The 144,179-nt window shown below is 41.7% G+C and overlaps 1 protein-coding gene across 1 annotated transcript; it reads left to right on the top strand.

Annotated features, from left to right (window-relative positions):
- The first annotated feature begins 32,680 nt into the window (after positions 1-32,680).
- Positions 32,681-129,939, top strand: TRIM2 (tripartite motif containing 2). The gene is made up of 12 exons (XM_082837999.1): positions 32,681-32,755; positions 77,526-77,710; positions 82,411-82,648; positions 94,024-94,175; positions 95,590-95,770; positions 96,575-97,298; positions 110,387-110,490; positions 110,733-110,900; positions 117,860-118,040; positions 119,092-119,162; positions 123,885-124,025; positions 129,526-129,939. The coding sequence occupies exons 2-12, from the start codon at positions 77,577-77,579 to the stop codon at positions 129,676-129,678; spliced, it is 2,247 nt and encodes a 748-aa protein (XP_082694125.1). The 5' UTR covers positions 32,681-32,755; positions 77,526-77,576; the 3' UTR covers positions 129,679-129,939.
- The last annotated feature ends 14,240 nt before the right edge of the window (positions 129,940-144,179 follow it).

Here is a 144,179-nt window from a genome sequence, read left to right as displayed (position 1 = left end):
TCTTGTCTGGCTTCATTCACTCAGTGTAACATATTTGAGATTTATCCATGTCATGTGTATCAACGGTTTGTTCCTCTTTATTGCTGAGTAGTGCTCTATTGAATGGATAGACCATATTTATTTTCCATTCACTTATGGATGGACATTTGGGTTTTTTCCAGATATGGGCTAATATTAATAAAACTATGAACATTCTTTACAAGTCTTCATTGTACATGATTTCATTTTTTCTGGGTAATTACCTAGGAGTGGAAATTGTTGGGTTGTTTGATAGATGTGTGTTTACCTGTAGAATGAATTGTCAAAATGTTTTCCCTTACTGGTTGTTCCATTTTCTACTCCTCCAAACAACGTATGAGAATCCCAGTTGCTCCACATCTTTGACAACTTTTGGTCATGTCAGACTTTTTTTAAAAATTTATTTATTTTTGGCTGCATTGGGTCTTCGTTGCTGCATGTAGGCTTCCTTTAGTTGCGTCGAGCGGGGGCTATTCTTCGTTGCGGTGCGTGGGCTTCTCATTGTGGTGGCTTCTCTTGCTGCGGAGCACGGGCTCTAGGCACGTGGGTTTCAGTAGTTGTGGCACGTGGGCTCAGTAGTTGTGGCTCACGGGCTCTACAGCGCTGGCTCAGTAGTTGTGGTGCATGGGCTTAGTTGTTCCATGGCATGTGGGATCTTCCCAGACCAGGGCTCTAACCCGTGTCCCCTGCATTGGCAGATGGATTCTTAACCACCACACCACCAGGGAAGCCCAGACTTTTAAATTTTAGCTATTCTAGTGGTTTTGTAGTGCTATCTCATTGTAGTTTTAATTTTCATCTTCTGGATGACTAATGATGTTGAGCATCTTATTATGCTCTTATTGGCCATTCATAGACTTTCAGTTGTCAATGCCTGTTCAAATGTTTTGTCCTATTTTTTGTTATTTGTTTCCTTTCTTTTTTTTTAATCTTTATTGGAGTATAATTGCTTTACAATGGTGTGTTAGTTTCCGCTTTACAACAAAGTGAATCAGTTATACATATACATATGTTCCCATATCTCTTCCCTCTTGCATCTCCCTCCCTCCCACCCTCCCTATCCCACCCCTCTAGGTGGTCACAAAGCACCGAGCTGATCTCCCTGTGCTATGCGCCTGCTTCCCACCAGCTATCTATTCTATGTTTGGTAGTGTATATGTGTCCATGCCACTCTCTCACTTTGTCACAGCTTACCCTTCCCCCTCCCCATATCCTCAAGTCCATTCTCTAGTAGGTCTGTGTCTTTATTCCCGTCTTACCCCTAGGTTCTTCATGACATTTTTTTTTTCTTAGATTCCATATATATGTGTTAGCATACGGTATTTGTCTTTCTCTTTCTGACGTACTTCACTCTGTATGACAGACTCTAGGTCCATCCACCTCATTACAAATAGCTCAATTTCGTTTCTTTTTATGGCTGAGTAACATTCCATTGTATATATTTGCCACATCTTCTTTATCCATTCATCTGATGATGGACACTTAGGTTGCTTCCATCTCCTGGCTATTGTGAATAGAGCTGCAATGAACATTTTGGTACATGACTCTTTTTGAATTATGGTTTTCTTGGGGTATATGCCCAGTAGTGGGATTGCTGGATCATATGGTAGTTCTATTTGTAGTTTTTTAAGGAACCTCCATACTGTTCTCCATAGTGGCTACCAATTCACATTCCCACCAGCAGTGCAAGAGTGTTCCCTTTTCTCCACACCCTCTCCAGCATTTATTGTTTCTAGATTTTTTGATGATGGCCATTCTGACCAGTGTGAGATGATATCTCATTGTAGTTTTGATTTGCATTTCTCTAATGATTAATGATGTTGAGCATTCTTTCATGTGTTTGTTGGCAGTCTGTATATCCTCTTTGGAGAAATGTCTATTTAGGTCTTCTGCCCATTTTTGGATTAGGTTGTTTGTTTTTTTGTGATTGAGCTGCATGAGCTGTTTGTAAATTTTGGAGATTAATCCTTTGTCGGTTGCTTCATTTGCAAATATTTTCTCCCATTCTGAGAGTTGTCTTTTGGTCTTGATTATGGTTTCCTTTGCTGTGCAAAAGCTTTGAAGTTTCATTAGGTCCCATGTTATTTGTTTTCTGATTATTGGGTTGTATGAGTCTTCATATGGTCTGGACACAAGTTCTTTGTCAGATATAGTTGCTAATATTTTCTTTCAGTCTGTGATTTGCCTTTTCATTTTCTTAATGGTATCTTTTGGAGACCAGATTTTTTTGTTGTTGTTTTTTGGCCCTGCTGTGTGGCTTAGTTCCCCAACCAGGGATTGCACCTGTACCACTACAGTGAAAGCGCTTAGTCCTAACCACTGGGCCACCAGGGAATTCCCCAGGAGACCAGATGCTTTTTTGGGGGGGGCGGTAAGCAGGCCTCTCACTGCTGTGGCCTCTTCCATTGTGGAGCACAGGCCCCGGACGCGCAGGCTCGGCAGCCACGGCTCACGGGCCCAGCCTCTCCGCGGCATGTGGGATCCTCCCGCACCGGGGCACGAACCCGCATCCCCTGCATCGGCAAGCAGACTCTCAACCACTGCACCACCAGGGAAGCCCGAGACCAGATGTTTTTAAATTTTGATAAAGTCCTGTTTATCAAATTTTCCTTGTTATTGGTTTGTGCTTTTTGCTTTATAAGGCATTTGAATTACTGAAATGAGGTTTTCCTGGTATTGAAAGTGCTCAGCAGACCTTTACTTATTTATTTTTTATATTTGTATTTTAAATTTTTTGGTAAAATCCATATCTATGTGTATTTTAAAGTTTCACGTATACAACATTACATTCCTAACAACACTTCATGAAGTTGTGAGACTGAAGGAAACCATGCTTAGTGCTCTTAGGACTGTGTGCCACATGATAGGGTCTCTATAAATACAGACTCTTGTCAGAGCTTTTAATTACCTGCATGTGACTGAAAAAGCTATCGGGGACCTGCCAGCAATTCCATCCTAAGGCCGAGAAAGACCAGCTCCCTTGGGGGCCACCTCTGTGTCATGGGCCATCCCAGAGAAGGAGAAATCACTATAATTTGGACAGCTACCATCAAGTGGATGTGTAGAACACAATAATGAGGGACATGGGTACCTTTAAGCTTAAAAATGTTTAAATCAGAATGCATAGTTGTAGTTGTACAACTGATTCAGTGTACCACAGGGTTCAGTGGAACTCAAGTAAGCTGTGCTTGGGGAAATGTACTCAGGCAGAATTCTAGGGAGATGTTAGCTAAGCTTCCTGTTTTTTGTAGGAATATATATATATATATATATATTCCCCTTCTTTTCAATAACTTCAGAGACTGGGAGTGAAACAATTTGCAGTGTTTTTTGTTTGTTCATTTGTTTGTTTACAAATGTCCTTAAAGTCATCATGCTGCAAGTCAGGTCAGTTTTCTTCCAGTTTGTTCTCAGAGGAAATGGGTAAGAACACATAAGCATCTCTTCTTCATACTAAGTAATTGCATACTCAGATCCTAAAATGTCCCTTCTGGATTTATTTTCCAATTCTTTTATTATGTTAGTTACTCTCTGCTACAAGCCCATCAACTATCTCCGAAATCCCTGTTGGATGCTAAGCCCAGATTTAAGTGGTCAGTCATCTAGTGAAGCCCTGAGGACAATGGGGTTGTTCCTAGCGCCCACTGCTCTGAGCATCGTGGTGATTGTGTAACCACAGTGCCACGCGGCCAACTCATTTCATTTCTATTCCACCATAACCAGCACTGTATCCATATGCTAAAAAGCATTAAGGCTCTAAATTCACAATCAAAGTCTCAATCTCTAAACATTTTGGAGGAAAAAAAAGTCAAGATATTTTTAAAATTTAAACATCAAGGTCTGCAAGTAAAACTCATGAACTTAATGAAAGTTCAACAAATTGTGCCCATCCACAGTCAGCCAATCCGCAATAGCCCCTGAACAAGTAGATGCCAGGGCCTCTGGGCCTTTGTACCTGTTATTTATACTGCCAAGGATGGTCTTTCCCCAGGCAGCCCCATGGCAGTCTCCCTGGGCCCATTCAGGTCTTCCCTCAGAGAGCATCTTCCCAGCAAGGCCTTTCCTGGTCATCCTCACCACAGCTCTCTCGTTCAGCCCAGCCCACTCTAACCCACCCTTGGAAATTCCCAGTCGTCCTTTTAGGCTATTTTATATTTCTTCACGGCATTTAACAGACATGGTCTATATTTTTAGTTATCAATTCGTGTGTTGTCTGTCTCTCCTAGTAGAAAATAATTTGTGTATGTTATGTTCACTGCTTTATTCCCCAGCTCTTAGAAGAGTTCCTGGCACAAAGAGCTCCTCAATAAATAACTTCTGGATGAATAAATCTATGAATGCAAGTAGAATTCTTTGTGATGAGAAAGAGCATTTGAACATTTATTTTTATCTCTTTATTTTATGGAAAATGTATATAATGTTTACTACGTGCTAAACACTGTTCTAAATTATTCACAAATATATCTCATCTAATCCTCATGACAATCGTACGAAGTAGGACTATTACTGTCCCCAGTTTGTGGATGAGGAAACAGAGGCACCTGCAGCCTGTTCCAGAGTCTGTGCTCTCAAACACTACCATGCTACCTCCCCTAATTAACTGAAATATATTTGGCAGAAACCCAAAACTGCACAGATTTGGGCTGGGGCCAACCATAGGATGCTTTCTGGGTAAAGTGATTGAGCACGGATGTTGGAGATGAGGCAGTGAATCACATCCAAGTGTAGAAGAGTTGAAGTTGGCAACTCGGAAGAGGCAAAAGAAATAAGGAGGCCTATGCAAGTGAGAGCAGGGGTGGGGGGACCCAGGTAGACATGGGGAGAGGGGTGGGCCTTGGGAGAGGCTGACGAGAAGCAGCTAAATTAGGCTTCAGCGGCTGCCTTACTAGGACCCTACTCTCCAGCGTGAAATTCAGGAGCCAATGGCAATATTGGGCCAATGAGGGCCAAGGAAAGAAGTGTGGACATGGGCCTGAGCATGTGAGAATAATTTGGAGGTGAGGCAAGGAGAGAGAAGGAGGAAAGAAAGAGGAAAACCCAGATTCTGAGAAATTACCCTTCATGTCCTCTCATCTCTCCCCCTATCTTGGAATATCAAATTAATTCACTGATTAAAGCACTCCTTTAAGAAGTGAGAAGATAAACAAACTGTGCTATGTTCATATAGTAGAACAACATTCAGCAATAAAAAAGTATGAACTACTGATACACCCAACAATCTGGATGAATCTCAAAAAAAGGTGGAATAAAAGAAGTTTCTGTGGTCCGCATGTTCATGTCCCCCGCAAACTCATATGTTGAAATCTTAATGCCCAATGTGATGATAGTATTAGGGGTTGAGGCCTTTGGGAGGTGATTAGGGCATGAGAGCGGAGCCCCCATGAGTGGGATTAGTGTTTGTATAAAAGAAGCCCCACAGACCTTCCTACTCTCTTCCACCACATAAGGATACAAACAGACATTTGCGTCCCGGAAGAGGGCCCTTACCATGCTGGCAGCCTGATCGTGGACTTCTAGCCTCCAGAACTGTGAGAAATAAATGTCTGTTGTTTACAAGCTAATCAGTCCGTGGTATTTTGTTCTAGCATCCTGAATGGACTATATTCTGTATGATTCCATTTTAAAATAAAATACTAGATAAACGGGCTTCCCTGGTGGCGCAGTGGTTGAGGGTCCGCCTGCCGATGCAGAGGACGCGGGTTTGTGCCCCGGTCCGGGAAGATCCCACATGCCGCGGAGCGGCTGGGCCTGTGAGCCATGGCCGCCAAGCCTGTGTGTCCGGGGCCTGTGCTCCGCAACGGGAGAGGCCACAACAGTGAGAGGCCCGCATACCACAAAAAAAAAAAAAAAGACAGAGGCAGAGATTGGAGTGATGCAGCCGTAAGCCAAGAGCTGCTGGCACCCACCACAAGGTACAAGAGAGGCATGGAACAGAGTCTCACCAAAGCCCCAGAAGGAACCAACCCTGCCAACACCTTGATTTTGGACTTCTGGCCTCCAGAACTGTAAAACAATAAATTTTTGTTGTTTTACATTTACAGTAATATGTTACGGCAGCCTTAGCAAACTAATGCAGGGCCCCTAGGTATTTTTATTCCTTACTATCCTTAGCTGGTTATAACTCTATGTCTTCTTTCTTGTTTTTTTGGCTGGTGCCACGTGGCTTGTGGGACCTTAGTTCCCCAACCAGGGATTGAACCCGGGGCCATGGCATGGAGTCCTAACCACTGGATCGCCAGGGAACTCCCCTTATACCTTATTTCTGCTGTTTGTTTTTCCTTCTTGGAACTAGTCCTGTTAGAATTTTATTTCCTTGGTATTTGGCTACTTCTACCTAGATGGCTATTCATTAACTTCTCTAACCTTCAGTTTCCTTGTCTGTAAAATGAGTGTGAGTACCTGCTGCCTAGGGTTGGTTGGGAGGATTAAACGAGTTAATATATGTATATGCTCTTATAACAGCACCTGGCATATTGCAGATGCTGTATACATATTTTTACCTCTGTTATTAAGTTCTGCTCCCACTTCTGAAGGGGTGGCTCAACTTGTAGCTTCCTAAAAATTGATGGTACCTTTTCTTCCATCATATGGGTAATTGGTGAAAACACTGCATTATTCTTGGAAGGACCTTTTCTTATGGGTCCTGGGCTGAATTCTGAACTAGGTTTTCAGCAAACCCCCTCATGATCTTTACAAACTAATTGAAAGCCTTTGTGGTGTCAAAGCTTGTCACGCTTTAGCTCGATGGGCTGGGTGAGTAGATGGGCCCATTGCTTGGTCCACAATATAAGTCAATTTACCTCTCTTTTCCATGACTACAGCCTAACTTTAAGCATTATTTTGCAAATGTGGGCCATTGCTCATTTAGGGACACAGCAAAAGACTATAGGAGGCTTGTAAAAATCCACCAGTGTGGTTGGAAAAATAAAAGTATGTTCATGTTGATGTGTGGTTAGCAGAGTCCTCTTCATGGCCCATCTTCATATGAACCTGATTTTAACCATTACCATTGCTGTCTTCCTCAGAGAAGTACAAAGATGTCAAATAGAATAATAATATTGGAACATCCACATAATTAGTTATAAATGCCTCATCTGCAAAGAACAAGTGAGTTTGAGGATGATGAAAACTTAGTGGAATGTGTTTAGAACTTTTCATCTCTTTAAGAGGTTGTGGGCAGACCAAGAATGAATGATTTTTATCCATAATTGACAATGCATTAAGGAGCAGCTAAGCAGAACAAAATTAAAAGCTTTGTCAAGTTAAGAAAATATTGTAACTCTCATTCCTTCTATCTACAAAGTCCTTCAATGTCACTGATGGTTAAATTTCAGCTTCTCCTCTTTATTAAGCCATGTTGCCTATTGATCACATATATTTCTCTAAAAAGAAAGTAAAGGATTTAGCCTTAGAAGTTTATAATTTCCAGAATCTTCTGAAAAGACTTAAGGCGTCTGACCATTCATCCATATTTTACCCAAAGGACCTCTATTTTGACTACTCAATTCCATTAACTGTATGATCTGCTAACATGAGAATCTAGTATTATTTGTGCATCACTTTAAAAAATATATCAGTAGATCATTTAATAGTTTTCCTTCAGTATAGTGTGTTATATGTTTGCAACTCAGGGGCTTGATAATAAGAGCACTGTGGGATGTTGAACTAAGTCAGTTAATTGAGGCTTCAGCTCTTAGGAGGGTTGGGTGAATGGGTAATTGAAGCTTCAGGTTGCCAAGAACTGGATGACTAAGAGGTAGCTGTTTCAGATCAAGGGTAAAATTTTAATTGGATGATGAGCATTCTCAAAGGGGGTATAGCAATTTTCTGAATTGCATAATCTAATGGTTTGAAACTTAGAAAGTAATGATGTCACCTCCCCATCTTTTAAAAGAACATACATGTCCCTCTGTAATTATTTTTTGTGTATTATGTTTAATAACAGCAATAGGCCAATGTCAAAGGATACAGGGGTCAGGAAAGACCAGGCCTCAGGGGTGTGTGGGACAGCATGCTCAGAGACTTTCAGTCCTACGTGGTTGTGTTTTCTTGATTCACAAGTTATAATTTCTTTCTCACCTTTGATAGAGAGGGTGCAAGTGGGTCTCCTGGCACCCACTGCCCAACAGTATCTGATGCGTAACAGGTGCTGGACAATACACAAATAATGAATGATTGAATAAAATAAATCATCTTTAAAAAACTTTTCATACATATCGTTAATTAACTTAAATGTGAACGGATTAAATGCTCCAACCAAAAGACACAGGCTCGCTGAATGGATACAAAAACAAGACCCATATATATGCTGTCTACAAGAGACCCACTTCAGACCTAGGGACACATACAGACTGAAAGTGAGGGGATGCAAAAAGATATTCCATGCAAATGGAAATCAAAAGAAAGCTGGAGTAGCAATATTCATATCAGATAAAATAGACTTTAAAAATAAAGAATGTTACAAGAGACAAGGAAGGACACTACATAATGATCAAGGGATCAATCCAAAAAGAAGATATAGAAATATAGATATATATAGATATATGCACCCAACATAGAAGCACCTCAAAACATAAGGCAACTGCTAACAGCTATAAAAGAGGAAATCAACACTAACACAATAATAGTGGGGGACTGTAACACCTCACTTACACCAATGGACAGATCATCCATGCAGAAAATTAATAAGGAAACACAAGCTTTAAATGACACAATAAACCAGATAGATTTAATTGATATTTATAGGACATTCCATCCCAAACCAACAGATTACACTTTCTTCTCAAGTGCACATGGAACATTCTCCAGGATAGATCACATCTTGGGTCACAAATCCAGCCTCAGTAAATTTAAGAAAATTGAAATCATATCAAGCATCTTTTCCAACCACAATGCTATGAGATTAGAAATGAATTACAGGGAAAAAAACGTAAAAAACACAAACACATGGAGGCTAAACAATGCGTTACTGAATAACTAAGAGATCACTGAAGAAATCAAAAAATACCTAGAGACAAATGACAAGGAAAACACGACGATCCAAAACCTATAGAATGCAGCAAAAGCAGTTCTAAGAGGGAAGTTTACAGCAATACAAGCTTACCTCAGAAAACAAGAAAAAATCTCAAATAAACAGTGTAACCTTACACTTAAAGGAACTAGAGAAAGAAGAACAAACAAAACCCAAAGTTAGTAGAAGGAAAGAAATCATAAGGATCAGAGCAGAAATAAATGAAATAGAAACAAAGAAAACAATAGCAAAGATCAATAAAACTAAAAGCTGGTTTTTTGAGAAGGTAAACAAAATTGATAAACTATTAGACAGACTCATCAAGAAAAAGAGGGAGAGGACTCAAATCAATAAAATTAGAAATGATAAAGGAGAAGTTACAACAGACACCACAGAAATACAAAGCATCCTAAGAGACTACTACAAGCAACTCTATGCCAATAAAATGGACAACCTGGAAGAAATGGACAAATTCTTAGAAAGGTATAACCTTCCAAGACTGAACCAGGAAGAAACAGAAAATACGAACCCACCTATCACAAGTAATGAAATTGAAACTGTGATTAAAAATCTTCCAACAATGGGCTTCCCTGGTGGCGCAGTGTTTGAGAGTCTGCCTGCCGATGCAAGGGACAGGGGTTCGTACCCTGGTCCGGGAAGATCCCACATGCCACAGAGCGGCTGGGCCCATGAGCCATGGCTGTTGAGCCTGCACGTCCGGAGCCTGTGCTCCGCAATGGGAGAGGCCACAACAGTGAGAGGCCCACATACCACAAAAAAAAAAAAAAAAATCTTCCAACAAAAAAAAGTCTAGGACCAGATGGCTCCACAAATGAATTCTATCAAATATTTAGAGAAGAGCTAACACCCATCCTTCTCAAATGCTTCCAAAAACATTGCAGAGGAAGGAACACTCCCAAACTCATTCTATGAGGCCACCATCACCCTGATATTGAAACCAGACAAAGCTACTACAAAAAAGAAAATTACAGACCAATATCACTGATGAATATAGATGCAAAAATCCCCAACAAAATACTAGCAAACAGAATCCAACAACACATTAAAAAGATCATACACCATGATCAAGTGGGGTTTATCTCAGGGATGCAATGATTCTTCAATATACGCAAAGCAATCAATGTGATACACCATATTAACAGACTAAAGAATAAAAACCATATGATCACCTCAATAGATGCAGAAAAAGCTTTTGACAAAACTCAACACCCATTTATGATAAAAACTCTCCAGAAAGTGGGCATAGAGGGAACCTACCTCAACATAATAAAGGCCATATATGACAAACCCACAGCAAACATCATTCTCAATGGTGAAAAACTGAAAGCATTTCGACTAAGATCAGGAAGAAGACAAGGATGTCCACTCTCGCCACTATTATTCAACATAGTTTTGGAAGTCCTAGCCATGGCAATCAGAGAAGAAAAAGAAATAAAAGGAATACAAATTGGAAAAGAAGAAGTAAAACTGTCACTGTTTGCAGATGACATGATACTATACATAGAGAATCCTAAAAATGCCACCAGAAAACTACTAGAGGTAATCAATGAATCTGATAAAGTTGCAGGATACAAAATTAATGCACAGAAATCTCTTGCATTCCTATACACTAATGACTAAAAATCTGAAAAAAAATTTAAGGAAACACTCCCATTTACCATTACAACAAAAAGAATAAAATACCTAGGAATAAACCTACCCATGGAGACAAAAGACCTATATGCAGAAAGCTATCAGACATTCATGAAAGAAATTAAAGATGATACAAACAGATGGAGAGATATACCATGTTCTTGGATTGGAGAAATCAACATTGTGAAAATGACTATACTACCCAAAGCAATCTACAGATTCAATTCAATCCCTGTCAAATTACCAATGGCATTTTTTACAGAACTAGAACAAAAAAATCTTAAAATTTGTATAGAGACACAAAAGATCCCGAATAGTCAAAGCAGTCTTGAGGGAAAAAAAACAGAGCTGGAGGAATCAGACTCCCTGACTTCAGACTATACTGCAAAGCTACAGTAATCAAGACAGTATGGTACTGGCACAAAAATAGAAATATAGATCAATGGAACAGGATAGGAAGCCCAGAGATAAACCCACACACCTATGGTCAACTAATCTATGACAAAGGAGGCAAGGATATACAATGGAGAAAAGACAGCCCCTTCAATAAGTGGTGCTGGGAAAACTGGACAGCTACATGTAAAAGAATGAAATTAGAACACTCTCTAACACCATACACACAACTAAACTCAAAATGGATTAGAGACCTAAATGTAAGACTGGACACTATAAAACTCTTAGAGGAAAACATAGGAAGAACACCCTTTGACAAAAATTATAGCAAGATCTTTTTTGATCAACTTCCTAGAGTAATGGAAATTTAAAAAATAAGCAAATGGGACCTAATGAAACTTAAAAGCTTTTGCAAAGCAAAGGAAACTACAAATAAGACGAAAAGACCCTCAGAAAGGGAGAAAATATTTGCAAACGAATCAATGAACAAAGGATTAATCTCCAAAATATAGCTTATGCAGCTCAATATTAAAAAAACAAACAACCCAATAAAAAAAATTGGCAGAAGATCTAAATAGACATTTCAGCAAAGAAGACATACAGATGGCCAAGAAGCACATGAAAACTGCTCAACATCACTAATTATTAGAGAAATGCAAATCAAAACTACAATGAGGTATCACCTCATACCAGTTAGAATGGGCATCATCAGAAAATCTACAAACAAAAAATGCTGGAGAGGGTGTGGAGAAAAGGGAACCCTCTTGCACTGTTGGTGGGAATGTAAATTGATACAGCCACTATGGAGAACAGTATGGAGGTTCCTTAAAAAACTAAAAATAGAATTACCATATGACCCAGCAATCCCACTACTGGGCATATACCCAGAGAAAACCATAATTCAAAAAGACACATGCACCCCAATGTTCACTGCAGCACTATTTACAATAGCCAGGACATGGAAGCAACCTAAATGCCCACTGACAGATGAATGGATAAAGAAGATGTGGTACATATATAATGGACTATTACTCAGTCATAAAAAGGAATAAAATTGGGTCATTTGTAGAGACGTGGATGGATCTAGAGACTGTCATACAGAGTGAAGTAGTCAGAGAAAAACAAGTATCGTATATTAACGCATATATGCGTAACCTAGAAAAATGGTACAGGTGAACCAGTTTGCAGGGCAGAAATAGAGACACAGATGTAGAGAACTAACGTATGGACACCAAGGGGGCAAAGTGGCAAGAGTGGGTGGTGGTGTTATGAATTGGGAGATTGGGATTGACATATATACTCTAATATGTATAAAATGGATAACTAATAAGAACCTGCTGTATAAAAAAGTAAATAAAATTCTAAAATTAAAAAAAAATTTTTTTCAGTATACTCGTGGAATGACCTTTCAAGGAAGGCTCCTGTTGAATCCAGAAGATAGTGAAGCTATAAAAAGTAAGATAAAACATAAAATTCACCATTTTAAAGTGAACAATTCGATGGCATATAGTATATCTGCAGTTATGCTACCACCGCCTCTATCTAGTTCTAAAATAAACTCTGCATCCATTAAGCAGTTTCTCCCCCTTCCCTGCTCCCTCTAGTCCCTGGCAACCACCAATCTGTGTCTGTCCCTATGGACTTACCTGTTCTGGATATTTCACATAAATGGAATCGTACAATATGTGACCTTTTGTGTCTGGCTTCCTTCATTTACTATAATGTTTTTGAGGGTCATCCATATTGTAGTATATATCAGTACTTCTTTCCTTTTTATGGTTGAACACTATTGCATTGTATGTATATACCACAATTTGTCCATTAATCTGTTGATGGGCCTTTAGAATATTTCTACCTTTTGGCTATCTGTGAATAATGCTGCTATGAACACGAATATACATGTAGTTGTTTGAGTACCTGTTTTCAGTTCTTTTGGCTACACACCCAGGAGTGGAATTGCTGGGTCACATGGTAGCTCTATGTTTGACTTTTTGAAGGAATGTTTTCCACAGTAGCTGCGCCATTTTACATTCCCACTAGCAATGTACTGTACAAAGATTCTGGTTTCTCCTTAGCCTCCTCAACACTTTTTTTTTTTAATAGCCATCCTAATAGTTGTGAAGTGCTACTTCATTGTTTTGATTTGAATTTCCCTAATGACTAATGATGTTGAGCGTCTTTTCATGTGCTTGTTGGCCATTTGTATATCATTTTTGGAGAAATTTCTCTACAAGAACTTTGCCCATTTTTAAATTGGGTTGTCTTTTTGTTGTTGAATTGTAAGTGTTCATTGTATATCTGCATACTAGGCCCATATGAGATATATGATTTGCACATACTTCTCCTATTCTGTAGGTTGTCTTTTCACTTCCTTGACAATGGACTTTGATACACAAAAGCTTTTAATTTTGATGAAGTCCAATTTATCTGTTTTTTTCTTTTGTTCATGCTTTTGGTGTCCTGAAGCTTTTTTTATGACAGAGACTTAATGCTTTAGAGGAAAACTAGACCTTTTCCAGAAGGTAACTTTTACTTTAAAATCCAGAGCCTTGCAAGTACAGATGTAACAGCTGCTTTGGAATCAATGGAAGAATAGAAGGGTCAGAAGCCACCTCAAGCACTGTTTAGAGAAGCTACTAGAGGAATCTCACTTCAATACAAATTAAACATCAGTGGCAGAATCATAAATATTTTAAAATTACCATAGATCAGAAAGGACAGTGTCTTTGAATTATTATTTTTAAAATCAAAGTCAGAAGGCTTGATACAAAATTTGTGGAAATGATTATACTGAGTTGGCCAAAACGTTCATTCAGGTTTTTCCATAACATCTTATGGAAAAACCAAAATGAACGTTTTGGCCAACCCAGTATTTCAACATTTTTCTGTTTCCATGCTAGTTAATTTTGATAGCTACTGTGCTTCCCTTTATAAATAAGGAGACTATTCCAAATTGCAATGACTGTATTTTTCTCAAAGTTTGTTTGCCTATAATTTACCTGATACCACAAATCAGCCAAATGGATTTTAACTTTATTTTTACCTCAGTGTATTATTTAGAAATATATACAGGGGAAAAAAAGCCACAGTTTATTTTCTGGTTCTTGTTTATTGTCCTAGGGTATTGGAAGGTTAAGCTGATCTAGTAGCTTTACAAGCAGAATTTAGTTAAGCTCAGAAGAGAGAAAACAGCCACTGTATTTGCCTTCTCCCAAACTAACTTCTGTTTCGTGTGCGTAAATATGATCAGATTAAGTGAGCATTTTTTTTTTAATGTGAGGCATTTATATTTGGGGAATAAAATAAGCCCATTTCTCTGGGTTTTGAAGACAAATGTATCGAATCAAGCATTTTCTCTGTAGATGTAGTGAGTACGTCTCATCGGATATTATATTCAACAAAATAAGTGGGTCTTGAAAGCATTGTCCTTGGGCTTTGTTCCTTTCCTTTGTTCTTTGATTGAAAAATTCCATTCTACCCAATGAATACTACATTTTTTATCCCCAGGAGACCAGAGATGGCTAGTGCAACACAAAAGTCTGTGAGTTCTAAAAATATATATTATTATGTGCGAGGCATACAAACTCCTTGAAAATGCTCTGCGAGCGGTGATTAAACTTTTTAACTTGGACCCCTTTCATGCCGCTGGGCTGGGCCTTCCAGTGTTCGCTCTCTGTCTCCCCTTCTTCAAAATGAAACACAATATCTTAAGCTAACAGAACCCAAAGAGGCTGATCATTGGCTCCCATTGTCCCCTGAGGCTGCAGCCCCGCCCCCTTGGCTTGTGCTGACAAGCTGTTTATATTTTTGTAAGGGCCACCCTTTAACTGGGCAGCCTGGTGACTATAATGGGCCCGATTGTCTGTGGGCTGCAGAGAGCTAAGTCCCCACATCTGAGGAGGCTGAGGCTCGTCTCTGATGCACTGGAGTGGCTGATATGGGACACTGGTAAGGGCGCTTCTAAGTGTGTGGTGATGCTTTTTGTGGGCTGGCTGGTTGATCCTGAGCACTGTTTTGGAGAAACAAGTTGTGATTGAATTGCTAGCTTTTTCCTGGTTTTAATTTTCTGCCTGCTAAAGACGGAAGGAAGAGATTGGTTCTCTGAATTTGCAGGCGAAGCTCATAGGGATCCCTGTCAATGCTGACAAGAAAGGAGCAGGGAAGGAAAAAACCGGGGAGAGATGCAAGCAAGCGGGTTTGACACCAAAGCAACACGGAAGCGGCAAAGCGTAGGGCTACTTCGGTGATGCTGTGAGACTCAAAGCCTGTTTTATTTTCTAACTTAGCTGTTCACAGACGGGAGTTTAGCTTTGCCACTGTGGGGTTTCTGTAAGCCAGCTGTTAGCCCGTGTAACTCAGCTAACCCGCTTTGAAAGGGTCTAAGATCTGCTGGTGTTTTCAAAGGGCAAACCGTAGTAGTCTTGTTTGCCATAAATAGTTCTATTCAGAAATTTGGGAACGGTTTAGAGCTGCAGGCTGTAAAGTTTTATTGCCCCATAAAAGTGCTCGGAGGGTACTAAAGCCGGTTGCAGTGGGGCTCAGGAATGACGGAAAGCCCCCAGCGATTAGAGCATTTGTCCTTGACTAGCCAAGAGAGAAGCCCGTGGAGCCAGAGGACATCACGTGAGAGGTGGGGCTGAGCCCTGAAATGGGTTTCGCTAGCGCTCCTGGGGCTCTGTCTGGTTTCCGGCATGTCAGTGAGCGAGGGCAGAGGGCTGTTCATCGGTGCCTGATTTCATCACCCTGGATGCCCCCCGTGGCGGAGTAGACACCTCTCTTAGGGCAGAGGGCCACACGAGGCAAGGGAGGAGGTGTGCTGTTGCTGGGCGGTCAGCAGGGGAGAGCGGATGGACCGTCATTTTCTTTCTTATTCTCTCTGCCCACCAGCTAGCTAGCTGTTTTAAGACCCACAGTGCGTCCTGCAATGGAGGCAACTCTTGTGCCAAACGCTTATCGAAGAGGTGCTAGGGGCTCCTCACATCCCAAGACCGGCAGGGTTAGGAACCAGGATGGCTTCACGTTCTTTCCTTTTCTGTCCTGCCGCCCTCTTCCTCGTCCTCCCTTCCTCGCTCAGACATTTACGGATCCCTAGTTACTATGTGCAAGTCCCTGGGGACATAGAGCTCAGAAGCATGGTGTCTGCCCTGGAAGAATTCACAGTCTGTTGGAGAACCACCAGGGCAGAGTTATGATAGAAATATGTACAAGGCGCGGTGGGAGGGTGGGAGGGACCACCCTTAGCCAGATTGGGGATATCAGTGAGGGCTTTGTGGAGAAAGGGAGGATTCCAGAAGGGAGTCTTGAAGACGCAGGAGGAGTGGGTCAAATGGACATGGAGGGAAGGGTGACTAGTGCTAGAAGTCTCTGATGTGGTCGGTCAGTGGTGGGTCTTGTGAATATCTGTGTACCACGGCTGGAAACCACTGAGCCAAAGGGTCCAGAGGTAGGAGGCAGTATTCAGGGAACAACTAAACTGCTCGTTTAGTGTGGTTGAAACCTAGCATGTGAGTGAATGAGTGATCCTGGCTGAGATGAAACTGACAGAAAATGAAGCCAAAGAAAATTGTTCCATAAAGATGAAGCAAAGTGGCAAGATCTTGACACCTGTTTTATCAGGGTAGTAGATATTTAGGGATCCGTCATCTACTTTTTTAAAAATATAAATTTATTTATTTATTTATCTTTGGCTGCGTTGGGTCTTTGTTGCTGCGCGCAGGCTTTCTCTAGTTACGGCGAGCGGGGACTACTCTTCGTTGCAGTGCACGGGCTTCTCATTGTGGTGGCTTCTCTTGTTGCAGAGCACAGGCTCTAGGCGCGTGGGCTTCGGTAGTTGTGGCATGCGGGCTCCAGAGCACAGGCTCAGTAGTTGTGGCACACAGGCTTAGTTGTTCCGCGGCATGTGGGATCTTCTGGGACCAGGGCTTGAACCCGTGTCCCCTGCATTGGCAGGCAGATTCTTAACCACTGCGCCACCAGGGAAGTCCTCCATTATCTACTTTTGTGTTTGTTTAAATTTTTCATAATAAATTTTGTAAAAAGTAGAATGTACCAAGACCAGAACATAGCTCAAACAGAGCTGAACTTGAATCCCAGGTCTTCTGGTTTCTAGTGACTACTGGAGACCTTGTCAGGTTACTGAACCCCTCCAGTTCTCATTTTCCTCACCTGAAAATGGGAGTAATAATGTCCACCTCACTGGGCTGTTATGAGGATTGAGATGATAGAACATGCAGACATCCCTTCATAGTGTTTGGCATGGAATCATACCTTTTCCCTCTCAGATGAACCATCTCATCCATTCTGATTGAGGTTTCCAGATGATGCTGTAGAGGGTTCCAAGCAGGGAACCTTGAAATGTTCTGTAAGCTACACAAGCAAGAATTGAGCTGGAAGCACATCTGGGGCTAGACAAGTGGCCTGAAAAACATTCACACCACAGACTGACATGTGTGAGTTTACAAAGGTTAGCCCTGCAGATGGCTAAGGGACAGAGAGCCCAGTGACCTTGGCTCTCCCAAGGCCTCCCCACCTAGAGCAATGGAACCCCAATTTGATTTACGTTTATAATCCCTTGCATTTCACATATTCTCTACTTAAATTGTCAAGTGAGACACACTCATGCCACCACTCATGTGCAATTAATGATAACTAATAAGCATGCAATTTGGTCATCCTGGGTGTTAAAAGGACCCATCATGAAAGATGGAAAGCAGATCAGAACCATAGACAGGGATTTCATCCCCTGGGGAGCCCCTGGGAGCCATTTAGATAAGCATCATCTCACCTCAAGCCAAACCTGCTGGGAACAGGATCCCTTATCACACCGGCAGTTCTGTTCAGCCTTTCAAGGAGAGCATTTCCTGGTATGTAGGTCTTTAACTACCAGGTGTGTTTGCCCACTCTTGGCCCTTGCTTTCTAGTACCATACCTGATGAGTCAACACTGAGGGAACGGCACACTTCACGTTTTGCAACTGTTGTGCAAAATAGAACTTCAGTGAAATTCCTCAACCCGTTGACTGTACAGAAACTGCAAGGAGCCAAAGGGCCAACCTCTGACTTTACGAACACCAGATATGCTTCTGACACCCGTCTCTGGAACTAACTTGGCAAATGCTGTCCATCCTTAATGGTTGTGTAGGAGGGAGGTATTTAAGTCTATAGCATCCTCAAAGCCTCGGTACGGACCTAGTCAGGGCAGGCCGTGCCCAATGTGTGTTCTTCAGTGTGTTAGGGAGCTGAGCCTATCTTCACTGAGATCCCACCAGGGACCCTCCAAGGACAGAGTTCTCATTGGGTGCGTTTTCCCCCCCTCCGACTTCTCCCACTCTGCCCACAAGGGTAAAACAGAGTTCACGCTGAACTTTGAAGCTGTAACCTGGCCTCAGAACTATGTACCATAAAGAGCACTCACGTGTCTTCCAAAGTAGTTTCAAGTCCATATAGTTTCCTAGTTGCAACACTGGGTGATTTCACTTTAACTGCAGGAGCTCTAAGCAGAATCTTTCTGAGGAGCTTCTTTGTGCAAAAGCCCTGTGAAATCTGCGAGGCCAACTCCTTCCGTGGTCCTCAAGCGCTCCGCGGGCACCTGGACCATCACTGCATTTCCAGGACTGCCCAGGAGAGCCGAGTCTCTTTGCTATGTCACTGACACACAGCTTCTTTCGCTGGGAACCAAGCGACAAGAACCAGGACCCTTAGGATACAGGATTCTTGTCCTGTGCTTCTCACTGGATGATTCTATTATCTTAAGAGCATTGTTAACGAGAAAACAGCAGCCATCGTTGATTTCTCAGAAATGTGGCCCATTTCAGTATACCCTCAGGGAGGCTAGCTATTGTGTCTTCTGGATACTCTCTGTGATCTGGGCACGCTGTGGGGGGGGGGGGCAGCATAAATATTAATTAATGCCAGTCCATTAGGAAAAGAAAATGGAAAGACCCCTATAGCAGTGACCCTACAAGCCCCAGAGGCCTTGCTGGAACTGTGACAAGGAAAGGCAGTGACACAGCCTGAGAAAAGCAGCTTTCTTCCCACACTCAACTCAGGCACTGAAGCAGGGGTGGCATTGTCTGCGCTGTCGCTGGCGGGCGGGAGGGGTCCCTGGCAGCCACCCAGCATCCCCCATCGCTGTCCAGTGTATTCAGGTAACACGGGCCTCCTTGCCGACCGACCGGGGCTCCCCAGCTGCCTTCTGCACACAGACCTGGGGCAGGATCCTCGGGGGAGGGAAGCTGCTGCTAGGGAGGGGACCTGGGCTCAGGGCAGAATAGGGCCGGTGGAAGGAGGGCTTGGCGACCGCTGATCCTTGCCCTTTCCGGGAATTGGAGTCACTGGGTCAGAGAAACGTCTCAATACCTTCCGGGTTTCCAAGGCTGGTTGTAAACCTGCTCCTTTAGGGTGGAAACCACGTCCTTGTATCCACACCCTTATGAGGGTTTTAGGATCCGGGTGGGGAAGGGAGTCCCATCAGAGCAGCTCCCAGTTCTTTCTGTGGAAGCTGATACTGCAGATCTCCTCCCCCAAGTGGTTGTAAATCTCCCTTCTCCTCCATTTTTGTTCTTTAGTCTCTGAAAAGCCTGAGAAGGGGATGGGGGCGGCAGGCAGGGAGAAGAAAAGAGGCGGAGGGGGCGGGGCTGAAGAGGAGGAAAAGCTTCCAGCTCCTTCCCCTCTCCAAGGCATGTTTGTTACTGCGGTGGGAGTTTTTGTTTGGGGGCCTTTCGTTTTTCCTTTGAATCAAAGCAATCCGTTCTGATGCATACCGTGGAACAACTCTTTCCAGCTCGTAGCCCCCAGGCCGAGGCTTGTGTCTCTAATTCCTTCTATTAACGCCAGAGGAACTTAGGTTTTGTTCTGATCTCCTCCAATTCCCAGGCACGTACTTTCCCAGCCCTGGACTGGGAAGCTTTGTGTGTGTGGTAGATCACAGAGCCATCAGGCTCCAGCACTTAAAATGGAGGGACTAACACTGATTGAGCACCAACTGTATGCCAGGGACTGTTCTAAGTGCTTTGTGTATATGAACCAGTTACCCCTCCAAGGTAGGTATTATCATTCTCTGTTTTCAGGTGAGGAAACCAAGCTTGGAGAGTTAAGAAAATTGTCCAAGGTTGCACAGCTGGTCAGGGGCAGGCTGGCATTCTGGCTCCGGAAGCTGCATTTTTAACCAATATGCGATACCCCCAGGGATGCGTTGTATTCTTTCGTATGTATACAGAAGAGTGTATGTATTCAGGCCCCTATTTCTGGTTATTTAACTTCGTTCAAAATTTTTTCCTATTATTGATAATATAATGATGAACGTTTCTGTAATAATAGCTAATACTTCTTAACATTTATTGAACTGCTAACGGTGACAGGCACTGTTTCAAGTTCTTTATGCATCGTAACTATCTTAATCTTTGTGACTACTATTAGTACTGTTTAACAATGAGAAAAATGAGGCCACAGCAGTTGGTTAAATATTTTGTCCCAGGTTGCACAATTAGGAGATGGCAGAGTTATCTCAAAGCTGTTGGTCTTATGATGCTGTCTAGACATAGGTCTGTGACCACACTTCTGATATTGCTTCAGGAAAGATTCTGAAGCTGGAATTACTAGGGCAGAAGATAGAAATATTTTTAAGGATCTGGATATATATCACAAAATTATTTTCCAGGAACACTGGATACTTATGCTAATTTGTATTCCCATGAGTGCTATGCAGTTGATTAAGGAATCTAAAGAGTTGGATGAGCCCCTGGGCGATGTGTCCATAAACCTTTTGGATTTTGTCAGTTAATCCAGGCATTTACTATCATTAATGATATTATTTTTATGAAAATAAAATACATGTCTGCCTCAAAACTACATTTCGGTGGGAGCATCTGAGGTGCTGGTAATGTTCTATTTCTTGATCTGAATGGTGTTTACCCTGTTATCACAAGGATGAATTATCCTTGTGATAGTTCATGAAGCTATTGCCTTAGAACTTATGCACTTTTCTGTTTGTAATTTATACTTAATAGAAGTTTATTTACACACTACTATGTGTAAAATAGGTAAACAACAAGGACCTATTGTATAGCACAGGGAACTATATTCAATCTCTTTTAATAAACTATAATGGAAGAGAATCTGAAAAAGAATATATATAACTATCACTTTGCTGTACACCTGAAACTAACACAACTTTGTAAATCAATTGTACTGCAATTCTAAAAATTTTAAAATTAAAATTTATTTAAAAAAAACTATCAGGGACTTCCCTGGTAGTCCAGTGGTTAAGAATCTGCCTGCCAATGCAGGGAACACAGGTTTGATCCCTGGTTAGGGAACTAAGATCACACATGCCACGGAGCAACTAAGCCTGTGTGCTACAACTACTGAGCCTGTGCTCTAGAGCCCGTGCACTACAACTAGAGAGAAGCCCAAGCACCGCAACGAAAGATTCTGCATGCCACAATTAAGACCCGTCGCAGCCAAATAAATAAATTAAAAAAAAAAACTTTAAATATAACCTTTTGGAAGTTAGGGATAGAATACATTGGAATCCATTGTAAAGAATAAGAAAATGACTCAGTCATCACCATGTTTTCTCCACATGTTGGATAAAAGGAGATTTTACAAGAAACAGTTTCTTGATTCCTTTTTTTCTCATCTCTAATACGAGAATTGAATAGACATTAAACCACAACATTCCTAAGAAGTACAGTTCTAAAAAAGTCCTTTGCCTGTTTCTATTGTTTTTGTTTTGTCCAAGAAAGGTTTTTTCTTTGAAACTTCAAAAGTATGACACAAATTTAAAATAGTCAGAGTTATGATGAATGAGTTTTTGGCAAGGGCTTGAGAACAATGATTATGACCCCAGAGAGAATTGTTCTCTTTCTGTCTTTGCTTTCTAATGTGTTCTTCCTTAATATTTGGTTTTGAGGTACTGGGTTCTGATATGGCCTGATGCCTCTGTTCAGCAATGTCCCTAAAGACTCAGGTACATCTTTCCATGGCTAATGGATCAGCCCAAGAAGATCAATATATGATCATTTCAAGAAAACATTATAAGAAAGTATGCTCTTACTCTAATGGAAGCCAGCTGCAATTTCCTTATCAATTTCCCAATTGTTGTAAAATATTATTTTAGTGCTTATTTCCCTCTGCTGACTTTATAGTCGATCTAAAATTAATTACTTAGCCCCATTCAATTTCTTAGTTCCTGGACTCCAGTTGTAATTTTTATCAGTTTTTATTCCTCTGCCACAGAGGACTGAAGTGGCTGCAGGATGAGGACCTTTCATGACAAGACAAAAGGAGCCATGTTTCCCAATTCTCCCTTTAGCTTCTACCCCCACCCCCTGCCAAAGTCTCAACGTGAGATTCTGTGAGTTCTTTTATTGAGTTATTAATATTCCTTTATTTAGACTGACTTTCTTCCATTTCTACCACATATCTCACCACTGTGTTAATCTGCTCAGGGTGACATCACAGAACACCGTAGGCTGGGTAGCTTAAACAACAGAAATGTATTTTCTCACAGTTCTGGTGGCTGGAAGTTCAAGATCAAGGTGCCCACATGGGTGGGTTCTGATGCGAGCCCTCTTCCTGGTTAGCAGATAACAGCCTTCTCACTGTGTCCTCACATGGTCTTTTCGCTCTGCATGTGGAGAGAGAGAAATCTCTGGTGTCCCTTCCTCTTCTTATAAGGACAGTAATCCTATTGGATTAGGGCCAAAGACTTCATGATTTATGACTTCATTTAACCTTATGACTTCATTTAACCTTAATTACTTCCCTAAAGGCCCTGTCTCCAAATATCCCTGAAATAAATGGGGGTAAGGGCTTCAACATATGAATTTGAGAGAGGGCACAACTCAGTCCATAACGTTACCAGAGTCACTACAATTAAAATTAAGCTTTGTTGGAACTTCCCTGGCAGGCCAGTGGTTAAGACTGTGCACTTCCAACACAGGGGGTGTGGGTTGGATCCCTGGTTGGGGAACTAAAACCCACGTGCTGCGCGGCCTAAAAAGAAAAAGAAAAATTAAGCTTTGTTTTCCCTTTCAAAGTAGGTCTTTTTTCCCCCTAGTGTTTCTGTTAAATGACATTGAATTTTTTAATATGTAAAACATTTTTGGATTTCTGCTAACTGTACTATGGGAATCCAGACATAAAGAAGACATAGACCCTACTCAAGTAGATGCCTCCAGGAGTTTATATAAAGTAATGAAGGAGATGATTGCATGCACAAAGAACCAGAATACCTAGAAGACTGGAGATTCTTTAAAAGACACCGTGCTATGCTATGGGATTCAGAGGAAAAGATTATCCTCCTCCAAGGGCCACCATTTGAGCATCATAATCAGGGACAGGCAGGCTGTGGACTGGGGAAGATATAGACAAGGCCACACCAGGCTCAGCAGGAGCAGGCACCAGGAAGCAGGAAAGTGCAGTGCAGTTGGAACTGAGGGAGTCAGGAGGGAGCACTGTGGAGGCTAATCTTAGGGCATAAGAGCAGGTTGGTCACGCTCTGAAATCAGCACTTAAAAAGAGTCACTGTGACTAAATGGCCCTTGACAATCTGGATATTTTGTCTCAGTAATTCTGATGCCATCAATTTTTTCTCCAGGGTTGCAACAGACCAGTTTCTTTGTGCACCAGATGAAGTGTGTAGCTGGCTGTGCTGTGTGTGGGAGAGGGAAGGGGAGACAGAGGAAAATGAAGGAATGAGACTGTATCTTCAAAAAATAAGATCACACTTACCTGCCGTGGCAGGATGCTCACACAAAGAAAGCCATGAGAACACCAAGACTAGCTGAGAGAACAGCAGAGTCTTTCCAAGTTCCCCCCCACCAAAATATTTCACTTACAACACTTGATGTAAACATATGAACTGGCAACATAAAGAAAATATTCATGGAAGGGAGCATATTCAAAATGTTCCACATCACTAGTGATCAAATAAATACAAAATGTAAAAACAATGAGTTACTATTTTCTCCTTATCAGATTAGCAAATATTTTAAAATGATACTGCTGGTGAGGGTGTGTGTCTCATGGCACACATTGCTAATGGGAATGTAAAGTGTTACAACCTTTCTAGAAAGTAATTGCACAATGTTTTACTCTCTTGAGAGCCCCAGAAATATTAATACACCTTGATGGGATAATTCCACTTACAGGAATCTATGCTGAGAATACAGAGGTGTGGACAAAGGTGTGTGTTTAACAATTTCACTGAAGTTTAATTTATAATAATTAGAAATTTAAAAACAATCTAAATGTGAACTCTTGGAAAATTGGCTGCATAAATGACGTATCAATTAATGGAATATTCTTCAGCTGTTTAAAAATGTGTTTTCAAATAATTTTACTGATATAAATTTGCATATTATAAATATGTTTTAAAAAAGCATTTTCCAAAATTATGTATGTAATAAAAATATGCATGAGAAAAATTAGAGATAATAAATTGTAATGATATTTATTCATATTGCAAATATTTATTAAGCATATTGTATGTCTGGCAATGTATTCGTCTGTAGGTAGTGGGTCTATAGATGATCTATTTTATTCTTTATACTTTGCTGGGTTTTCCAAATTTTCCAGAGCATTTAATTGCTTTTTGTCCAAAATATGCATTTTAATAAAACCTTTCTTAATAAAACCTTTCTATCTTTTAGGGCCCAAGTCCACCCTTCCATAAAGTATTTCGTGGTTACACTAATAGGAAATAACCTCTACCTTTTCTATGACTCTTTCATACTGATCTTAACATATATGGTCTTGAATTGGAGCCGCTGTATGTATGATGTTCATCCCAACTGGTTTGGGAACTACTGGAGAACAGGGATTATGATTTAGAGGTCCTGAGTATCTAAGCAAAAGCCTAGCTCTCCTTCCCCACCTTCCATAAAGCCTTTCCTTCTACTTGAAAAAGTGGGTGATTTTTTCTTCCCTTGAATTCTCAAAACAGCTTTTACGCCTCTTTTATTGGAGGTCCATTCTGCTTTGGATGATAGTTAATTGTGCTTGCCTTGACCCCCTATTCGTCACCCAACTCCTGATTATAGGAAATGTATCTTGTTCCTCTCTGTGCCCAGAGCGGTGCCTTGTATAAGGGGTGTGCTTAATAGACAGTTGGACCTATAACTGAATGTGTATTGTGTTAGAGAGTGTTCTAATTTCATTCTTTTACATGTAGCTGTCCAGTTTTCCCAGCACCCACTTAATGAAGAGACTGTCTTTTCTCCATTGTATATTCTTGCCCTCTTTGTCATAGATTAATTGACCACAGGTGCGTGGATTTATTTCTGGGCTTTCTATCCTGCTCCATTGATCTATAAGTCTGTTTTTGTGTCAATACCATACTGTTTTGATTACTGTAGCTTTATATTATAGTCTGAAGTCAGGAAGCCTTATTCCTCCAGCTCTGATTTTCTTTTGCAAGATTGCTTTGGCTGTTTGGGGTCTTTTGTGTCTCCATACAAATTTTGAAATTTTTTGTTTTAGTTCTGTGAAAAATGCCATTGGTAATTTGATAAGGATTGCATTGAATCTGTAGATTGTCTTGGGTAGTATAGTCATTTTGACAATATTGATTCTTCCAACCCAAGAATGTGATGTATCTTTCCATCTCTTTGTGTCACCTTCAGTTTCTTTCATCAACATCCTAAATGTTCAGAGTACAGATCTTTTGCCTCCTTAGGTAGGTTTATTCCTAGCTATTTTATTCTTTTTGATGTGATGGTAAATGGGATGGTTTCCTTAATTTCTCTTTCTGATCTTTCATTGTTGGTGTATAGAAATGTGACAGATTTCTGTGTATGGACCTATGACTGAATGAACATGGGCTCTTTCCAGCTATTTCCAACAGGTGCCCTGCAGTTAGCACCTGCTCAGAAGAGTTGCAGACTGCTGTACAGGCCCAGGAGCAGAAGGTGAGATCAGAGATGCCTACAAAGACTAAGTAGCCCCAAAGCACTGAGCAGTGGTAGTCATGAAGCCCAACCCCCCAGAAGAATCTGCCTGGAAATAACTTCACCTTAGACCTGCAATGCCCCCAATACTACTCTTTAGCTCCTCTCTGGGTCCTGAGAACTTCATCTGTAAAGCTTTGCCTTCTTTCACCATTTCACAAACTCAGAGATGAATACCCCAAAGAATTCCACTCCTCCAGTCATAAATTGAACATCATAGATTTGCCCTGCTGCCCATTTCAGGCCCTAATCCCCCAAAGGTGGTCATTAAGAGAAAAGTTTAAAATCAAGGACTGCATAAATATAATTTTAGAATAAAAAAACACAAAGAAATAAGGCACAAGATTTGGTTCCATGGAACTTGCGTTTATTGTGCTCCAAATTTTTGCAAAGCCTTGTCCTGGGCACTGAAAATAATCCAAAGATTAAATAGGACATTGATCTCATTCATTAGATCCCGCATGAATATACGGCACTGTAACAGGAAAGGGGGGAGTGGAGGGGAGGGGTGGGGGGGGTCACTGCACAGGGCTGCAGGGGTCTGCAGGGGTCTGGATAGAGGTGGAAAATAAATGGAAGAGCTGCTGGAAGTTATGCTCATAATTGTGGACATTGATACTTTGGGTCTGTGCCCAGGAAATGTAAGATGTGGGTGTAAAAGAGTTCTGAGCACATTTTCAATGTTTGTATAGGGGCTGGGTCCCCTGACACCACCAAGCAATTCTCTGCAACACCAGCAGGGTGTCCTACAATTCAGCTCAATACTGACACTGCTACCTCGAGAGAGCATCAGACTCCACAGGTTAAAGGTTTGGTCGCATAAGACTACACCCCCCCACACATTCCCCCCCCCCCCCCCCCCGCTTCCACCCCCTTCTGAGGCCAGTCACAAGTCCAGGTTGTCACCTATACTTCTGATCCACCAGCTACAGACAAGAGGTTTCAACGACCCCCTCCTTGGGCTCGATTAATTGGCTAGAGCAGCAGCCCACAGAACTCAGAGAAACATTTTTCTTGCTCGATCACCAGTTTATTACAAAAGGCTATAACTCAGGAACAGACAGATGGAAGAGATGCACAGGGCAAGGTGTGGGGAAAGGGTGAGGAGTTTCTATGCTGTCTCCAGGCGCACCACTCTCCCCAGATCTCCATGTGTTCCCCAACCTGGCTCTCAGAACTGTGTCCTTCTGAGTTCTTATGGAGGCTTTATTACAAAGGCACGACTGATTAAATCATTAGCCATTGGCGATTGATTCAACCTCCAGTCCCTCCCCCTCCCCAGAGGTCAAGGTGTGGACTGAACATTCCAACCTTCAAATGACAATGTTGGTTCTCCTGGCAACCAGCCCCCATCCTTAGGTGTGGTCCAAAAGTCACCTCATTAACGTAAAAAAAGACATTCTTAAGGGTCTCATCACTTAGGAAATTCCAAGAATTTTAGGAGCTCTGTGCCAGAAATGGAACGAAGACCAAATATGTATTTATTATAAATCACAATATCATGGGGTGGGATTCAGATAGAATAGGAAAGGCTTTAGGAAAAAAAACAAAATTCTAAGGCAATATTGGATAGAATGTGTGATGTGAGACAGGTTGTTATAGAAAAATATATATATATAGAAAATGATGGTATTTAACAGAACCCAGCGCATCTGTCAATGTTCTTAGCTACTGTCAACACTAGTTAGTTTGAGCATAAAAGGAAGTTGTTAAAGAATATTAAAACACCATCAAGAAAGTGAAAGAACAACTTACAGAATTTAAGAAAATATTCTCAAGTCATGTTCCAATAAGGGACTTGTTTCCAGAATATAAAAATTAAAAAATAAATTTAAAAAGACAATTAAAGGGACTTCCCTGGTGGCGCAGTGGTTAAGAATCCGCCTGCCAATGCAGGGGACATGGGTTTGAGCCCTGGTCTGCGAAGATCCCACATGCCGCGGAGCAACTAAGCCCATGCACCACAACTAGTGAGCCTGCACTCTAGAGCCCGCGTGCCACACTACCGAAGCCCGCACGCCTAGAGCCTGTGCTCTGCAACAAGAGAAGCCACCGCAATGAGAAGCCTGTGCACCGCAACAGAGTAGCCCCCCGCTCGCCGCAACTAGAGAAAGCTCGCGTGCAGCAATGAAGACCCAACGCAGCCAAAAATAAATAAATCAATAACAAGACAAAAATGGGCAAAGAGGGCTTCCCTGGTGGCACAGTGGTTGAGAGTCCGCCTTCCGATGCAGGGGACACGGGTTCGTGCCCCGGTCTGGGAAGATCCCATATGTTGCGGAGCGGCTGGGCCCGTGAGCCATGGCCACTGAGCCTGCGCGTCCGGAGCCTGTGCTCCGCAACCGGAGAGGAGAGGCCACAACAGTGGGAGGCCCGCGTACCGCAAAAAAATGATGATTGCACAACAATGTGAATGAATGTACTTAATGTCACTGAACTGGACACTTCGAAATGGCTAAAGTGGTAAATTTTATGTATTTTTAACCACAATTAAAAAAATTTTTTTAATGGGTAAAGGATTTTAATAGACATTTTTTCAAAGAAGATACACAAATGGTCAAAAAGCACATGAAAAGATATTCAACATTATTAGCCTTTGGGAAATGCCAATAAAAACCACAATGAGATACCACTTTATACCCAGTGGGAAATTGGAACCCTAATATAATATTGCTAGTGGTAATGTAAAATGATGCAACTGCTTTGGAAAACAGTCTGGCAGTTCCTCACATTTTTAAACATAGAACTACCACATGACTCAGTAATTCTCCTCCTAGATATATACCCAAGAGAAATGAAAATATATTTCGGACAAAAGCTTGTACACAAATGTTCATAGCAGCATTATTCATACTAGCCAAAAGGTGAAAGCAATCCACTGATGAACGGGTAAACAAAAGGTAGTCTATCCAGACAATGAAATACTATTTGGCAATACAAGGAATGCTGTACGGATATGTGCTACAACATGGATAAATCCTAAAAAAATTTTGCTCAGTGAAAGAAGCCAGACACAGAAGGCCACGTGGTGTATGATTCCATTTATATGAAATGTCCAGAATAGGCAAATTCACAGAGACACAAAGTAGATTAGTGGTTGCCAGGGGCTGGGAGGAGGGGGAAATGGGGAGTGAGCAGCTGGTGTGTGTGAAGTTTCTCTTCAGGGTGATGAGAATGTTCTGGAATTAGATAGTGGTGATGGTTGCACTACCTTGTGAACATACTAAAAGCCACTGGATTGTACACTTTGGTTTTTTTTGAAGATTTTTTTTTATTGAAGTATGATTTATAATGTGTTAATTTCAGGTGTACAACAAAGAGGTTCAGTTATACATATATATATATCTTTTTTAAAAGATTTGTTTGTCTTATAGGTTATTACAAGATACTGCGTATAGTTGCCTTTGCTATACAGTAGGTCCTTGTTGGTTATCTATTGTATATATATGGGCTGTCCACTTTAAATGGATGAATTTTATACTATGTGAATTATATCTCAATAAAATCAGTTGTGGGCTTGGGGTTTTTTTTAAAAAGAATATTACATGACTCAGAGAATCTTCAAGAAATACAGAGACTTGCATTTCTTAAAGGCCTGGAGGCTACCCCACTGAGAACAATGCCTGAATGGTATCACAGGATGGTTCCAGGATGAGCCCCAGTACTGCTCCTCTGGGCATAGGCACCTAGGACCTTCGCCCCTGCTGCCTCTGGGCCTCCATCCCCTTCTACCAGACTCCATCACCTCACGGAAAGCAGCTTTCTTAGAGTCTGATTTCCCATATTGCTTTCCTCCAGACCGAAGCCTGGCATCTATCCTCCTGACTGCCAGAGCCTAGGCCGCAGTTTCGAGCCCTAACTGCAAAGGAGGCTGAGAAAGCAGGTTGGTTGTAGGAGATGAGTCAAACAAATGTCCACCCACCCCCTCCACTTCCCTCAGGGAGTTTGCTGGACAATGACTTTATTTTATTGTTTTATTTTAATGTTTATTTTTTTTGGCCATGCCGAGAGGCATGCAGGATCTTAGTTCCCCGACCAGGGATTGAACCCATGCCCCCTGCGTTGGAAGTGCGGAGTCTTAACCACTGGACCGGCAGGGAAGTCCCTGGACAGCGATATTAAAGTCACAAAATATTGGAGCTAAACAAGCCCTTTGAAGTTCATGTGTTCTGACAGTTCTCCAATGACTACCACACTGCCAAAGGCAATGGCAATTTCTAGCGCTGTCTTGCCTGACTTTGTAAGCATCTGGCAATATTAATCATTCCTCTCTTAAACATTTCTCTTCACGGTTTGTAGGTCACCCCTCTTGTACCTTTCTAATCATTTTTCTCTCACTTTCCACCCAGAGCTGCTCTCTTTGTCCACTTAAAACTAGTGTTTCTCCACGTCTCCAAACTCAATCCTGCTCTTTTTTTAGTCTTTATTGAATTTGTTACAATATTGCTTCTGTTTTATGTTTTGGTTTTTTGGCCAGGAGGCATGTGGGATCTTAGCTCCCCGATCAGGGATCAAACCTGCACCCCCTGCATCGGAAGGTGAAGTCTTAACCACTGGACCCCTGGGGAAGTCCCTTCAATCCTGCTGTGAATTCACAGTGTGAATGTTAGGGGTTAAATTGTGTCCCCCTAAAATCCATATGTTGAAATCCTAACAGCCAGTACCTCAGAATGTGACTTTATATGCAAATAGGGTAATTTCCAAACAGGAAATAGAGATAAGGGCAGATGTAATTAGTTAAAATGAGATCATACTGGAGTGGGGTGGCCTCTAATCCAGTTATCACTGGTGTTCTTAGAGAAAGGGGACATTTGGACCCAGACGCTCACACAGGGAGAAAGCCATGTGATTGAAGTGCTGCTGCCACGAGCCAAGAAACTACTAGAAGCCAGGAGAGAGTCCTGGCACAGATCCTTCCCTGGCGCCCTCGGGGGGGGCATGGCCCCATTGACACACTGATCTTGGATATCCAGCCTCTAGAACTGTGAGACAATAAATTTCTGTTGTTGGAGTCACCCAGTTTGTGGTACTTTGTTATGGCAGTCCTAGCAAGTGTGAATATCCTTTAGCCCCGTATTTATCTTCTTCTATTATAGGTGGGCAACTGCTTAATTTATGTTTTTAGCCCGTAACACCCCCAAATACCTTATAGATCCATGTGGCAGTGTTGTCTGCTAGGACATTTGCATTTGGATAGCCCACAGAAACTAGAAACTCTTAAACCACACTCGTCATTTCTCAGATGCCACTTGTTCCCCCTTTTTCATTTGTCTCTTACTGAATCTACCCCATTGCCCACTGTCAGAAACCTGAGTGACAGCCTACAACTCTGCTCCCCCCCTTGTGACGGGCCATCAAATACTAAAGGTTACACCTCTCACCCATCTCTGGAGTCTTTTCTGTCCACCCCAGACCCACCTCCACTCCCTTCCAGATGCCTTCCACAGCGATCTTTCTGAAACACAAATCTAATCAACTCACTTATCTGCTTTAAAATTCTTCAGAGGGGCCTTATAGCTTCCAAACAAAGGTCAAATCCTGGAGTTTAGCTGATAAGATCTTTATGGTCTGACTGCTTGCCACCCTGGGTAACCCCATCTCTCACCTTTGCACCTTTCGCCTGCTTTCTGCTGACATACAGACGTTCAGATCTCCTCCTACCTGTCTTCATTCTACCTGATGCCTGCTCAGTCTTCAAAACTCAAACGCAGCCTCTTCTGGGAAGCCTTCCTTGATTTCCAGCATGATTCAAAACCTGCTTCTGGGTGCCAGTAACCCTCTGAGCGTAGATTATTACAGCAATTTCACAATGCACTGCAATTGTTGGTTTCCACCCCCTTTCTCTCTCCCCGCCCCCCGCCCCGCTACTAGTAAGGCACTTGAGAGTAGAGACTTCAGGCTTTTTCCAACTTTCTTTTCACAGCCTAGTGCCTGGTACACGCAAATGTTTCCAGGCGGAAGGAAGGGGAGGGGAGAGAGGGGGGGAGACTCTCTACCCTAACCTTTGAGACGCAGTAATTTCTCCTCATTTTCGGTGACGATCGTGTCCTCGTTGACTCATTGTCAGAATTTACTGAAAGTAAACGCAGAGATGTTTTTCCTCTCTCACTTTCAGGAGTTGTGATTGCTCTGAGTAATGAGCTATTCTGTCCTGGAGACTGGCCCTTTGCAGCCAGGGCAAACTGAAGTCATTCCCCCGAAGGCACAGACTTTGCAGCGTGTTTACAGGGCTGGGGGGAGGACGCGTGTTCTGGAGTAGCTCTGAGAACCGCGCCCACCCTTCTGCCCGGGAACCGCGATTGGTCCTCCGCCGCGGCGGGCCGCGGGAGCCCGCAGTCAGCGCGCGCGAAAAGCAGTCAGGAACCGGGCGCCGCGTTGCGTGTGCTCTGCCTGCTGCTTGTGCGGAGATTAGCGGCCGCGCCGGGGGCCGGAAACGCGGCGGGCGCTGGGCAGTGCGTAATCCAGGATTTGCCGCGGTCGCGCGGTTGATGGAAAACAGATGTCTCAGCCCTGGGCCTGAGCACAGGATGGAAGTGACCGATCCGAGCGCCTCTTGGAAGCGAGGACACCGAGTTGAGGCTCTTCGGGATCCAGCCGGGAGGCGGCTCTCCCTCGGCTCGTGGGTTTTCGCGGCTTCAGCATAGAGCCCGAGAGCGCCGGGCGGTGCCGCGGCTTCACCCGCCGCGGGCAGTGCGCGCCTCTTCTGTCGCCGAGCGGGTCGCCGTCGCTTAGTAAGTCGGTTGTTGCTGGGCCGCGGCCCGGGCTGTGCGTGCGCGGCTGCGCAGGTGGGCCCGACCCGGCCCCCTGAAGCCTCCCCTCTGGGCAAGGTTTGCGTGGGCCGAGGTGTGCGGAGCCACCGGAGGCTCCGCTTCCGGGTCCTAGTCGGTGGGGCGGGGGTGTGCATGGGGGGGAACCAGGGACCGGCCGCTAGCCGCGCGCCTGCCTCGCTCTCCTGGGGCGGGGACTCTCCGCCAGTCCCGAAAAGTGTGCGCCGAGCTTCGGAAGAAACGCTTTTCTCGTCATTTTGCAACTGAGGGGAAAAGAAAAGAAAAGATATTCTTCAAACTTAAAGCAGTAGGTGTAATAATTGTTGAAAAGATGGGTTTCCTTCTCTCTGTCTCTTTACACTTCGGTCGTTTCCCTACAACCAACTACTGAAACCGATTTCCTTCCTAATCAGCCTCTACTCAGATCCTCTGCCCAAGTTCTTAGAAGAGAGAGATGTTGATTTTTGAGGGTTTTCAGGGCTATTTTGGTTTGATATATTATGAAAAGGCATGCCCCATGGTGAAAACTGCATGCTGCGTACAAATTAGGTAAGAGGCTGGGAGTGGAGAGGAACATTTGTCGCGTGAAGTGCCTGTCAGATCCCAAGCTTTCTATGAACTCTAAATTGGTTCCCACCTGTAATCCAACCCCACAGGCAACTGGGTCTTCACCCCTCCCCTCCCCTCAGAATTCAGGAACCTTAATTTATGAACAGAGACAGCTTTAGATTCAACCGCTTTCGAAATGGTTGATTTTAAAGCACCTAGAGTTCCAGACATCCAAAGAGTGGCAGAGCCCCTAGGGTGGTAGGGTATGCTCACCAATGCCTTTTTTCCCCGACGGGACAGTTTTTAGCCTATTTTCTTCTAAAAATGGAGTGTAACTTTTCCATCAGTCATTTTAGAATACAGTTATGGGCTTGTTGCGCGGCTCCTTGTATTTCCGAGTCCTTTGCGGGGGGTGGTGGTGGTGGTGGAAGAGGTAATGTGCTTGTTTCACTACCACCCTGCTCTCTTGACCTCCAGTCTCAGTTTGCCACGTGATTTCAACCCTGCAGACCTAGTACCTGCCTTTCGGTGGAAAGAAACAAAAGAGCAGGAATGACTCAGAATCCTTGGGTTACCACAACCTTAACCAAAGATGCAAGGGATTTGATTGAATTCTTTATTATGCACATTACTTTGTTCCTTCCTCTTCAAACCTAAGTATATCTAGCAATTAAGGATCAATTATAAAAAAACAAGCAAAAACTCTACCTCCCTCCACCCTTAGGATAAACACAGATTTGGTTGAGTCGGGCATGGCCACCAACACTAATGAAATGTCTTCATGGTGAGATAATTCATATTCTGGACTGGGTACAAGAGGATAGCACCAGATCACGCCCATATTTGCACATTCTTTTCCCTGGACCCTTCCTTTTTTTCCCTACCATTTTCTATACTCTTATTTAGGTACATACCATGCCACTCTTTTGGATATGGAATCTAGGATATAATTACCTTTTAGAGTCAACTTTGTTTAGATGACAGTGTCCCCTTATCAGTATTCTCAGAACATTTTTCCAAATCCTGCCTTTATTTCCCTGGAAACCTCTTTGTCTATTAAATCCTCCATTGGAAATTCCGTTGTATCTTTCAAAAGCAAATGTGGCACCTACATCTTGAATTCTTTTTCTTGCATCATCATTTTAATGTTGACTTGCATGGTTTCCTGATTGTCTGGTCAGCTTACTTCTGCTTCATATGGAAACACAAATGGAAAGAACTTCGTGGGCTTCCCTGGTGGCGCAGTGGTTAATAATCCGTCTGCAAGTGCAGGGGACACGGGTTCCAGCCCTGGGCTGGGAAGATCCCACATGCCATGGAGCAGCTAAGCCCATTCGCCACAACTACTGAGCCTGTGCTCTAGAGCCCGTTCGCCACAACTACTGAAGCCCACCTGCCTAGAGCCCATGCTCCGCAACAAGAGAAGCCACCACAATGAGAAGCCTGCGCACCGCAAAGAAGAGTAGCCCACACTCGCCGCAACTAGAGAAAGCCCGCGCACAGCAACGAAGACACAGTGCAGCCAAATTAAATAAATAAATTAATTAATTAATTAAAAAAGAGAAAAAAAAAAGAAAGAACTTCGCATATAAGACACTGAATATAAGTGGGTTAAAGAGTCTCCCTGAGAATTAAGAGCACACACTCTGGCCTTTTCTTTGGTCTGTCCTAGGGTTGAATTCTGCCACTGGAGTTTCTGTCCACTGCTTCCTCTAGAAACAGGCTGGATATTTACCTTGGGGCTCGGACGGGATCTGTTTATTTGGACTTTTCTGAGCAGCAGTAACTCACCACCTCTCCAGCCACTGCTTGGTGAGAATTTGGCCTGCTCAACAGAGATAACCCAATCTGGTAATACAGCAATGCTGAAAAAACCTTTCAAAGCGCCATACTGAAATTCTAAAATCTGGGAAGATAACATGTTCTTCTCTCATTACTCCACTAAAAATGACACTGCTTGGTTTACACCAAAATCCATCTTGGATTATAAATTCGCAAGAGACAATCTTAGCTTAATTTATACAGGCTCTAAAGGTTTATGCTGGCAGGTGTTGGCAGTATGCTTGTGCTGCTAATGATGCAGATAGGAACGGTGACGGTTTTCCTTTGGGGTTTCATAAGAAAAATATAATACTTTCCCGAATATCTGTTTGAGTGGCTTCTCTGAGACTGTTATCTTACAAACCCTGAGTCAAGGCTGAGTCACTGGCATACTCCGTCTCCAGCATTATTTCTTATGCTCTTAGATATCAGACCTTAAGACTGACCTGCCAGTTGGCAGGTCTGAAAAAGTCTCTGCAACTTATCTGAGAGTTTAGTTTATTTTCTCTGGAAGAGAATGGTAGGTCTTTGATATGGTTAGTATTTGTTCTTAGAAGAACTGGTAAATGCAACCTTTGAGATAAGTAGCTGGAGGGGAAATGAAGAGGAATAAACCTAGTGAGACTAAACCAACTGTTTACCAGCCACTCAGCTTTTATGTATTTTTTAAGAGTTTAGTGGAGGGCTTCCCTGGTGGTGCAGTGGTTAAGAATTCACCTGCCAATGCAGGGGACATGGGTTCGAGCCCTGGTCTGGGAAGATCCCCTGTGTTGTGGAGCAACTGAGCCTGTGCGCCACAACTACTGAGCCTGCGCTCTAGAGCCCGAGAGCCACAACTACTGAGCCCAGTGCTACAGCTACAGCCTGCGTGCCTAGAGCCCATGCTCTGCAACAAGAGAGGCCACCGCAGTGAGAAACAGGCACATCGCAACGAAGAGTAGCCCCTGCTCGCCGCAACTAGAGAAAGCCTGCGCGCAGCAACGAAGACACGGTGCAGCCAAAAATAAATAAAAGAAATAAACTTATAGAAAAGAAAGAGTTTAGTGGAAATTCAACCTCAGAATTTGAGCTCTTGTTGGCAAATATTTTGCCTTAATGAATACTGATTCCTTCCTATGTAAAACTATTATTTTTGCATATCCTGCCTTTGAATCTCATCTTAATCCTTGAACAGAAATGTCCTCTCCCTAGAATTTACAATACCTTCTTCTTTTTCATAACATACTGGATGTCTAGATGAAATTTATTTAGGCAGAAGGGCTGGCCAGGAAACTTAGGACGTGTCCTTGAGTCAGACAAAAACACTGTATAGGTCAACATCTTTATTAATTTATGACAATTTAGAAGGTCCCAAATAGAAGTTGTGAAATTGGTTCTCTTCCAACCCGACTGCAGTAAAATGAATCAACATGCAGACTTCTGGAACCAGAGCAGTTTGTACAAATATGCTGGAGGCAATTGGAGTTCTGGGAGTTGCTTAGCTTTCTAAATCACCGTCTCCTTATTAGAAATGTTTTTCAGGTTTCAGAATGTCTGCTGTTGGAGGGATGTCTTTTTTTTTTTTTTTTTTTTTGCGGTACGCGGGCCTCTCACTGTTGTGGCCTCTCCCGCTGCGGAGCACAGGCTCCGGACGTGCTGGCTCAGCGGCCATGGCTCACCAGACCAGCTGCTCCGCGGCACGTGGGATCTTCCCGGACCGGGGCACGAACCCGTGTCCCCTGCATCAGCAGGCGGACTCTCAACCACTGTGCCACCAGGGAAGCCCGGAGGGATGTCTTTTTTAGTTTACATATAGTAATTGATTTAAACCAAAGTATGGAGAGAGGCATAAAGTCTGGCTGACCTGCTTCTTTCCTATTAGGATCAGAGCTAGCATTTTAGGACTCTCATCGCTGACCTTCAGGGATGCCGATTGTGAGGACCAGGAAGCAAACAACATGGAAAGGTTCTCAGATTAAGACTCTTGAAAAGAGAGATCCGGCTGAAGACCAAAAATGTGAAAGATTAGACCCAGTTTTGTTTTAGAGTGTTCTGTCCAATCAGGTAGAAGAAAGGAAAGCTGTGTTTCCAGCCCAGTCTGCCATCATAAGGATTTACTGAACAAATATTATGTTTCAAACCCCCTGCTTTATGATCTGAAAAGTACAACAGTGTAAAAGGCAGAGCATAAACCCTGAAGGGATTTTCAAGCCTTGGTGGTACCTTTAGACATTAGCGAGCATCTTTCTCCCACCTGTTCTCTGATTTCCTTACCTAGGAAACCAGGTCTAGGGCTGTGGTAGGAGCCCCGTCTGTAGTTCAGCTCAGATTCCTGAGGGAATCATGATGGCCCCTTGACCTGAGAGTTGATTCCTTTGGCAGCAGAAAGTGTGTTCCTGGCTCTTCACCACGACCCAGACAAAGTGACACTTTCTACCTATCCCGGAGACTCCTATTCGGTACAGGCTCTATTCCTATAATATTCCTTCCCCAGCCACCAAGCAGTTCGACAGTGACCAGGCTAGCATCAAAATTACCCATAATGGGGGCATAGCTATCCTTGAGATTTGCCTTAATTAAGAGGACGAGATCAGGTCTCCTTAATCATGAAAATAACCCCTCAGATTAAACAAAGACAGAACTGTCTCTTTTGCTGAACACATGCAAGTTATTTAAATTAGTGTTGCACATTCGACAATGGTGTCAAAGCTATATTATAAAACCACCTAAAAGAATGAATTTTCTGGGCCTTTGCTTAGGGATAAAAAAGGCATTAGCCACATTGCAGGGGATTTGCATCTTGTTAGCTTGTCTGGATATCCTCACTATTGGACACAATGGGAGGGTGCACAGCTGTCTTTGTAGCTGGGCAGGCTGCCTTAGCTATAATTCTGCTGGGAATGAAGATAGTGAACTGGAGGCGCAGGATGGGGAAGAGAAAGGGCAGGAACTTGCAGGACTCAAAAGAAGGGAAGCTTGGGGTCAGTTCTGACCCCTCCCCTTTTTGTGTAGTTCAAGGTTAACAGCACGCTTTGCTTTAGTTTTAATATTTTTTTAATTGAAGTATAGTTGATTTACAATGTTGTGTTAATTTCTGTTGTATAGCAAAGTGATTCAGTTATACATATATATACATTCTTTTTCTAATATTCTTTTCATTATGGTTTATCATAGGATATTGAATATAGTTTCCTGTGCTATACAGTACGACCTTGTTATTTATCCATTCTATATATAAAAGCTTACATCTGCTAACCTCACCCTCCCACTCCATCCCTCCTCCAACCCCCTACCCTTTGGCAACTACCAGTCTGTTCTCTATGTCCAGGTTCCGTTTCTGTTTCATAGATAGGTTCATTTGTGTCATATTTTAGATTCCACATATAAGTAATATCATATGAAATTTGTCCTTCTGACTTACTTCACTTAGTATGGTAATCTCTGGTTGCATCTATGTTGCTGCACATGGCATTATTTCATTCTTTTTTATGGCTGTGCCGTATTCCATTGTATATATGTACCACATCTTCTTTATCCATTTATCTATTGATGGGCATTTAGGTTGTTTCCATGTCTTGGCTATTGTGAATAGTGCTGCCATGAACATGGGGGTGCTGCCATGAACATGGGGTGCATGTATCTTTTTTTTAAATAAATTTATTTTATTTTTGGCTGCATTGGGTCTTTGTTGCTGCACATGGGACTCCTCTAGTGTGACGAGCGGGGGATACTCTTTGTTGCAGTGCACGGGCTTCTCGTTGCGGTGGCTTCTACTGTTGCAGAGCATGGGCTCTAGGTGCGTGGGCTTCAGTAGTTGTGGCACGTGGGCCTCAGTAGTTGTGGCACGTGGGCTTAGTTGCTCCGCGGCATGTGGGATCTTCCCAGACCAGGGTTCGAACCCGTGTCCCCTGTATTGGCAGGTGGATTCTTAACCACTGTGCCACCAGGGAAGCCCTGCATGTATCTTTTTGAATTATAGTTTTGTCTGTATATATGCCCAGGAGTGGGATTGCTGGATCATATGGTAATTCTAGTTTTTGTTTTCTGAGGAACCGCCACACTGTTTTCCATAGTGGCTGTACCAACTTACATTCCCACCAACAGTGTAGGAGGGTTCCTTTTCTCCACACCTTTTCCAGCATTTGTTATTTGTAGACTTTTTTAAATTTATTTTTTAATTAAAAAAATTTTTTTGGCCATGCCACACGGCTTATGGAATCTTAGTTCCCTGGCCAGGAATCAAACCTGGCCCCTTGACAGTGAAAGCGTGGCGTCTTAACCACTGGGCTGCCAGGGAATTCCCTGTAGACTTTTTAATGATGGCCATTCTGACCGGTGTGAGGTGGTACCTCATTGTAGTTTTGATTTGCATTTTTCTAATAATTAATAATGTTGAGCATCTTTTCACGTTGGCACAGTTTGCTTTAGCGGCAGCGCAGGTGCACAGTCATCTCCTCGGTATTGGTGAGTGAATCACCTCCTTGCAGATTTGGGGCAGCTGGCTCTCCAGTATTGTTCAGCATATGTCCAGGGCTCCCTCTGCTTACCTCCTGCATTGTTTTTTTATTTTTTTTTAAATTTTTATATTGGAGTATAGTTCATTTACAATATTTTGTCAGTTTCAGGTGTACAGCAAAGTGATTCAGTTATACATACATATATATCCATTCTTTTTCAGATTATTTTCCCTTATAGGTTATTACAGAATACTGAGTAGAGTTCCCTGTGCTATACGGTAGGTCCTTGTTGTTTATCTATATAGTAGTATGTATATGTTAATCCCAAACTCCTAATTTATCCCTCCCCCCACTTTTTCCCTTTGGTAATCATAAGTTTGTTTTCTAAGTCTGTGAGTCTGTTTCTGCTTTGTAAATAAATTCATTTGTATCATTTTTTTTTCAGATTCCACAAATAAGTGATATCATATGATACTTGTCTTTCTCTGTCTGACTTCACTTAGTATGATAATCTCTAGGTCCATCCATGTTGCTGCAAATGGCATTATTTCATTCTTTTTTATGGCTGAGTAATATTCCATTTTATATATGCACCACACCTTCTTTATCCATTCCTATGTCGATGGACATTTAGGTTGCTTCCATGTCTTGGCTATTGTGAATAGTGCTGAAATGAACATTGGGGTGCATGTATCTTTTCATGTTATAGTTTTATCTGGATATATGCCCAGGAGTGGGATTGCTGGATCATATGGTAGCTCTATCTTTAGTTTTTTAAGGAACCTCCCTACTATTCTCCATAGTAGTTGTACTAATTTACATTCCCACCAGCATTGTAGGAGGGTTCCCTTTTCTCCACACCCTCTCCAGCATTTATTGTTTGTAGACTTTTTTGATGACGGCCATTCTAACTGGTGTGAGGTGATACCTCATTGTAGTTTTGACTTGCATTTCACTAATAATTAGTGATGTTGAGCAGCTTTTCATGTGCCTCTCGGCCATCTGTACGTCTTCTTTGGAGAAATGTCTATTTGGATCTTCCTGCATTGGATTCTGCTTATGAAAGGCAAAATAATTGCCAGATTAGTCGAGGAAGGAGACTGTAAAAGTGAACCTCTTATGAAACATGAGCACGTATCCTGGATACCTTTCTTCTTTTAGTGTGACCAATCAGAAGTCACCCAAGGGAGGACGATAGAAAGGTACTCGAAAGGGCTGAGTGTTTGCGTCTTGATGGCTACAGAGCAGAAATGGCAAAACTTAGGTGCCTTTCTCTTCTAAATCTTAGCCAATAATGAGGACACTAATCAGAGCCAAACTTAACAACTAGCTACGGAACCTGGTCTCCAGATACCTGGTGCCATGGAAAAGAAGTCTTGTTTTACAAAGCTCTTTCCATTTTAGGGAAGCAACGCCTGTAAATCTGTTGTGCCACCTACTCTACAACAAAAGAGCCTTAGATATGACACATGCTGTCTTTTGCCCCAGGTCACCTGGAAGTCACACAGTCATGTTGTACAAGGAAGTAATGTGACGGGGTGCCATTTGCTTAGAGGAAGGACGAGCAGAGGCTAACTGGGGTCTTCGTGCTGTTTTTGTCTGCTTTCAGCCATCAAGTAGCAATTACCTTTTGACTGTCTTTCATCCCCTCCCTCCCCAAACGTCTCAATCCAGAAACCTGAAGTACAAAGTAATTGATGCCCGAAGGCTCAAAAACCCACTCGAAGCTGCAAGCCACCCATCAAAACAACGTGGAAAGTTCTAGGAGCCTGAAATGGGAAGAGGCGGGAGTGTGAGGGGGTGTCTGTGCAAGCGTTCCTTTTTCCTGTGACATTTATTCTAATGTCTCTGCTTCAGCTACAGACCCCACAGAAGAAGATATGTTTTATTCATTTTTAACACAATGTCATTAAAAGAAAAAAAAACAATAGGATCTCTCTGGGATTTCTTCTATAAGGCTTTTGTTTGAGGAAATGCTTAAACAAAGCTTCTGAATTTTTAATAAGCATCTATCACAGATCAAATTCATACTACTTTCTAAAAAAGCCTTTACATGTCAAGAATAATTAAGAATTTGCTTTGAATAGTTAAAAGCAGTTTCTGTAATGGGAGGGGGCTAGATTTGTTGAGTTATAAAATTCCGAATTCCATCTGCATGGGAGCTGGTTTTCAGTTTGTAGTGCAGGGCGAGATATTCTTAGCATGTTCGGGGCTTATTCCACACAGGATGCTCCATGCTGGAACTAAATCTAAATAGAACTGAATAGATTTCTTTTCTTAGATATTTTTCCCAAACCATTTCCTCTTCATCAGGTGCCTTGGGTAAAGGCATTCACCGAAGTGCTGCCAGGTCTCTCTACGAGTCCTTTAGTCTTCAGTCTGCATTATTCAGCTGTTGAGCTAGAATCTGTCCATAGGTGGTCCGTGGGGACAGGAGGTCACCAGCAGACCAGAGGGAGGGAGTCAATCCCAGTGGAGACACTCAGACCTCCTGCTTGTCTCCTAGATGTATCTTCCAGGACGTAGAGACCCAAGGCTCAGCTTTCTGAATTCTACACATAAAAACTGCTACAACACTTACATTCTTAACATGCAGGCTGTATTTGGCATCCACAACTTAAGACGGATCAGTTAATTCACTCAAAATCATTGGCCAGGCTTTAAAGTTTTTGGAACAAGTACCAAAGTGAAGTAAAAGAAAAAAAGTTAATTTAACCCCTTTACAAAAAGCAACATTTAAATTGAGAAAAACAACAAGTCTAAATTCATATGGCTGGGGAAAGTTTGGTGGTTTGGGGATGTGAATACTTACCAAACACATCAACTCCATATACCACTAAAGCTTGTCTTCTTTGGAAATTGGAGAGAGCTTGGCTCTTCTTTGATTCGATATGCTCATGGGATGAACCATATTGAGATTCTAAATTGACAGAGGTTGACTTGCTTTTTGTATTTCAGGCATATTTAGCAGTTCTTGTTTAGTTTTCAGTCATAAAACCAGTAGAATTAAATCACCAAATAAAACAGGAACAAAACATTAAACCTGTTGACTTCAGCATAATATATTACGTGCAGATTTATTGCACCAGAGCTGATGGTATCAGGGACTGTCGGTTATGTCTTCCGAGAGCCTGGGGTACTGCATGCCTTCAGGTAGATTGAGGTGACTGCACGCTATCTATCTTTTATTTATGAAGATAACCCTGCCGACCCACTGGATGTGCTTTGCGGTTTTCTCCATCCTTCTTCCCACTCTATTAGTCGTGAAATTTATTGGCCCAGGTGGCACGAATCTAGAAGAACCAGCTCACTTGACTCAAACCCATAATTTCTTCAGCAAGGCAGCTAACTAGGTCAGCTAACTTGCCACTGAGGTGATAATAATGATTTAATCTCACATTTGAGCAAATCTTTACCTTTTAAAAATCACTTTCACATAAATGGTTCCACTTATCTTTACAATGACTCTGAGAAGTAACATTTTAGAGGTGAGGAAAGTAAGGCTCCGGGAAGTCCAGTGACTTTTCCAGGAAAGGAAGAGTTAGGAGTCACAGCTTGGATGTCCTTCCCGCTAACCCAAATGATGCTCAGTAATATTTGATCGGATGTTATGTGATAATACAAGGATTGTGGGAAGCTCTGGACGAAAGGATGTTTTACTGAGAAAACAAATTGGAAACCACTTTTCCAAAGGTGTTCGGAAAAGTGGTTTCCAATGGGGACTTAAAATTTAACTCAAGACCCGAGACTATTACACAAGAAACCATTAAGGAACTATGTGAACGAGACACGATCAGTTGTCAATTCATAGGATACAGACGATTAGTACATTGACAGTTCAGAGAAGGGAGAGAAAACAATAGTGACAGTGTAATGGAGGAAGAGGGACTGAAGTTTGAGCCTAAAGAATGTGCGAGGTTTAGCTGGGAGAAAGAAGTGGGTGGGGTATAATAGGCTGTTGGGGACATCCCAAGTAAAGGGGGAGAGCCATTGCCAGATGTAGATTAGAGGGAGACACATCTGATTGGAGGAGGGACTGACCAGAAGGTCTAAGTAGGGAAGTCGTGGGAATTACGGTTGAATGGGGAAGATGGGACCAGATCAGAGATCTTTAGGGCCAAACGGAGAAACATGGACTGATGTTTTCGTCCGTAACATGTGTGGGCAGAGTTGGCTCCTTTTGAGGGCTGGGAGGAAGTTGTTCTATGCCTCTCTCCTAGCTTCCGGTGGCTTCAGGCATTCCTTGGCTTGTAGATGGTCTTTTCCCTGTTTCTTCATGTCGTCTTCCTTCTCTGTATCCAAATTTCCTTTTTTTTTTATAAGGACACCAGTCATGTTGCATTAGGGTTCACCCTAATGACCTCATTTTCACTTGATCACCTCTGTGAAGACCTGTTTCTAACTAAGGTTTTTCTGAGGCACTGGGGGACTTCAACACATCTTTGTTTTTCCGGGGCGGGGCGGGGGGACATAATTCAGCCCATGACAGGAGCTTTTAAAGAGTCCTGAGCTGCAGAGTAAGAGGGGGAAAGGTTGTTTCAGTAAAGATAGACAAACAACAGAATACAGAGTACACTGGAGGGAAGGGAGGGAGCTGTAGGCTGGCAGCAGAGGATGGAGAAAAAAATAGGTGAAATCTACAGACATTTCAAAGGAGTAGTTGAAAAGATTTCAGGAGTAGAAATGATAATCAGTCTAGAACACGGCAGTTCACAAGAGCATTTCCGCTGTGCTACCTGCTTTGATCTCGATGACTGTGTCTGGAATCCCAGGGTTTCTGGCCTGGGAGAAAGACCAACGGTGAAGTCATCCACACCAGTGAGGGCAGCTGGCAAAGGCAGCTGCACGTGCTGAATTTGAGGCGGTGACAGAGTGGAGATGGCCACTGGGTCACTGGGAGCCTGAGCCAGCTGTCCTCTCTGTAGACATAGGTTTGGGAGTCAGAGGCACTCAAGCTGTCCTGTAATCCACAAGAGTGGGCGAGATCTCCGAGGGAGAGAATACAGAAGGGGAAGGCAGTGGGCTTGGAATTTTGGCAAATTCCCAGAGTCAGGATTGCTAGGACGTCAGAGCAGCAGCGTTTAAAGAGGTAGAGGAGGGATAGCGAAGTTCTGAATTAAAAGAGTTTCTAGTGGCAGTTTCAGGAGCTATAGAGGGTGGGAAGGGAATAGGAAGAGAACTGGGGGCGGAAGCAGTTGGGGTGGTGACCTGGGGGAAGACTTGGGTTTTAGCTCAAATGAAGACCACGGGGACAGCAAGTGTGGGGAAAGGGAGGAAGGAAAAAAGAGGACGTAACCATAGGGTGGCAGGATTCAGAAAGCGGGGGGGTTATTCTGAAGTCATGTTTTCTTAAAGATACCGTTTACAAATCGTAAAATTCACCCTTTCTGGTGTTCAGTTCTCTGAGTTTTGACCGTGCACACAGTCGTGTAACCACCACCACTACCAACATGGAGAGCAGTTGCAGCTCCCCCAACATTCCTACGTGCCGAGGGGCTTTTGGAGAGGAAACTAGCGTGTATTTGAAGTCAGAAGGGAGGGAAGTTATGTTATAGGAGAAAATGGTGGCGCTAAAGAGGAAGGAAGGGTTAACTGCGGGAGGCCACTCAGAACAGGTCAATTCTAGTGAAAAGGAACATCTCCCCTCTTCCTATGAGACAGCAGGGAGAGTGCATACGTTCAGGGTCTATGATATATTTTGGCGGTAGATTCCTAAAGTCCTGCCAGCAGAATCATTTCCTGCTGAGCAAGATGTTGACTGCCATATTCCATAACTTCCGCCTTGGAGGTATTGTTTCCTATTGCAGTTACTGTCTGCAGGAATTTGGTTTGCTTTGGGCTGTGAGCCCACATTCTGCTGCCACGGAAAACTGTAGCAATTTTAGAACTAACAACTTCAATATTCTCCAAAGTGCATCTGCATCTTTTCCTGAACCATACAGTGCAAACACTTGGCAGCAAAAAAGGCTTCCATCCCCATAAATGTGTGTGACAGGCAGTGAACAGCTCACTGCCGAAGGGCTAGCTTCCACAGACAGGTCCTCAGGGTGAAATTTGGCAAAAGAGATTCACTTCTCATCCTGTTATACTTTTGGCTTAAATCACCCTGCAGTGAAGTTCCCTCCTGTGGTCTATGATGTCGCTCACCTCTCTCCTCACCTTTGAGGTCCCACCACTGTCACCGAGTTCAGGCAAGGGAGGTAGGAGGAGTTGGACAGCCGTTCTCAAACGGTGGGTTCCACAAGCAGGTTGTGAATCAAGTTGTGGGTTGCCAGCAGCCTATTTAAAAAATGGAATAGAATAGAAGGCAGCAGGGGGCTAAGTGTGGTCTCAGGCAACTTTCGATTCAGTGAAATACACATTTCTGGACTGGACGGCAATGTAAAACGTGTTTCTATTGTGGATCACATTCACAAATGTGTGAGAAATTGAGGTGTGGTGTATGGGTCCTTTACTAATAGTGTGGCCCTTGGCAGGTCATTTAATGTCCTCGTGGCTTAGTTGGAGCCATAGTCTGTAAAATGGGGGTAATAACAATATCTGTTTCATATGGTTGTTGAAAGGATTACAGAGAAAATACATGGAAAGCATTATGGACTGTACCTGGTTAATAGTCCATGCTTATTATGATGATTTCTTTTCCTGCCCAGATCAATAGCCCAAACCTCTGTTTCCTACCCAGACCTTTCTTCTGAGACTAGAACTGTGAACCCAACAGTCCAAACTTGAACTCAACTCATCAGCACCTTCTCTCTCCAATCCACCCCCTCCCACCGACCCATCCCCCCGCCAAGCACACAGAGCCCTCTTCTCTGGAGTCCACTTTTCTACGAGAGATGCCATCACTGCCCTCTCACCTAGGCTGTCTGAGCATCGTCTTACTAATTCTTCTAGGAAGAGAATTCTGAGCGTGGTCACCACCGAGACTCGCTGGATTAGTGAGATTCTGCCAGCAGTCTTTCCCTGCTCACCACACCTCGGCGCGCGTGTGTCTGTCCCCTCCAGGCTTTCATGTATAAGTCTTCGATGGCTCTCGCGGGTTCCAAGTTAAAGTTCACACCCTTCAGCCTACAAAGTGAGGTCCACCATGGCCTGGCCTCTGACTGCCTCTGCACCCTCATCTCTCCCACCCAAGCCTTGTGCCTCCCTCTCTGATCATTCCAAACTGCTTGGTGGCCCACACATGCATGCCTTGAGGTTTCCTCTGCCTGGAATGCTTGCTCCATCTTTCTGTTGTAGAGCTCTTACTTGTCTTTTCAGGACTCAAGGTTGATTTTCAAGCGAGAAAGGTTTAGGTTTGAATCGCCTGATCAATAGTTAATAGCTTGTGATTCTTTTTTTTAAGTACTAAAAAGAATTTTTATTTTAGTCCCGGTTGCTTTATGGTTTTTTTAAAATTTCTATTTTATATTGGAGTATAATTGAGTTACAACATTGTGTTAGTTTCAGGTGTACAGCAAAGTGATTCAGTTATACATACACATATATCTATCCCTTTTCAGATTCTTTTCCCATATAGGCCATTACAGAGTGTTGAGTAGAGTTCCCTGTGCTATACAGTAGGTCCTTGTTGATTATATGTTTTACATATAGTAGTGTGTATATGTTAATCCCAATAGCTGTGTGATTCTGAGAAGCAAATTTCTGAAGCACTTGAAGTCAGTTTGTGCATCTGTAAAATGGGAATAGCAACTCATAGAGTTGTGAGGATTAAATTAACAGTGTAAAGAATAGTGCCTGGCGCATAGTAAGTACTTAATGAATAAATGGCTGTGATTGTTAGTTTATTTAATATAATTATTTTTAATAAATAATAAAAGGTTCAGTTCACATCCTTCTGGACCAGAGCCTCTCGCAGACCAGAATGTGTCAGGTTGTCCAAGATCAGTGTTTTTGTACCAGCTGTCCCTTCTGACCAGTTACCCTTCCCACTCTTCTTCCCTTGACCAACCCCTACCTAACCCTTAAGATTCAACCCAAGGGTCACCTTCCAGGGCACCCTGTGCTCAGCTCCATCAGAGTTCTTGCCTCCTGAACTGTGATGCCTTTTTTCTCCCTGGATTCTAAGTCCCGAGGGCTCTGTGCCTTGTTCACCGCCATATCCCAGTCTCCCTCAGTGCGTGCAGATGCCCAAAAATATATTACATGATCAATAAATGTATCCTCGATGAATGAATGGATGGATGAGCAAACTGCTGTAATTACTTCCTGACTGGTGTTCCTGCCTTCTCTCTTTCAGGAAATTCATTCTGTTAATTGCAACCAGATTAGTTCTCTTAGAGTTCTGTCATTCCCCTGTGCTTCTCAAACTGCTCTGGTCACTGCACTCTGGCAGTTAACACTGGCAGTTAGGACTGCCCACAAGATGGCCTCTATTTAGTGTTCCAGACCTTTCTATTTTTCTCTACCTTAACCATGGAAAACCAGGCTGTTTTCCCTCCCTGTGGAGTGGGCCCACAAACCCTGTGAAGCCCTCTTCAATGCTAGTATATGACAATTCCAGAACCTTTCCGATCCAGTTCTTAATGACCAAAAGTAACTTTCCTCCATCCCCCTCTGCACCCTCTGCAATCTGCTACGGTCTTCTCTCCTGGAGAAGATGGTCCTCTATCCAGCAACTTATTTACATATTTGGTTTTGAAGGAAAGTGTTTTGAGTCCTAGAATTGTGTCTTAAACGTCTATGTGAACTTTCCAGCGTCTGGAACATCATGTTACTTGCCGTTTCTCATAAGTAAGGAAACGAACAGAACTGAAAATCAACCAGATCTGGCTCTCCTTTCTGCTTGCTGCTTTAACTCCGGGGGGTTGGGGTAGGAGAGATTAGAGTTTAACCCTTCCTTGCCCTTTGATTCTTAAATATAATTCATTTAACTGTACATTGGCACCGTGTTATAACCACATTGTACCAGGTATCAATAAGCATGTTTGAGGAATTAATGATTAATTAGTGGTTTGGTTTCGTTTAGAATTAATATACCTTCAAGTCCAGTGTTTATGGTTCTTAGTGACTTAGGAGTGTACATACGAATAAAACGAAGAGTCAAAGTATATGAAATGTGAAGATGTAAATACACATACACATTGGTGGGTGGTAGTTGTATATCTATATATATATACGTATGTACTCTACATTATCAAGCAAAAAACTGGAGGATCAGGACAGTCTATGAATGGGCTTACAAACATTGAAACCTAATTTTATTTCTTTTTTCAAAGACGAGAAGGTCCATTGGTAGTTTGTTCTCCAACTCCATCCCTCTGTGCTCTGCAGCTTCCCTGGTCGTGCGAAGTTTGAGGTGTGTGATGGGCCATCTGCCATGGTGGTGCGGGGGGCCATGGAATGACCTTCAGAGCTGGTCCTGGGTCCAGACAGTCTAAAGCTCAGTTTCTTTACACATGAAACTGAACTTCCTTCCTCTAAGCAAAAGGGCCAGGCAGTTGGACCTTCTGACCTTTATTTGTGCTTCTGTCCCTCTTTCCATCTAACCCCTGAGTAACTTTGAGCCTTAAGGTGGTGCTGGCTGTAGGTTTTGTGTGTCTGAGTCCAAACAGTACTCAGGAACAAGTTGACAAACCAAATTAACACAACAGTTTTTAGGGAAAGTTTGCCAGTTCTCAGTTGTATATGTGTTTTGACGGCTCCTAACTTCCAGAATTATTAAGGCATGCTATGTGGCATAACACATTTCACAATTTACACCTAAGCAGATTTCCTGGAGGTAAAGATAATGAGTTCGCTGTTGTGAAATATCACATCTGCCCTTACTGACAGGAGAGACATGTGGAGTATATTGGTGATAACCAAAACATGACTTCCGTGCGCTTTTGACGTTAGTCCTAGAAAACCACAAAATCAGAACAATAAAAGGTCATTTCTCTTGGCATCTGAACACCAGAAGTATCCAAACAGTGGCATTATTTTTAAAGAATTTTTTTCATCCAGTTTTAAAAATCATGCCAGTGTGATAATTGAAGAACTTAATATGATAATCACTTAATATGATAATCTCTAGGTTCATCCATGTTGCTGCAGATGGCATTATTTCATTCTTTTTAATGGCTGAGTAATATTCCATTATGTATATATACCATATCTTCTTTATGTCAGTGGACATTTAGGTTGTTTCTGTGTCTTGGCTATTGTAAATAGTGCTGCAGTGAACATAGGGGTGCATGTATATTTTTGAATTATAGTTTTGTCTGGATACATGCCTAGGAGTGGGATTGTAAAGCCCCATTTTCAATCACTGCTCTTTTTTTTTTTTTTTTTTTTTTGCGGTACACGGGCCTCTCACCGCTGCGGCCTCTCCCGCCGCGGAGCACAGGCTCGGGACGCGCAGGCCCAGCGGCCATGGCTCACGGGCCCAGCCGCTCCGCGGCATGTGGGATCTTCCCGGACCGGGGCACGAACCCGTGTCCCCTGCATCAGCAGGCGGACTCCCAACCACTGCGCCACCAGGGAAGCCCCAATCACTGCTCTTTTAGAGTTAAGATAATTAAGCTCCAGAAATATTATTAATCCAAAGTAGATTAGGTAGGTCCCTAGACATTTTGAATAAATACTCTTCTCTTATTTCTAATAAGATGGTTCTTTGGTCTCCATTTTATTCAAACCAATGATTCCTATCTTACAAATTTGTCTTGAGAATAAAATGGGGTATTTAACATAGAACCTGGTACATAGTAGGTGCTAAATAAATGTGAGTTCCCTTGCCATTCACATACCATGAACCAAAATGTGTGTAAGGGAAAAGTAATATACATAGAATAAGTGACTGTTATTTACTGAGCACTTACTTACATCTAGACCCTGCTATATCCAGGGATAAAAAGACAGGTGAGGGGGCTTCCCTGGTGGCGCAGTGGTTGAGAGTCCACTTGCCGATGCAGGGGACGCGGGTTCATGCCCCGGTCCGGGAAGATCCCACATGCCGTGGAGCGGCTGGGCCCGTGAGCCATGGCCGCTGAGGCTGCGCGTCCAGAGCCTGTGCTCCACAACGGGAGAGGCCACAACAGTGAGAGGCCCGCGTATCACAAAAAAAAAAAAAAAAGAAGACAGGTAAGGCCCGGTCCGGAGCTTACTCTCTAGTAGGAGGGGCAGACATTTAAACCAATAATTGCTGCAGAGGGTGATAAGTACAGCAATAGTAGTACATACAAGGAGGGATGAATACCTTGCCTGAGTGAAAGGGCTATTGGGACAGTTTTCAGAATAGAGGTGATGTATCAATTGAATCTCTAGCAAGAGAAGAAAAGGATTGGATTCCAGGCAGAGGGAAAGCATGTATAAAAGCACAAAGGTTTAAAAGACACAGGGAGAGGAATAACTCAGGACTCTCTGGAGGCCTAGAATGAGTGCAGTTAAAATCCTTCATAGAAGACTTGTTGGAGGGCAAGCCTGGAGCCAATAAGTGCAGCAATTCCAGCCCCAATTACGTGCATTGCAGCGGCTGGGCTTAAGTGTCCCACGGTTAGTCATGGGATCTTAGTGTGTACAGTGACCTGGAGTGGTTTCAATGCTCTAGTCACCACAGGGGGGAATAGGATATGAGGTCACAGAGGCCAAAGAGGTCCAGACCCTCTTGTACCAAAACCTAAAGGCTCCTGTAATGGACTGAATGTTTGATTGCCCCGAAGTTCAGATGTTGAAGCTGTGACCTTCCAATATGATGGTATTCATTTGTAGATGGGGCCTTTGGGAGGTAATTAGGGTAGATGAGCTCATGAAGGTGGGGTCCTCATAGTGAGATTAGTGCTCAATCTCCCAGTTAGAAAATAACTGTGGCTTTTATATATTTATTTATTTATTTATTTATTTATTTATTTATTTTGGCTGCACCAGGTCTTAGTTGTGGGATCTTTTAGTTGTGGTGTGCAGACTCCTTACTTGCAGTATGCATGTGGGATCGAGTTCCCCGACCAGGGATCGAACCCAAGCCCCCTGCATTGGGAGTGCGGAGTCTTACCCAGTGGAGCACCAGGGAAGTCCCAGAAAGTAACTCTGGCTTTGATTAATTGTTCTAGAGATTTTTATCCTATAGGCAGCTCTCTTTTTCTTTTGCCTTTCTGTTTTCGTATTCTCTTTCTAGTCCCTTCTGATCTAGAGAAAAAGTTATCTCCTTATTTGTAATCGTCAAAGAATCACCATCATACTGCTTTGACTTCCCCTTCTGTGCAGAAGTGCTGCCTGGTAAAGCAGTAACATTGTTGAGTGAAAGTGGAGGGTTGGAAGGGATAAATGCATGTCAGGAATCAGTGGCCTTCTCCTGGTCCTCTCTCCTTTTCTCTTCTCTCCACTTTCCTCTTCAACAAATAGCATGACTGTTAATCAGGTAATATCTCCCTTGTTCATCTTTGGCTTAATCAGAAGCAGAATTTTAGAGAAACATAAAATGTCCGTGCATGAGAGCATCTGAACTTCCTGCAGTGACAGATAGGATCACTAAAAAAAGCTGAATATCACATCCATAATTCCTTATTTGAATTAAATATAAAAGATTATTACTGCCAAACTGTGCATAAGGATTGCGAAGCTATTTTTGGAAAGGTTTCCCTTTAATAAGATGGCAGATACTTAAGGCCAAGCAACAAAAATAAAGAGACACATCTTATTTGGTAGTGTTTTCTTTCCAATATGGTTTTAGGCTCCCTATTTGAAGGAAGAAGTTTTACATTGTAGTTTGAGCTACTCTTTCAAAACGACGTATTTGCATAAGCAGTATTTTTCTCTTACTTAAAAAAAAAAGAATATCAAATAACTTTTAATAGGCTACCTTCACCCACTGTGAAAGGACTTAGTCTGGGAGTAAAAGGGATCCTTTTCTCTGTCGCTTCTAGGACTCTACGTACTGTGAGGGCTCACTAATTCAGAACACATGAAAAAGCAAGCGTGAGTTACAGAATATTGAAAACCCTGTTTATTTTTCTGACTTCCAAGATTTACACTTATCCAGCACCCATGTAAGTGTGTTATAAAGCATACCTTTACCGGATGAAAACATTTTCAGTAAGTGGTACGAACACCTTTTCCTGGAATGTAACTCTTAAGCAGGTTACCCTGCCCTGATCGTCTTGCTTACACCATTTTCCTAGCAGATCCCTTCTACAAATAAAGCTCAAAGTTATCTTTAGTGGAGGTTCAATCATAATAAGTATTTCTGGAGGTGTTTTACAGGAGAACCTGGCCAGTGAGACTGTGTTCTCCTAGGCGCACTGGTCCAGCCCGGGGAACATGCAGGCTGGCCGACTCTTGGTGGGTCTGCCTCGTGCGCTATTGGAAGCCACGTGCCAGGACTACATGTGCACTTGTGGCATCCTTGGGGTAGGACCCTGTCCCCATGGGGTTTACAGGTTGGTGGGGAAGACAGCTCTAACCAAGCGTGCAAAAAGATATGTCATTACAAGCGGTCCCAATTGTCATACAGGATTCCAACAGGGTAAAGTGCTAAAAAACAAAGGGGCGGACACCCACTTACAATGAGAGGGTCAGGGGAGGCCTCAGGGAGGAGGCATCATTTGGGCAGAGAACCAGCCTTGCACCTGGGGTGGGGGGCTGGGAGCAGTGGGACGGTAGGCACAGAGAGTCGTCCCTCGTGAAGACACAGTCATTTTGCCACTTACTAACGAGAGGCAGCCTCTTTCTCTGGACTTGAGATCTCAGTGGACTTGAAGTAATGGGTTGACTGGTTCTTTTGTTTTGTTTTGTTTTTTGGCTATACCACGCGGCTTGCAGAATCTTAGTTCCCTGACTGGGGATCGAACCCGGGCAGTGGAAACACGGAGTCCTAATGACTGGATGGCCAGGGAATTCCCGGTTGACTGGTTCTTTTTTTTTTTTTTTTCCGGTACGCGGGCCTCTCACTGTTGTGGCCTCTCCCGTTGCGGAGCACAGGCTCTGGACGCGCAGGCTCAGCGGCTATGGCTCACGGGCCCAGCCGCTCCGCGACATGTGGGATCTTCCCGGACCGGGGCACGAACCCGTGTCCCCTGCATTGGCAGGCGGACTCTCAACCACTGCGCCACCAGGGAAGCCCGCGGTTGACTGGTTATTGAAAAGCCAGAAATAGTGGAGGGAAGAGCAGGAGCCTGAGGGCACAGGAAGGCTGAAGAAAGGTCCCAGGATGCTGCTAGGAGAGCCCTGACTGTTAGAATAAAAAGAAAAATAGAAATAAAACCTGTTTTTATCATGAATCAGCTTTATGGGCAAGTCTAAATTAAGACTGGGTTCTTCTATTTCCATTTCCGAGGACAAACAAACATGTGTTAATACCTTTTTAAAAATAGAATGGAAATTCTACCGGGGCCCATCAGGGAACAGAAAAGAGAAGGGCCAGAACACACTGGCCATCTGATGTCAACAGTGCGCTCACGCTCTTTTGAGTAAACCTGTGTGCCTTTATCACTTTACCCTACTCTCAAATTTGACTAGCTGAAAAGGCTTCATATGCAGTCTATACAACAGCTAATGATTTAACTTCCACTCTTCTGTGTTTGTTTTAGTGTCAGGTTTTTATTGTCAAGGTCATTCTGAAGATATGCAGCTTCTTAACTGTGCAAAGTTGGTAAATATCCTCTATTACCTCTTGTATCTTTTCTTTTCTTTTTTTTCCTTTCTATTCCCAGGTGCCTGCCTTCTCTATGAATCCCGCTCTAACAGGATGTCATGGTTTATTTTTTCCCTGCCCTTTGCCGAGTGGATGGCCTGGCATTTTAACCTTTTAGTACTCTCATCCTTTGTGGCGGGTTCCTGTTTTTCTGCTATCTTGGGAATTCCTGCTGTTTGACTGCAAGGTTTGCATATTCATAAACTCTGAACCTTTAACTCTTCAAGCAGACCAGCTGTAGTATGAGAGCTGTTTGTTATTCCTCAATATAGTTTTCTGTTTTCACTTGACAAGACCTACACCTGTGTTTGTATTTTCAGTCGTTTCTGTTGGGGAACAGTCTCCAGAGAACTAATGCAATCATAGTGAAACCCAGGCAGCCTGCAAAGATGGCTCCCAGGTCTGCCTGTGCACAGAGGGCAGGAGCCAAACGGAGAGAGGAGTGCACTCAGGGTCAGGCTTTGCCACTAGCTAGTTGTACAGCATCAGGGGAGTTACGTCACCTCACCAGCCCTGTTTCATTGTCTATACACTGGTGATCTGGACTAGATATGGCCACAGAGGCCACAAGAGCTCCAGGTATTCTGAAGAGTTGCGTCAGGTCCAGCAAAGTGAGAGGCAGGCAAGTTGGCAGGGCCCCCAGGATCAGGACCAGGTCTTTAGAGAAAGTATTTTGTGGCTCTAAAACCATGGGACTGTATCATCTCTCTGTCCTTTCCAACTTTAAATACTCCTGAGTCTTTGAAAGGATGAGAGTCTTGTGCCTTCCTGCTTCCAGTCACCGGTGGAGAGGCTCTGCTGGGGCAAGATGGGATGTGGATCAGGATTCAGACCAGGAGCTGGGGTAGTGAACTGGGCCCCCAGTGGGACTAGAAAGTGATGGAGTTTATGCCCTTGATCCATATGACAAGGTCTGAGACTGAAGATCCATATGACAGAGCGGTGGCTTGTATCCCTTTAGAGAGTACCAGTGCCACGCCACGTGGTAGGGGAAAGACAAAAGAAAATGCCAGGTTCTTTGACCTTGGACTTGTGCTTCCGGATGGGCAGGGAGGGAGGATTGGGCGCTCCCTCCCTGCCAAGGTAAATCCTGGCCAAGTTTCCTTCCTAGATCCCAGCTCCTCACTTTTTCCTTTCCAAAGAAGCCTTGCTTTCTTTTCACATTAGGTAGCAGTTAAAACAGAGAGGCAGTTCAGCAGGGAGCCAGCAGGTTATTGATGACTTGAACTATATATACGTCCGTGACTGAGCTGTGCTTCTCCTGGGGAGAGTCCCCGCCAAGCTAGAGGACATTATTATGACGTCCGACCTTGAGGGCCACTCAACAGTTCAGTCAGGCAGGATTAGCAGGTTCTTCATCCAATAATGAGAGCAGGACATGGATAACACAGTTTTGTTTTGTTTAAATTTATTTTTTTATTGAAGTATAGTTGATTTACAATGTTGTGTTAGTTTCAGGTGTACAGCAAAGTGATTCAGTTATACATACATATCTATTTTTTTTTCAGATTCTTTTCCCTCACAGGTTATTACAAAATATTGAGTATAGTTCCCTGTGCTATACAGTAGGTCCTTGTTGGTTCTATTTTATATATATAATAGTGTGTATAGTTTTTAAAAGATGTACAAGAACAGATTTGTTTCTTGGAATGGCTTTATAAGAAAGTCTTTGCATTTCCTCTGCGTCAAGGGAAACAAGTTTAATTATTTATTGCAGTGTATCTAGATTATGGCCTTTTTATAGCATTAGAGAAAGAATGTCTGGCCTGAGAGGAATTTGATATGAACTAGAGAATGAAAACCTTCCTAGATTACAGTGGAAAGTAAAGCACAAAGTCCTATTTCCATCTGCAGATACTGAGGAAGTTTGGGAGGAGGCAAGGAGAGGCGGGAATTAGAAATTATGTGGCATTACTTGGGGTCCCTAACTGTTGTATAAACAATCATCTGCAATTTGATTTCCACGGGGGGTGGGACTTGGCCTGTTTTCTTGCAGGTGTCTCCTGCCCACCCTCATTTTCCCCAGCCTACTTCACTCGCCATGCATTCTGTTTTCCCTCACCCCCTATGTATAAAACTTAGGGGTGTTGTGACCCTCTGTGACGTTTCCTACAGCTGAGTGTCTCTGTATACAGCCCTGAGAAGTGAAGTACACACATTGCTAATTCTTGCACCTGTGGAAACAGCTTGCCTTTGTCTACAAAACACAGGGCGATCGTACATCTAAGGAACAGATTTTCTTTTCTGTTTCTTATCTTGGACACATGTAAATTGTAGGTATTGGTTTTCTTTTATGAGATTTTTGCCGTCTGGACACTTGTTAAAGGTCGTCAGGCTTGAAGTAGACACTGAATTAGGGTATTATGGACCCACCAACTGGATTTCCCTTTGAGGCAAAATCCATGAAAGGAAGTGTCAGCCCTTTCATGAGGCTTGATCAGGGGTAGGCAAACTATAGCCTGTGGACCAAATCCAGCCCACTGCCTGTTTTTGTACAGCCTGTGAATTAAGAATGGTTTTTACATTTTTAAGTGCGTGGGGAAAAAGTCAAAAGAAAAATAATTTTCTGTGCGTGTGAAATTTATATAAAATTTTACAATCACTCTTTATAAATGGACTTTTATTGGTGCACAGCTACACTCCTTAACATACTGTCTATGGCTGCTTTCACTGTATGACAATAGGGTTGAGTAGTTCTAACAGGTACTGTGTTAACAGGCCCACAAAGTCTAAAATGTTTACCGATAAAGCTTGCTGACCCCCAGGCTTGAGTAATTAAAACCACCACCATAGTTGATGTCTTTTGAGTCTTACTGTGTGCCAGGCACTGTGCTCAGTGTCTTTCAGGCATTAGTGTATTTTATCCTCATAATAACCCTTTTATTGCCATTTTACAGAGGAGGAAACGGAGGGTCAGAGAGGTTGTGTAATTTCCCCCAAATCACACTTCTGGTCAGCGTCAGGGCTGGGTTTGCATGCACATCTTTCTGATTCCAGAGTACGGAGTATCATCCGCCAGAGAACGCCGTCCCAGTCAGCTGGAGCAACACCTGTGAGCATCCCCGCTGGGTCTGAGGTGGAGGCCACAGATAAAAATTGTTTGAGATCAAATTTATTTTTATTCGTTTAATTTATGTTTGAGACTTTATGTTTGTCTCTCATGAGAGTGCACAAGTCCCTTAAGGTTGGTGACTGAATGTGGACCTCCGCGCAGTGCCCAGCACATAGTAGAGGGACATTAAAAGCTGCTTGAATGAAGGAAGTGGGTGGGGAGGAGGGAGAGGGCAGGAGAAGAGGGGAAGAAGAGACACAGGAGGAAAGACATTATCAAGGAAGAGTCGGGATGCCTCCGGCACTGGCCCTCAGGCCATGGATGGCTCCGCCTGGCACCAAGGTGGCTCACCCAGTACGGATCTCACAGGATGCCCTGGGCTGGGCAGGCCTGACGGGACTGGTGTGCACACCCCTTTGCTGCGGCCTAACTACTCCCATTCTCCTGCCCCGATCCCCTCGCCTCTAGTGGCACCGTGGCTTCCTGGCATCCAGCCCAGACACACTGCCAACCGCTGAGGGAGAGAAGAGAGCTGGGCCCGTCGGTATTTAGAGCAAGTCCATTCAGAGGAGGACATGAAAGCGAGGCCTCCCGTTCTTACATTTAGAGAGGATGACTTTCATCAAAGGGAAAAACTTTGGAAAGGTGCCAAAAGGAATCCTCTCTCTTCTTATCTTTCCAAGAAGGCTGCTGACTCTTAAAGCGAGAAACTGGTTGATGAGGACTCATTTCCACTGGCTGCTGACCGGCAGAAGGTCCCAGGGCTGTTTGTCACAAGAACGAGGGGCAAGGGAACTGGAGCAGAGACCTCTTCCTTCCTGGGGCTGACCTGAGATTGGAAGTTAGTGTGAGAACTCACCCAGAGCAACAAAGTAGCGCCGCAGCCTCCTCCTCAACTGTGTCAAAGCCAGCTGGGAGACAGCAATGCTAAGTGGCCGAGGCCAAGGGAGGCCTGTCCTTCCCGGATGATAAAAGTAGATAGATACATTGTTTCTGATTTTGCATGATTCTGCCCACTCTCATTTCTTGATTTATTTTAGTTGCCATAAGAAAAGAATTTAATGGGGAGTAGTATATTATTTGTCCATTCATTCAAATAAATGTTTTTTGAATCCCTACACAAGCCAGCCTTTAGGAATACAAAAGGGGCTCATTAGTCATTCCTAAAGGAACTCTAATAGAGGTGATACTGCTAGTACCACTGCCCTACTAATACATGAACTGACTGCTGCGTGTCAGGCACTGGGGTAGGTTCTCCTCATAGACTAAACCATTTAATTCTCACAATAACCCAATGAACTAGGTTATTATCCCCATTATACGGAGGAGGAAATTGAGGCACAGAGAGGTTAAATTACTTGCTCCAAGTCATATTTGACAGAGCCAGGACTCAAACCCACCCTGGCCCTAGGCCCATACTCTCCACCACTGCCCTGGTCATAGTTACCTGAGACTCGCTGTGCATTGAGCAAGGTGCTAAGACACTTACACGCTATACCATTTCATCATCACGACAGCCTGTGAGGTGATAGTTCACAAATGAGCTTACAGAGGCAAGGAGCAGCCTGATTGCAGAGCCGATACAGATGTGTCTCCAGAGCCTGTGCCTTAATTACAGCTTCATGCTGACATTCGCAGTATGATTCTAATATAGGTGACCAGTGTGGCGTGTGCCGCATTCGCTGCTTAGGAAAATACTCTCTCCTGATTAAAGGTATGGGGGAGGCAGCCTCCTGCGGGTGATGCCAAGTTCCACCATCCTCAGATTATTCCCCCTGCCCAGGTGCCCAGCCTCCTCCGGTAGTACCACCCTTGGCGTTAGAGCACAGAGTTCTAGAAGCCCTCAGGAAACTCAGGCCTGTTAACGGGCGAAAGTCCCCCCTGACTGCGTGGCACCTTGGTCACGTTAGCTCAGATGCGGAACCCAGCCGGGAGAGAGGCAGGAGAGCCGCAGTCCTGGGGATGGCAAAGGGCCGCAGTTGGCGCAACCACATTTCGGGAGGGGGCAGGCCTGGGCGATCCCTGGAACTCTGTCGCCGCAGTAAAAGGCTGACTCCTCCCCGCCCCCCCCTCCCCCCACCGGCGCTGCTGCCATCGCCACCAGTTGAATCAGTTATTTTATAGAGTCGTCCTTTCTCCCGGTGAGAAATAAGGTTAGGAAAGGAAACCTCCGGGGGGGGGGGGCGGAAAGAGATTTAAAATATAAGCTGAGGCGCAGACGCCTCTATGCAGAAGGCCTCTTGGGGAGGAGCCTGTTGCCATAGAAACCACCACGAGGTGGTGTGGGGACCGGTGAATGTTCTCCGGGCTCCGCCTGGCCTGGGAAGCCCGGGCTGTGGGAGACTGGCCCGTATCTGTGATTATTCCTTTAGAATAGAGTTCTAGAAGCGGAATTACTGGGTCAACAGACATGAACTTTTGTAAGGTTCTGTCTGAACTACATGTTGGTTAAAAAATAATCCCTTTTATGGGACAGAGAGGAAGGAACATGGGGAAGAGGAAGTCAGCGTCTAGTAAGGCATCATCAGCGGCGCACCCACATCAGCCACCCCCGGCTCCCGGCTCCAGGCGCCTGCGGGTCGGGGCTCTGCCGGCCCCGCCCAGCTCAGGTCTGGGCTCTGCCGGCCCCGCCCAGCTCAGGTCTGGGCGCGGCCTCTGCGGCCTTGGCAGGGCAGTCACCGAGGGAAATTTGCTACCTAGGATCCCTGACTCTAAATCTCAACCTGGTAGTCAGAGCCCCTGCAGTGATTAGTTAAACAAGGTAAACCGTTGAGGCAAGCAGGAACTTGGCACTGACTTGAATTTAATTGTCCAAATGAAAAGTGTAATCACGAAACTGATGAAGAGAAAAACAACACTGGGTCCTGATGTGCTCATCAGTGTGGGCATCGGTATAACTAGGGATCCAGAGTTAGGACTGGGAGGTTATCTTCCAGGAATACTCACGGCAGTCAGCTTAAAATTAGCCAGGGCAGGGCTTCCTTGGTGGGGCAGTGGTTGAGAGTCCGCCTGCCGATGCAGGGGACCGGGTTCGTGCCCTGGTCCGGGAAGATCCCGCATGCCGCGGAGCGGCTGGGCACGTGAGCCATGGCCGCTGAGCCTGCGCGTCCGGAGCCTGTGCTCCGCAACGGGAGAGGCCACAGCAGTGAGAGGCCTGCGTACCGCAAAAAAAAAAAAAAAAAAAAAAAAAAGAAGCCAGGCCAAAAGAAGGCAAAACAAAAGAGCACTTAGTTTGCTTGCTTTTACTTGTTATTTTTGTCATAGTCAGACCAAGACAAAGAATAAGGGAGAGGAGGCATGCTGCTGGGGTGTCTGATGTATGTCGAATGGTAGAGCCTTGTGTTTTGCTTGAGTCTTCTGTGCATAGGACATCTTGAAGCTGAGAAGGGGCTTCGGGGGGCTAATAAGAAGGAACTCGGACCAGGAGAGGCCAGCAGCACAGCTGTGGGTTCAAGCTGCCAGTCAGACTCACAAGACACAAAGAGGCTTTAATAATATGGTTAGTAAGCACTGGCAAGGGAGGCAAAGCAGGAGATACAGCACCTTCATCTCATCGGGAGGCCCAGAAGCTTCTTTGCCCCTCAACCCACTTGGGGTATGTACCAGGGATGAGAGCCAAGGTGTGTAGCACTCACCTTGACACACACAAGTCATAGTCCCTTTATCCCACTAACCTTTTATGCCATCCTAGTTTTGCAGCCACCTCACAGCTCCACTAATGCACACCAGAAACAAGGCAGATATAACATTCTCCATTTATCTCAACTCTATTTTTGAGAGAACAGTGCTGTGGGAAAGCCAGGTCATTTTCAGGTGGGCCTGTGTCAGCCCAGGCCTCATGTTAGCCTTTTACCCACAGTAGGCATTATGGGTTGAATTACGTCCCTCAAAAAGATGTTAAAGTCCCAAACCCCAGTACCTATGAATGTGACCTTTTCTGGAAATAGGGTCTTTGCAGATATAATCAAGATGAGGTCGCACTCTATAAGGGTGGGCCGTAATCCAAATATGACAGGCGTCCTTATAAGAAGAAAAAACAGAGATACAGGGACGGGAGCTCCGTGTGAAGACATAGATATGTACAGGGAGAAGATAGCCATCTAACAGCAAAAGTAGATTGGAGTGATGTGCCCGCAAGCCAAGGAGTGCCTGGGGCCATCAGATACTGAAAGAGACAGGAAGGATCCTCACCTAGAGTCTTTGGCGGGAACTTAACCCTGCTGATACCTTGATTTTTATACTTCTAGCCTCCAGAAGTGTGAGAAAATAAATTTCTGCTGTTATAAGTCATGCCAGTCTGTGGTATTTTGTTACAGCAGGCCTAGGAAACAAATACAGTAGATAAAAATAGAAAATTCAGTTGCCCTAAATAAATGTTAAATCCCATGACATTCTAGGTTTTTTAAAATAATACATAGCCACGATTGCCCAATCACAGAGCCTGAGTTTTATGAGATCTTAGGGAAAAGGTGAGTTTCTTAAAGACTGGAGGTGGGCAAATATACTTTTTATTTACAAAGATCAAACCCACAAATTGTAAGCTAAGGAGCTCTATCAAGTGTAATTTTATAGGGGAGTGTTAATGGGATGGTTTACAAGCACGTAGAAAAGAAAGCATCCTATGTTCCATATGAACAAATTATACCAGACCAATTTGGAGTTCCTTTTTTTTAAATTAATTAATTTATTTTTTATATTTACTTTTGGCTGTGTTGGGTCTTCGTTTCTGTGTGAGGGCTTTCTCCAGTTGCGGAGAGCGGGAGCCACTCTTCATCGCGGTGTGCGGGCCTCTCACTGTCGCGGTCTCTCCCGTTGCGAAGCACAGGCTCCAGACACGCAGGCTCAGTAGTTGTGGCTCACGGGCCTAGTTGCTCCGCGGCATGTGGGATCCTCCCAGACCAGGGCTCGAACCTGTGTCCCCTGCATTGGCAGGCAGATTATCAACCACTGCGCCACCAGGGAAGCCCCTAGGCATGAATTTTAATTATCTGTTCAATATGATTCAACATGACAAAAGTGCCAAGAAAGGTAAAATGAACTCAGAGGTCATAATAAAAGGATACGGCCTAGATCAAGGAAAATGAGGGGTCTCCCTCTCTTCTGTGCTGGGCAGACCCTGCCTGGATTATGTCATCAGTATTAAGCAGCACCCCCTGGAAATGCACAGGCATCTGGAGGGGATGCTAAGATACTGGGCAGGGAATCAGGGTGCTTGATCTGGGTCACCATTACTGCAAACACTCTGCCTGTCTGGGAAGGCCTGTCCTGACACCTGAGGCCCAGTCAACTTGCCTGTGGCTTGGACGCAGAAAACTCTGTCCCCAGGAGTGATTTTGAGAGGTTCTGCTCATGTCTTAATTATTTTTGTGTCATCGGTGCCTACTATACCACCTGGTACATAATTATTTGTGAAATATATAACATTAAATGGTAATCCCCACCCCCTCCCCCAAATTGCATGGTAATCCCAAGACCAGTTCTCGTGTGAGTTCCTGGGCTGTAACTGGGTGAGCTGACTCTATTTCTATCTGCAGGATCCCTCTAGGTTAAGGCCAACTTGGACCATGTCTCTTCTTAAGGACATTTTTAAAGGGAAGATCCATTCTGCTTCATCACCATTATTTTCAAACAGTCCTGTTTGGTCTAGGACCTCCCCATGGCCACTAAAGAATGGCCCCTAACCCCCAATGTTGGGGGAGGGTCTCTGCAGCCTCTACCAATAGAGAAGAAGGAGCCTCTTGGGGTCCAAGCCAAACCACTCTCTCAAACTGGTTGCAAAGAGTCTGGACTGGCTGGAAGAGCCTGGTTCTGAGGGGTCCCACGTGGGGTGCTGACCTGTGAAATCCATCCTAACAATATCTCTCCTCCACTCACTCAAGCCTGAACTGAAGGCAGGAAATAAGTTTTCCTTACCATCTTCTTTCAGAAGACCATTTGGCAACAATTTTCATAAAAGCTTTTGTAAGCAACGATTAAAAAAAAAAAAAAACTAAATGATGATTGCATTGGGCAGACTTTATAGGCTCCTGATTTCAGGCTGCCTCCTCCTAGTTGACTGTATTTCTCTCTCACTGAAACACATCACCTCTCTAATCAGCTGGCTTTGTTCCACTGCGGAATTGCCTGATAACTGTCTCAGCTTTTGCCCATCCTTCAGGGGCATTGTGCACACTGAAAGCGGAACTATGCCAGTCACAAAGTCTGAACTCTAATTCACCTCTACTGCTTAATGGCTACTCCACTCTGGGCTGGTCCTGTAAACTTTCTGAACTTCAGTTTCCACTAAAACGATAATAAGTCTGCTCTTGTTACCAAGTCCAAGCTTGTTCTGCTGGCCACATGACAGGCCAGTAAATAGAGATGAGTTGTTGAGGCAAGAAATAGTGACTTTGTTTGGAAAGACAGCAGACCAAGAAGATGGTGGACTACTGTGCCAAAGAACCATCTTCCCCGAGTTAGAATTCAGTCTTCTTTTATACTAAAAGGGGACGGGGTGTGCTTGGTTGCAGCAAACCTCTTGACACCAGAATCCTTTGTTCTTGCAGCTGTCCACGTAGATCCAGTCACCATGTTCCTATAAACCTCCAACAAGATATTATGCTCTGTTCTGCAACTTTTTGTCTCTATATGAAAAGTGTTATACCTTTAGAGGTCAGAGCCTTGAGAATACACTATCCGGCGTACTTCAGGCTATAGGCAACATTCTTAACTTGTAGCAAAATTAATAGAATACAGAGGTTAAAGTAAAAGAAAAAAGAGCTAATGTGGAGTCAGGTTTGTTCTTCCCTGTTACACTCGGTCTCTGGGTTTGCTTTGCTTTATATTATGAAGGTGCTTTCTAAATTCTAAACCAGCAATCAGATATGAAGAATTGCCTTTCCCTAATGGTCTCTGATCTAACTATTTTCTAATTCTGAGATGAGCGTTTACCTTTACATCATGTTATGTCACTCATCCATTTGTATCAATAGAAGGACGTCCATCATTCTGCATCTACTTATTGGGCACCTATTATGTGACAGGCACTGCATAGGGGCTGGGGAGTTAGAGGTAAAAGATGGAGCTGTCAGTAATTTTCAGCAAAGAATGCTATGGAGCACATGGGGTTGATACCCAGTCCAGACGGGGGTGGGAGGGTCTGGGATTGGAGGAGTCGCAGAGAATCCTCCCTAGAGTGTGGCTGTCTTTGCTGAGTTCTGGAGGATTTGAAGGAGTTAACTAGGTGAAGGAGTCAGGAGAGGACGAGCATTCCTCTCAGAACAAGTGGCGTGTGAACCTAGAGAATAGTGTTTCTCAAAGGGGGTGCTATCAGCAATTTGAGGGGACAAAGGTACTTGTATGAGACCCTCCCATGCATTGGAGGATGGCAGGCATCCCTGCCCTCAGGCACAAAATGTCACAGTACCTCCCCACCCTCCCACCCCCAAACACACAATCAATATGACAGTCAAAAATGCTCCTTCCCATTTACAAATGCATACCTCACCACTCCATCAGGGAGACTGGTGCCCTTCCCTGGTTGAGAACCACTGCTAAAAAATGAACAGTGGCATGACTTAGGAACCAGAGGATGATTGGGGAAGAAAAAAATGAGGAAAGCAGAGGCCAGATCATAAGTGGCCTTATATGCCATCCTAAGGAGTTTACTTTCTAGGGGAAACGTCCTTGATTAGGGATAGATAGATGGTATATTAAAGGGCTTTGGATTGAACCTGGCACATAATACATGGTCAATAAATTTCAGAGCTCTATATCTCTCAGGATCCTGCCAAACCCACTTCAGTTAACACCTGTCCTGTTCTTATGCATATGCAGTGTCTGTACACTTCCTGAGTGTACATCTCAGTCAAACTGGCTGATGACGGTTAGCTCTCTAATGTCCATTCAACTGAAGGGAAACCCTGGGGAGGGGCAAGACGACTCCAAGAAGTCAGTAAGGTGTGCAGCAGACTCAATCCCAAGGGTCTTGGGCTCTTCTCTGCTCTTATGGCCTCTATACCAACAGCCATGGCCATCAGTCAAGGCATCTACCACTCGCAGTTGCAATTGCCTGATTACTAATCCATCTCCCACACTAGACTATGACCTTCCTGAGGGCTGAGAAACCAGTCTATTCTCTGTATCCTCAGTGCCTACTCAGTGCCTGGCACATGCTGGACGTTCAGTAAGTGTTCATTGGAATGAATGACTGAGAGTGTAAGTGAACCTTCTCTGACTACAAGCCCAGCAACAAGACCAAGGATTTCTCCCACTTCTCTACCATCTTGTGAGAACAGAGACTCAGTCCAGTTGTATGCCCCAGAGTTTGGGTTGAGTGGAAGAAGAGAAGAAGAGAGATCGGGGGAGAGGAACGTCACAGGGGAGGATCCACTTTTGAAGAATTTGGCTACTGGATTCATCGTGGTCAGTAAATTTCATCAGAAACACACATGACAAGAAGAGGGGACTCCTGTCTTGGCAAGTCAGGGACCATTGTGATGGCCTGTCTTAGGAAGAGGACATTGTAACATGCAGTGGGGTTTGCCTGCCTGTAGTTTCCAAAGTTGGTTCTAATTAAATTGTAACTTTCTAGGACAGAACACATGTCCACACAAACACAATAGCAGCATTATTAATAATAGCCAAAAAGTGGAAACAACCCAAATGTCCATCAACTGACAGATGGATAAACAAAATGTGCTATATCTATACAATGGAATATTTCTCAATCAAATAAAGGAATGAAGAACTGACACATGCTACAATGTGGATGCACCTTGAAAATGTCACACTAAGTGGAATAGGCCAGATGCCTAGGACCACATATTCTATGATCCCATTCATGTTACAGGCCAGAATAGGGAAATCTATAGAGATAGAAAGTAGATTAGTGGTTGTTTAGGATTGTGGGGTATGGGAAGGTAGGGAGTGATAGCTAAAGGGTACAGCTTTTTTTTTTTTAATTGAAGTATAGTTGATTAACAATGTTGTGTTAGTTTCTGGTGTACAGCAAACTGATTCAATTATATTCTTTTTCAGTTTTTTTCCATTGTATTTATTACAAGATAATGAATATAGTTCCTGTACTATACAGTAGGACCTTGTTGTTTACGTATTTTATATATGGAAGTTTGTATCAGCTAATCTCAAACTCCTAATTTATCCCTCCCCCTGCCTTTTCCCTTTGATAACCATAAGTTTGCTTTCTATGTTTGTGAGTCTCTTTCTGTTTTGTAAATAAGTTCATTTGTATCATTTTTTTTAGATTCCACATATAAGTGGTATCATATGATATTTGTCTTTCTCACTTCACTTAATATGATAGTCTCTAGGTCCATCCATGTTGCTGCAAATGGCATTATCTCATTCTTTTTATGGCTGAGTAATATTCCATTATATATATATGTACCACATCTTCTTTATCCATTCCTCTGTCGATGGACATTTAGGTTGCTTCTATGTCCTGGCTATTGTGAATAGTGCTGAAATGAACATTGGGGTGCACGTATCTTTTCGAATTAGAGTTTTCTCCAGATATATGCTCAGGAGAGGGATTCCTGGATCATATGGTAGCTCTATTTTTAGTTTTTTAAGGAACCTCCATACTGTTCTCCATAGTGACTTACACCAATTTACATTCCTACCAGCAGCGTAGGAGGGTTCCTTTTTCTCTGCTCCGTCTCCAGCATTTATTATTTGTGACTTTTTAATGATGGAAATTGTACACTTTAAGTGGACGAATTGTACAGCATGTGACTTATATTTAATAAAGCTGTTAAAAACAAAACAAACTTCTAAAGCAGGGTGTTAACCTGGGCTTTTGAGAACTATGTACCACCCAGAATAGCGTGCCAGAATTGGCAGGTCTGCATTTTCCCGAGTTTGTCAAGTTGACTGAATTCTCTGTGACCCCCCCCTCCCCTCTGCAGAGCCGAGTGCCCCTTCACAGGGCTCACTGCAATGCCTGACTACATGGAAAGAATGTGATGAATATTAATGTCATCAAATATGCAAATTCGGTCTTAATTATTTAAAGAAAATGATTAGTGTCTACTTTTAAGCTAGTAACTAACCAAGGAATAGAATGCAATAGGTTTCCCTACCTCCATTGCTGTAGAAAAGGGAATGACTATGACTTCCATTCTGATATGTAAGATTTTTTAATTCTAAAGTTTTATTTGTAATATTCTTTCTGGTCATTTTTATGTTATTCAAAGCTTTTCAAAATCAGTTGAATGACCTTATAGGGGTTCTGTCAATATGTCAAGTTTGACAAGGTTCTCAACCTTTAAACTGAAAACTTTTGCATCATCAGAAAAACAAAAGGTTCTGTTCATCCCCTGAATCAAGTAAATGTTGATTTATATGATTTTTCTGTAAATGACTAGAACCACAAAAAGCAGAGAAATGTCATTTGCATTATCTGACTTTGAGGAACTGTATTTTATAGACCCTTTTCTGGGTAAGTATCAAGAGTAGTAGAGGCTTGTTGAACTGGGCTGTTTTGCATTTTTAAAATTTGCATTGGTGTTTCAAGCTACTTTAAAAGTCTAAGGAAATAGCTCTTTTTTTTTTTCTTACTAAAGAAAGTGAGTGTGTGCTCACACTCACCCAAAACACTCCTCTAAATTTGAAATTTTCGTACTGAGGTCCCGTGTGCCTAGTTTTCTTTCTGGGATCTGGGATCCCACTGCATCCCCTTTTGCTTACTTAACAGCACACCCTCTTCACGATTTGTAACCCAGCGCCTGTCCCGGCTGCGTGGCGCGGGAGATGTGCACGGGCAGCCCTCCCCCTGGTAACCGTGCAGCCACATGCTAGTGATGGACCCCAGCGGCCCAGCACCAGAACGTGGAAACAGCTGACTGCTGACTCAGAGGGGAAAGCAAGCCACCCACGAATCTCATTGCAGCTAGCTGCTGCATCCCTATCCCATAATCCCTTGCTTGGTCTGCTGCAGTCTTTTCAACAGACGCTGAGTGAGAAAAAGATGTCCTGTAAGATAAAGATTGATTGGTTTGAATACCGAAAGGGGTCTCCTACTTGTTAATGACCCAGGAACATTCCTGCCGACTTTCCTGAGCCTCCTCTTATTTCCTCCATTTTTCTCTTCCTCTCTTCTGTTCATGAGCTGGCACATCACTCCATAGAGCAGAAGATATGCTGGGCTTCTGATGATGGCTGCACTGCATGGTAGGGAATTTTAACCAGTCTCTTTGCATGGTGTTTCCAAACTTGAGATGTTAGCAGAAACGTGCATTGATCTTGTGGATTGTCGCGGGCTGCAGCGCCAGGCCGGGGAGGATTGAATTCTTTGCCTCGTTAATTAGTCTGTCTGCAGAAATGGGTAGGTCCTAAATGTTCGGATTGCTTAGTCTTACGCCAGGTGAATAACTAATTTCTTCTGCTGTCTCTGTCCTGGCTCCCCGAGACCCCCACCCCTTCTCTCTCATGGTGATGCTGTATGCTCTGTAACTATAAGATAGAGGGAGACCCCCACTCTGCTTAAACAAAAGCATCAAATTAACAAGAATAGGGAGAAAGTCATGCAGGATTTTTCTTATCACTTTTCTAATGTGATCTGACTAGATCTTTATTTTTACTAGTCTTTATTTTAATGTGTATGTCGGCCTATTTTAAATATAAGATTTGTTTTCCCCGTGCATCTCTCTGCTGGGTACAAAGATGGGGATGAAGTGTTTAATTTGCAGGATTCCTTCCTTGTACCCCAGGGTGGAGGAGGCTGTGATTCGACCCTTCCCCCACTGTGTCCTCTGTTAGAGAACCCTGGGGTTGAGTGCCACAGTTCCCAGTTACCATTGGAAACCCATTCATTCATAATGCATGCCTCGACCCTCTGAATTCTGAATGCCATTGATAATCGGAAAATATGCAGGAGATCATTTGGGGTCTTTTCTGACATTTTTTTCCCTGCCTTTGAAATAGGCTCAAATCTGGGTGGAGTTCAATGGTAGCATTACACAGAAGGGAGATAAAAAAGAAAAAAAAAAACTTGGGTTGGACCTTAGGTTTGCTTCCTGAAACAGTGGGTCTCATTTTGTATCATCTTTGCAGAAACAATGATGCCCCACCCTGTCGTTATTCCTTATTTGGTGGGGGCGGGGGGCGGGATAGGAGAGCAAGTAGGAAGGCTATTTATTTTAAACTAAAAATTGAATGTTAATCAGTAGATTTCTGAACATCAAGGTAAAATGATATTTCTGTCTTAAACGATGATTTCAGTGTCACAGCTTTAAGGAACAGATCTCAATTCAGAATGAGGCATTTTAAAAATTATTAGTTTGGTTCTTTGGCTTAGATCATTTTACAGTAGTTTTACTCCTCGTGAATAAATTGTTAGAGGTTTTTTGTTCTTGCTTTTATTTTAATTCGAATATGTAAGGAGAGCCATTTGTTTGCCCAGTTGCTTGAATTGATCTCTTAGGTATTAGGATTCACTCCTGCCTACTGTGAACCTATTTTCTGGTGTCTTTCAGTATTTTCGGGCAGATGCTTCAGCAGCATCTTTCCCAAGCCACTGTAGTGTTAAATAATGCACGCCCCACCCGAGCGAGCACACAATGAGAAGTTTCCTGTGTGCTGTGGTACAAGAAAGCAGCTTTCTGTTGCAGAGATGAGAACAGTGGCCTTTCCTAAACCTCTAAGTATTTCTTTCCAATTTTCTCCTAGAAAGACACAAGGGATTGGCGTCGGAAAGGTTAAAACACGGCTGAAGTAAAAATGTTCTCTGATAGAATGTGCTGTTTCAAGAAATAGGAATGTAGCGTATATATAACCCACACATTTTTAAAATGGAGAATAAAATCTATACATATTTTCACCATAGTTAATATTATAATCCTGAGATGACTTAATTGTTTTATTTTTATGATAACGAAAGCTGAGTGGATTTTGTTGCTTGTGAAATGAAGTAAAAAATACTCATTCTTTGTCTTACTCAGAAATAAAAATGTCCTTCACTTGGGTACCATTAGACGTTAATTTCTCCAAACTCATGACTTTCTTTTATCTATCCTTAAGTAGAAAAAAAATCCTAAATATGTGGCAATTTTAAAAAATTTAACTGAGCTTAATTTTTGACTCCCATGTGCCTTTTTTCATTATCTCTCAGATAAAACTGAGATTTTAACCAAACATTTGTGTATATTATTGATATGTATAGAAGAGAAGTACTTTCAAACTTTAAAAAAAACTGCTACCAAATTATTTACTGTCAGGTTTTTTTCTTTTAAAAAAAGTGACTGAATTACTTCTAATTGTGGCAAAATTCTCATTTGCACACACCTGTAATTGCTTTTTTTTAAAAAAAATCTCTGATGCCATCTGTGCCCCTTCATTACTTATGTAAGAATTTTAGTGTAGATTTTATAGAATATGCTCTATAATGAGCTTGGCTCTTAGGGTTCTTTGAATATTATTATTATGCAGATTGTTTGAATTTAACTGATCAGGTTTCCTTCTAGAATTTGAAGATTTAGATTAGACCAAATACTGAAGAAAAGGAAGCCCAATATAATTATTCAAATAGCATCATTGGAGGAGCCATTCATTCCTGCCTTTTGCATGTTAGTCTGTCAACCTTTTCCTAATTTGCCCTCTTCTGCCTTCATATTCTCAGTAGCTTCCATTCCTCTGTTAAGTGCTTTTTATTATTATTCTTGAAAACTTAATAGTTTAAGTAAACATTTATTTTAATAAACAACAGATTTAAATAATATGCTTCCATCCACCAGGGCAAAAAGAGGGGGTTGTTGTTTTTGTAGGACTGTGTCTTTTGAAGTTCTGATGTAAAATGCATTTCTCTTCCCCCTTCTTACTAACCTCACCCAACTCCCAGAGCTTAGGGCCCTGGCTGCCCTCTGCCTTTCCCAGAATATTCAGCCTTTTTGTGTAGTCCCCAAGGAAAGCAAGGGAAGAGACTTGGCAAGGTGATGAATGTGGGGAGAGGAGACCCCACTCACCCTGACTGCCCCAGGGCACTGTAAAGTGAAGGTCAATTAGCCTGACCACTTAACACTTCATCACACAAGGCCAGCCTTCTGGAACTTAGAAAACCCAAAGTAGATCTTTTTTTTTTTTTAATTTTATTTTTATCTTTGGCTACGCTGGGTCTTCATTGCTGCTCGTGGCTTTCTCTAGTTGCAGAGAGCGGGGGCCACTCTTCGTTGTGGTGCGCGGGCTTCTCATTGCGGTGGCTTCTCTTGTTGTGGAGCACGGGCTCTAGGTGCACGGGCTTCAGTAGTTGTGGCACGTGGGCTCAGTAGTTGTGGCTCACGGGCTCTAGAGCGCAGGCTCAGTAGTTGTGGCTCACGGGCTTAGTTGCTCCGTGGCATGTGGGAATCTTCGCAGACCAGGGCTCGAACCCATGTCCCCTGCATTGGCAGGTGGATTCTTAACAACTGCCCCACCAGGAAAGTCCTGAAAACCCAAAGCAAATCTTAAGAACTGACTACAAAAGGTGAGGACTTTTATGAAGAAGGTAATTACAAACAGTTATCTCTACTAAGGAAAGAGGTAGGGGAAACAGGCATAAATATTATAAAGACAAGTTGGGGCATGGCTTAAAAATCAACTTCCATATGGTAAATCCCAGCAATCTAGGGAAGCTGTCATACATCTGACCCTGGAGAGAAGGAGAGCCCTTGGAGAGCTTGGGCACATCCTTCCCTGGAGACAGAAGTTAAAGTGGATGGCCTCCTCAGGTCCCCCTCTTCACCCCCCACACACTCACACACCTACTGTCAAGAAAGATATTGCATCTGGCTTTTCTAATTTACAAAATGGCCCATTTGGGATAGAGGCTTGACTTAACTGCAAATAGGTCACCCTGTTTTAATTTCACTGAAGATCGTCCTCTTTTCTTTCCTCTAGTTGAGTCCTCAGTAACGCTGCCGATCCCATTGAAGGTGAATAATAGTATGCTCATGAAGTTGAAAAATTCAAAATACTTTGTTTTTAAAATTGTGTTTTAATCTGTGCCTTGAGCTCTAGGTACCACCTGCTCTGGCGGGGAAAAGGTAGCATACTGGGAGTTATAGATAATCCTAGTGGTTGAAGATCTACTTTCTATAAATGTAAAAGAAGATTTTTAACTTCTTGGGAAACTGATTTTAGCATGGCCGCACCACTGTCGTTGACCCAACCACAATAAAAAAGGTAAATATTTTCATAAATAAATTCAGCTAAGTGGCAACAAAGAGAAGCCATAATCCAGGAATGCCATAAAATTAAACAATAGAAATGGAATCTAGTGCCTTTAAGATGATTTATAATCAAGTATGCTCCTTCTTGCCCACAAATCACATGTTAAAATTTGATTTTCCTAAGGATTCTTGACCTGTTTCCCAAACATGTTTTCTAGCCCGGCCAGACAAGCTTTCACAAACTCCCTCTCCTTCTCCAGAAGATGCTTCAGTCTGTCTTTTCTCTTCCATCCTCTTTTCCTCCTCTTCCTCACTTTAGTGTCAGAAATAAAGGGTTTGGAAAGTTTTCTGATCTCAGTGGTGTAATTTGGAATGGGAAATACGGTTTCAACTTTGGAATGTGGACGCGGGCATTTTTCTGTCATTTCATCTCCTCCTATCAAATTCTTCTTTTCCATTTGGTTGTAATTTCCACCAAGTTGTAGATTTGAGAAAGCGAGCCGGGCAAAATACCAAGAGATGACGTGAGGAAAAAAAATGCTGGGACAGGGTTTTTCTATGCCCAAGGATTTTGTTTTGTGATGGTTGCATTGTTTTTACCCACACAAGCTGTGTTTAGTTGGCAAATCTCCACTAATAAAGAACTTATATGTCAACCTCCTTAGACTTTTTTATTTCCATGCATATGTGTCTTCAATAGTTCTCAATTTCTTTTCCTGCATTTGTGAGTGTGTTGAAATACGTCACTAAATATTTACCCTCTGGATCACGGATTATGTTGCTAAGCATTAGACTATCTTAGGAAGGCAGGTAATGTCTGACGTCAAGTGAAAATGTTCACATGAGATCAGCAAGTGCTGCTTTTTTCTGCTACTGGGACCGAGTCTGTTCCCATGTTATACCTCATTTGTTCAGTCCATTTGAAAAAAAAATGTGTCTACTATGTACCAGGCATAGTTCTAGGTGCTGAGACTTCTGCAGAGCAATCAGATAAAAATCCCTGCCCTCATGAATTTTACATCCTGGTGGGCGGAGGGGAGACACTATGCAAAATAAATACGTTGCACACTGAATTGGAGAGAGACCAGTGCTATGGAGAGAAACAGAGCAGTGATGGGGGTGGTAGCAAGTGCTAGGAGATAGGGGCAAGTTTCAGTTAGAAACAGAATGGTCAGATGAGAATGGTCAAGTGATGTTAAGCAAAGAGCTGGAGAGGAGCGCGAACCCCTCTGTAAGCAGCATTGTTGGTTTTCCGCCGACAAGGAACCTCAGCTGGTCTCCCCACATAAGAGCTCTCATAGCTGGTTCATGTCAATATTACACTAATGTTGGCTATTTGTGTAGTTTTAAAATGGCTCTTCCTGCCTTCGCTTCTGTATCATTTCCTTTCTATTGGCCTTTTGTCAACGTGTCTGGTACTAGTTCCTACATCCGAAAGCGTTTTGGCTCCTTCAGAGACAAAGTCCGGCCAGGTGTGTTTTCATGTGTTTCTCTCTAGGAATTAGTTTTGCAGATCTCCAGAAGAGCAGTTCTGCATTCTGATCTCTATTATCATACACTTATTTCTGCTGGTTATGTGAGTAAGAAGGATCTTTGACAGTTCAGAAACCAAGATGGGGAAGGGAGAACAGCCGAGAGTATAGATAAGTATTTACAGCCTTTCTAATCAAAGGAGACCAGAAACTGTGGTGTGCCCAAACACTTTGATGAAAAGCTGTCGGATATTTCGTGTACATTCCTTGCGGCATATTCCGTTGGATAGAAGGCTTCCCACAGTGCTTCTGAGCATGCCCCGTGCCTCTATTTTCCCTTCAGGAGTACTCAAATTCCTTTCTACTGTGGGTGTCCAGTTATATTCAGGGAACCATCCTTATCCTGGCAAAATCTTGGTTTGGGGCTCTTTGGGGGTTGGAAACATTTTGTGTTGATTCTGGGAGTCCTGAAATCCAGATGTCTTCAACAGGTCACTTGTGAAAGGTTGTAATATTGTCATAATTTTAAATTACTGCTAATGAGTAAATTTAATTTACCATATAAATTAACAATACTAACAAAGACTTACTCTCACCCACTACAATAATTATCATGAAATTAGAATGAAATGTCTTTTATTTCCACTTTGGAGAATAAAAATGTCAGCTCAGGAAATTTCATTTAGTCAACATATATCATTTGATTAAAACAAATGTTTTTTCCTTGCCAAAAATCCAAAATTCAAGGTTAAAAAAAAAAGTAAAATCCAATATGATGTTTTCTCCCTGCTTGTTTCAATACTCCACATGACTGATTATTTTGCAGGGTTAAAGGAACATTTTCAAAAGCTATTCAAAATAAAATTCTTTTTAACTGATTTTAACTGAAAAGTTTAATATGATTTTTTTTAAAAAAATATGGAATGCTTCACAAATTGATGTGTCATCCTTGCTCAGGGACCAAACCAATCTTCTGTATCGTTCCAATGCTGCTGAAGTGAGCACTCTACAATTTTTATGTCACACACACACACACACACACACACACACACACATATGCCAGGAAAGCGTTAAACTTGCTTAAGATTAGGTAACATCAGCTTATCAGATAAGGCAGAAATCTTGAAATCCGAGCTTTCTGATTCACTGATTTTACTGGATGACCTTGGGCAAGTCATTTAAACCCTCAGCTTAGGTTTCCTTATCTTAAAGCCAGACAAATCCATTCCTTCCCTATGCTGATGTCTTAGGGATGCAGTTAAAGAAAAGCAGACAATGTGCCAACATTTTGAGCTCCTGAGAGAAGAGCTGCATTTAATCCAATCAATGGGTATCATCCTCTACTCTGGTTCTTTAGGAAGACAGTCTATGAGAGTGTAGCAGATAATGCTGGCTAATTAGGTATGTCACACCTACGCTGTTTAACTAATGCATGGAGTTCCGATTGAACGTGACACTCTTGTACAGCAGGTGCTTTTGCAAGCTTGATCTGTTTATTAATCATGCTCTTTAGAGAACTTACCTAGAAGGCACAGAGTTGGAAAAAGGGGTGTGTCATGTTTGTAACTATACTCCAATATGTTTAAATAGCAGAATTTTCTGGAGAAAAGTTGACATGCTTTGTTAGAAGTTGGTGATTTGGTGGGGGAGAAAGAAGACCATCATTTATATTTGGAAAAGAGTGTTTCCTTTAGAAAATGTGGAATTGTTGTTTCTGTAAACACAGATCCCAGGCCAAGTTCAAATGTTATATGTAAACCAAGCTTCCATAGCACAGCTTTCTGAAAACCCAAGGTCAAGGATTGTGCTTGTTTAAGAGGTGAAAAGGTAATGGGTTTTGCATTCTGGCAAACTTCCTAACTGAGCCTCGGTTTTAAAAAATCTATAGAATGGGAATAATACTACTTCCTGCCTAGGGTCATATTGAACCTTAACTACTGTTTTTTTGGAAAGAGCATTTCCATTGGGAATTAAGAGGCTGTGGACACCTTGCAAAATATTTAGAAAATTAGGTAGTGAGTTTTAGCTCAGCTTTGGTTCACCCCTTTGGGATACAAGCCAGAAATTCTTTAAGGTGATAAATGGAGCTATGTTTTATGTTGTAGTTTTTCCCTCCCTTATTCTTTCATAAGCCCTCTGCTTTCTCTGTTACCCTCTTCCAATTCTCATTTTCTGGCCTGACCTTTCACATTTTGAAACCTCCTCTGAATTAAGTCACTCACCAGGCCCTCAGACACCCACACACGAATACCAACAGACATTTCTTAAAATAATAGAGACTACCTCTAGCTTTTGTCCCCATTCCATGGCAAACACATTTTAGTTCTGAAGAAAATGCTCTGAACCCCATACAAAGTTTTTAATGAAAAATTCTAATTATTTCATTCCTGGATATTAACAGTATGTAGGGAAGGAAACACTTTTCTTCTATACACTTAAGTTCTGTAACTGAAGCCTGTGAATTAAACTGGCAAAAGACAGATATCAGGAGAAAAAGGTATACACATTTTATTGATATTTCATTTTTCCAAAATAAAATATATATTTTATTAAACTTCATTGATTTACTATCTTAAATTTTACATGCATAGGTACTTCACGGAAAAGAAGAGGCCATTAGACCCAAGACCACAGATTATGGAGAATTGACTAGACAAAGGAAAAGGGAGTTTGGACTCCAAGGGGCAGTAAATTGTGGGAAGTGGGCCAGGATATGTATGGTAGATAAGGGTGGTTTAGTAAGGTTTGTTATGCATACTCCTCTCTGGTGATTAAGAGTCTTCTTCTTTTCCTGGTATGGGAGAGTGGGGCACCTTTACAAATGGGAAATGTGTGTCCTGCTTTTAGGCAGATGGCAGAGGGAGAGGGCTCTTCCTCATCTGCTGCTTCTCAATCACCTTCAACTCAAAATAATCCTTATATCAAAGTGGCTTATTTGGGGGTGGCATATTTTGACCCCCTTCAAGTATAATAGTTGGGAAAACACATTCTATCCTAGTAAGACTATTCTATTTAATATAGACTATAATAAGACTATATATATATATATATATATATATATATATATATATATATATATATATATTCAGATACAGTCATGGCTGGAGGCATGAACAGGCAGGACTATGTAAGTATTTATCCCTTCAGCTGCCCCCACTTTGAAACCCAGCAAGCTACCTCTCCTTTGTTTCTTGCAGTAATTTAATTTTTAATACAATTTTTAAAGGTTACTTTCCATTTAGTTATTTCAAAATATTGGCTCTGTTCCCCATGTTGTACAACACATCCTTGAGCCTGTCTCAACCCCGGTAGTTTGTACCTCTCACTCCCCCACCTCTATCGCCCTCCTGCCCCAACTGGTAACCACTAGTTTGTTCTCTATATCTGTGAGTCTCCCAGCAAGCTACCTCTCTGTACAACATACCTTCTAATTTGTTTTCTTTGCATGCTGAACCTGTGATTACTTTATTGATCTACAAATAGGCCCCTCACTGTACACCCTCTATAGCGATGCGGATTGGTTATAGCCATGTCAAGGTCACAACATGGAATTCTACCTGTATTCATAACACAATGCCTCTAGCGAATAAACCAATGATTGATTTGCATTTGCAGATTATTATATGTTTTTCCGTTTTGGTTTTTCTGTCTGACAGCGGCAGCGTGCAGGGTCAAAGACAGCCGGCCCCCCATGTCAGTGGTCTAGGATGGCAAGTGAAGCCACCAACATCCCAAGTCCTGTGGTGCGCCAGATTGACAAGCAGTTTCTGATTTGCAGTATATGCCTGGAAAGGTACAAGAATCCCAAGGTTCTCCCCTGTCTGCACACTTTCTGCGAGAGGTAAGCCTCCTCTGTGCTCAGAGAAGGGGGTTTCACAGACTGACCTCCTACAACCTGCCAAGGGGTTCTTTCCAGAATTCTACAGTTACCTATGGGAGACAATAAATCTTTTGTCCTTCTGATAGACATCTAGAAACTCAATCATGAGTTGCCAAGAATGTACTTTATTTCAAAGAACTATTATAAGCGGGAGAAAGCAATCCAATAGCTACTGATTTATTTCCACAGGAGATGGAACATTAAATATTTTAAGATTCAAAAAATTTAAAAATTTTCCCATTGTTCTTTGTGAAACAGTTTTTGCCAACCATAGATCCCTCATGGTGGATCTTTGGTGATGGCCAATTAAAAAGCTATCATTTTCAGGACTTTCCTGGCTGTCCATTGGTTAAGACTTGGTCTTCCAATGCAGGGGGTGCCGGTTCGATCCCTGGTTGGGGAGCTAAGATCCCACATGCCTTGTGGCCAAAAAACCAAACATAAAACAGAAGCAATATTGTAACAAATTCAATAAAGACTTTAAAAAATGGTCCACATCAAAAAAACTTAAAAAAAAAAACCCTATCATTTTCTCCCATATAACAAATCAGGTAAAATACCTACATATATGAGGACTTAGTTGAAAAGAGGGGGCTTTCTTCCACAGGTATTTCAGAAGACACACACTAATGGCATATTTGAACATTATGATGTTTCGGATAAAGAAAAAAAACTGTATACATTAAATGATTATAAATTACCTGAATATACAGTTTGCTACATATGAAAACACACTTCTATTTTTTTTGTAAACTAAAATTATTTTTATTATTATTTTTTAAAATTTATTTATTTTTGAAAACACTTCTTTTTAAAAAATTTCTTGAATAGTTTTTTACATTAATCAGTTTTCAAAACATATTTTTACCTTCTCGTTCAACTTACCCCATCAGCAATTAAGCATTAAAAAATGTTATTGGGGGCTTCCCTGGTGGCGCAGTGGTTGAGAGTCCGCCTGCTGATGCAGGGGACATGGGTTCGTGCCCTGGTCCGGGAAGATCCCACCTGCCGCGGAGCGGCTGGGCCCGTGAGCCATGGCCACTGAGCCTGCGCGTCCGGAGCCTGTGCTCTGCAACGGGAGAGGCCACAAGAGTGAGAGGCCCGCATACTGCAAAAAAAAAAAAAAATGTTGTTGGTAATTAGTTTATCTGTGGTCTAATTTTAGTATTTCCCTAGTAAGTTTACATATTTTTCTTAAAGACAAATATGTTAATTATGTTTTATAGCAGTTTATTAAGTACATTTTCTTTTATTAATTAATACATAGTTAAAACTTTTTACCTCCTATCATAGAACAGGAAATTGGTATTTCCGATGACTTCAAATCAATGGTAATTATATTTACCATCCAGTTTAAGGTACATTTGTTATCTCATTGAACGTTCTTTGAGCTGATTTACCTTGGAAGGTCTCAACTGCAGCAGAATAACTACACCTTTGGTGGTGATGGATGGATGGAGAAGGTGGATTTGTTACTGGTGGTTGTGGTGTTTTGTTTGTTTTGCTTTCTTTGTTTTGGGTTGTTGTGGGGCCGTGTGTGTGTGTGTGCGTGTGTGTACAGTTTTTTGTTTGTTTTAAGTGGTGGTATATAGGGCACTGATACTTTGTACTTTATTCATAATTTTATACCTTGGCTTAAGTACTTTAAAATTCATATTCCAAAATGGCGAAATGGAGAGTGATTTTTTTCCCCCTCACTCAATGGATGTAGCTAAAGCATGACCACCAGCTTTAACTGTCCATGGGTCCCTGGGCTCACATGGTAAGGGCATTACTTGAGAGGAAGCAGTCGACATAGCTGGGCACTCTTTATACATGACGCTGAGAGCTAAGCTTGAGCTTAGCAGGGCGGCCCCATTACCCAGTGTTCAGTGTCTCGTCAGGCTGTTTTTGGCTCCCGTTTCCTTGCTCTTGCAGGTGAGAAGCAGCCCTTCCGGGCTGCCTGGGGTTGGCCTCCTGCCCTCTCAATTAGGTCTAGCCCACGCCACTCCCACTCCCCATCCAGTAGCTACTGCTGGAGATTTTCCGGATCCCACCATGGCCAGTCCCTAGGGAATGCTATGTGTTGAAATTGTTTTAGCATCGTGCACATTGAACTGATTTCCTTTGGAAGGTGCTGGCAACTTTCCCTAAGATGGGAAAATTTGGTTTATGTGGAGACAAAACTTCATAGCTTGTCACGGAGAGAGACCCAGGACCCCTTACCTCCATCTCCTGCTGGGCACAAACACCGGCCGCTCAGTGGACAGCCGCTCTCTTACTCTCATTTGTTCTAAAATGCCATCAGTGGGGTCTGGAGGACACAGACACAGTCCCTGGCCTTACGAAGCTTCCAGCCAAGTGCAGGAGCCAGTTATTAAACACCTACTCACTCAGATTAATGAGATTAAACCAGTGAAAAGGGCCATATACCAGAAGTACACAGGCAACCACGTAATGGGGGAATTTGCTCTAATCGGGGAAGGCTTCCCTGCAGAAGTGATGAATAGGCAGAAATCCCAAGGAGGAGGAAAAATTAATTTAGCAAAGGGGAGTGAGCAGAAGAAAAGAATTTCAGGTATGTGCAAAGGTGTAGAGTGAAAGGGAATATAACACTTTGGAAGAACTCAGATAGGCCCAAATGTGCAGCAGATGAGGGGAAAAGACAGAAAATAAATAGGTCCAGATCATATAGGTGGGTAATCCGTATTACCACACATGGATTCTTGTCTTCATTGTAAGAACAGTGGAAGCCATGGAAGGGTTTCATCTTAGATGTGAGGGGGAGGAGATTTAAGTGGTCAGCTTTGCATTTGGGAAAGGTCACTCTGGTTGCAGTATGGAGAAGGGTGAGAGGGGTACAAGGTGGATGGCATTATACCAGGGGCAGGGCGACCGCAGACATCTAAGCAAGGGTGTCTTCATACAGATGAAGAGACCTGGGGAGGCTGGAACCATACTGAGGAATCTCCAGGCTTTGGTGATGGGTTGCATGTGGACAGTGAAGACCAGTATGGGAATTACTGTTTTTAGAATGACTCATACTTCTGGTTTGCTTAGATGAAGGGATGGAGGTGCAGTTCACTGATGGGTGGACACAGCGTGCGGGAATATCGTGGGTTTGGTTTTGAACATGTTGAGTTTTAGGACCTGTGAGACCTCTAAGAGGAGATGTCAAGACAGCAGTTGGTGTACAGTTATGGGGCTCAGAGGAGGCATCCGTGGGAAGAAACATAAATATGAGAGTGTTATGCTTATCGTGCATTATAATACCCCAGGGAAAGAAGAGGGCTTACGATAAGCCTTGATTCACTCCAAACTATATTGACTCAGTAGAAAAGAGAGCAGGCAGAAGGAGAACGAGGTGAGTGTGGTATCGGAAACCAAGGAACGATAAAGTTTCATAAAAAGGAGGGGTGGGGAGGCAGTGCTCAAGCTTGATGAATGACAGAATCAAAAAATGTGTATTAGATTTAGATGTTGCTAGTGAGTGACCTTAGCAAAAGCTGTTTCATCTCTGGTATTGATTCAGCGCTATCTACTGTGTGACATAGGGAAGGTCATTTAACCTCCTTGATGTCAGTTTCCCCATCTGCAAAATAAGAGAAATGGGGCGAAATCAGAGGTTTTCAAATTTGTTGGAGAAACTGGGAAACGTTGTAGTGATGTCGAGCTTAGATTCTGGTGCCAAATTGCCTGCGTTTGAGCAACCACTCTGCCTCTGACGGCCTAGGTCCCTTGGGCAAGTAACTTACCCTCTCTCTGCCTGTCTTTCCTCATACATTTAAAAGTGATCACAGGATTACTGGAAGTAAAGTTGACCCCCGAACAACATAGGTTTGAACTGCATGGGTTCACTCATATGCGGATTCTTTTCAGTAGTCAGTATTACAGGATGACAAGATCTACGGTTGGTTGAATCTGCAGGTGTAGAATCCCGGATGTGGAGGAACTGGGTAACTGGAGGGCTGGCTCTGAGTTATACGGGGATCTTCGGATTTTCCACTGCACCAAGGGTCGGCGCCCCTAACTCGCGCGTTGTGCAAGGGTCAACTGTATCAGCCATACATTTCGCTAATTAAATGAATTAAGTTGATGGCTCTTAAGGAGAGGCTCTTAAGAAGAGATGGTGTTGGTGGGACTCTGGGTGTCCCGTCCCTGTTTCAAACAAACATTTCCACTTCGATGTGTTTTTAACATCTGAAATCTGCTTCTGATTTTGTATGTAAAAAGAGTTTCAGTGCTAACAGAAAAATTGTGACATGTTTCTTCCAATTTGTGTAAAAGTCCACAAATTCGTGAATGCCATACTAGGTATCAGTGCTTCTCAATCTTAAATGTGCATACACATCGCCTGGGAATCTGATTCATCAGGCCTGGATTGGGTCCTGCGAGTCTGCGTTTCTTCCAAGCTCCCCGTTGAGGCCAGTGATGCGCACCTGTGGACCACACTTTGCCTGTGTGGCAAAGCTCGAGGAAACAGTACCAAAGTCAATGAGATTATCTGATCAGTTGACTGGTGCAATGTGAGGTGACCTATTGACTTCAGAACTAATCTTTTCCTAGTGAAGGAGACCACAACGGAGGTTATGCAAAGTAGCCCTGTAGTCACCGAGAACCTGTCTGGTAGCCCCTGCAGGAGCCCCACTGTGCTGACCGCCCCGCTTCTGTTTCTGCGACAGGTGCCTGCAGAACTACATTCCCGCCCACAGTCTAACCCTCTCCTGCCCCGTGTGCCGCCAGACCTCCATCCTGCCCGAGAAGGGGGTGGCCGCGCTCCAGAACAACTTCTTCATCACAAACCTGATGGACGTGCTGCAGCGAACTCCAGGCAGCAATGCTGAGGAGTCCTCCATCCTGGAGACAGTCACTGCTGTGGCTGCGGGGAAGCCTCTCTCTTGCCCAAACCACGATGGGAATGTAAGTGAGCGGATTGCAGGCACTGCCTGGGCCGAGGGGCTGCTTGATTTGGGGAGGCTTTGGTCAATCAGAGGGTGTATACAGTGAAACAGAACTCCACCTGGAAAATGAGTGATTGAAAACACTTTTTACCTGTCCTCAGACTATTTTGCCTGCTTCCTTTCTCTGACCCAATTTATTTAAATAATAAGATCAGTCTTCATTGTGCCGACTTAGCACAAATTAGTTTCCCCAGGAGAGCAAACCGACAACTGTTTGTAAGCTGGGCATACTTTGACCCACAAACATCTGTGTAATAAATTATGGAGAAAGATTTAATAGTAGATAAGTTCTGCAAAGTGAGAATGATTATTAAAATGTTATTTACAGTGTTTTATTTTTCTTGTGAGGGAAATTTTCCTCATGCTCCATTAGACCCTATTCCTTAATCATAAATACTCTGAAGTTACGTGAATCCCTGATCAGAGATTATATAGCCTGTAGATCCCAAACATACTTCCTGCTGCCAGCAAACACAGTAACCATCATAAACTCGGGAGGACCGGTGTGTACCATCAAACGATGGATTCACAGCAGCTATGTAGCCTGAAGAGGCAGCATTGCAGAGCAGCTCACTGCCAGCTTTGGAGTCAGACTGCCTGATTCAAATCCTGCTCCTCAAACTCATTTCCTGTGTCAGCTTTGGGAAATGTACTCAATTCTCTGTCTCGCTTCCTCATCTGCAGAAAGAAAGTAATAACAGTCTCCCCTACAGGATTATTTGGAGAATTAAATATTTTAGTCATAGAAAGCATACTGTAAGCTCTCTATAAATATTAGCTATTAACATGATTTCTAATTAATGGCTTATTTCATTTTTTTCTTTATGTAGTGGCCACTTCAAAAGTGTTTGAAACTGCTATAATCAAACCACTGAAGTAACATGAGGTTCCTAGGGCAAAGCAATAATTATTAGCCGTAACTAATAACTGTTGGTCTACCTCTCATAGACCCACTGTGCTGCAGCCTCACTGGCCTCCTCGAACTTGCCAAGTGGTTTCCCACCTTGGGCCCTGGCTGCTGTCTGTTCCTCGTGCCTGGAACGCTCTTCGTTCCCTATTTATGTGGCCAGCTCATTCTCATCCTCCATGTCTCAGCTCAAATTTCTATACCAGGCAGTCCTCTCTAGCTCACTCTCTAGGGCAGAACGCCTCTGACACCCGGTTTCCCACCATCATACCATGTCTTCATTCCCTTCATGACATTTGCCGTGTTCTGCCTGCCTCCAGCTGTGTATCTGCTGGCTTTCCTTGTAGAAAGTGAGCTCCAAGAGGGAGGGACCATGTTCATCATTATACCCCTAGCACTCGGCACCGCATCTTACACATGGAAGTGTACATACAAACAGAGACCAACCAAATGAGGAATAGCAAAGGCTATTTACTCAGCACTTGCTGTAACAAGGAGTCAGACCATCACTTGTGTTTTGTCAGAGACTCAAAGTCAGGCAGAGGAGCTGGGAAAGCTCTGTAGTGGAAAAAAGGGGAGGCTTCAGCTGTGCCCTGATTGGGAGGGGTGGGCATGGGGAAGCTGGGGGCCAACTAATTAGAAGGGGGACATCCTACGTGACTGCTTAGGGGTGCAGATTTGGCTTTCTCTGCTTTGTCCTAAGTCGGAAGAGGGACAAAAATTATAGAAGCTGTTAATTATCAAGTCCTAGCCATTTGGGGTCAATTGGTACAGAAGTTATTGTTTAGCTTTTTGGATTGTTAACAGAGATTGCAGCCTGACTTATAGCAGGCTGGCTTCCTGGTTTGTTTCATTGTGGATAAGGGGGTTGGTTTCTTGGGCAAGTTGTGGGTCAGAGTTTTATTTTTGTATGGTCCGTGTGCATTTTTATATTCAGTCTCTCAGAAGTCAGTAGTACATATTTTTAAACAAATGGCCAGACACCATGCTAGGCTTCTCACACACCACTCTGTGTAAATTGGTACTGGTTACCTTCATTTTATAGATAAAGAAACTGAGACTTGAACAGTTTAAGTAACACAGCTAGTTGACACATCATGAAAGCTAGACCAGGAGGAAATAGCATCCTGAGCGTTTTGCTAGCCAAAACAAGAGAGACATCGTGGATTACATATCCTTAATTATTTAATCGAAAGCACACCAGAGGCTATTGATAACTGTAGATTTTTCTGCACACTGTACTCCAAGGGAGAGTTACCATGTAAGTTTTGCAAAAGGAACTTTAAAGCGTGCCCTCTTATGACCGCTTCTCACACTGGCTCTTAGTGAATGCTAAGGCTGTCTCCCTCTGGGGCTCACATTCTAAATACTAGTCTGGGAAGGCATTTCCATCAGGTACCTGAGTCCCCTTCAAGAGTAGTCCAGGTAGGGCTCTCTGGACATCTGACTTGATAGGGGAGTAAAGTTTTAGAAACTTTAGGAGATCTACTATAGACACTGGTCCAAATTTGGGGTGTAAAGGACAATCGTGTGGAATGAGAAATAATGGCAACTGAAAAGATTACATCAATAAGTAAAGGCAGGAGTGTCGTGGAATTCAGGAATGAGCTTGCAGCTCAGCACAGCTAGAGCATGGAGATGCCCCAGTGGTGATGGGAGCATAGGTGGGCTGGAGAATACAGGATGAGTCTAGAAAGATAGAGGGGAGAAATTGTGACGAGCTAAGAATGTCATCGAGGAAAGGTTTGACCTAAATTCCATAAGCAGTGGAGAAGCATTAAAACCTTTTAAACAGGAGATGGGTATGTTAATGGCATTGTGGAGGAATAGCGTAGCAGAGACTGGAGGCTGCACCACCAATTGAGTTTAGTATTGAGTTGTCCAAATGCGAGATGATAAGGGGTAGAACAAGAAAAGCATCAATGGACTTGGAGAAGGAAGGATGAATTTCAGAGAAAAGAGTATTCTTTCACTTGAGAATCTGCCTCCCACTAATAAAAAGGCATATACTAAAATCAGTTCAACTAAGCTATTAAGATTGTGAGAATTTGAGCCATTCAAATTGATCATATAATAGGTAATTTTTAAAAAATCACTGTATTTTTCCATTGTGTAGACCAAGTTCCTGCACCACAATGCAATAAAATTACACTAGTAACATATGTTACAGAAGAAACCCCAAATCTTTTTTAAAAGTTTATAATTATTTAATCAAAGAAAAAATAGCAAAATTGGACTATTTACAAAATGTTGAAAGTGTAAGCTTTATCTATTAAATGTATAAGATAAAGTCATTATCTATACTCAGGAAATTTCATATGTTTAAGTATTTTATTTAAAAAGAGTTCATTTCAAGAAGTTAGGAAAAGATCATTAACATAAATATATGGCACACGAAAAAAAGAAAATAGTAAAGATAACCTTGGAGAGTTTGAACATAATGAAACAATTGTGTTGATGAATAAATCCAAGAGCTGAATTTTTTTTAATTAATGAAATAATCTGACATCTGATAAAGCACCAAAGGGTAAATATAAATAAATCAAATTGGGACGAATAAAGAGATATCTGTATAGATAAAAAGAAGATTTTAAAATTAGTAGATCAATTCTCTGTGCTAAAGGCTAATATAGTGAAAATTTGAATGAAGTGGATGATTATCTAGGAAACTACAAATGATCAAGAAAACCCAAATAGACCTATAATCTTGAAGAAAACTGGTGAAAGTTCATTTAAAACTGAATGCCTTCAAACCTGTATAAAACAGATATGATTCATAGTATTTATACTGCTGGATCATAAGAAAAGATAGGAAGCTACCAAATTCACCTATGATATACTCATTAACTCTGACACCAAAATCTAGTGAAGACAGAACAAGAAGAAAACTATGAATCATTCAGTTTATGAAAGTAGCTGTAAAAATTCTTATTTAAAATACCTGAGCAGGGACTTCCTTGGTGGTCCAGTGGGTGGGACTTCGCTCTCCCAATGTAGGGGACCCGGGTTCGATCCCTGATCGGGAAACTAGATCCCCCGTGAATACCGAAACTAAGAGTCCGCATTCCGCAAAGAAGATCCGCGTGCTTCAAGGAAGACACGGCGCAGCCAAAATAAATAAATATTTTTTTTTAAAAATAAGTAAATAAAATAAAATACCCCAGCAAACTTTTACCGTGTAAGAGCACTTACTTACTAAGAAAAATACTGAATATCACAAAAGAAAATGAGCCTAGAACTTGAAAAATTCACAGGAGATCTATAAACAGTTAATAATCACAGGAGAAAATAAATGTTAAGCTTCACAAAGAATTCCTAAAGATGTATTTCCTGAGAATGCCTGAGGAATAGAGACCCTTGGATGCCATAGGCTGCTAAGGAGAAACAGTCACAGAGATGCTAATTCCAGCAAAGGTAAAGAAGCCTTTAGGTTGAAACGTTCCCTGTTTCTCTACCAAACATATCACATCAAATCACATTAAAAATTAACTCTAAAGAATTGGATCCTCCTGGAGGTGAATGAAGCTATTTAAAGTGTGTTTTGAGCACTTTTTCTATGCTGGGTCATTATGAGTCTTTGGAATCATAAAACGTATAAACTAGCAGGAGGCCTTGGGAAATTTACTGCGTGTCTTGAATCATTCTATTGTTCCACCATAGATTGTAGGAGTTCTCTGCTGATGCTCTGAAACGGGGGTCCTCATTGCATATTCAAGTCAAATGCATGCAATATTACAGATAAATGGCTGCGGTTAATTGCCATGGGTAAATCTTTAAAAACAATTCAAATGATTCAATAAAATCGGGTAATTAACAATGAAGCAGGATGTTGCCCTCATAAACTGCCTGGTGCTGATTAGCACATGTGGATGAACGCCTGTCATTTACTTTAAGTGCTGTGACACTATCTGTCTTCTAATTAAACTGCCATGGTTGCATTGTTCAAATACAAAGAAAAATGGGAATAATGGTTAGTGATTTAAGAGGTTCTTTGCACTTAAAGCAGACATTTGAGCTCATGCCTCAAAGTCCCAGAACACAAATGATCCTTAAGCCCTGTTGTTGCTGGCTTAGGTGCCTTTCTAACAAGCATGTTAAGAGGTGCAAAGGAGAGATCCTCATTAAGAATGCCCTGCCACTAATCAGCCCCCACTTCCAGAATCCTGGCCGGGGGTGGGTGGGTGGTGGTGGTGGTGGCTGCAAGGCCCTGACCATCCTTTTCAGCACGTTATTATGCATATGGTCCTGCCATCTCCTCTTCTAATGAACACAAATGGTGACTACCTGTCAACAACAACAAGCTCATCCTGGGCTCTGGCCCACCCACCCTTGGGAGCACCAGTGTCCTCTCACCCAAGATGGATGAGTTCAACTGAGTTGCTCACCTCCCACAATGAAGTCTCAGCTTGAGTCAAAGCTGTCAGAACCTGAGCACAAGCATTAGAGAATGACTAGTTGTAGACGCTTCAAAATGATTTCAGGGCCTTTACTTCCCAAGAAACATGCAAGATACAGAACCAGGGACAACTACCCAGGTCTGTTGCTATCTCTTCAAAGATGCAATCAGTTTCTTAAAATGGAGGTTAAAATCACTTAACGTAAAACTCAACATTTTAACCCCTTTAAAGTGTACAATTCAATGGCTTTTAGCATATTTAAAAGGTTGTCCAAACATCACCACTACCTAATTCCAGAAGTTTTTCATTATCCCCCAAAGAAACTCCATACGTGTTAAGCAGCCATTCCTCATCCCCTCCCCGACACCCCAACCCCTGGCACCCACCAGCCTGCTTTCTGTTTCTAAGGATTTGTCCATTGTGGACATTTGATATAAATGGAATTCTACAATATGTGGCCTTTAGAGTCTGGCTTCTATCACTTAGCATAATATTTTCAAGGTTCATCTATATTGCAGTGTATATCAGAACTTCATTCCTCTTGTATGGCTAAATATTATACCATAATTTGTTTATCCATTCATGAGTTGATGGATATTTGGGTTGTTTCCACTTTTGGGCTATTATAAATAATGCTGCTATGAACATTCATGTACAGTTTTTGTGTGGACATACGTTTTCAGTTCTCTTGGGTAGATACCTAGGAGAGTGGAATTGCTGGGTCATATGGTAATGTTTAACCTTTGAGGAACCGCCAACTGTTTTCGTAGAATTACACCATTTTACATTCCCACCAGCAAAGTATGAGAGTTCTGATTTTTTCACATTCTCACCAACACTTGTTATCTGATTTTTTGAGTCTAGCCCTCCAAGCTGGTGTGAAGTGGTGTCTCACTGCGGTTTTGATTTGCATTTTCCTAGTGACTAATGATGTTAGAGTATTTTCCTGTGAAAATTGGCCATTTGTTTACCCTTTTTGAAGAAATGTCTATTTAATTCCTTTGACAATTTTTGAATTGGGTTCTTGAGTTGCAGGGGTTCTTTGTATGTTCTGGATACTACATCGTTGTCGGATATATAACTAGGAAATATTTTTCCCATTCTTTTTACTTTCCTGGTACTGCCCTTTGATAGACAAGTTTTTAATTTGATGAAGTCCAATTTATCTACTTTTTCTTTTTTTGCTTGTGTTTTTGGCATCATATCTAGGAATCTATTGCCAAGTCCAAGGTCATGAAAATTTAACCCTTTGTTTTTTTCTAGGATTTTTATAGTTTTAGCTCTTACATTTAGGTTGTTAATCTATTTTCAGTTAATTTTTGTATATGGAGTGAGGTAAGGTTTCAACTTCATTCTTTTACACATAGATATCCAGTGGTCTTGACGTCCCTTGTGGAAAAGACTCTTTTCCCCCATTGAGTGGTCCTGGCACACTTTTCAAGAATCAGTTGACGATAAATGTATGGTTTTATTTCTGGACTCTCAGTTCTATTCTATTGATCTATATGCCTATCCTTATACTGGTAACGCACAATTTTTATTACTCTAGCTTGGTAGTAAGTTTTGAAATAGGGAAGTGTGAGGCTTCCAATTTTGTTCTTCTTTTGAAAGTTGTTTTGGCTATTCAGGGTACCAGTGTAATTTTATATAAATTTTAGGAACAGCTTGTTCACTTCTGTGAAAAAAGAAGTTGGAGTTTTGATAGATATTTCATTGAATCTGTAGATCAATTTGGGAATATTGCCCTCTTAACAATATTAAGTCTTCCAGTACATGAGCATGGGATATCTTTCCATGTATTTCCATTATTTAGGTATTCTTTAATTTCTTTCAACAATATTTTGTAGCTTTCAGTGTATGAGTCTTGTACCTTCTCTGTTAATTTTTTTTTTTTTTTTTTTTTTTTGTGGTACATGGGCCTCTCACTGCCATGGCCTCTCCCATTGCGGAGCACAGGCTCCAGACGCGCAGGCTCAGCAGCCACGGCTCACGGGCCCCAGCAGCTCCGCGACATGTGGGATCCTCCCAGACCGGGGCACGAACCCGTGTCCCCTGCATCGGCAGGCGGACTCCCAACCACTACGCCACCAGGGAAGCCCTTCTCTGTTAAATTTATTCTTTAAGTATTTTATATTCTTTTGGATGCTATTATAAATGGAATTTTCTTAATTTCATTTTTGGATTGTTCATTGCTAGTGTATAGAAATACAACTGATTTTTGTTTGTTGATATTGTATCCTAAAGCTTTGCTGAATTCATTTGTTAGTTCTGATAGTGTGTGTGTGTGCGCACGTGCACATGTGTACATTCTTTGGGATTTTCCATATATAAGTCATCTCTGAATAGAGAAATTCTTACTTCTTCTTTTCCAGTTTGGATGCATTTTATTTTTCTTGCCTATATGCTCTGGCTAAAACTTCCAGAACATTGTTGAATAGAAGTGGCAAAAGTGGACATCCTTGTCATATTCCTGATCTTAGGAGGGAGTCACCATTAAATAAGCTGTGGGGTTTTTGCAGATGCCGTTTTTCAAGTTGAGGAATTTTCCTTCTATTTCTAATTTGATGTGTTTTTTTGTTTTGTTTTTTATCATGAAAGGGTGTTGGGTATTGTCAAATCCTATTTCTGTATTTACTGATCTGATCATGTGGGATTCTTCCCCTTCATCTTATTAGCGTGGTGTATTACATATATTGATTATTGTATGTGGACTACGCTTGCATTCCTGGAATAAATCCCACGTGGTCATGGTGTTTAATCTTTTTAATATGCAGCTGGGTTCAGTTTACTAGTATTTTGTTAAGGATTTTTGCACCTATATTCATAGGGATTATTAGTCTTTAATTTTCTTTTCTTGTGTGATGTCTTTGACTTTGGTGTCAGTATATTACTGGCCTAATGAATTAGGAAATGTTCCCTTCTCTTCTAATTTTGAAGAGTTTGGGGATTGGTGTTAATTCTTCTTGAAATGTTTGGTAGAATTCACCAGTGAAGCCATCTCGCCCTGGACTTTTCTTTGTTGGAGGTATTTTGAATATTGATTGATCTCTTTACTTATTGTAGGTCTATTCATATGTTCTATTTCTTCTCTGAGTTAGTTTTGGTAGTTTGTGTGTTTCTAGGAATTTATCCATTTTATCTAGGTTATTTGATTTATTGACATACAACAGTCCATAGTATTCTGTTTGTCAATTTTGTTGACTCTTACAAAGAACCAACTTTTGGCTCAGTGATTCTCTCTATTGTTTTTCTATTCTCCATTTTATTGATCTCCACACTAATCTTTATTTCCTTTCTTCCGCTTGCTTTGGGTTTAATTTGTTCCTCTTTTTCTAGTTCTCTAAGGTGGAAGCCTAGGTTATTGATTTGAGATCTTCTTTTTAATGTAGACATTTACAGCTATAAATTTTGCTCTGAGCACTGTCATAAGTTTTGATATGTTGTGTTTCTATTCATCTCAAAATATTTTGGGGATTCCCTGGTGGCGCAGTGGTTGAGAGTCCGCCTGCCGATGCAGGGGACACGGGTTCATGCCCTGGTCCGGGAAGATCCCACATGCCGCAGAGCGGCTGGGCCCGTGAGCCATGGCCGCTGAGCCTGTGCGTCCGGAGCCTTGCATCCGGAGCCTGTGCTCCACAGCAGGAGAGGCCACAACAGTGAGAGGCCCACGTAACGCAAAAACAAAACAAAACAAAACAAAGTATTTTGTACTTTCCTTTGTAATTTCTTCTTTGACTCATTATGTTTGTGTTATTTAATTTCCACATATTTGTTAATTTTCCAGATTTCCTTATGTTATTGATTTCTAATTTCATTCTACTGTAGCCAGAGAAGATACTTTATATGACTTCAGTCTTTTTAAATTTATTGAGACTTTTGTGACCTAATGTATGGTTTCTTCTGGAAGATGTTGCGTGTGTACTTGACAAAAATGTGTCTTCTGTTATTGAACAGAGTGTTCCACATGTGTGTGTTAGGCCTGGTTGGTTTATAATGTTGTTCAAGTTCTCTATTTCTTTACTGATCTTCTGTCTAATCGTTATATCATTATTGAAAGTGGAATATTGAAATCTCCAACTATTATTATTGAACTCTCCATTTCTCCCTTCAATTCTGTCAGTTTTTGCTTCATATATAGTGGGACTCTGTTGTTGGTTGCATATGTATTAATAAATGATGGCTTTACCATTTTATTATTATATAATGTCCTTTTTTTAATTGAAGTATAGTTGATAATGTCCTTGTCTGTCTGTTATAACAACTTTTGTCTTAAAGCCTGTTTTGTCTAATATTAGAATAGCTACTCCAGCTCTCTTTTGGTTACTCTTTGCATGGAATATCTTTTTCCATCTTTTTACTTTCAACCTAATGTGAGTCTCTTATAAACAGCATAGAGTTCACACATTCAGCAATGTTATTATAGATGTACTATGTGCAGGGAATTATCTAGGCTCTGGGTGAGAGAGTTTCAGTGCTCAGTAACTTAAAATCTTATAAATATTTCATAAAAGGGGTATGAATAAAATTGCTTTAGTGGGTGCATTCACTTTATGAAAATCCATCAATCTGTGTTAGGATTTATGCCATTTTCTGTATGTGTGTTGTACTTCAAGAAAAAGATTCCCCCCGCCCCAAGTGCTTTGGGAATTCAATATTGGAAGAAGTTATTTCCAGATGAGAGAATAAGGGGAATGCCTTCACAAGGAAACTAACCTTCAGGCTTTATGTTATATTGATACTGAGAGTTCACCACAGTCAGGGTAAGGTGGTTTTATTTTCAGGTAAGCAAATGATATCATCAGCGCCATCATCACTGCTACTACTTATTAAGAACTTACTACGTGCCAATGCCAGGCATCATCTGAGTTCTTTGTGCATATTAATCTACCAAATCCTCATAGCAGCCCTGTGAAGTAGATTAGTACGTTACATGACTGTCTCCATTTGCCAAAGTGAAAATTGAGACATGGTGAGGTCACGTAAGTGGTGGAGCCAGGATGCAAACTGTTGCATCCAGCTCATCTCTTATCCAAAGAGTAGCCGTTCTCAAGGTGCAATCCAGGAACTCTCATGGGTCTCCAGACCCTTTCAGGGGACCCACAAGGTCAAAACTATATTTATGATAATACTAAAACATTATTTACCTTTTTTTTTTTTTTTTTTTTTGCGCGGGCCTCTTACTGTTGTGGCCTCTCCCGTTGTGGAGCACAGGCTCCGGACGCACAGGCTCTGGACGCACAGGCTCAGTGGCCATGGCTCATGGGCCCAGCCGCTCCGTGGCATGTGGGATCTTCCCGGACCGGGGCACGAACCCACATCCCCTACATCGGCAGGCAGACTCTCAACGACTGCGCCACCAGGGAAGCCCTATTTACCTTTTTTACTCTCAACCTCTCAAGAGTATTCAGTGGCATTTTCCAGAGACTCTACTATATGTGCTAGCAAAACAGATTGAATGCAGAAGCAGATATGAGAATCCAGCTGTCTTCTATGAAGCCAGACACTGAAGAGATTTACAAATATGAAAAGCAATGCCATTCTCCTCACAAAATTTTTGTTTTGCAAAATATACTTTTCATATATTATTGTTAACATTTATTTTTGCTTTTGATAAATTAATCAATATTTTGAATGTTTCTCAGTTTCCATTTTTAACCTAATAAATAGCTATAGATATAACTCATATAAACACAAAGCATTTGGAATCCTCAATCATGTATAAAGAGTGGAAAGGGGTCCTGAGACCAAAAAGTTTGAGTACCAAAGCCCTATACTGTTATGTCTTAGGGGAGTGGCCAAGAAAAGCTGGCTTTGTGGCCATAGCAACAGCTTTGGAGTCCGATCCACCTCTGTTCGAGACCTGGAACATAAACGTTTATCTTTCCTTTTCTCCTGTGAAACTGGATATAATACTGCCCACATCCTGGGGAGGCTGTGAGAATTAACTGAGAGAGTGCAAGTGAAGGCTTAGTGCGTGGTCAGCACTCAGTCATGGCACCAAACCTGGAATTGCTCTTGTGTCACCCGCAGGTGATGGACTTTTACTGCCAGTCCTGCGAGACTGCCATGTGTCGGGAGTGCACGGAGGGGGAGCACGCGGAACACCCCACAGTCCCCCTCAAGGACGTGGTGGAGCAGCACAAGGCCTCACTCCAGGTCCAGCTGGACGCTGTCAACAAAAGGTGTGCATACCTCTGCTTGGCTCCTGACGGGCCGCCTGTGGCCTCAGGGTCTCGTGTCCCAGTGGGATGGAAGATTCATGTCACCTAAATAAACTGTCCTTTGATCATAGGGCTGTAGTCATAAACTAGTGAGTGACGAGGGTCATCCCCTGCCCCTTGGTAAAATTCCAACCCCCTTTTGTTATGAGTGGTGGTTTTCCTTTTAGTACCTTAGTATGATTAAATGAACAAAATATACTCGAGGAAAATACACTCTCAGGAGATCTCTGAAATTTGTGCCTGAAACCAGGCTGTCTGAAGAGCCTTTCTTAGCTACTGTTCTTGACACACTTAGAAGCCACTGTGCCGACTGTGACTGGCTCATCTCTATCTGAGCCCAGCAAAATGGTCCTGAGCAGCAAGTGCTCAATTTGCCTTCTCCTTCCCTGCTTCCAGGCTCTTTATTTGGCATGGAAATGAAGAAACAGAGTAGCTGTGTGGTGCATGAGAAGGACCAAAGAGAGGAAACAAACAGCAAAATGAAAATAAATATCTTTACCAAAAGTTGAAGTGAGAAAAGTGTGGCTATTCTATACTAATTAAAAGAACTTGGAAACTTGCAAGAAATTCCCAGGAAACTCTGAGTTTGGATAAGTTTTTCATGTGATTGGGTAAAAAGATACAGCTATATATTTAGACCAGTGGTCCTCAACCAAGGGCGATGATACCCCCCAAGGGACATTTGGCAATGCCTGGAGACAATCTGGTGTCACAGCTGTGTGTGTGGGAGGGGTAGAGGAAAGGATGCTGTTAAACATCCTACAATTCACAGGACAGCCGCCTGCAACAAAGAATTATCTGGCCCAAAATATCAATATGTCAAGTTAGAGAAAGCCTGATTTATTTTTTTCTTTTTCTTCTTATATTTTTATTGAAGTATAGTTAATTCACAATATTGTGTTAATTACTGCTGTACAGCAAAGTGATTCAGTTATACATATATATATATATATATATACATTCTTTTTTTAAAAATTCCTTTCCATTGTGGTTTATCACAGGATATTGAATATAATTCTCTGTGCTCTACAGTAGGACCTTGTTGTTTATCCATTGTAGAGAACAGCTGATTTAGAGTGTGAGAAAAAGCCACGGGGTTCTGAGAGCTTCGAGGCTTTGTACCATCAATTTTTAAAATTAAATGATTGAGGTAGATTGAAATAGATGTGGACCCTCAAAATCTCTTCTCTCAAAGGCAGTAATTATGTCATGTCTTATTCACTCTGTTCTTCAGTTATTACTTTTTAAAGATGATGAAAGGCACAGAAGATGTTTCTTGACAAAATATAGTGTTTGGATAGATTTTTTTTTTTTTTTTTTTACTATTTCCGTGTGGATCTTATTATAATAACGACCTCTGATAACTGTCTTCCAGGCTCCCAGAAATAGATTCTGCTCTTCAGTTCATCTCAGAAATCATCCATCAGTTAACCGACCAAAAGGCCAGCATTGTGGATGACATCCATTCTACCTTTGATGAACTCCAGAAGACTTTAAATGTGCGCAAGAGCGTGCTGCTTATGGAGCTGGAAGTCAACTATGGTCTCAAACACAAAGTAAGACTCCACCCTTTCCTACAGACATCCCGTGAGAGGTGCACTATCGGGGGCCTCCCTGGCGCTAGCTTACTGTGTTCTACCAGCGGTAAAGGGGACTCAAATGGGTTAAGTGTCACTGTTGTTCAGTAAACAGTAGTTTTTATTTAGTGGCTTATCCAGCTATTTCTTCCTTCCTGTTTTCAGCAGAACTATGATTCTGTGGCCTTAAGTACCACTTGATAACTTGACACAAGGCAAAGTTGAATATAAAGTAATGCTTTCAGGATTTAGGGTTAAACTGGATTGTTTTCCTTCCTTAATTATAATGTCTAATCGTCTCTTAATTGCTCTCTCACCCACACCAACCTGTTAGTCAACTTCAGAGTGAACCCTTTCAGCCTTTGTTTAACTCTGCACATCCCATCTCAAAACCAGGGATGAAAGCTTCCGATATTCAGGTGTGGAGTTTTCGTTTGTCTGGTTTCTTTTCCTTTAGGTGGTGACAGGGCAGCTTTGGACACTAGACAAAGATACTGAATAATGAATAAAATTTCAGATGTCAGGCGTAGCAATCTGGTTGCCAAGCTGTCGGTGACGTTTCTGCTTGCGCCTATCCAAGACACATGACCCCATAAATATGTGTGTGGGAGAGACAGGCGAGGAGGAAGGGAAAGCGAAGGGACTGGTAAGGCGATTTAGGATTCAGCGTGAGAACGAGGTTCCCTGGGTTAAACCGAACACCCCCTGCCGGGCGCCAAGAGCGCGGGCAGGTGCGGGCCCGGGCGCCCTGGGAAGAGCTCACCCGGCTTGGTTTCCCCGCAGGTCCTCCAGTCGCAGCTGGATACTCTGCTTGAGGGGCAGGAGAGTATCAAGAGCTGCAGCAGCTTCACGGCGCAGGCCCTCAACCATGGCACGGAGACGGAGGTGCTGCTTGTGAAGAAGCAGATGAGCGAGAAGCTGAACGAACTGGCGGACCAGGATTTTCCGCTGCACCCGCGAGAAAACGACCAGCTGGACTTCATCGTGGAGACCGAGGGGCTCAAGAAGTCCATCCACAACCTCGGGACGATTTTAACCACCAACGCCGTCGCCTCCGAGACGGTGGCCACGGGCGAGGGGCTGCGGCAGACCATTATCGGGCAGCCCATGTCCGTTACCATAACAACCAAGGACAAAGACGGCGAGCTGTGCAAAACGGGCAACGCCTACATCACGGCGGAGCTGAGCACGCCCGACGGCAGCGTGGCGGACGGGGAGATCCTGGACAACAAGAACGGCACGTACGAGTTCCTGTACACAGTACAGAAAGAGGGCGACTTCACTCTGTCCCTGCGGCTCTACGACCAGCACATCCGCGGCAGCCCGTTTAAGCTGAAGGTGATCCGGTCGGCGGACGTGTCCCCCACCACTGAGGGCGTGAAGAGGCGCGTAAAGTCCCCGGGGAGCGGCCATGTGAAGCAGAAGGCTGTGAAGAGACCCGCTAGCATGTACAGCACCGGGAAACGAAAAGAGAATCCCATCGAAGACGATCTGATCTTCCGCGTGGGTAAGGGGGAGGCGGCGCTGCACCTGAATTCTGAGCTTTGCTTTGGTTAAGGGGTGACTGGGAAAGTGGTGCAAATTGCAGCTTTGCAGGTCACAACTAAGGCTGACGGGATACGCGTGTATTTTATTAGGTGAGCTCATGCAGTCTCCTTCTCCGGAGATTTTATGATTTATTTTCCCCTCCTTCTCCCTCATCCCTCCCTCCTTCCTTCTCCCTCCCCCCCCACCCCCGCCTCTCTCCCGTTCTTCCCCCCTCTACCTCCTCCTCCTTAACACACAAGTGCTGCACATTCATTATGGAAAATTAGAAACTGAAAATAAGCAAAAAGAGAATTAGAAAAATCACAGCACTCATAATCTGGACTTTTTTTTTTGGTAGCAGGTTTTATTTTTTTTACTTTTTATTTTATATTGGAGCATAGGTGATTAACAATGTTGTGTTAGTTTCAAGTGTACAGCAAAGTTATACATATACATGTATATATTGTTTTTCAATTTCTTTTCCCATTTAGGTTGTTACCTAATACTGAGTAGAGTTCCCTGTGCTATTTTAAATATAGCACTGTGTACATAATCTGGACATTTTAAAGGAACTGTTGGCAACCTTCCCCTCCGCCCCCCTGTGGGAATGTCTAGAGTACTCCTGCCTAACCCCAAGGCAGAGGGATACTTCTACCACATAAGTTCACGCATCTCTCTGGAATCTGCCAGCGTGGGCTATAACTGTGGGCAGAGGGTCTGATGCCTTCCTGTCACTGCTTCCTCATTGTAAGGATGGGGGGTGAGGGACATGGTGCATTGCAAGTTGTCATGTCCAGTCGCCTGCCTGGAGCTGGAGAGCAGCCCCGAAGAGGAAGGGGTGGGTGGAAACCTGGAGAATGGAATGGGGTTGGGGCGGAACGGAAGCAAGAAGGTTTAGGATGAGCCACGAGATTTGGGGATGCAAATAGCCCTTCCCTTGTCAGATTTATTGCATCAGATGTTTTGAAGCTGTTTATTTTCTCAGTAGAAAGCAAACTAAACGTAAACAGCCAACAATTTGATAATTCTTTTTTAAAATTTATTTATTTTTTGGCTGTCCCACACGGCATGTGGGATCTTAGTTCCCTGATCAGGGATCGAACCCATGCCCCCTGCAGTGGAAGCATGGAGTCTTAACCACTGGACCGCCAGGGAGGTCCCCACAATTTGATCATTCTTAGGAAAAAAGTCTGCATGTTAGCTACCATATCCAAAAGTGGCTCCAGCCTGCTTCTCTTTCTGCTTCTTCAGTCCTACAATGCAGTATATCTAAAAGGAGGCTGTGAGGTATGTTCACTGACACATGTAGAAAAACAATTCTGTGGTTCAGAAAGATTGGGGAAAGCTTAGCTTAAGTGAAGGAATCAGATTTTTTTTTTTTTTTTTTTTTACTGTAGTACCTTTAGAATCTGTTGATGTGCACAGTTTTTTGTTTGTTTTTTTACTGCCGCACTGGCAGTCTCAAAGGCAGTGGAGGGATAACAGGCAGCACTTCCAAACTTGTCTGACCATAGAATTTTTTCCATGGAACATCTTGGGAAAATAAGGCTCCTTGGAGCATTCTTGGGCAAAAGCTACTCCATTATTATTCATTTCTCTTTATTATTTAGTATTCTATATTATTTATTATACTTTAGGGTGAATCTTGGTAAAGACCATGATATGGTAAGTAAACTCTTCACTCAGGGCATGGAGGCCCTCGTGCATTCACTGCCTATTTACGCAGTGTGGGTACAGAAGCCATTGAGATACCTGCCAAAGCAGAGTGGGTGGGCCAGGACAGGCGCAGGATTGGAGCCTCCCAGGCCTGCCACTCCGGTTCTACCACTTATTTCAACCTTGGCCAGGTCTCTCAGTTTCCCTGGCCTTCAGTTTCCATGTCCATAAAAAGAAAAGATAAAAATATCAGCATCTCAGGACTCAGTTCCAAGCTTCATGCCTGGCATGTAGGAGGAGCTAAATAAAGAGAATGATTGTTTTTGCACATGCTATTAGGGCTGTTAGGTGTTCCTTGCTGCCTTTTCTTCTAAAACAATTGACCTTGCTGCTCCCCATTGATCTGCATTAAGAACAAATTCTGTCTCGCATTTAGAGTCTCCCCTCCCCCAGCCACGGGACCCCAGTCCACTTCCCAGGCAGTGTGCAGAGCGTGCAGGCAGTCGGTGCAGTGTGCAGGCAGTCCGCAAAGGCCCAGATTTGGATCTGATTCTGATTCTCCTTGCCGGCTGACAACTGGCTTGCCCCTTCTTAACGTGGTTTCTTCCTCTGTAAAATAAAGGGAATGAAATATTACCTAATTCTTAAGGTTGCTGGGGGGGTGGAATGAGAAGGAATTCTTATAATACGGCTGGTACTTGCCTATGTACAGTAACTGCTCAGTTAATGGTGGCAATCATTTTACTATTGTTATAATTATCAGTCATCACCCTTCCACCTGTGATTCTCACCTGAGAAAAGAGATATATCTCTTAGGGTGTTTTTCCCCCAACTATATTTATTCTGAATGCCCAGCTCCCACCCTACAGGGAAGGGGATACACTCTTCTCCCCTCCTACCCATTGAGAAATGCAGCTGTAGTGATTCACTGGCACTGGTGGGAAGGTGTTTAAATGTTGAAGCATTTGTAAAATGCTTAGAACAGTACCTGGCATACAGCACTAGGTCCAGGTTTATTAATGCTGGAGCTGCCATAACAAAATACCACAGACTGGCTGATTTAAACAACAGAAATTTATTTTCTCACAGTTCTGGAGGCTGGAAGTCCAAGCTCAAGGTGGCGGCAAGGTTGGTTTCTTGGGAGGCCTCTCTTCTTGGCTTGGAGACGGCCGCCTCCTGGCTGTTTTGTCCTCTCATGGTTGTCCCTCTGTGCACGCACACCCCTGGTGTTTCTTCCTCTTCTTAGAAAGACACCAGTCATATTGGGTTAGGACCTCACCCTAATGGCCTCATTTTAAGTTAATCACCTTTAAAGATCTTAACTCCAGGGCTTCCCTGGTGGCGCAGAGGTTGAGAGCCTGCCTGCTGATGCAGGGGACACGGGTTCGTGCCCCAGTCTGGGAAGATCCCACATGCCGTGGAGCGGCTAGGCCCGTGAGCCATGGCCACTGAGCCTGCACGTCCGGAGCCTGTGCTCCGCAATGGGAGAGGCCACAATACTAATAGCATGGATTAGGAGAAGGAATTTAAACCAGACGTGAAGGACCAATACAACTTATCCAAGTTGAAATGGCATCCTGGGCAAGCTACCAGTGTGGAGGACAAAGGCAAGGGGAAGAGGAGTGAACGTGATTAATGTTTTAGGGGGGACACATCCATGAGAAGATGCAGGGGGAACAAAGGTCGGAGGGGTGGAAAGTGGCGGGGGCACTGGGGAGAGGAGCTGGACAGGTGAGTGTTGGAGTCCACAGCTCCTTGAACACCCTCTATGCTTTCACACCTGGGTACCTCCATCCATGAATTCTTTCCCCAATTCTATCCTTCCCTCAAGTCTCACCTTGTATTTTAGAATCCACTGTGGTGGATTATTATTTCTGCTGAGGTCTTATTTCCTGATGGTATTACGCATTACTTGAGGTCAAAGATGACATCTTTAATCATTTATAATCCCCAACCCACAAGAGCACTTTGCCTAAGTACTTTGCCTATTTGAATCGAATCAAGTCATGACTTACTGCATGATTTAACTTCCTGCTCACCACTGTCAGATTCCAGTTTTGAAGCCCAGGGACACACAGACCAGGCAACAAAGCACCAAGCTCAAGGGCAATCATCACATGTATTCCCATGCACAGGACTGTGCTAGGCAGTATTAGACAAACAGTACTGACCTTCTAAGAACCTGTCTTTTCAAAATCTATACTGTTGGCTACATATGGGGAGAGTTTATATAAATAATTAGAAGAGTTCAACTTTCTTTTACAGTTATAGCTTTGTTTTAGGACTCTAAGCTTGTCTGTACTGTACAGTCAGGTTGTTAGGTGGTTGTTCCATGATACTGGAGCATTCATGATTAGAACAGTTCCCCCTCTGCATGTATTGAAGTCAGAATTCATTCAAATCCAGCTACACACATAAGCTGGCAACTGGGGTTCTGCTGTTCCCTCAACTGGTCCCACATACTGAGCTTCTTGAGGCCCTGATTTCATGTCGTAAGCTACATAGTTTTCATAAAACATGTATCAGGATTCATTTAACAACCTTAAATAACGTGTGTTAATTTTGTGTATTTGTGAAAGGGAACCATCACTTTCTGTGCGATATAAAGGATTTCCAGGGGTAATTTTGACTCACATTTTCACCTTCCTCTCTGATTATCCAGCCCTGTAGTTAGATGGGCCCCTGCTGTTTGAGCTCCTACTATGTGCCTCATACGTGGCTGGGTCCTGGTATAAAGGGAGGGGTGAGATTCTGACCCTGACCTAGAGGAGGCCATAGTCTGGAAGGGGACAGGCGTGTGACAAATGTGGTACCTTCAGTATGCGTACCTTCAGAGGCTGAGGTGGGGTGGGGGATGAGGCTGGCAAGCAGCAGGGAGTTAAGGAAGGATCTAGAGATGATATCTAAACCAAAGCTGGCCTTGAAAGAGAAAGAGTCTGTCAGATGAAAGGAGGAAAAGGGAGGTTTAGATGAAGGGAAAGAAGATGAGAAACTAAGTAGTTTCGAGGAACTGTAAATGATTCCATTACCTGGAGTGTTAAACGAAGTAAGATAGCAGAGAAGAGGTTCTGTTTCCTTGCAAAGGAGCTGAGACTTTGTTCTGTATACCTGTGTTTCCCATAAAGCACTTGAATTCCTTGGGGTGCTTGGTAAAAATGAGAATTCCTGAATTCCATACTGCATTTACAGAATCAGAATCTCTGGGAGAGGGACCAGGAATCTGCATTCTACCAGCTCCATGGTGCTTCTGCACGCTGAGGTTTGAGAACCATGTGGGTGAGGGGGAGGCACTGAACAGTGTAATGTAATGTAGTGACTTGCTGAGACACTGCTTTTTAAAGAGGCTGGGGACATTATAGGGGATCTACTGACAGTGTGCCCCGGGAAGCAGGGAGCTGCTTCCTGTTGCAGTAGTCCATGTGAGCTGTTACAAGTGCCAGAACTAAGAGTGATGCGCTGGAGTAGAGAGGACGTGGCAGATTTATAACACGCTTAGGAGGGAGAGCGCAGGACTTGAGGACCAAATTGAACTTCCAGCTGTTTGACTTGAGTGATGTAGGGGCGTGAGCTGTGGCCTCGGAGGCTACACAGCCTTGGGTTCCAGCTCCAGCACTGCCACTTTCCTACCCATGCAGTTGGGGAAGTTACTTCACCTCCAGTTGCACCTCTCCAACCCTCCACCTCTGAACCCCAAGTCTGATCTCTTTTCTGAGTTTGGTTTTTTTTTAAAACTCCACATATAAGTGAGATCATACAGTATTTGTCATTTTCTGTCTGACTTATTTCACTTAGCATAATACATTCAAGGTCCACCCATGTTGTTGCAAACGGTAGGATTTTTCTCCCTTTTATGGTTGAATAATGTTCATACACGCACACACACACACAGCCCACAACTTCTTTATGCATTCATCCATCGATGGACACTTAGGTTGCTTCCATGTCTTGGCTGTTGTAAATAGTGCTTCTGTGAACATGTGGGTGCATGTATCTTTTCGATTTAGGGTTTTTGTTTCCTATGCAAAAATACCCAGAAGTGAAATAGCTGGATCATATGGTAGCTCTATTTTTAATTTTCAAAGGTCCTTCATACTGTTTTCCATAGCGGCTGTACCAATTTACCATCCCACCAACAGTGCACAAGGACCAACAGTCCACATCCATGCCAGCATTTTTTATCTCTTGTCTTTTTGTTGATGACCATTCTCACAGGCATGAGATGGTATCTTGTTGTGTTTTTAATTTGCATTTCCCTAATGACTAGTGACGTTGAGCATCTTTTCATGTGGCCTTTGGTGAATCTTCTTTGGAAAAGTGTCTATTCTGGTCCTTTTCCCATTTTTTAATTGGGTTATTTAGTTTTCTGCTACTGAATTGTATGAGTTCTTTATTATGTATTTTAGATATTAACCCCTTATCAGATATATGGTGTGCAAATATTTTTGCCCATCCTGTAGGTTGTCTTTTCACATTATTTTTATAAATTTATTTTATTTTACTTTTGGCTGCATTGGGTCTTCGTTGCTGTGCGCGGGCTTTCTCTAGTTGCGGTGAGCTGGGACTACTCTTTGTTGCGGTGTGCAGGCTTCTCGTTGCGGTAGCTTCTCTTGTTTGGAGCACGGGATCTAGGCATATGGGCTTCAGTAGCTGTGGCTTGTGGGCTCTGGGGTGCGTGGGCTTCAGTGGTTGTGGCTCGTGGGCTGTAGTGCGCGGGCTCAGTAGTTGTGGTGCACGGGCTTAGTTGCTCCACGGCATGTGGGATCTTCCTGGACCAGGGATCGAACCCATGTCCCCTGCATTGCCAGGCGGATTCTTAACCATTGCGCCACCAGGGAAGTCCTTTTCACATTATTGATAGTTTCTTTTGCTCATTGACAGAAGTGTTTTAGTTTGGTATAGTTTCACTTGTTTATTTTTGCTTTCCTTGCTTGTGCTTTAGGTGTCATATCCAAAAAATCGTTACCAAAGCTTGAGTCAGGGAACTCTATTCCTGTTTTCTTCCAGGAAGAAATTAGACCTGGTTTCAGGTCTTATATTTAATCCATTTCAAGTTAATTTTTGTCAATAGTGTAAGACAGGGGTCCAGTTTCGTTCTTTTTTTTTTTTTTTTTTTTGCAGTACGTGGGCCCCTCACTGTTGTGGCCTCTCCCATTGCGGAGCACAAGCTCCGGACGCACAAGCTCAGCGGCCATGGCTCACGGGCCTAGCTGCTCCGCGGCATGTGGGATCTTCCCGGACCGGGACACGAACCCGTGTCCCCTGCATCCGCAGGCGGACTCTCAACCACTGCGCCACCAGGGAAGCCCCCAGTTTCGTGCTTTTATGTGAATATTCTATTATCCTAGCACGAAGTTTTTTCTCTCTTGAGTATTCTTGGCTCCCTTGTCAAAATATTAGTTGACTGTATATATTTGGGTAATTTTCTTGGCTCTTGATTCTGTTCCATGGGTCTGTTTTTATGCCAGTACCATACTGTTTTGATTACTATAGCCTTATATTATAGCTTGAAATCAGGGAGTGTGATGCCTCCCTGCTTTGTTCTTTCTCAGAATTTCTTTGGCTGTTCAGGGTCTTTTGTGGTTTCATATAAATTTTAGGAATGTTATTTCTACTTCTGTAAAGATTGCCATTGGAATCTTGATAGGAATTTCATTGAATCTATAGATGGCTTTTGGTAGTATTAACATTTTAACAATATTAATTCTTCCAGTCCATGAACACAGAATACCTTTACACTTATTTGTGTCTTTTTCAATTTCTTTCAATATCTTGTAGTTTTCAGAGTAGAGATCTTTCACAAACTCCTTGGTTAAATTTATTCTTAAGTATTTTATTGTTTTTGATGCTATTATCAGGGAGATCAACATCTTTGTTTCTTTTTCAGAAGATTCATTGTTAGTGTATAGAAACGCTACTGAACTTTGTATGTTAATTTTGTATCTGCATCTTTACTGAATTCGTTGAAATCAGCCGTGATGGTAGTATTTACACAATAGAAACGGACCAATGCTACAAATCAGAACTCCTCCCCCAGCCCTACAGCCCTTGCCCCTCAAGAGCCAAATTACCAGGACAACATATAATCATCCTTAGCTTTGAAGGAATGGAGGCTCAGGAGAGCCCAGGAAGGAACCCAAGCCACCTGTAACTCTGATGCCCCTGCCTTTTTAATTGCACGACGATTCCTCTTCATCTAAAATGTCCTTTAACTACTGTGGTTTTCCAAAGTTAAGATATATGACATCTCCCACACCTGAAAACATAATGCATGCCCACTGTGAATGAGTTATTGTCTTACTCTAATATTGAATTGCAAAACAGTCCTAAAGGAGTGTAGGGAAGTGGCTTAGAGCATGTGTTGATTCCTTGAAATGCGGGGATTATTTTTCTCTGCACTGTTAAGAGTTTGCTGACTAGAAGCCATGAGCTGGTTTTGTCAGCTACTAAAAAAATCATTGAACAACGGGGAAGCCTGAAGAGGTGGGAGGGAGTGAAAGAATTACAGATGAATTGTTTCAAATTATGCAATTCATCCACCATACCTTAATGAATCCTTGGGATGTGTTGAATGAACCGCTCATTTGTACTCTAGCTCAGTGTGCTCTCTTGTCATATCAAATGGATGCGTAAAATCACTTAGCATGAGTTCAGAGGCTTTACAGGAAGGTGTGATATTTTATGCCCCTCTTCCCTGCCTCATCTCTGCAAACCATCACCTTCCCTGCCTAAAAGGAAGGGAGAGCATGCTAATTTGGCATCTGAGGTCATTATAGGTACCCTGTCCCCACCCCTTGAGAATCTCATCCTTGGAAACTCCTCTTGGATTTCAAATGTAAAATGATGCCACTGTTATGAGTGTCAGGCACTCCGCTGTGTTGTAGGATGCAGCAGAGAACAGGACAGATGTTGCCTCGTCCCCCAGGGAGCTCATAGTTTCGTGAGGGAGACAGTGAACCAGTTAAAATGGAGTTTTCTGAAAGATTTAATGGAGAAAGCATGATCCATGTGAACCCAAAGGGTAATTATCCTCACCTCAGAAACCTGATATCCTAAGGTCCAATTAGAAGCAATGTGTGTATTTAAAAAATATATAAAGGGTCGGGAGAACCAGGTTTTATTCTTTGCTCTGTCTCTTCCCTACCTTTGTGATATGCCTAGCTTCAATTTCTCATCTATAAAATGGAATGATAATATTTATCCTGCTAACTCTTGGGGATTGTTATAGGGAGTGCACAAGAGAATGTATATGAAAGTGCTGTAAATATTACTGAACACTTCCTTTTCCCATGATGTAATGTGGGTTGTAATTTACTCAGTCATTAATAATTCATTTAGGGACCCATTCATTCAGCAAACATACGTTAACACGTACTTGGTTAAAGATCCCGTGTTAGACCCTATGTTTGGCTCAATTTCATCCTCTTGCATTATCCCATTCTAAGTATCTAGTTTCATTTAGCATTAATTTTCTTACTAAGTTGGAGTGGGGGTGAGAGGAAATTTACAGTTATTGATCCCCTATTTCAATCCAGGAACTTATTACCTTACCTCTGTCATCTTCCTGGAGGCAAGGGCAGGAGCACAGATAAGAAGCTGTTGGTTTGAAAATTCACTCTGTGCTTCATAGGCTAGTTTAAAATCTGGGGAGTCTGGGGAAAACAAGTGTAATTATCTTATGGAATTGTTGTCAAATTGTTTATAATTACTTTTAAAACTCACATTACTCATTTTACTAGCCAAAATCTAACCATCAAGTGAAATCTTTTACATCAGAGTAGACAGGAAAAGATTTTATAACTACTGTATATGTTTTATGTTACATTTATATTTGTTATGAAAGAACTAGTTTTCATTATTTAGAATACTTTGTGGAGGGTGGGGAAATTTTCTATAGACTAAATAGTATTTACTAAATATTTTGCAGAGGGATGCATGACCCCAAATTATTTCTAACTTCTGCAATTTCTGTTATTTTATTTTGGTCGCAAGACACTTTACAAACACTGGGACTTCGGGCATTTCAGTGTAATGATACTATGCTGTAGTTCTGCAACATTACTCAACATTAAGATTTTTCTAGTTTAATTGCTAGTAGAAATAGTCAGCATTAATTGTCCCTCAAGAGTACGCTGGTGGATTTCCTTTAATCCTTAGGAGTAACACTATGTTCCTGCTGTACTTAAAAAAACGCAAATAGAGTTTTTTGTAAAAAAAAAGAAAAATGATGATCAATAGCTCTGACAGGACAAAAGATGCTCATAAGAATCAAGTGTTGTTACGAAAATGCCAACCCCAGCTATTTGGAAACCGAGCCCTGTGGCTAAAAGAGAAAGATTTTTTAAAACAAATATAAAATTTAAGTGGCAATGCCTGTTGCATCTAGCTCTTTCAAAAGTATGTAAGCAATCTGGGACTAACAGATGTGCCTCCAACCCTGTGATTTTTTATTTACATGTGGGGCAGCAGACTCAAGCTCTAGTTAACTTGAGACCAAGAATAACAGGGGGGCCAACGCATCAGCCTGGAGCTTGGAGGGGGTTGGAGAACCTCCTGCCAGCAGTGTGGTCCTCTGCAATGTAGATGTGTTGCTCTCATGGCAGGTACTGAGCATCCTCACATTCATTTCAAACTGGGCAGAATCTTCCTTCTCCTTGGTCCAAATGGTACTGATAGAGTCCAACTAAATGTCTTCCCAAGTTTTAAAATTATACCCCCAAGTACAATTCTTTCCCATTTATACTGACACTTAAAAATGTGTGTTTATTTCTGCAGAGAAAAAAAAAGTGCTAGTATTTTTTGCTCATATATTTTCCTTCAGCATCACCTCTATTTTTTCCAAAGGACAATTAAATCTTTTTGGCTAAGGCACCCCTGAACTTCTACTAAAGCACGTGTCTCCATTTTTCCTTTCATTTCAAAACTCAACTGCTGCTGCCTGCAGAGCCTTCTCTGAATAGAATAGGCTTTGTCCTTAGCAGGATGGACCAAAGTTTAAACAGAAGAGGGCAGCAGGCAGGTTTAAGGACAGCAGACCAATGTTCATGTACTCTGTGCAGGTGCTTCTTACTCCCCTCCCCGTTTTCAGTATTTCTTTCCCCTGCCTGTATGTCCTCTGAGCCATGGGTGCACTTCCAATTTTACAAAAGCAGGATCTAGAACAGCCTGGGTTTTTCTTTACAGTCAATTCTTCTCCAGTGTCACTGGTAGGACTTTTTTTTATTATGTTTCTTTATTTGGTCCTCAGTTCTTCATCCCACTAATAATTTCCATGCTTCTATTTATCAACCTTTTTTTTGTTTTGTTTTGGCTGCGTTGGGTCTTGCTGCTGCGTGCAGGCTTTTTCCATTTGCGGTGAGCAGGGGCTGCTCTTCGTTGTGGTATGTGGGCTTCTCACTGTGGTGGCTTCTCTTGTTGCTGAGCACGGGCTCTAGGCACGCGGGCTTCAGTAGTTGTGGCTCACGTGCTCTAGAGCACAGGCTCAGCAGCTGTGACACACGGGCTTAGTTACTCCGCGACATGTGGGATCTTCCTGGACCAGGGCTCGAACCCATGTCCCCTGCATTGGCAGGTGGATTCTTAACCACTGCGCCACCAGGGAAGCCCTTTATCGTTTTTGATGACTTAAGTTTTTATTCTTGAGAGACCCTGGCCTTGCCCCCACTACCTTTTAAAAAGTATTTATAAACTGAGTATTTTAGAAGAATTATTTCTTTTCCTGGTCCTTCGGTTTTGCTATACCTGTTAACCAGGTGTTACTCAGACATCAGAAGGAATGACCAAAAGCTAATACAAAGTGGGCACATACCTCCTTCAGGGGCCAACCACCCCTTACCCTGCCACCCACCAACAGATGCCAACGCACCATTTTTAGAGTGTTAGCTGATCCCATGAACTTGAATGCTATAGGGATTCTGTGCAGATCAGGTACAAAGATCATCTCTGCTGAAACATCTGAAATAAAGTAGAATCGTTTGTCCTACAACCTAGAAGACATTCTTTTGAGGATCTGGATCTCAGAGTTTTGTTTCATGTTAGGAAGAGATAGAGAGGCGGTGAGTCATCTTGTTAGGGTCTAGGATCTCAATAAAGCAACTACCCTGTGGGTCTGGTGAGAACCAGGTGATAAGATGTTTCACCCAGCAGTTCTGTTGTTGATTTTGTTCTGAGTTTAATTATATCGCAGTTTTACTTCCTAAATGCAAAAACCAGTTTCCTAAGCAGGCTAAGCACGGGCTTGACATTGGCCATCGGCAGCATATCTTTTCTACTCTTTCCTGAGGCCCTGCATTGACGTCTAAAAACAAATATCAAGTTGCTATTTTGAATATGAATGAAATGATAAAACTGAGGCATAGCGCTCTCTCTCCAACTATGAAAATTTAAACCTCCTTCCTGATCATTTCTTTCTTTCTTTTTTTTTTTTTTAATTGCGGTACGCGGGCCTCTCGCTGTTGTGGCCTCTCCCGTTGAGGAGCACAGGCTCTGGACGCGCAGGCTCAGCGGCCGTGGCTCACGGGCCCAGCCGCTCTGCGGCATGTGGGATCTTCCCGGATCGGGGCACGAACTCGTGTCCCCTGCATCGGCAGGCGGACTCTCAACCACTGCGCCACCAGGGAAGCCCACTTCCTGGTCATTTCTGAGCAAAGTTCCTTCTGTTAATATTTGCATGGTCTTATTAAAATGAGTTATAAACACTTCATTTGAAACAAAAACAAACATCTGTTAACTGTAGTCACCTTAGTTTTATTTTTTCACCTGCTTCATCTCTTCCATAAGAAACTCTAGAAGGATGAGAGTATGACTTGGATTAATTAATTTTCTTTTGCCTTTCTTATTTATTTAATCTAGAAAACATGGTCAGGATATCTTTTACAGGAAAGAAACACAACTTATGAGATACTGAATCTTTGAAAATAAATCACTCCAGTGTATGAAAATCAGCCTGCTAGTTTTATAACATCTCTGACCTTACAGTTTGTTAAAAGTGCTGAAAGTCAAGTGTCCAGGTGTCTAAGAGCTGCTGAGTGAGAGGGTGGGATTTTGGCAGAGCTCCCAAATAAGGCCCGCTCCTATAAAGTGTCCTTAATTGTAACATTAGTTTTTATAATTGTGTCTTTGTGAAACCTAAATATATTTTAATCATGTTAATATGCAGCTATAGTTTAATAAGAGAAGATTGGTATTTGCCCCTCGAAAGGTGATTTTGCAAAGACTTTACAGAATTGGTCTGGAAGAGAAGTTTAGTAGAATATGGATTAAGTCAGGGGAGGGGTTCCCCTTTTTCTTTAAGTGTAATTTAAAAAAACATTGCATTCTCAGGCTACCTATAGAAGACTGAATGTTCTCTTGCCGAAACTGAGAAATCTAACTCTCTATTGTTTAATTTTCTGTGCTTTTATCGTTTATTTTCAGGAACCAAAGGAAGAAATAAAGGGGAATTTACAAATCTTCAAGGGGTAGCAGCATCTACAAATGGGAAGATATTAATTGCAGACAGTAACAACCAGTGCGTGCAGGTATGGCCCCTAATTGTATAGCTTTAACCACTTACACTGATAAATAGATAGACCTGCATAGTTTCCTACTTAAGACTTAAGATGCAAGGAAAGAAAGGGAAGCTTATGATGTATATATAAGCTATTTTTCAAACAGAGTTTGCATGTTCTGACCTGTAGTACTTATGACAGATGTTCTTGCCTGTCTTTCCCACTCATTTCTATGCTAGTTCACATTCCAATGAATGTAATTTGTTTTCCAGATATTTTCCAATGATGGACAGTTCAAAAGTCGTTTTGGCATACGAGGACGCTCTCCCGGGCAGCTGCAGCGGCCCACAGGAGTAGCTGTGCATCCCAGTGGGGACATAATCATTGCAGATTATGATAATAAATGGGTTAGCATCTTCTCATCAGATGGGAAGTTTAAGGTAAGATTAACTACAACTGGCCAGTCGAGAGAAGGGACAGGAAATACAAGATGAAATTGTCTTTTTCTTTGGATCTAGATCCAATAAAATATTCAGTTTTTCATATGTAAAGACGTCTTGACTTCGTTACATCTAAGTTTAATGAAGTGAGAGTCACAATGACATTGTCATAAATCTACTCATGTATAACCTAAATGTGGCTTCATTTTATAAAGCAATTAGTTTGCTCAGTTGCTTTCTTTTATACATTTTAAAAAATATTCTTTTCCATTATAGTTTATCCCAGGGGATTAGATATAGTTCCTTGTGCTATACAGTAAGACCTTGTTGTTTATCCATTCTAAATGTAATTGTTTGCATCTGCTAACTCCAAACTCCCAGTACATCCCTCTCCCTCCCCTGCTCCTTCTTGGCAACCGGAAGTCTATTCTCTATGTCTGTGAGTCTGTTTCTGTTTCATAGATAGGTTCATTTGTGGCATATTTCAGATTCCATATATAAGTGATATCATATGGTATTTGTCTTTCTCTTTCTGAATTACTTCACTTAGTATGATAATCTCTAGTTACATCCATGTTGCTGCAGATGGCATTATTTTGTTCTTTTTAATGGATGAGCAGTATTTTATTGTATATATGTACCACATCTTCTTTATCCATTCATCTGTCGATGGACATTTAGTTTGTTTCCATGTCTTGGCTATTGTGAGTAGTGCTGCTATGAACATAGGGGTGCATGTATCTTTTTGAATTATAGTTTTGTCCGGGTATATGCCCAGGAGTGGGATTGCAGGATCATATGGTAGTTCTATTTTTAGTTTTCTGAGGAACCTCCATACTGTTTTCCATAGTGGCTGCACCAATTTACATTCCCACCAACAGTGTAGGAGGGTTCCAATTTCTCCACACCCTCTCCAGCATTTGTTATTTGTAGACTTTTAAATGATGACCATTCTGACCAGTGTGAGGTGGTACCTCATTGCAGTTTTGATTTGCATTTCTCTAATGATTAGTGATGTTGAGCATCTTTTCATTTGCCTACTGGCCATGTGTATGTCTTCTTTGGAGAAATGTCTATTAAGTTCTTCTGTGCATTTTTCAGTTGGGTTGTTTGTTTTTTTGTTGTTGAGTTGTATGAGTTGTTTGTATATTTTGGAGATTAAGCCCTTGTCAGTCACATCATTTGCAAATATTGATATTTTCTCCCATTCTGTAGGTTGTCTTTTTGGGGTTTTTTTGTGTTTTGTTTTGTTTTGTTTTGTTTTTGTTTTTATAGTTTCCTTTGCTCTGCAAACAGCTTGTAAGTTTGATTAGGTCCCATTTGTTTATTTCTGTTTTTATTTCTATTGCCTTGGGAGACTGACCTAAGAAAACATTGGTACGATTTATGTCAGAGAATGTTTTGCCTGTGCTCTCTTCTAGGAGTTTTATGGTGTCATGTCTTACATTTAAATCTTTAAGCCATTTTGAGTTTATTTTTGTGTATGGTGTGAGGGTGTGTTCTAACTTCATTGATTTACTTGTGACTGTCCAACTTTCCCAGCACCACTTGCTGAAGAGACTTTTTCCCATTTTATACTCTTGCCTCCTTTGTTGAAGATTAATTGACTGTAGGTGTGTGGGTTTATTTCTGGGCTCTCTATTCTGTTCCATTGATCCGTATGTCTGCTTTTGTACCAATACCACACTGTCTTGATTACTGTAGCTTTATAGTATTGTCTGAAGTCTGGGAGAGTTATGCATCCTGCTTTGTTTTTTTCCTCAGGATTGCTTTGGCAATTCTGGGTCTTTTATGGTTCCATATAAAGTTTTGGATTATTTGTTTTAGTTCTGTGGTAAATGTCATGGATAATGCTTTTTTTTTTTTAATACTGTCAGGTTTACCTCAATTCAATGAAAAACAATAACCTTTAGAAAAGGTTATTAAGAGGCAATTTATATTTCCCAAATTAGCCTACAAGTTGTCATTTATGAAGTTCCTTCTACTTTCTCAGTTCCTATCTATCAGTACTTTCTGTGATAGATGATATGGGAGAAACAGAATTAATAAGACATGGTCCCTACCTTTTAAAAATGTAGAAGCCTTTTGAGGAAAAAAGACAAATACACAAGAGATAACAGAAAACAATTCATGTCAGCCTTTAAGCAATCATAAATTGTTTGGTACAATCTAGAACCATAGTGTTATAGTATATGATATAGGAATTGGAGGGAAAAGAAAACCGGGGCCAGCTTCATGGAGAAAATGTGAGTGAGCTACACTTGGAGGGATCCCATCATTTGATGCACTTGCTGTTACTCCCAGCATCATCCTCTGTTTCTTCATCCAGTCAGTCACTGAAGAGTAGAGAGCCCTTTGATGACAACAGAAATCTCTCTTCTAAGGTGTCATCAAAGAATATTGTCATCCAGCCCATTTTCTACATTTGTTCACAAGAAGATTATGAAACACTTTGTCACAGGTGTTTTGAAGGCCGTGTTCACTATGCCTTCCACATTCCCCCGTCCAGGCTTCTCTTTCTGTTGACAACATGAGCTTTAAGTCAGATCAAACCACTGGAATCCCAGCTCTACGGTTTATTAACTGTTTGGCCTTTGGCAAATTATATGACTTCCTTGAGCCTCAATAGCCTCATATTTCAAATCTGGATTTAAAAAATCTGTCTTACAGGATTTGGGCAAGGGTAACATGAGATTTTATTTCTGGATTGTATATGTGCCTTGTATGAAATAGGCATCGAAGAAGAGTTCTTTTCCAGTGCCTCTAACGACGCTGCCCAAAACATGACGTCTGTTTGATCAGCTGTGATTTTGGCTTCATGACCTCATACCACCTGCTGGTGGTCACTCCTTCTTTGTCCAAACTTACAGAGATGATGCTCTTCATAATCGATTCTGGAATTCAGAAGATACACGAAGTTCACTCATTAGTCTCTTATTGGAGGAATTTATATTTTCCTTTTTAAAGTCATTGGATCACCACAGTCACCTCATCATTTTCATTAAAAGAAGTTACCTGTGTAATTATTCACCCTCAAGTTGGAGCCTCTGTTTTGCATGGGGCAGCATGTTTTCAATCTAGGAGAATAAAAGCTGTCATCTCTAATTCCACCGTATTGCACAAGAATCTTCAATTGTCATTGATTCGTTTTGTTCCACTAGAGATTTGATGACTCTGTATGATGGCCATATATACAGGAAGTTCTTTTGCCTTTCTGCATCTCTAACTTCCTCCTCTTCTTTTCTGTTTTCATAATTGTATTTGTGGTAAGACATACCCAAATATGACAGCTTTAACATCAATAGAATGAACAATGTTTAGCGACCTCTTGAAAATACCCCTTTAGTTTGGAGACAACCCGTTTGTTCTGGTTTCATACCTTAGCAAAACTATGACCTGTCTTTTCAAATTTAGAAACTAACACTAAAATAGTTATTGAAACAGTTTTATATCTACTTTATTGAAACACTTTATATCTAATATATTAAATTGAAACAAAGGTTTTATATTTAAGAGAGAAGCGTTTCCTAAATTAAGTATTTTTCACTCAGTGATTCAGTGTTCTAAATGTAATAGCCTTTCTTCTTGGAAGAACTGGGTTCTGATAGTTGGAATACTGTTGGTAACAATTGGAATAAACACGAAAGAACACTCATGCCCCCTAGAGGATTGGGGGAATGGATATGGTGTAGTTTCATCATATTCCCTTTTTTTAATAGATACTGATCAAAACCCAAAGGGTAAAAGGATAGCAAGTGAAAACACTTTTGTAGTTTAATGGGATTTCCTCCAAGTCCGATGGCCATGACCATAAACAGAGAGAGACTTATTTTCTTCTTCGGTGGAATTCAGTAAAATTAAACAGGTGCTCAGAAAGACAAACTTTTAACACAAATGTGGATTCTCTATATTTATTCCTAGTAGTTCTAGGGATATAATTTCTTATCTCCTTTTCTTTCTTTTACTCACCAATTTCTTAGCCCTGATTTTCATTCCTCTCTGCCTCGAATTTTTTGCTTTCCATCTTCCCTCCATCTAGGAAACTTTTGTGACCCCAGAACAGATGCAGAGACCCCTGGCCACCACATATTCTAAAATATCTCATCTCTTCCCTCTTCAATTTAAGGACCTATTTGTTGAGTTAAATACTTTCATTTAACTTTTCCAAAGCCAGGGTCTAAAATATCCTTGCTTATTGTTCTGTTTAAGATGGCGGACACATTGTCAGGACACATTGTCTTATTTCCCTTGGTAGAATCTAGTGCAGCTAAACGAGGAGTGATGAAAGGAAATGGAAGGAAAAGAGGTTTTGGTTCAACATTTAAGTTTTTTCTTTTAGAAGTGCACTAGTTCTGATTATATAATAGAATGGCACTGGTCCCTTATTTTCTGTTTTTATGCTACATAGTTATCATCCACTTGGTATTATATGGCTGAGTCATTCTAAGTAACAAACACTGTTCATAATATTAGGTAGTGATAATATTCTTGTTAATACTCAAGAGTTTCCTCTCTTCCTTTTGATCTCTACTGACATACCTTCCATTCTGACATGAAAGAAAGTATATAATTTTTTTTGCAAGCTATTATGTTATAGTCTCTGATCTTTGGGCTAGATTGCAAAATCAGAATTAAATTAACCAACAGATTCCCTTGCAAGAATGCCAGTGTTTCCTTCCTAAGTAAATGTACCTCTTTATTCTAAAGAGATCAAATCTGAATCTCAATCATTTATAAACTTACAAGATCCTACAAAGTCTGAACCTCCACTGTGGAAAGGCCCCCATCCCTCTCTCCATACTCTCTCTGCACGTATCTTCATGTGTTTGGGGGAAAGAAGATAATCCTGCGAGTCAAGTATAATGTCAGCTGGATAGGGTGGGAGAGAAGGAGATCGTGCTTGACAGTCTCCTTTATCCTTCAGAATCTGCACGACCCAGGAGGTAAATAACATAGCTGCCAGTTTATAGATGAGAAAACTGAGGTTCAAACTGGTGAAAGAAAGGATGAATTTTGCTTTGAAAGTTTGATCCTGGTCGACTGGACTAACTGTGGTGTCATAAAAATAATTAGGAAATCAGGAGGTGCTAGTTTGGGGTTTCTTTTTTATCTTTTTTTTGGTTTTTTGGTTTGTCATTAGTTGAGTTTGGGGTGATAACCTGTAAAATAGGCCATGACTAAAGATATGGATTTGAGAATCTTACACATGGAGGTGAAAGTTGATGCCATAGCATAAATGAGATTTTAGAAGTATGTAGAGTTGTGCTGTCCAATATGGTAGCCACAAGCCACATGTGGATACTGAGTTCTTGAAAGGGGGCTGGTCTGAATTGAGATGTGCCGTGACTGGATTTCAAAGACTTAGTCCCCTAAAAAGAATGTAAAATAGTACATTAATAATTTTTATATTGACTACATATTGAAATAGTACCTTTTTGTTATATTGGGTTAAATAAATACATAACTAAAATGAATTTTCCCTGTTTCTTTTTCTGTTTTTTGATGTGGCTACTACCAAACTTTAAGTTACATATGTAGCTTACATTACATTCCTATCAGACAGCATTAACAGAGAGAGGGAAAATAAGGGGACTAAAACAGAACCTTTGAGAAGGTAATTTTTTTTAAGTTTAAATTTTTAAGTTAAAAAGTAACACATGCAAATAGATTTTTCAAATAAGCCTACAGAGAAGTATAAAATAAGAGTTTTTCCTACCGTCACTAATATCACTTTGGAAGATATAAACACTATTTGGTTTCTTACTTTCTCTTCCAGGAACATGTATACAGACAAACACATATTTAATACAGATGGGCTCAGACTACTCACTGTTCTGTACCTTGCTTTGTTCAGTAATATATCTGAAGGTCCTTCATAAGGACCTCCATAAAAGGACCTTCATAAAAAGGTCCTTCAAAAAAGAGGGTAGGCGCTGTGTCTAACTCATCTTTGTCTACCAGGTGCCATGTAGTGGGTGCTCTATCAGTGTTTGTAGAATTAGTGAACAAATGGGTGAATGAGTAAAGTACTACTTTATAAATACTCTAGAAGATGGAGATAGAAAAGTAAAGGTATAAGACATGTATTTTGCAACAAACAGACATTTATATGCATACTATAGTCTATTCAGAAAAATGAGTAAGATTTTAAATGCATATTGTTTAATAGAAATCTAATGCTTTTTTGTCATTTTAAAATACTGTGAAAACTGGAACCAATCATCATTATTACCCTGTAACAATGCTAGACTTTGGAAGTTAATATATTGAACAAATATTTGTTGAGTACCTGTTAGGCACCAAGAAGTGTGCTAGGCTCTGAGTACACAGTGCTGGATAAAACAGACATGATTCCCACCCGTGTGGAACTTAATTGTAGTAAAGTTCAATGGCAGATGCCTCGCAATTTCGATATTAATTACGACATATAATAATGACAGTGACTGCTTCCCTTTAATGACTGCTTCCCTAACATGTGCTATGCTCTACACTAAACACTTTACCTACTTTATTTTACTTAATATATATTCCAGAAATATCAGTGGAAGTGACTGATGTCATTTTTTGACGTTTTTAATATATAAGGAATCTGAATCTTAAGGAAATTAAATCCATTTGTGCTATATCAGGTGTGTCCGAAGCAAGTGACAGGTGTGGGACGGTCTTCCTACTCCTCACTCGGTGATCTCTTGCTATACCACACTACCTCTTTACAAGGGAACTGTGGCCCTAGTTAAGGAGATTCTAGAACAATTTTGGTAGTGATTCCTTAAAAAAATGATTTCCTATAAATATCGGTAACAGATAATGGAGGTGACAAAGACAGTTTTCCAAGACAGACGCTCATTGTGGCACTGTGCACCTCTGTTTGAACAGTCAAGTAAATGTTTGCTGACACCAGTGTCTGTCTTCATGTTCTGGAGTGCTTTCAACTTCATTTCTGCACTTGTTTCTAACAGACAAAAATCGGATCAGGAAAGCTGATGGGGCCCAAAGGAGTTTCTGTGGACCGCAATGGGCACATCATCGTGGTGGATAACAAGGCGTGCTGCGTGTTTATCTTCCAGCCAAACGGGAAAATAGTCACCAGGTTTGGTAGCCGAGGAAATGGGGACAGGCAGTTTGCAGGTACACTCGATGGTAATATGTAAACCCCCTTTTTTATGCCTCTTCTGCTCACATTTGCATGATGTTGGAGCATGTTGAAGACGCCTCCTCCCCAGTGTTTTTGCTGGCTTTGGGAAAGATACTGGGGATGGAATCTAAGCGGAAGCATGGTTAGATGCTGCTCAATGACTCCGCCCACAGTAAGTTCAACTGCAGCCCGTGTGTCGCTTTTATTGGTGGCAGTTTACAACTCAGAAGTCTAACCTTCAAATATTAACATTAAATAAAATATAAGCTTTAAGAAAATGTTTTTTAAATAAAAATGTTTGACGAACCATGGAGAACCTCCTGGTTCCACCTGGCTGTAGCTTTATTTAAAGAGCTTCTGAATGAGAATACTTTTCACCTGTCTAGGTGATTATACGAGAGCAGGAGTTGAGAATATTTGCTAAGCACAGGAAGGGCGGTCTCTTTTCCTTCTTTTTCTGGTGTGCCACTTTGCAATCACTTCGTTTTTTACATCTGCAAGAAGAGGCTGAAAACAGTTGATTAATTTTCTTTTGGAAAGGATGCTTTTGGCAATTGGTGTTAATTTGCATAACCTTTCTTTATGCTTTGTCTCCAGTTCTGCCAGGTTCTGAATGTCACCCCAAATTACAAAGTGTGGGTTTCTGCTCTACTTGAAAAAAATGTTACATATTGGTGCTAAGAGTTACCATGTCTCTCCTCGGTGAGAGCTGAGGGTCCTATGTGACTATCAGGGAAGCTGGCAGATGTGACTTTCAGATGGTGGTGCGGAGAATGATTCCTGATGCTTATTGCTCATTCCACTTCATGAGGGCTGCTGGAACTCTTAGCTTGATCTGGAAGAAGGCAGAGTAGACAGTCACAAGTGTAGAATGCTATCGAATTCATGTTATCTGGAGCCAGAGGTCAGGCTGAATGACCTTTCAAGGACTGAGTTTACGATTCTTTGTTCTTTCTTAAATAACTAAGTTAATATATGAAGTTTCGTAACTACTGTGTTGTTGTAATCATTTTAGTTGTTATGGTCATCACATATTTTTTCCTATCTTTATTTCAGGTCCCCATTTCGCAGCTGTAAATAGCAATAATGAGATTATTGTTACAGATTTCCATAATCATTCTGTCAAGGTACCATAAACACATCAATTGTTGTTAACTTTTAACTGCTTTTATTGAGGACTCAGTCTGGGAGAAAACATAACACTCATATATACACCCAGGACCTAGGGGAGGTAGCCAAAAAGAGAAGATTTTTGTTTCTCCTTAAAGATGCGGGTTTTAATTTGGACATACAGACTTTGGAGAGTCAGAAAAGTGAACAAAATATGGTGGCAATAAGTTTTTTAATTTGAAACTGGTGTAAATGGAGATAACTTGAAAATGAAATTCAAAAAAGCAGTTGCTTGGGGGCTTCCCTGGTGGCACAGTGGTTGAGAGTTCGCCTGCCGATGCAGGGGACACGGGTTCATGCCCCGGTCCGGGAAGATCCCACATGCCGCGGAGCGGCTGAGCCTGTGAGCCATGGCCGCTGAGCCTGCACGTCCGGAGCCTGTGCTCCACAACGGGAGAGTCCACAACAGTGAGAGGCCCGCGTACCGCAAAAAAACAAAACAAACAAACAAACAAAAAAAAACAATTGCTTGAGCTTAGAGAGACAGAACTTTCTGAAGCTTAACGTTTCGTGGCTATTCAGTAAATTAAAATGGATCACTTTCTTCAATTTTCTGCATTATAAGACCTTTCAAACAAAATTAGATATCAGAACTCTGCTACAGCAACAGATATGGGGAGGGAAATAGCCCTGGCATGCATTCATGTAGTGTATTTCATACATCTTAGAATCCTTTCACACACTTGGTGTTCCTGAGAAAACAACGCCCACCCCCTCTCCCAAATAGTGTAGTACATCTTTCTTACTAGGTGGAGGAGAGAAGAGAGATTTGACCTTTATTATGAGCAAACCAGGAAATATTAAAGTGATTGAAAACCAATGTCTCACTTACCGAAAAGAGAAAATGTTTAATGACATTCTAGACCAAGCTTCTCAAAGTGTAATGTGTGTTCCATTGAAGGGGAGGCCAGGTGGTCCTGGGCAGTGCACTGGCAGACATTTTTCTTTTAAGTGTTGTGTATATATTTTTAGAGTTACCTTCTGTTTACATCAAGTCATACTGGTTTGCACTTATAGAAGTGATATAAAATTTTCCTTGTAAGGAAATTCATTTAAATTTTTTAAAGTGATGCATTTCACATGTGAGGGAGGATAAGAAAACAGCACAGGTGGTAGGCCAATGACTAAAGTTTGCACTTAGAGACAACCATTGAGCAACAAAACTTTAAAAACAATTTGCCATTGTTGACAGCTAGAATAGCTAGATGGGGATAGGATTTTAACACCCTAAGGTACTCTCTCTTCACTGCTTCGTTTCCCCATCTCTTCCTGGAAGAAGGTACTTTTAACCTGAGTAAATGGGAAGGCCTTGAGCTTTTGAGATGGGTGTCAAGTCCCTGTGCAAAGAGGAGAGCACAGTGGGCCATGGTGATGGGGCAGGATGAGGGGAAATGGTGCCCGCTGCTGCTTACTTGTAAGGCTGCTTCCTGCCATGTAGTCTCTCCAGAGTCGCTACCACAGTGGTGGGGCTCCATTCTCATCTCCCTGCCTCTCTCAATGCCCAGCCTTGGTAAAAGGAAGAGGACAGTGGGAAAATCTTTGGAGGAGGAGAGAAACAGAGAGCAAAGAGGCAGCAGGGCCTGCGCTTGTGACGGTCCTCTCAGGGGGCTGTAACAGTCCTGTGTGATGAACATAACTATAGAAGGATAACTTGGCTATTATTACGCTTCCTGACCTTCACTCTCTTTATAGAGGAATCCTTCATTTAACTGTAGCGCATTCAATGAGAAGAAAATGCATATAGATCTTAACAGTGTCAAAGGCCAGCAAAGCCTGGCATAGGTGCTGCCTACCCCCACCAGAAGACAGTGATGTTAATCAGGTTGCTCTTTTCTACTAAGCACACCTGTGGGCTCAGAGCCTTCCCCGTCCCAGTGCCCCAGGCAGCTCTCTGAACCACCTAGTGTTGGTATGTGGGAGGGCTCCTGTTTACCAGCCCTGACGGGTGCTGGAGGAGGAAATAAAACATGTGAGTGACCAGAATGCAAGGCAGGAGCAATGAATGACTTTTAAAAAATAGGTACATATAAAGTTCTATAGGGATCCAGAAGAAAGTACATGTCCATTGCTAAGATCGTCAGGGAAGACTTCCAAGTGGAGGTGGTATTGAGGTGAGCAGAATTTTGAAATCAGAAAAGGATTATCGTCCGACTTATAAAAACTTGCTATAAAAATTTGTTATCAAAAAGCAAAGCTATAAAAAAGATTTCATCTCATACTTCTGCCTCTTAATATGTTTTCATCTGAATAATTTATAAATAATGGAATGACATTTTTAGATGGGAAAAATAGAAAATATGTGACATCATGATTAAGATTATGAAAACACTTTAAGTTTTCAGTACTGTAGAGGCAGTTTATATTTAAACTCAATTTTCCTCTTATTTAGAGGGAAAAAAACCCAGCCATTTTGTTTTTTCTCTTCTCTTTGACAGTTGTTGCCATATAGCTCTTATGGACTAGTTGGGCTTTTGTTTCCTATATAACACAGGGCAGTTAACAAGATTTCTAGTATTCAAGTCACTTCTATGTTGGTAAATGTAAAAACCAGACCTATAGGTCAGGGCTAATGAGTGGGCTAGTTAGTTTTTCAGCTACCTTCACTTTATACCTTTTTCTCATTGCAAAACAGTTAAGACTAAATTTGGCCTTCTCCATTATTTCAAAATGGAGCAGAAGCACGTAAGCTGAATTATGCCAAGGAAAACATACTAACTCAGAAAGATAAACACAAACAAACAAAAAAATTATTTGTACAACTTCTTTTTTCATTTTTGTATTGGAGTACAGTTTGATTTACAACGTCGTGTTAGTTTTCAGGTATACAACAAACTGATTTTGTTATACATGTATGTATATATATATCTATATATCTATATCTATTCTTTCTCAGATTCTTTTCCCACACTTAGGTTATTACAGAATATTGAGTAGAGTTCCCTGTGCTATTGAGTAGGTCCTTGCCGATTGTCTATTTTATTTATAATAGTGTGTATATATTAATTCCAAACTCCTAATTTATCCCTCCCCTGTACAACTTAATAAGGGAAAGATCAGAGAATAATCAGTCGTGTCCTCGCCAGCATACAAACACTCCTTTTGGTCTTTAAAAGTAGAATGTTTATGTGAAGGAGATAAAAAGAGTCAGGAAAGATTTTAAATGATATTTTAGGAAAAGCTGGTTCCTATCTCTGTCCTTTCCAAAGAACCAAAGAGGTAGCTTACTTACTTGGCAAGTATGTAATTAATTCAGGAAGTGGTCATGACATTTTTTTACCTTAAAGAATGTTTAGGCTTTAGAGATGGAAATGTCTCACTTTCCCATCATAAGAAACTAAAAGAGGAACTTCCCTGGTGGTCCAGTGGTTAAGACGCCATGCTTCTGCTGCAGGGTCAGGGAACTAAGCAGGGTCAGGGAACTAAGCTTCGATCCCCGGTCAGGGAACTAAGCTCCCGCGTGCTGTGTGGTGCGGCAGAAAAAAACCCAAAAACCAAAAACAAAAAGACAAAAAAAGAAACTAAAACAAATAGCATCATTTTAATCTTTTATAACCACAGAGATGGCAATAGGAGAATCTCTAAAAGGTCCTGAGATCATCTTCAGATTAGATCTGTGCTCAGACATAGAGACCTCTCTCAGGTCCATATTTTAGGAACCTTACCCTCATGGGTGCCTTGTATGTAACACTTTCTGATTCGTTAATGAGTACTTCTACACGTGTTGCATGATAATGGAAGCTTAAAATAATTCCCGAAGACGTTTCAAAGTATCACCAGAATCATCAAGATAAAATCATGCTTACTATAATGTTATCATTAAACACATATTAAAATTTTAATTTTCTCAAGATTAGTAATCTGAGTAATCTGCAGTTGATACATATACAGTAACACTCTATTAATAAGAATATTTAATTAAGCACAACAGCCCAGTGCTTGACCATATCAGATATTAGAGAATTTGAGAATTCTTAAGAGTTCTGTTTAGCCCCGACTTCTGTCAGCCTCCCTCTCTCATGGGCTCTATTCATCAAAGCCTTAGGGTTGTGTAAACTCTCTATTCTAACTAAAATATATTCTGAGAAAATCTATTTTAAAAAGTCCTTTTCTTATTCCTCACCTGCTGCCATCACACACACATACACGCACACACGCACTCACTCATTCGATGAATTTTCCTTATTATAAATGCGTGGTCCAGCCTACCACCCTTTCTTGTTATGTTGACTTAGTAAAATGGTAGTAAATTCTGAGTACCTGGCTTAACAAAAAGCTCTTACTTTCTGATTCAACTTTGAGTGATCATCCATCCTGTTAGAAATACAATGCCTGTTCTTGAAATTAGCTGTTTATTTAAATGCAGAAAGAATAATGTTGGAAATTACAGCTCTACTTACTCGTATTAGCTTATGTTTTTATATATTTTATAATTTATAACAAAAGTCTTTTCACATAGTAATATAACCAGATATAAGCTAGAAAAAGAAGTGGTTAACAAATGCTAAATCAGATTTAGACAGTAAATTGGGGAACCACAAGTGAATGGAAGTCTAGCTTATAGACTTCCCCCCTCTTTTTAAAGAATGTCTTAAATAACCTGCTCAGATATTTTTAAAAGCCATAATGTTTGCTTAACTATTTTAATTTAAAATAAAATAATCTTAAAATATTTCATACAGGTGTTTAATCAGGAAGGAGAATTCATGTTGAAGTTTGGCTCAAATGGAGAAGGAAATGGGCAGTTTAATGCTCCAACGGGTGTAGCAGTGGATTCAAATGGAAACATCATTGTAGCAGACTGGGGAAACAGCAGGATCCAGGTAGATTAAAATACGGATTTATTTGTTTAGAGTGATTGGTGTTTGTTGAAAGTGGAGAATCATCTGTACCCCAGACTGGAATGTTTTCCATTTGTTCATTGAAATAATCAAGCTAAAGAAGGTGGAGTAGAAAAAAGTCAACGTATTACCAGAGTGAAACCCTCTAAATCAGGGATTCTTAGCGTGTATCCCACACACCCCAAAAGCATTTGTAGCTAGAATTTAAGAGATCCACTGAACAAAAATATTACATCATTATTTTGACTAACTTCTAACTGAAAATTATAATTTCCTTTAATTATGAATATAGGCAATAATCACAGTACTTATAGTGATACCTATAACTTTGTCACCAAGAGAAATTACAGAAATTTTCGTATTACAATCGTAGACGTCTCGAATTATCATTTATACTGATCGCTACTTAAAAATTACAGTCATCATTACACCTATCGTTGTTCCTTGTTATTTAATGTGTTAATTTAAAAAGCACCATATTACTATATCACAGTTCTGTAGCACTTTGATGACTCTATTTTAATATAATTGTTTTCCTTTATAATCCCATGTGTTCTGTCCTATGCATTTAAAAACATTATTTTGCTAAATAACCCATGAGTCAAAGAGGACGTCTCAAGGAAAATTTAAAAATATATTGGAGTGAATGAAAATGCAAATATTGCATATCAGAGTTTGTGGAATGCAGCTAAAACATTGCCGAGAGGGAATTCTTTTCCCCCAGCTCTACTGAGATGTAATTGACATAGAACACTGTATAAGTTTAAGGTATACAGCATGTTGATTTGATACACTTATATATTTCAAAATCACATCACATAATTACCATTTCTTTTTTTGTGGTAAGAACACACGTACTCTCTTAGCAACTTTCCAGTACATAACACAGTATTATAACTATAATCAGCACCCTGCGCATTAGATGCCTGGGACGTATTCATCTTCTAACTGGAAGTTTGTACACTTTGACCAATTTCTCCCCACTCCCTACCCTCTGGTAACCACCATTCTACCTGCAAGGGAAACTAATAACACTAAATGCTTACATTAGAGAAGAGAATATGTCTTTAATCAAGAACCCAATTTCCCACCTCAAGAAGCTAGGAGAAGAGCAAAAACTGAAAGCAAGCTGAAGGGAGGAAATAGTGAAGATAGTATCAGAAATCATTTACATTCAAGAGGAGATCAATGAAACAGTTATTCTTTGAAAAGATTAGTAAAGCTGACACACCTCTAGCAAGACCGACAAAGAAAAAAAGACAGAAAATACTAGTATCACTACAGACCCTGCAGACATCAAAAGAATAGTAAGGAATTCTGCGAACAACTCTACACGCATCAGTTTGGCAACTTAGATGAAATGGACCGATTTCTCAAAAAGTACAAACACCTCAACTCACCCAATATAAAGTAAATAAATTGAATAGCTCTACAGCTATTAAGGAAATTTAGTTCATAATTTAAAAACTCCCCCAAATGAAATCTCCAGACTCAGAAAATTTCACTGGAGAATTCTACCAAATATTTAAAGAAGAGTTAGCACCAGTTCAGTTTCTTCTAGAAAATAGAAGACAGGGGAACACTTTACAGTTCACTTTCCAACTCAGCTTCTGATACCATGATACCAAAATCAGACTAAGACAGTACAAAAAAGAAAAGTACAGACCATATTCCTCATGATTATAGATGAGGAATATTTTAATATTCCTTAAAATGTTAGGAAATAGAATTCAACAATATGTGAAAATCTGTCCACGGCCAAGTGGGTATTTTTCCAAGAACGCAAGGCTGTTTCAGTATTTAAAAATCAATGTAATAAAGGGAGAATTTTTTAAAAATCAATGTAATCCACCCCATTAAAAGGCCAAGGAATAAAAATAATATGATCATATCAATTCATGCAGAAAAAAGCATTTGGTAAGATTCAATACCTATTCATGATTTTTAAATCTCAGAAAACTAGGAATATACAGGAACTTTCTCAATTTGATAAAGAATGTCTGTGAAAACCTACTGCTAACACCATACTTAATGGTGAAAGAATAAAAACTTTTCCTCTAAGATCAGAAACAAGGCAAGGATGTTTGCTCTCACCATTCTTATTCAACATTAGTGCTGGAAGTTCCAACCAATACAATAAGGAAAGAAAGGGAAATAAGAAGATTACAAATTAGAAAGAAAGAAAGAAACTATCCCTATTTGGAGAGAACATGACTGTTTACATAAAAACATATCAAGGAATCTACAAAACAGTTCTTAGAACTAATAAGAGAGTTCAGCAAGGTCACAGGATACAAGATCAGCATATAAAACTCAATTGTATTTCTATATAGTAGCAACGAACACGTGGACACCAAAATTTTAAATACAATACCACTTAAGATTGCTGAAAAAATGGAAATATCTAGATACAATAACAAAGCATGTCTAGTATGTGTATCTGAAAGCTTACATGCTAGTGTAAAAAAGAAAAGAAAATCTAAATAAGTGGAGAGACATACTGTATTCATGGATTGCAAGGCTCAAGAAAAAAGTCTGTTCTCCCCAAACTGACATACAGGTTTAACACAGAATCCCAGCAGGAATTCTTGTAGATATAGACAAGACTATTTTAAAATGTATGTGGAAAAGTAAAGGGACTAGAATAGCTAAAACAATTTTGAAAAAGAAGAGAGAGGAATCCCTCTACCTGAGTTCATGACTTGTTATATAGTTATTCTATAGCTGCAGTAATCAAGACTGTGCGGTATTAATGGAGGGATAGGCACATAGGTCAAGGGAACAGCATAGAGAATCCAGAAATAGACCCACACGTGTGCAGCCAACTGACTTTTTGACAAAGGTACAAAATTTTGCAATTTAATGGAGGAATGGTAACCTTTTCAACAAAAGGTGCTAGAACAATTAAGATCTCCATAAAGGAAAGAAAATGAACCTCATCTTATGTAAAAGTTAACTCAAAAAAGATTATAGATTTAAATGAAAAGTGTAAAACTATAAAACTTTTAGAAGGTTCTAAGAGAAAATCTTTGGGACATATGGCTTGCTAAAGAAGTTTTAGACATGATACTGAGAGTATGATCCATAAAAAAACAAAATCAATAAACTGGACTTTATCAAAGTTAAAAACTTTTGTTCAGTGAAAGACTCTGTTAAGAGGACAAAAAGATAAGCAACAAACGGGGAGAAAATATGTATAAACCACACTATCTGACAGAGGACTTATACCTGGAATATATAATGATTTTCAGAATTCGACATAAAAGAACCGAACAGTCCAATTAGAAAATGGGCAAAAGACATGAAGAGAAGTTTCACTGAAGAGGTTATAAACATGGAAAGACATTAGGGAAGTGCAAATTAAGACCATGATGAGATACTGCTACACACATTAGAATAGCTAAAATTAAAAATACTGATGATACCAAATGCTGGTGAGCATGCAGAAAAATCAGATTTCTCATACATTGCTAGTGTGAATGTAAAATGACAGTCAGCCTTGAAAATAGTTTGGCAGGTTCTTAAAAAATTAAGTGTACACTTACCATACAACTCAGTAATTGCACTCCTGGGTATTTATCCCAGAGAAATGAGAACTTATGTCCACAGAAAAACCTCTGCATTGTTGTTCATAGAAACTTTATTTGTTATAGCCAAAAACTGAAAATAACCAAAATGTCTTTCAGTAGGTTAATGGCCAAACAAACTGGTATATCCACACTGTGGAATAATACTCAGCAGTTAAAAGGAACAGAGTGATGACACCCTCAACAACTTAGATGCATGTCAAGGGCATCATGTTGAGTGAAAAAAAGCCACTTTCAAAAGATCACATGCTGTATGATTGCATTTAGGTAACATTCTCAAAATGACAGAATTATAGAGAAGGAAAACAGATAGTGGCTGGCAAGAGTCAGAGATGTTGGGAGAAGGGGAATGGGTGTGACTATAAAGAGGCAGCATGAGGCAGATCTTCGTGATGATGGAATAGTTCTGCATGTTGGTTGCAGTGGCTACGTTAATCTATACTTGTGATAAAATGTACAACTATACACACACATTCCAATGTCAGTTTGCTGGGTTTAATATTGTACTACGGGTATAGAAGATGTAACCATTGGGAGAAACTGGATGGAGGGTACGCAGAATCTCTGTGTACTATCTTTGCAACTTTCTTATGAATCTATAACTATTTCAAAATAAAAAGTGAACCAAAAAAGAGAGTAACAATAATTAATTCAAATATGTTTCCATGGTTTAGGAATAATGGTATCTTGAATGGCATTTGGCATTTTGATTGGATATAAATAATAATAAAACTGGCTACATTCTGGAAAAAAAAACTGTTAAAACACTATTTTGAGATGGGCTCTATAGTCTTTGTCAGACTACCAGAGGGGACTGTGACACAAAATTTTGATTTTCCTCTAAATTAAGAGCAAAGCTTTTCAGTCCTCACTGAAGAAAGACTTTTCTTTTCTCCCATGTCTCTTGTGTAGTCACCTGCATGTATCTAAACATGCATTTACAGACAGGACAATTCATCCTCGCCTGTGTGGGTCTGTGCAGTGCACCTGAGACCACAGCGTGCTCTGGGTAAATCTAGGAGCATTCTGATGTTACTGTGAGGACAGCAGCTGAGCAGTTGAATCTGATATATGTATCCACTTCTCAGGAAAAGGGTTGAGACTTTAAATGTAACACTGTATGCTTTAATTTCTCTAGTATATTTATCTTGCTTAATTATCCCAGTGGACCTCTACATTTGGAAGAGGCGTCTATATCTGATGGGAAGCCAGAAGCAGACAGGAAACGAAGTTCACAAAGCAGTTCTGTATAGGACCACAGATGCTAAGCTGTTTATATTGTGGCCCTCGTCACACCTGCCTTTTGAAACACCCTACGGGCCAACCAGAATGGTTGAAAGAAACCAGCCTGGGCCTGGGAAGGAGGAGTATTCCTCTTATTTCCTCATAGCAGAAGCTTACAGACCAAAAAAGACCACTTTCTATCTAAATGTACTTGTTGAACCATTGACTTCGTATAACTTACTCTTTTCTGAAAAGGAAAAAAGTAATTTCTGTTTTCTCGTTGCACATTGTGACTCAGGACGTTCTTCTGTGGCCTAGTTGCTGATTTTTCTCTCTTATGATTGGGAATAAGCTTAGAGTGAGAAATAAGGATCTTTTATTTTTCAGGCAGCATCCAGGGCCATTCCCCTCACATGTGACCACTGTAAGAGTATACGTGAGACCCTATGGCCAGTGGCACATTCCTTGTCAGTGACTGTGGGGCACAGAGAGTGAGGGGAGGGAGAGCAAGGTAAGTGGAGGGAGGGGTTTTCTGTGATAGTGACCTGAACAAACCTGGGGGGTTGCACACATGCTTCTATACTAAAAACATTAGCATTAAGCGTTTTCTAACCCCTATTTCATCGTATTACTGTAACTTTTCCTATTACACTCTGACTTTATATTTACAGGTTTTTGATGGAAGTGGATCGTTTTTGTCCTACATTAACACATCTGCTGACCCACTCTATGGCCCCCAAGGCCTGGCCCTAACTTCAGACGGCCACGTGGTGGTTGCAGACTCTGGAAACCACTGTTTCAAGGTGTATCGGTACTTACAGTAACAGTGGGCAACTGGACAACCCCTTACAAAGATCTTACACATAAACTGGAATGGATTTCTCAACGCAGGACCAGATTATACTAGACTTTTCATGCTAGAAGGAATCATCGGTGAACTTTCCAAGGTTATTTCTGAATGTAACGATTTCCTTAAAAACTGCATATCTGATTTCCATAATCCACATTTAGGGTTGAAAAAAAAATCTCTTCTACTGAATCTATAAAAACTGCAGAGTTTTACACCTGTGAACTATGGCTTATAGGACAGGGATTTATGTAGCTAAACTAATTTTGCAAATCAAATAAGCATTAAAAAGCAACTAGAATATGTAAAGGTATTTGTTAATCCTGTGAGTGGTAGCTTTTGCGCAGAGCTTCCAAAAACAAAACAAAAACGAAATCTGTTACAGTTATATACTTTATTTAACCTCGGTCACAAGACCCAGGGGATCTTCTAACCTCACTTTTACAGTAGGTATTACCCTTGTGACATTTTTTTGGTTATTAGTAGCTACATATAAATTACTTCGGGAAAAATGGAAACTGTCTTGCAAAATCCTCCCAGCTGGGATTAGCGGGCGTCTTGAGTTTAGCACTTAAAAAAATCAATGCAAATTTCCCATCCTTTCTGAGTTAGAGCAAAGATCTTCTTCATGTGTTCTTTTCATCTCTCCTGCTCACCCTGTATCAAAAAACAAAGTTCATTTTCAGGGAATCCTGAAATTCCTAATACTTTGAAAAGCATATTACACCAGCCCCATTAACTCCAGATTAATGCACTGGAATGTAATCAAGAAAAAGTCAGTCACATTTTCTGTGCCACGTTCTCACATGTGTCTCTCCTCCACTTCACGAATGCGAAAGCTTTACCTCCTGCAAAATGTCAGCACATGTAGTAGGACACCAGTATCCTAGGACAGAGAGCCATAAGCAGCCCTTTGGAGGACTGATGGTGTCAACCAAAGGCATGTGATTGATCAATGGTTTCCTTTTAGAAACAAGTGTTACCAAAGTTGTGTTATCTGAAAAGCATTACAGGTAAGGGCATGTTATGGTTATTTATCATTGTCCAATGACTAGTAGAGGCATTAAAGGACTATATATACATGATTAGGGTAGGGTAGAATGTATCATATATAGATATATATAGCTGAATCTTTGGTGTATTGAAATAGGCAGCACTCTGAAAGACAGAAGCATCTTCAGCACATTCCTTAACTGCACAGTTTAAAGCCGTCCTAGTAGAGCAAGCCCTAAAGCAGATGTAATTTTTGCCATTTTCCAGGAATGCTTGTATTGGCTGACTTTTAGTCAGAAAATGGCCTTCTGTGCTTTCAAAAACAAAACAAAAAACAGGTCAAAAGAAAAAAAAGTTCAACTTGAGTTACATTTAACTTTAAGTATAAATGCATTTTGAAAAATGTTAAGAATAATTTAGTCAATCTAATACTGTAAAGTAAGATGTGATCTATTTCCACTGTTTAATTTTCTACTCAGTTCTACCAAACAGGATGTCATGTTTGGCATTTCCAATAAGGACTTTGGGACCTTTTTCACTGAAAGCACCTTAGAACTGTACTATAAGAAAACATTTCCCACACGTATAACTATATGAATGTGATGTTTCTTGCTTATTAATTTATAATTCAGCCATTCTCTTATATAGGACTTTTTTAAATTTAGAAGGGAAATCTTCCAATTATCTATCAAATTTATTATGCCCAAATCAACCTCTGAAAAAACTTTTTTTCAGGAAGATTTACATTTAGGTTTAGTATTTTTTTAGTTAGGTAGAATTTTCAAAATATTTGAGACTGTCCATGATAAAGTTAAATAAATCAATGACATTTTTAGAATGTTAAACTAAGACACTGTTTCCTAATGTCAGTGAAATAAGTCTTTGAATTTAAACATTCATATTTAATGAGCGCTTACTGGGTGCCAGAGGCTATTCTAGGCACTGGGGATAAAGTAATGGATAAAACAGACAAAAATCCCTGCCCCCTTGGAGCTTACACTCTAGTGAGGGAATTTCATTTTACCGTTTATTAACATTCTGCATAAAAGATAAGCTAGACCCTTGATAACTTCTGGAACGTTTAAAAGGAAACCTTTTAAATTGGTTAAATGAATTTCAGTTTCTTTTCACAAGTAAAAATGGCTTTCTATGTAGATTCTGTCATAGGCCACTGATCTTAAGACTAGTTTACTTAAAGAGGTTTTTTTGCACATTTAAATTATACTTGTGAATTTAGAAATTAACCAACCATCATACCATATGAGACTGGATATCTCGATAGTAGATTGAATACAAAGCTAATTTTTTTACATGTCAATATTGGAATGAAACTGGAATGAAAGAAGAGATACTTTGATTCAGACCTGATCCACGGTCTGTTACTAAAACACATGCTATGGGCACTCCAGGAAACACTATATATCCCCAAAATATGTGTAATCATATATGTTAAAGTATAGATAACATTTCAAATTTGGATACCTATGTGCATTTACTGTATTAGTAAGCATATTTTAGGGGGAAAAGTGCTGCTGATAAGATACGAATAGACAAGATTTAAGTGAAACTTTGTCACATTCTTTGAAAAATGGTTTCTAGTAAACTGAGAAGGATAGTAAAATAAGTGACTTTTTTTCTGGGCTACCATTATTGTTTGATTTCTCTTTGTCAAGTGTACAGAACCTGTCATACATTCACGATAAGTAGCACTGAAAAATTACCCATTCAGATTTCCCCTGGGCACTTATGGCAAAATGTTGCCAGTTAGAATGTAAAGGTAGGTGACAATGCATTCCCTCCCCGCTTATAGATATTAGTAACTGTATCTCTGACACAGACCTCCCCTGCTGGACACAGGGAGGTGAGTGGAGAGTCACTTCACCACCTAGAAACACATGAATAAAAAGCCTTTATGACTGTTGGCCATTTTTTAAAAAATGGTTCTTAGTATCTTGATCAAACTTTAATCTCTAGTAACTAAAGTCCCCAAGTTTCCTTCTTTTAATTTACTCTTTGACTAGATTTGAAGCAAGTAAATACTAAGAGATCCGTGCAACTAGAGCACACATGATTCTACTACTAAATATACAAGGTATGTCCTAACAGAGTTAACTGGGAAAGCAGTACGCTAGCAAGTGTCTATGGATCCTTAACACTGAAGGGTTCACATAAATGCTTTGGTAATACCTATTGAGTTAATTGGAGAAAATAGCAAATAAGCATCAGGTAATCTGCAGATTACTTCAGATGGGAAAAGTCTTTATGTACATTTGGACTCTATCTTATCCTCCCTATTCACCAGCTTCTGAAAAAGGAGGAATATATTTAGTATAATTTAAAAATAAGACATTTCAAGGTAGGATAAAATTGAAGTTATTTGCTGCAAACATTGTCTAATTTTGCTTAAAATCAAAAGTCGTAATACTGTTGCATTCTGTAAATGTTGCAGGGTTTTAAACTTTAAAATTATTTTAATATTTTTGATAACTAGGAATCTAGCATTGCCATAAAGGAAACGAAGTGCCCATCAAAAATTTGGTATAAATAACTAATTTTTTTTTGTTTTAAATGACAGTAAGCCACAAATCATGATGTTAATCTTAAACTTTCTGAAGATGAATTGTGTGGCAGTGATTGTGTGGTCTGTTTGTGGAGAATGTATGAAAGCTATTAATATTCTAAAACATGAATAAATTGGCTATGTTGTTCCAGTGAATGTACAGCACTTCCAGTAACTTTTGAAAGCAACACAGCCTTAAACTCAATGTTTTTGCTTTATGACATGGGAATGTTCTGTCATGAACAGAGTGTATTCTTAGAATTCTTTATATTATTCTCAATTCTATAGCCTTTCAATCCTATGTATGAGTATGAGGGGCTTTCACTTGCTTTGTTTTCTTTTTAAATTTTGTACATTCCACCTTTATAGGTCTGATTCATATGTTTTGTGTATAGAACACTTAAGTCTTGCGCTCTCTGACATTGATACTGATATATTCTCATCATTTGTTCCTTTATGAATCAAAATGCTGACTGCCTATTTGAAGAAAAGAATGAATGCTGTGCATCAAAGTGTTTGTATGTTCATAGCTACCTATGTACCACAGTATTTTGGATGCTTTAGTCTACAATAAATCTTTAAATTAATTCTGTCTTGAAACATAGGAGAAACAAGATTCATGTGTATACCTTTACCATGCACAAAATCTCAAATCATCATAATAAAGTTTGTTTTCTCCATTTCCAGGGTGAATGTTTATTTATTTAAACATTTAAGCTATTTATTGTCCTCTTTCTTAGTGAAGGAATAAATGAAGGTATGTTCTAGAATATGTGGAAGATATCAATACCTCAACCAAACTATTTATACTAGGGAGAAAAAGTTTAGTTAATGGGATTGTTCTCGTAATTTCTCTTTCTGATAATTTGTTGTTGATATACAGAAATGCAACAGATTTCTGTATGTTAATTTTGTACCCTGCAAATTTACTGAATTAATTTATTCTAATATTAATTAGTTCTAATAGATTTTGGTGGCATCTTGAGGATTTTCTATGTATAGTGTCATGTCATCTGCAAACAGTGACAGTTTTAATTACTTCTTTCCAATTTGGGTTCCTTTTATTCCTTTTTCTCCTCTGATTGCTGTGGCTAGGGCTTCCAATACTATGTTGAATAAAAGTGATCAGCGTGGGCATTCTTGTCTTATTCCTGATCTTAGAAGAAACGCTTTCAACTTTTCATCGTGGAGTATGTTGAGTATACTGTTAGCTGTGGGCTTATTATATAGAGTCTTTAATATGTTGAGGTATATCCCCCTATACCCACTTTGTTGGGAGTTTTTATCATAAGTGGACGCTGAATTTTGTCATTGAAACATCCTTGCATCGCTGGGATAAATCCCACTTGATCATGGTATATGATCCACTTAATGTACTGTTGAATTCAGTTTGAATTGAATATTTTGCTGAGGTTTTTTGCATCTATGTTCATCAGTGATATTGGCCTGTAATTTTCTTTTTTTGTGATATCTTTGTCTGCTTTTGGTATCACGGTGCTGCTGGCCTTGTAAAATGAGTTCAGAAGTGTTCCTCCCTCTGCAATTTTTTGGAATAGTTTAAGAAGAATAGATGTTAACTCTTCTCTAAATGTCTGGTGGAAGTCTCCTGTGAAGCCATCTGGTCCTGGGCTTGTAATGCTATAAACTTCCCTCTTAGAACTGCTTTTGTTGCATCCCATAGATTTTGGATTGTTGTGTTTTCATTTTCATTTGTCTCTAGGTATTTTTAAATTTCTTCTTTGATTTCTTCAGTGATCCGTTGGTCATTTAGTAGCATATTGTTTAGCCTCCACCTTTTGTGTTTTTGCAGTGTTATTCTTGTAGTTTCTAGTCTCATAGCATTGTGGTCAGAAAAGATGCTTGATATGATTTCAATGTTCTTCAATTTACAGAGGCTTGTTTTTTGGCCAGAATGTCATCGGTCCTGGAGACTATTCCATGTGTATTTGAAAAGGAGATGTATTCTGTTGCTTTTGGATGGAATGTTCTATGTTTATCTAGAAAGTCCATCTGGTCTAATGTGTTATTTAAGGCCAGTATTGCCTTATTTATTTTCTGTCTGGATGATCTGCCCATTGATGTAAGTGAGATATGAAAAGTCCCCTACTATTATTTACTGTCAGTTTCTCCCTAATGTCTGTATGCTTTATGTATTTAGGTGGTCCTATGTTGGGTGCATATATATTTACAATTGTTATATCTTCTTCTTGGATTGATCTTTTGATCATTATGTAATCCTTCTTTGTCTCTTGTAACAGTCTTTGTTTTAAAGTCTATTTTATCTGGTACTAGTAATGCAACTCTGGCTTGCTTTTGATCTACATTTGCATGGAATACCTTTTTCCATGCCCTCACTTTCAATCTGTGTGTGTCTTTAGATCTGAAGTGAGTCTCTTGTGTGCAGCATATATACAGGTCTTGTTTTTGTATCCATTCAACCAGTCTATATCTTTTTTTTAAAATTTATTTATTTTGGTTGCACCGGGTCTTAGTTGTGGCTCGCAGGCTCCTTAGTTGCGGCACACGTGCTCCTTAGTTGCGGGCTCCTCCTTAGTTGTGGCATATGAACTCTTAGTTGCGGCACGAATGTGGGATCTAGTTCTCTGACCAGGGATTGAACCCGTGACCCCTGCATTGGAAGGCAGATTCTTAACCACTGTGCCACCAGGGAAGTCCCCACTCTATGTCTTTTGATTAGAGCATTTAGTCCATTTACACTTTAAGTAATTGTTGACATGTATGTAAATCCTTATTGCCATTTTGTTAATTGGTTTGGGGATGTTTTTGTAGTTCTTTTTTGTTCCTTTCTTCTTCTTTTGTCCTCTTCCCTTAAGATTTGATGACTATACTTAGAGTTTGGATTTCTTTCTCTTTTGTGTGTGTATGTATAATAGATTTTTGGTTTGTGGTTACCATGAGGTTTATATATAGCAATCTGTAAATAGATAGATGATTATTTTAAGTTGCTGCTCTCTTAATTTCAAACACATTTTAACAACTCTACGCTTTTACTCTCCTCCCCTCATGATTACTGTTTTTGACATCATATTTTACATCTATTTGTTTCATGTATCCCTTAACTGCGTAATGTGGATATAGATGATTTTACTGCTTTTGTCTTTTAACCCTGCCAGCTTTGTACATGGTTGATTTACTACCTTTACTGTATGTTTGTCTTTACCAATGAGCTTTCTCCTTTCATAATCGTCATATTTCTAGTTGTGGCCTTTTTTGCTTAGGGAAGTCTCTTTAACATTTCTTGTAAGGCTCGTTTGCTGGTGCTGAACTCTTTTAGCTTTTGCTTGTGGGTAAGACTTTTGATTTCTCCATCAAATCTGAATTGAGAGCCTTGGCAGTTATTCTTGGTAGTAGGTTTTTCCATTTCATCACTTTAAATATATTGTGCCACTCCTGGCCTGCAGAGTTTCTGCTGAAAAGTCAGCTGATAGCCTTATGGGAGTTCCCTTGTACGTAGCTTGTTGCTTTTCCCTTGTTGCTTTTAATATTCTCTCTTTATCTTTTCATTTTAATTGCAAAGTGTCTTAGTGTGATCCTCTCTGGGACTTTCTGTGCTTCCTGGACTTGGATGTCTGTTTCTTGTCCCAAGTTAGGGCATTTTTCAGCTATTATGTCTTCAAATATGTTCTCTGCCCCTTCCTCTCTTCTTCTGGGACTCCTGTAATGTGAATGTTAGTACCTTGATGTTGTCCCAGAAGTCTCTTAAACTGTCCTCATTTCTTTCCATTCTTTTTTTCTATTCATGTTTATTGATATCCACTACTCTGTCTTCCATCTCACTGATCCATTCTTCTGTATCATTTGGCCTATTGTTAATTCCTTCTAATGCATTTTAAAATTTCAGTTATTGTATTCTTCATCTCTGTTTGGTTGTTCTGTATATTTTCTAACTCTTTGTTAAAAACTTCTAACTTCTCATTCTGTGCATCCATTCTTCCCTCCAGTTCTTTGATCATTAGCTATCATTAGCTTGAACTCTTTCTAGGGTAGATTGCCTATCTCCAGGGTTTTATCTTGTTCCTTCATTTGGAACGTGATCTTCTGTTGCCTCATTTTGCCTCACTTCCTTTTTTCTTTCTATCTATCTGGTAGGTTGGTTATGTTTCCACACCTTGGAGAAGCGGCCTTTTCAAGAAGTCCTATGCATCCCAGCAGCGCACTCCCCTCTGGTCACCAGAGCTATAAGCTCTAGGGGTGCCCCCTACCTGGGCTGTGTGGGTCCTTCTGTTGTGGTGGGCTGACTATTGTGGGTGGTCTAGTAGGTGTAGCTGGCCCTGGGTCAGTTGGTTGCCAGGCCCTGCCTTGTGTGGAGGCTGCCAGCCACTGGTTGATGGGGCTGGGTCATGAGGTGGCTGGCTTTGGAATCTTGGGGGGCCCTGGGGATAGCACTGGCTCACTGTTGGACAGAGTTGTGACCCAAGAGACTCTGGGGCTGGTGCCTGAGTACTGGTGGGTGAGCCAGGTCCTGGGGTCTGGCTGTAGGACCCAGGGGTCCTGGAGCTGGTGTTGGACCACTGGTGGGTGGAACCAGTTCTTGACACAACTGGCTGTGGGGTCTGGGGTATTCCAAAGCTTGTGTTGGCCTGCTGGTGGTCAGGGCTGGGTTCTGTCATGGCAGGCTGTGTGGCTGTAGTTGTCCTAGGGCTGGTGTCCCTCCTCTGGTGGGTGTTGCTGGTCTGAAGTCTAGAAGAGGCTTACTGGTGGGTGGACCCAGAGCCCAGCAGATTCTGAGGCTGGTGTCTGCCTACGGGTGGGCAGGCTTGGTCCTAGGGTTCTCTGGCTGCAGGGCCCTGGGGATCCCAGGTCTAATGCCTGTATACTGGTGTGTGGTGCTGGGTCCTGGGCCTTCTGGTGGGCAAGGCCATGGCCAGGGATGGCTCAGAGATTCTTTTTTTAAGATACTCAGTATTTACTACTGCCTTTGGGAAATACATTGACTTTTTTTTTTTAATGTTATTTTATTTATTTATTTATTTATTTTTGGCTGTGTTGGGTCTTTGTTGCTGTGTGCTGGCTTTCTGTAGTTGCGGCTAGCGGGGGGCTACTCTTTCTTGTGGTGCACAGGCTTCTCATTGCGGTGGCTTCTCTTGTGGAGCATGGGCTCTAGGCATGCGGGCTTCAGTAGTTGTGGCACGTGGGCTCAGTAGTTGTGGCACGTGGCTCAGTAGTTGTGGCACACGGGCTCTAGAGCGCAGGCTCAGTAGTTGTGGCACATGGGCTTAGTTGCTCCTTGGCATGTGGGATCTTCCTGGACCAGGGCTCGAACCCATGTCCCCTGTGTTGGCCGGTGGATTCTTAACCACTGTGCCACCAGGGAAGTCCCGCTCAGGGATTCTTAAGATTGCCTATCTGCTGGTGTGTGGGGCTGTGTCCCTGCCAGTTAGTTGCTTGGCCTTCGTTGTCCCAGTACTGGTGCCTCCAAGCTGGTGGGTGGTGGCGGGGCTGGGTGGCTGGTGGGTGGTGGCGGGGCTGGGTGTTGAGACTAATAAGCTAGAGGGAGGATTCCAGAACGGCACTCGCCAGCACCATTGTCTATGTGGTAGAACAGGCTCCCCAAATGGCTGACCCCAGTGTCTGTGTCTCCAGGCTGAGCTCCAGCTGCCTCCTGCCTCTCCAGGAGGCTCTCCAAGATCAGCAGGTGGATCTGACCCAGGCTCCTTTCAAATTACTCCTTCTTCCATGGGTCCTGGAGTGTGTGAACTTTTGTGTGCCCCCTTTGAGAGTGGAGTTTCTATTTCCCTCAGCCCTCTGGGTCCCTCAGAAGTAAAGCCTGCTGGCCTTCAAGACCAAATACTCTGGGGGTTTTTGCAGGACCTCTGGGCTGGTAAGCCCAACCTGGGGCTTGAACCTCTCACTCCTTTGGGAGAACCTCTGCAACTGTACCTATTCTCTCGTGTGTAGGTCACCCACCCAAGGGTAAGGGTCTTGACTGTATCGCAACTCTGGCCCTTCTACCTGTCTCACAGTTCCTTCTTTATATCTTTAGTTGTAGAAGAGCTTTTCTAGTAGGTTTCAGTCTTTTCATCGATAGTGATTACTACTTACAGAGTTATGATTTGGGTGTGCCCTTGAGAAGAGGTGAACTCAGGGTCTTTCTACTCCTCGTTGGGAACTCTCTCCCATCTGATGGTACCCCACAGGTCTTGAGGATAAGTAAGCTCTCAATCTTGAGTTGTGTATGGACTTGATGATTATTTGTTTGTTTTCTTGTAAAGGACTCTTGTCCTCCTTAGTTGATTGTAAACAAGTCATTGGCTTACACATAGGCATACAACATTTTTCCTGATGTATTTATAACACTTTTGGGTTTTTCATTAAGTCTGTGATCTATATTTTGTGTGATGAAATGAACACTAAAAGTTATCATAATTAGAATAGCCTTTGTTAAAAGTGGAGGGGCACTACAGAAATTTCTTTGTTTTGTTTTTTGGAGGATTAAAATTCTATAACAGATTGAAAGTCTGAAAGAGGTGAAAGTCTTGGAAGGAGAGTTGAAACAAAAATGAGAAAAAGACCAAACATGACACTGTTAACTAGTTAATGCGAACATTAGTATTATTGACACCTGATTCCATTCCTCACTTATTTTTTTCTTTTAACCAAGCAGGCACCATTGCCATCGTGGGCTCTTTGGAGGTTTTTAGAGTCAGATTGAGAGGGAGGCACTTGTGCCAGGTTATAGCACATCTCAGATTGCTTTTTAGGAACTCGGTTCCTGTAAAGCCGAAGGCACCCCTTTCCAGAGCAGACAAAGGGTTTAATTAAAGCTGCAGTTTGTTATTGCCTATGTTAAGAGGCAGGGAGGGCAGGTGACATTCTATCCTCAGCCCCACCTTGCTGCCTCTTTTTTTGCTGCCATAGTCTTTGAACAAATATCTGAGCACCTGTGGTATATACCAGGCCTTGGGCTATGTGTAAGGGCTGTTAGAACGAATAATAAAGCCTGTAACCTCTAAGAGCTTACAGTATGGTTGATGAACCGGACCAGGTGATTACACCATGAGCTGCTTTTATATACCTTCATTTGCAAATATTTACTGAATCTAGTGTCCTGCTCTAGCTACTAGGGAATAGCAGTAAACACCCTCCTCCCCCCCCAAAAAGGTCCCTGTTCTCATGGAGCTTTATTCTAGTGGGATGAGACTTAAATGAATATATACAGGGCTGGCTACATAATTCGTGATAAAAAGAATGAAAAAGGCTTTTTCCTTCCTTCTGTGGTCTCTCTCTCAACCTGTGGTGGTGTTTATTTGCTACTTAATGTCACAGTCCCTTGGGCATAGGGATGTTTGACCGGTGAGTGCAGACCCTCACATATACCTGAGGCCCCACACCATGACTCAGACTCGCCCCATGCCTGTGCCCAGCCTCCCGCCAGGAGTGGAGGGTGGAAAGGGTTGCTGAGTGGGACCAGGGATTCTGGCAGCTGTTAACTCACCCTGGGAGAAGGCAAAGAGGTGGTGTTAAGGGGGATCGCCAAGGCTTGCTAAAAGAGGGCAAGAGAGCATGAGTCGTCCAGGAAAGAACAAATAGTTCAATATCGTGAGGCCAGACCACACTCAAGAAGAAATGATGAGAGATGAGGCAGGGTTACACAGAAGAGTTATTACTGTGCCTGTTCTCAAGGAGTTTACATCCCAGATGGAAAGATTTAAAAAGCATCAGTACCTATAATACAGAGCAATTTAAGAGAAGAGCCATAGAAGAAGTGTCAGTAAAGCAGGATGGAAAATCCAAGTTATCACATAATTGATGGGGACAACCTGCTTTATGCGTATTGTCCCAGCATAATTGTAAAGAGCAGTCTTTCTTTCTTTCTCAGGAGCGTCCCAGTTTGGATGAGAAATTATATTCTCACGCTACACCGGTGTTTCTCAGCCTTTTTCCCCATTATCATCCCCCTAAGGAGCTTTTTTAGACATCTTTTCCCTAATCACCCCTTGCCCCTTGCCCCCAGCCCATGACGCTTTAATGCCGGAGGTATACTTTATATCTGTTTATGTGCTACAGCCCTTTGGAGGCCCATAAACCATTGTACCACAAACCATCCAAGATTTTTTCATCCCCCAGGAACCAGTTTTGATATTACCCCCATTGAGACTGATGCTCTGCACAAATGACATAGTAGTAGTGTCATTTCTAACTCAGGAGATGTGACTGAGAGGTCAATAATGTTTACTATTTCTTCCTTGAAATTTTCTCCTCTTGTTTTTTCATGCTCCTACTTTTTTCTACCCTGTAGACTTTTCTCTGTCTCTTTCAAATGATGTTACTTTCTTTTCCTACTTCCTTAATAAAGAAGGTTCTCCTATAGGTCCTGCTTTTCAGAATTTCAAGGAAGGGGCATGAGAAGATTGTCTTCAGTTTGGGGTGCATTCCTGAAAATTCATGGGAAACACAGGCCGTAGAACATGTCTCTTCTCCTTTCTGGTGGTCATTCTGAGTTTGATATTCCAAGACTGGGGTGCACACCAGAAATCTCAGAGAATGGTAAAATTGGCTCAGTGACATTTGGGATACAGTTGCAACCTCACTGACCAACCCTCTCTATGTGCGCTTAGCACTCATCATTCCCAAGAGAAGATCCAGTGGGGTCAATGTATCACTGACCAGCGCCATTTTGGACACCTCAGAGGCAAGTGGCCTGCCTTATGTTCATCCTACACATGTAGCCTTTGGCTTGAGCACCTAGCCCTGGTCTAGACAGGCATGGCCCAGCTGGCAGAGAGTTCATTGCATGGATGTGGCAAGAACCACAGATCTAAGCAGAAAGAATGCCAGGGGTTTAGAAACTCAGAAAGCAGCCAAGGGCCTGGGAGGCACCTGGAGCTTCAGAACATCCTCTCCAGTGAAGTTCTGTCATCAGGTCTTGTCTCTCCTGTGTTCTCTCGAGATTTCCACAAATTTCCATTCTCTTGGGCAAAAAAAGATGGGTTTGTAAAGATGTTGAAATGCCCAAACTGAGAAGGGCACACATCTTTAGTGGCTTTTCCTCCCTCCTGTCTCATCCTCATTGTTTCCTCACTCCCACATAAACTATAGGCACTCATCAGAGATATTGCAATAAAGTATGATATTGCAATAAAGTCACACAAATTTTTTGGTTTCCCAGTGCCTATAAAAGTTATGTTTACCCTATACTGTAACCTATTAAGTGTACAATAGAATTATGTCTAAAAAATGTACATAATTTAAAAGTACTTTATTGCTAAAAAATGCTAACCGTCATCTGAGCCTTCAGCAACTTGTAATCTTGTTGCTGGCGGAGGGTCTTGCCTCCATGTTGGTGGCTGCTGACTGATCAGGGTGGTGGTCACTGAAGGCTGGGCTGCTGTGGCCAGTTCTTAAAATAAGACAGCGAAGTCCGCCGCATCGACTGACTCTTTCTTTCATGGACGATTTCTCTGCAGCATGTGGTGCTGTTTGATAGCATTTTACGCACATATAACTTCTTTCAAAATTGGAGTCAGTCCTCTCACACCCTGCTGCTGCTTTATCAACTGAGTTTATGTAATATTCCAAATCCTTTGTTGTCATTTGAACAGTCTTCACAGCATCTTCACCAGGAGTAGACTCCATCTCAAGAAACCACTTTCTTTGCTCATCCATAAGAAGGAACTACTCATTTGTTCAATTTTATCATGAGATTGCAGCAATTTGGTCACATCTTCAGGTTCCACATCAAACTCTAGTTCTCTTGCTATTTCCACCATATCTGTAGTTCCTCTGTTGAAGTCTTGAACCCCTCAAAGTCATAAAAGAGAGTTGGAATCAACCTCTCTCAAACTCCTGTTAATGTTGATATTTTGACCTCTTCCCATAAACCACAAATGCTCTTAGTGGCATCTAGAATGGCAAATCCTTTCCAGAAGGTTTTCAATTGACTTTGCCCAGATACATCAGAGAAATCACTACCTATGGCAACTAGAGCCTTACAAAATACATTTCTTAATAAGACTTGAAAGTAGAAATTACTCTGTGATCCATGGGCTGCAGAATGGATGTTGTGTTAGCAGGCATAAAAACATTAATCTCATTTTACATCTCCATCAGAGTTCTTGGGTGACCAGGTGCATTATCAATGAGCAGTAATATCTTGAAAAGAATCTATTTTCTAGGCTTCCCTGGTGGTGCAGTGGTTGAGAGTCCGCCTGCCGACGCCATGCCGACCCATGCAGGGGACATGGGTTCGTGCCCCGGTCCAGGAAGATCCCACATGCCGTGGAGCGGCTGGGCCCGTGAGCCATGGCCGCTGAGCCTGCGTGTCCGGAGCCTGTGCTCCGCAGCGGGAGAGGCCACAGCAGTGAGAGGCCCGCGTACCGCAAAAAAAAAAAAAAAAAAAAAAAAGAATCTATTTTCTGAGCAGTAGGTCTCAACAGTGGCTTTAAAATATTCAGTAAACCATGTTGCAAACAGATGTGCTGTTATCCAGGCTTTGTTGTTCCGTTTATACAGCAGAGTCAGAGTAGATTGAGCATAATTTTAAAGGGCCCTAGGATTTTCAGAATGTTAAATGAGCGTTGGCTTCGACTTAAAGTCACCAGCTGCATTAGCCCCAATAAGAGAGTCAGCCTGTCCTTTGAAGTTTTGAAGCCAGGCATTGACTTCTCCTCTCTAGCTATGAAAGTCCTAGATGGCATCTTCCAATAGAAGGCTTATTTGTCTACATTAAATATCTATTTGTTTAGTGAAGCCACCTTCATTAATTATCTTAGTTAGATCTTCTGGATAACTTGCTGAAACTTCTACATCAGCACTTGCTGCTTCACCTTGCACTTTTATGGAGACAACTTCTTTCCTGAAACCTAATGAACCAACCTCTGCTGGCTTCAAACTTTTCTTCTGCAGCTTCCTCACCTCTCTCAGCCTTCACAGAATTGAAGAGAGTGAGGGCCTTCTCTGGATTA

Source organism: Leucopleurus acutus (genome assembly GCF_964270905.1).
Source record: "Leucopleurus acutus genome assembly, chromosome: 4".
Taxonomy (NCBI): domain Eukaryota; kingdom Metazoa; phylum Chordata; class Mammalia; order Artiodactyla; family Delphinidae; genus Leucopleurus; species Leucopleurus acutus.
This window is presented reverse-complemented; position numbering and strand designations above follow the sequence as displayed.

Bases quoted from the DNA above. Each gene is read 5' to 3' on its own strand.
- TRIM2 (XM_082837999.1), top strand. From the start codon at position 77,577: ATGGCAAGTGAAGCCACCAACATCCCAAGTCCTGTGGTGCGCCAGATT. The intron at 77,711-82,410 runs GTAAGCCTCCTC...TTTCTGCGACAG, and splicing joins CTGCACACTTTCTGCGAGAG to GTGCCTGCAGAACTACATTC. The intron at 82,649-94,023 runs GTAAGTGAGCGG...TGTCACCCGCAG, and splicing joins GCCCAAACCACGATGGGAAT to GTGATGGACTTTTACTGCCA.